This window comes from Onychostruthus taczanowskii, unplaced genomic scaffold (genome assembly GCF_017590055.1).
Source record: "Onychostruthus taczanowskii isolate IOZ18803 unplaced genomic scaffold, ASM1759005v1 scaffold48, whole genome shotgun sequence".
Taxonomy (NCBI): domain Eukaryota; kingdom Metazoa; phylum Chordata; class Aves; order Passeriformes; family Passeridae; genus Onychostruthus; species Onychostruthus taczanowskii.
Window position 1 is genome coordinate 3,437,216 of NW_024502347.1, and position 144,179 is coordinate 3,581,394.

The 144,179-nt window shown below is 38.2% G+C and overlaps 1 protein-coding gene across 3 annotated transcripts; it reads left to right on the forward strand.

Annotated features, from left to right (window-relative positions):
* The first annotated feature begins 17,224 nt into the window (after positions 1-17,224).
* Positions 17,225-63,559, forward strand: HACE1 (HECT domain and ankyrin repeat containing E3 ubiquitin protein ligase 1). Of its 3 annotated transcripts, none has more exons than XM_041414908.1 (24): positions 17,225-17,401; positions 21,997-22,051; positions 23,160-23,249; positions 25,070-25,174; positions 26,479-26,554; positions 26,881-27,012; positions 27,879-27,961; positions 30,215-30,311; positions 32,935-33,036; positions 34,624-34,730; positions 38,421-38,667; positions 43,589-43,926; positions 45,058-45,126; positions 45,771-45,858; positions 47,079-47,190; positions 47,273-47,370; positions 47,555-47,642; positions 48,242-48,391; positions 51,183-51,379; positions 56,050-56,181; positions 56,892-56,990; positions 57,296-57,366; positions 62,112-62,225; positions 62,654-63,559. In XM_041414908.1, exons 1-24 carry the CDS (start codon positions 17,326-17,328, stop codon positions 62,754-62,756), a joined length of 2,829 nt encoding a protein of 942 aa, XP_041270842.1. In that variant the 5' UTR covers positions 17,225-17,325; the 3' UTR covers positions 62,757-63,559. The 3 variants fall into 3 exon arrangements, with proteins under 3 accessions (XP_041270842.1, XP_041270843.1, XP_041270844.1); XM_041414909.1 differs by having other exon boundaries at positions 17,228-17,401; positions 38,421-38,571; positions 62,654-63,542; XM_041414910.1 differs by lacking the exons at positions 17,225-17,401; positions 21,997-22,051 and having other exon boundaries at positions 23,217-23,317; positions 62,654-63,543.
* Positions 63,560-144,179: the final 80,620 nt, after the last annotated feature.

Sequence of the window (144,179 nt, forward strand, 5' to 3'; positions counted from 1 at the left end):
AAGCAAGTGTGACAAGACTGGCTATTCTATGCAGTTATTTTTCCCAACTGTACATATGCCTTAGATGATTAACTCTTCACTTACAAAGTTGCTCTCAATTATAGAGCTGAATTGTTTGGCAACAGGCACAACCCAACGACACACTTTTCTGAAAAGTAATAGGTATTATAAGAAAGAAAAAATACTATAATAAGAAAAAGTAATGGTGTTGATATTAGTATCATTGTATACTTGTGTTCTGGTGTGCTTAAAGTTTGTCAGGTGTTTTGAAAGCAACAGAGCAGGAATGACCTTCCCTCTCAAATGTGGATATGTCAAATCATCCTTTAAAACTGACGTTTCTTTAACTATCTCCTGGCCCATGTCCCCTAGCCATGGTACCAAACAAAGAGCTACCTACAAGATACATCACCAAACTAAACTTCATCTGTTTTCTGGATCCAGAATCCCACAGGCCAGGTGCAGCTGCAAACCCAAGTGATCAGTTCCATGTGGCAAGGAGGACAAGGGAGGCCATAAGGTTCAGGAGCACCCAGAGGTATGTGCTGTAACCAACCCCAGCTACAGTTTTGCACCTCAACAAGTCCCTTGTTTCACAGGAACCTTGCCTTATGTCCAAATTCAGGGAGAAAAAAGGTGAATGACAAAGATGCTGAGAGGTCTGCAAATTTCAAAATCTAAGTATGGGTTTCATGCAGTACAGGAAAACATACACACACACACACACAAAAAAAAAAAAAAAAAAAAAAAAAAAAAAAAAAAAAAAGAAAAAGAAATCTGGAGAATCATCTTTTTAATAATTTTTTGGAAGCTAACCCAGGAAAACACTCCCAATCCTATCCTTCCATAGCCTTGCCACAAGCTTTTAAAAAGACACCTTATCTTATGGTACACAACATTCCCATTTGCTTGGCTGGCTCTTCAGGCACAGTCCTTACCCCCATCCTGCCCTCTGGAAAATGCTCTAGTGCAAAGAGAAAAATGAGACAGAAGACTGGTAACACTCACCAGGTCTGGGTTGGTTTGTTTTCTGTCTGTGTGTTTTTGGGAGGTCCCAAGAGACAGTGGAAGCTGTATGACTGTAGTGGTTATGGGTGGGCAAGTTTTTAAAATAAAAGTGGCAGAATAGAAGATAAGGAATGCAATGGGCAATCTTAGGAGTGCAGGGCAGGAAATGCATTCTGAATTAGTGTCTTGCCAGGGGGAAGGTATACATCCATCATCACCATCACTGTCAATGGTTAAAACTGACATTGAAAGAAGCATCCATCTATGACTGTCGTGGTTTAACCCCGGCCAGCAATCAAACCCTATGCAGCCGCTTGCTCACTCCTCCACCAGCAAGACTGGGGAGAAAATTGGAAGGGTGAAAGCCAGAGATCTTGGGGGTTGAGATGAAGACAGTTGAATAGAGAAAGAAAAAGCCAAGCACACAAGCTACTCATGGGCAGGCAGATGTTCAGCCATTTCCAGAAGAGCAGGGTCCCATCATGTGTAACAGTGACTTAGGAAGATAAAAATGCCACCACTCCAAACGTCCTCCCCCACTTTCCCTTTCTTCCTTCCACTTTATATACTGAGCATGATGTCATAGGGTCTGGAATATCCCTTTGGTCACTTTGGGTCACCTGTCCTGGCTGTGTCTCCTCCCAGTCTTCAATGTATCACCCCAGCTTCCTTTCCAGCATGGCAGCATGAAAAGCAGAAAAGGCCTTGGTACTGTTCAAACCCTGCTCAGCAATAACACCTCTATATTATCAATCCTGTGTTCAGCATAAATCCCAAACACAGCCCCATACCAGTTACTATGAAGAAAATTAACTCTACCTGTACTGAAACCAGCATGTTCCATACAATTCACATCATGCTTGGATCCCACACTATTTAATACAACCATATTAACCACCACCCCCCTTCCAATTCTTTGCTGTAACACACAGATATTTTATATATATTTTTAGCCTATGGACCACCCCTGCAAAATGTCCACACAATGTCCATAAAATGTCTGTTGAATTTATGCAGCCCACGACTTTGGGGTATCTGTTATGGTCACTCAGGACAGGAGAGATGGTGTATGCGGGGAGTTACTGTGCACCAAAGCCAGCTCAGGTCAGGTCACTGCTCCACTGCAACTGCCTCTTGTAAGGTTTCTCCTCCATTAGATTGGGTGGTTCCTGTTCCAGTAATTCCTGAAACATACACCTCAAATTATAGCTTAGAGCAGTTTAAAGGCGCATCCATTACAATCTCCACCCTTGGTCCCCTGTGGGACCACAAGTCCTACCAGGAAACTTGCTCCAGCATGGGCTTCTCACAGGGTCATGTCACATTCTCCTTCAGGCATCCACCTGCTCCAGCATGGGGTCCTCCACGGACTACATGTGTATCTCTGCTCTCTTGTGGACTGACTCACGCATCACAGTCCCTTCAACTCAAGTTCACAGTGGAGCTCCAGCCTGTCCAGCAGAGCAGCACAGAACACAGCAGCAACGCCTGGCCACCTGCCAGCCCAGGCGCATCGCCATGGCTCTTATCAAAATGTTCCCAGGCACAACAGAGTGAGGTGATAAGCAGTGCAGCAGCAGCGAAAGTGAAAAGCAGCCAATAACCAGCACAATACAGTCAAGCAGGCAAGCCCCATGGAAGCAAAGGAGCCTGCTCATTACTAGCTAAACAGCACTATCAGATGTAAATTCAGTCTGCTACATCCCCATCAAATCTACCATTATCTCAAAGTCTTTGAACCTCACATTGGGTGCCAAAATAGAACAGACATGGTTTAATGCCAGCCAGCAATCCAGCCCCATGCAGCCATTCACTCATTCCCTCACCAGAGACATCAGGCAGGGAATCTGAAGGGTAAAAGCCAGAGAACTCGTGGGTTGACATAAAGACAATTTAATAGGGAAAGCAAAAGCCAAGCATACAAGCAAAGAAAAACAAGGAACTGATTCACAGCTTCCCATGGGCAGGTATGTTCAGCCATTTCCAGAAGAGCGGGGCCCCATCTTACCTAACAGTGACTTGGGAAGACAAATGCCATCTCTTCAAATTTCCCCTTCCTCCTTCTTCCTTCCACTTTATATACTAAGCATAATGTCAATATGGTCTGGAATATCCCTTTGGTCACTTTGGTTCATCTGTCCTGGCTGTGTCTCCTCCCAGTCTCCCATGCACCCCAGCTTCCTTTCCAGCGTGGTAGCATGGAAAGCAGAAAATGTCTTGGCTCTGTGCAAGCCCAGCTCAGCAATAACAGGAACATTTCTGTATTATCCACCCTGTGCTCAGCACATATCCAAAACACAGCCCCATAAGAGTTGCAGTGAAGAAATTAACTCTGCCCCAGCTGGAACCAGCACAATAACTTTGTTTTAAAATGGTAAAACTACAAGAGAACATACTGAGAAGAGTGAGCAAGAGAATTAGGAACATTTCTGTATTATCAACCCTGTGCTCAGCACATAACCAAAACACAGACCCATAAGAGTTGCAGTGAAGAAATTAACTCTGCCCCAGCTGGAACCAGCACAATAACTTTGTTTTAAAATGGTAAAACTACAAGAGAACATACTGAGAAGAGTGAGCAAGAGAATAACATTTAAGAAACCAATTAAGCATCAGGTAAGGAAAGAAAACTCTCTTTTAATGGAATACAGTAACTCTATTAGCTGTCTTCAATGAAACTTGAGCTTGGGTTTTACTGACTAATGTAAAGATACCCATGAAACCAAGTGCTTCATGGGCTTCTAGTGTAAGAGCTGGGGTGCTACACTACTTAGTCTTTTGACATGAACAAGCTCTTTAAATGATGAATTCTAATAGAGTGTGTTTATAGGTATTGAAAAATATAAATATTGTTGTCTGACTAATCTGAAAATCGATTTTTTTTTCTGTTGGAAGCATTGGTCTTTCTGCAGAAATTATTTATGTTAGATATATTTTTAGATAAGTTCTGAAATTTCATTGTCTTGCTGACATTTTGCATCGGTCCAGTGGTCCTCATTATAAAATAATTGATGAGCACTAAATCAATGTAAGTTAACTTCTGAGTCTATGATTCTGCATCCCTCGTGACTGTATTAGTGGGCAATATGTCTAGTTGCTTTCCAGAACCAAAAGTGCACAGAAATGAACTGATTATGTACCAAAAACCAGACAAGATTCCAGGCAAATTACAAAACATAAGTTGAGAGAAAAAAGAAAAAAACAGGTTTAACAGGTTCTCATCCTTTACCTTTTTACTTTTAATATTTGCAAAGGATTATTGTAAGTAAAGGATACTGTTATTATAAATTATGTATAAGGAAAAAGCTTTAACATCCCCAAACATTTTCCCTCCTAAATTTTGAAACATCCTACTATAGCCCATTCATTTTACAAAGCACAGAACAGATCTCAGCAAAACATGAATCATCTTTCCACCAGGCACACAAATAACCTACATTTGCAGCCATGCTTGTCCCAAATTGCAGGAGACTTTCAGCCACGGGATGCAGTTTCAGACTACTGGAGGCTCCACATGAGTGCATCATCTCCCTTCTTGCCCTGTATGAGTGCATTTGTTATGTCCCTGTTTTGGGATTACTATTAGGCAGTTGCAGAGTGGTGTCTCTGCTCTCTGTCATCTTCTCACCATCAAGAAAACCAGAGCCAAACACCACAGCACCTTTAATCTGCATATTAGGATGCCTGCTCTCATCAGAAATCAGAAGAAAATGCCCCAAGGGAGACTTGCAACCATCAAACAGTGCATTATGAAACCTGAAGATACAGAAGGTGAATTAAATTTTAATAAAGTAACTTTAGTAAAATTGCTTTCCGTTAATAGCAGGTATTGAAAAATATAAATATTGTTGTCTGACTAATCTGAAAATCGATTTTTTTTTCTGTTGGAAGCATTGGTCTTTCTGCAGAAATTATTTATGTTAGATATATTTTTAGATAAGTTCTGAAATTTCATTGTCTTGCTGACATTTTGCATCGGTCCAGTGGTCCTCATTATAAAATAATTGATGAGCACTAAATCAATGTAAGTTAACTTCTGAGTCTATGATTCTGCATCCCTCGTGACTGTATTAGTGGGCAATATGTCTAGTTGCTTTCCAGAACCAAAAGTGCACAGAAATGAACTGATTATGTACCAAAAACCAGACAAGATTCCAGGCAAATTACAAAACAGAAGTTGAGAGAAACAAGAAAAAAAACAGGTTTAACAGGTTCTCATCCTTTACCTTTTTACTTTTAATATTTGCAAAGGATTATTAAAGGATACTGTTATTATAAATTAAGTATAAGGAAAATTATACTTATTATACTTATAAATTATATACTTATTATAATTATACTTATAAATTAAGTATAAGGAAAAAGCTTTAACATCCCCAAACATTTTCCCTCCTAAATTTTGAAACATCCTACTATAGCCCATTCATTTTACAAAGCACAGAACAGATCTCAGCAAAACATGAATCATCTTTCCACCAGGCACACAAATAACCTACATTTGCAGCCATGCTTGTCCCAAATTGCAGGAGACTTTCAGCCACGGGATGCAGTTTCAGACTACTGGAGGCTCCACATGAGTGCATCATCTCCCTTCTTGCCCTGTATGAGTGCATTTGTTATGTCCCTGTTTTGGGATTACTATTAGGCAGTTGCAGAGCGGTGTCTCTGCTCTCTGTCATCTTCTCACCATCAAGAAAACCAGAGCCAAACACCACAGCACCTTTAATCTGCATATTAGGATGCCTGCTCTCATCAGAAATCAGAAGAAAATGCCCCAAGGGAGACTTGCAACCATCAAACAGTGCATTATGAAACCTGAAGATACAGAAGGTGAATTAAATTTTAATAAAGTAACTTTAGTAAAATTGCTTTCCGTTAATAGCTGAATGCCAAGAGTCGGTGAACTTCAGTTAAGTGGTTTGTAAGGCTGGAGGTGTGAGGTGCAGGGCTGGCTGACAGCCTTTATGAGGACCCCATAAGATGGCCAGTCTGCAGTGAGCCAGTGAAGGAACCAAAGATTCCAAGTTTAATTTTCTGGTAAGTGTTGTGGTGCCTTGGGATATTTCAGCTACAAGATGATTTGTAAGGGGTTTAATTGTGTTGTGGGCAACCTGTCTGTGATTGGTGAGGAAGCAAATGCTGCAGCTTGTCATTGGATCTCACAGTAAAGGAAGCAAAAGCAAATTTGGGTCAAAGCATATTTTGGTGTTTTGTCTGTATTTCTCAGAATCTGGGAAAGATCCTACTTGAAAATTGCCTTTTTTTTTCACAAGGTCTTTTTACAGATCCTGGATATCACTTCAACTTTTTTAGCACAACTGGAAGATTGTATGGACTGCAGAAATAAAGGGTTGAGCAGAGGCACAGAAGCAGACAGCAGTTTTGCTGCAGATCAGAGCACAGCAAAGCAGCACAGTGTGAACAACCAGCAGAAACAACAGGAGATTGTGATTGCAGGCAGAGCTAATGGCAAACCTGGTAAGCAAACAGGTAGCAAATGCGAGAACAATGCTGATATGAGTAGCAGGAGATAAATATAGTCCCACAAAAAAACCCCAATGTAGAGCACAGCAGTTTTGTCAGGGCTCAAATAGTGAACTATGGGGGAATGGATTGTAAAGTATCCCAGGAACAATGATCAATACTTGTCACTTGGATGTCTCCAAACCAGGACTGGAAATGGAAATTGGACTTTCTTATTATATTACAAATATTCAGGACTGTAGGATTGGAAAAACAAAAATTATTTGGAAATTAGGAAAACAAAAATAGCTTCACCAAATTTAAAAAAAAAGCTCAAAGTATGTGTAGTCTGGTGGAAGATGCTTAGAGAAAATATGTGGAAAAGGGCAAATGGGGAGGAACAAATCCCTGCTATGTCCTTCCTGTGAGTCCCCAGCAAAAGGGTTAAATCTTCTTGAAGAAACACATATGCACAGGGGCTATATTTGGATCTGATCGTTCATCTTCATGAATATGTTTAGGACTAGCAATATTATTCCTATATCACTGCCTCCACAAACATTTCAACAAGATCAATAGTTTTCCCCTGCCTCGTTATTATCAGAAAGGAGCCAATCAGAATAATCTACTGTCACTCATTAAGACTGACATCTTGTGGCTGCTTTTAGAATGACGCCTTCTGCCCGAATTTAGGAAAGATGGAATTTATCCCTTGGCTTAAACAGCTACTGTACATCCTCTTGATGTTACTGAGGATGTATTAGCCACACGATCCTGAAAATTATTCAGGAACACCACCAGGGAGCTGAGAAAAGAATTAATGCTGTATCAAAATTTAATTATCTTTTTTATTTCCCCCGCAGAGCTTTATGATGTTGAATTGTTAATGCACAAAAGCATTCTTACCACTGCAATCACAGTCTCTTTAATCTTGTCTCTGTTTTCTTGATAATATTTATCATATCGAATATTTTAAAAACTGTTAGTAATCCTATCCCAGAACACTGCAAACTTCAAGGTGTTGGCTGGAGTAACAATGGAGTCTCCTTCGGTTTGAAAGTCTCTTTAATGATGTTCTGTCTTTTGTGAGTTAAAAGTTACCCTGTCCAGCAGAGTGTGTACATTGAGACCTGCCTTTTGCACATATTGAATCACGACAGTTTCTGGGACTCAGGTGTGCTCCCCAAGGTTTCACCATGTATTTTAGTGTGGTACAAGGGTAAAAGATACACCTCCCATCTCTGCAAAATAGGATCCATTTCAGAGAATACTATTTTTGCCAGTCCAAAGACTATAGAAATTGCCACATTATTTTTTTAATCTCAGGGATTGTGTTAACAGGCTCAATATTCACATTATTCTAAATTTTATAATATAAGTTTCTTTCTTAAACAGATGTTTGCAACTGTCAATGTGTTGATACTGAGCTAGAACATAAATGGGACATTTATCTGAAGCTCTGCAATCTTTTATTGGCACTTGATTAGCTTGTTCATAGGCATCATCAATGTCTGCAGGAATGCTTTACATGACGTCAGGGATATCAAGGGGAGTGCACCTGTGTAGCATCAGCAGCAAGCAAGAGAAACAGCAGAACAAATATCTTCAGTTACTTTATCAAGTGAGGATAGATCAACCCTGTGTATGTAACTAATACATTTATTTATTCGCTTGAGAAAAGAATAATTGCCTTCCTTTGAACTTTTCTGACAGAATGCTTGTCTCCCAACAACTAAAAATAATCCAGTTTTAATACACTCCCAAGATGAAAATGAGTTGATTAGGACCAAATTAATAGATTTTGCTTGTCCTTCAAAACAGAGTCAGTTCTAAAATGACAGCAAATAATGTCAGCCTTAATTCAATTTTTACAGAGTTAACAAGGACCTGAAACAGGGAGAGATAGTAAAAACCTCAATATAGCATAAACTCAAAATTTGCAGCAAATGGAGCCAAATAATGGTTCCACTGTTCATTCAACATTTTAACATTGTTGTTCAGGATGTAACATAGTATTTCAGCATGTTTCACCTTGCAGGTTTCCTTCTGATCTGTGCTTGAGTGTAGTGGTGATGAGTTACAGGACATTAAATCGTGTTTATTCTTGATAAATTGTAAACATGCATGTTCTAGAAACATGAGAGAATATAAAGAAATGGCCATCATTATCTGGAGAAAAAACTTTCCTAACGTCTGTAGGGAGCTTCTGCTGCACAGAATAAACAAACACAACTAACCAGAGAAGCGGTAGGAAAAGCATGACAGCCAGAAATAATCTTGCAAGAACAACATCATCAATGTTAGAGAGACAAGGACAGAATGGTTATTGATTTCTTCTTGGCCAAGCAGGTGTTTAAATACTTGGCTCTTCCCTGATTCCACCTAGACTAATACTGAGAGAAGCATAATGATAAGCAGGAAGAAAAAAAGCCTTATGTTTTTATCTTGCTCTTTGGTATTTTTTTTTCTTAAAAATGTTTTGTGCAGAAGATGGGTTTTTCTAAAAGAAGAGTGATGACATTTTTTATATGTGAGATGTAGCTGTAAGCTTTTCAAGCTCCAGTAAAGACAATGCAAACTTCAGGGCTATGACATTATGAAAGTAGTTCAAAGTATTTTCACTCTAATCCTTGAGCACTCTGGATTTGTTTTGAGGCACATTAAAGCTTCCTTTTGAAAAATTAATGCAAGGGAGATGTAGCACAAATATAGCAGAAATAGAACCAGTAGGAGCTGCTTCAGACCAGGAGCCTGGGTGAATTAGACAAAGTTTAAAAACATATCTTTAAGCCTGGACATATTATTTTTGAGAAATTTCAGCAACCCAGTTTTAAGGAAATGTAGGTAGGTGTCAAGCAGCATTAACAGCTCCACAGAGAATAGAAATGGATGCTGCACAAGCTGTAATTGATGGTCCTTTAGTTTAGAAATTTTGAAGTCTATGTAAATCATGTGGGTCATAAAAATAAACAAAAACATTTTAAACCTTATTTTTAAAAAAAATTTATACCTCTTTTGCAGCAATGCCATAATCCCAGAAATAGAAACCAGGACTTAGCATAGCTCATGCAGCAAAGCAGAAAAAAAGAAAAAAAAGAAAAAAAAAAAAAAAAAAGAGGCAATATAGCTCAACAAGGCAGATAAAATAAAATGAGAAAAAGTGATGGGGAATTTTTGTGATGTCCTGAGCCACAATTGCTGACCTGTCAGTTGGCAGAATCAAAGCAGCTGTGGTGCTTTCAGGGCCCTCTCTGAGCAATTTTCCCTCCTTGATGAAATTTCTTCATCTTAAAATGAAAAAAAAAAACCAAACCAGTGAAAGTATATACTTTCCTAGAACATGGTTTACAATGTTATCTAGGGCACTAAATTTGTCCATTAAAATAACATATTAAAATGACAAAGAAATCCCATAAAGTGATTATAAAGCCAGCATCTTTTTACATAGGTTCATATTACTAAAAAAAAAAAGAGACAAGGCATAGAAACAATGGATCTTATTTTGTGAGTTTTTAATAATTATTATAATAATTCATGATTGTTAGGATAATAATCAATATAAACATTATTTTATTATTAATAATGTATGCAGCCTCTATTAGTATTGCTTTGGCATCTATAGGATAGGAAATGAGGATCAGAAATCAAATCTCAAATCAGTCAAGTTCACATTTCTTTTGACAGTGGAAATAAATGTAGAGATAATCCATATTATTGTTACTGACTTTTAGCCCTATTGACAAAAGCTGGAGTTGCATTGATTGTTTTTGAGATAGATATGCAAATTAAAAATTGATTTCCAGTACAAATAACACATAAAAGTAAAACAGTTTAAAGGTACATTTTCTTACCCTCAACACTAATGATAACAAGGTGGAATGTAGATTTTGGAATCCAAAAAGCCTCTGGAAAAACAAGGACTCATGTATACATGTATAAAGCTTATCTATCCAGTGACGAAAAATGTTGCTTGAAGTTTCACTGTGGTAGCATTTTACGTGGCCAGATACAGTAAAACACAGCTGCATGAATTCGTGTATAGGACAGACATGCAGCTATGGTAGCACTGGAATTCTCGGAGTTATGTATAGATCCTCTGTTACTGTTTTCATTGGGATTATGCACAGTTCTCTGACTGCAGTGCCCTTGATATAAACAAAGAATAAACATTCAGCAATAAGAGTGGGTCACTGACTGGATCACAGGGCTGGAACACCTCTCCTATGAAAACAGACAGATAGTTGGGGCTGTTTGTCCTGGAGAAGGCTCAAGGGAGATCTTCTGTGGCCTTGCAGCTCATAAAGGGGGCTTCCAAGGAGGCTGGATAGAGACTTATCACAAGGGCATGTAGTGGTAGGACAAGAAGGAATGGCTTTAAGCTGAAAGAGTAACAGTTTAGAATAGATATGGGAAAAAATTCTCTACTGTGAGGGTGGTGAGGCACTGGAACAAGCTGCCCAGAGAAGCTGTGGATGTCCTATCCTTGGAGGCATTCCAGAGCAGGCTGGATGGGGGCTCTAAGAACCTTGGTCTAGTGGAAGGTGTCCTTGCCCATGGAAGGGTGCTGGAGCTAGATGACCTTTATGGTCCCATCTAATCCAAATTACACTTTGACTCTGTCAAGACAAGCCTCCTCAAGAGCAGAGGGAAAGCACCATGCACATGTTGCCTGTGAATATCTTATGTTCTCTGATGGTAACATGGGGAAGTGAAAGGTAGTTGAAGATCTCTGTGAATTAGGTTGATCTCTACTACAATTCTGCAAAGGTCCTCAGTTATATAGCTTCATCTTCATTGCAGGCAAGTCCCAGCACTGTATATGGGGGTAGTTTTCAGCCTCAGTCTGCTGTCATGTCCAGAAGAAGCTGACTCAGCCCACAAGGAGCACATGGCTGTTGGGAAAAATGGCTCCGAGCCACACTCCAAAGATGTGCTGACTCCTAACCCTGCAATGCAGTGTAGAAGAAAATCTCTGCTGGCAGAGCTGCTTCCAGGAAGAGCTCAGATTGAACTTTTGGTTCACTGACAGGGAATAGAGTCAAGGCAAATGGAATTGCAGCAGGAAGAACATTGGCTCATGCCTGTCTATCTTGGGTATTCCATAAAAATATTATACTCTTTTCAGATTTTTAGTTCATTCCTTGATGAAACATGAACTACCATGCTATCTTGGTTTGTATCAGAAACAGTGTGGCCAGCAGGACCAGGGCAATGATCATACCCTTGTACTCAAAAATGGTGAGGCTGCACCTTGAATCCTGTATTCAGTTTCAGGCCTCTCACTACAAGAAGGACATCAAGGTAACGGAATAATTCCAGAGAGTGGCAACAAAGCAGGTTAAAGGTCTGGATACAGTCTTATAAGGAATGGCTTAGGGACCTGGGTTGTTTAGCCTGGGGAAAAGGAGGCTTGGGGGGACCTAATTGCTCTCTGCAATTACCTGAAAGGAGTAGGTCAGGCAGGGGCTGGTCTTATCTTCCAAGTAACAAGAGACAGGATAAGACCAAACAGAAGCTGAATTCAAGCTGAATCAGAGGAGGTTTAGATGGGATACTAGGAGAAATTTCTTCATCAAAAGGGTTGTCAATTACCGGAACAGGCTGCCCAGGGAAGTGGTTGAGTCACCATCCCTGGAGGTATTTAAAAGTTGTGCAATACTGGTACTTAGGGACATGGTTTAGTGCTGGACATAGCAATGCTGGGTTAATGGTTGGACTCAATGATCCTAGAGTTCTTTGCAGGCAAAACAAAAAATTATGCTCTTTTATCTATTTCTAAGTATTTACTAATATTTTTCCTTTCTGCAGAGATTCAGTATTTTTTTCAAAGCAGTCCTGTCTCATAGTTTTCTTGTAAATTAATAGGGCCTGTTGAATCCAAGTAGAAACCCTTTTTTGTTTTTTTTTTTGTTTTTTTTTTTTTTTTTTTTTTTTTTTTTTTTTTTTCGTAAATTAATAGGGTCTGTTGAACTGAATCACTGAATCCAAGTAGAAACCTTTTTTTTTTTTTTTCTTTTTTTTTTTTTTTTGGTAAAAGGAGATAACAATCTATAGATGAAATGTACCTTCCCACATATTGAATTTGTTCTTGTAGTTTGGTGTACTGTGATGACAAAAGGTACAGTTTAGGACTGGATGCTTGAGCTCAGCACTGTCCAGAGAAGGCTCTTTGTGAATAACTAGCAATGTGAAGACAGAAAAAACCTGAGATCCAAAGTTTACTAAGCCTTTATGCCACAAATTTCTCTTGGCATTTAAACACGGAAAAATCAATATCAATTCCTCACTTCTATGCTGTAGGCTAACTAGCATAAAGTTCTTCTAATTTTGAATATCTTTGTGAAGAAGGTACAGAGGAAAAAAACAAAGTGAAAGAGCTGAATGTTTTTAGTTTTACATAGTACTGCATTCCATTTCTGACAACAATCTGTATTCCTCCCAATCCTGAAAAAAAAAAAATTCTTATCTCTGAAGAAAAGTTTTTTTGTAGAAAAAATAAAAAAATGCCACGAGCACCAGAGTTTTAACTGTAAAGGATGGTATTATCTTTTTTGAAAAGAAACAGTCTACCTCTCATCCTCCCTGAGACTGCTCACAGCAATGAAATTACTCTATATAGCAAGGACAATGTTTCTTCCACAGTGCTGATAATTGGTTTGATTTCATTCACTGTGAAAGACAACTTTGACCAATTGTTTGTAGGCAGTTGAACGTGACATCTTCAGATATGTAAGTGCAAGGGACAGATATATAGAGGTCCCCTTATCTCCCCTTATCTCAGTATTGAAGGGAACTCTGCTGACTGCATTCAATGAGCAAATGGCTTAAACCTTAAGTAGTGTCTTGGGAACCTTAATCTTTCCTTGAGATGTAAATTTTTCCTTGACATCAAGAAAATTAATAAAATTTATAAGTATTGCTATACCTGTCATAGTATAAACAAATTAAGCTAATTTTACTCTTTTCAGCTAATTTTACTCACTTAAAAGTTCTCCATTTATGACTTAGTCTTACTACAGGTGTCTTACAAACACCTCCAATAGTGTCCACTTTTAGTGCAACACACATTTCTGAACTAGACAGAACTAATTACCATGCAGAGGTGCCTAGCTCTCCACAGCAGTCAATATAGGCATGGACAGCTGCAATACCACTGGAAAAGCAAACTGTTCAAGCAGAAATTTCCTGGAACATACTAAAAGCTCATAGAGTCAGGCTGAGACTTTTTTGGAATTATGAAGTCTACTACAAAGTAGTCTACAAAAAAGAGAAACCTTAGCCATATATGCAGCCCTCAAACCAACTAGGTGGATCTGGAATTAGATCATCCTCTGAAAAGGACATTGAACGTTGTGACCATTGTCACTGACCACTGACATCATGTCACCCCTACCTGGATTGCTTTTTTTCTGGCCTTCACTGGATTTTCTTTCCTTGAAGTTTTACACAGTCATCAATTAAAGCAGTTATTGAACATTGTAGACTTCTTCATGCTGTAGTGGAAAGAATAAGGCTACAAAGCTGCAAATGCCCATCCATATGTCCTAGCTGTTTGGGAATGTCTTGGCAAGCAGAATGAGTTTGTGCAAGAAAACCTGAATAGGGTCAAAAATGGAGGGACAGAAGGCAGGGATGTTTGGAGTGATGGCGTTTGTCTTCCCAAATCATCACTACATGTGGTGGAGCCCAGTTTTCCTTGGCATGGCTGAACACCTGCCTGCCCATGGGAAGTGGAGAACAAATTCCTTGTTCTGCTTTGATTGTATGTGCAGATTTTGTTTTACCTTTTAAATTGTCTTTGTCTCAACCCACAGGTTTCTCATTTTTACCCTTCCGATTCTCTTCCCCATCCCACCGGGAGGGAGTAAATGAGTGACTGGGAGGGGCTGAGCTGCTGGCTGTGGCTAAACCACAAAGACCCCAGGAGAGAGAGAGTAGAAAAACCTGTATTTAGGTCAAGGAAGACCTTGTGTTTAGAGCTGGGAGACTGTGCAGCTTATTGCTATGGAAATGAGTCAGTTAGTATGTATGCCCATTCCCTTCTTTCCTGAAGGTTTGTGACAGTATGGAAGGTAATAACCACCAGGATTTTATCAATTCTCTGTCCCAAGAAGAACTAAGAAGAATTTAAACCACAATGAAATCAAGCAAGGCTGGCTAAGTAAGAGTAAGAACTTGTATTATCTCTTCACTGTCCACTAATAGCATTTCCTCCCTGCTGATTGCAGATCACAGTAAAACACTCTATATTTAAAACAAAAATTTACTAAGGATTTTATACTGTTGTATCAATCCTTTAACTTTTGAGGATGTATCCTGAATATACTTTGTGTTTAGCACTGAATTAGAAGCTAAATACATACAAAATTATAACATATTTTGACTGATTGCATACTCCTAGTGTTTTTGTTTCAGCCCATTATTTTGGTGCTTTTAAAAGATGCCACCAAATATGTTTTGTGGAAGTGTTGCACTGAAAGAATATTACTGTACTTAGAGAGGGTTTCAAAAGATATTAATTTGGAAAAAAGCACACATTCTCCAGTTTCCTCACTTTTCTTTTCTTTGGTTTCTATGAGCAGTTGTTCATACATATTGTAGTTCTAATATTAGATGTGTCTGGAATCATTCTCACAGAAAAGGAAATGGACCTCAAGCGGTCACTTAATTAATCCTCTACACAAGTGAGAACATTTAGAAATTGGAACTAACTCTAACCTCAGCCCCATGAAACTTGTAATAAAAGGAAATAGCTCTCCAAGGCCCTGTGCAGAGAGGAGCCTGTGCAGCAGCAGATTTGCTGGCAGGAGTTGTGACCCTGTGGAGACCTCCGCTGGAGCAGCCTGTTCCTGAAGGCCTGCACTCCATGGAAGGGACTCATGCTGGAGCACTTCATGAAGAACTGCAGCCTGTGGAAGGAATATATGTTGGAGAAGTTTTTGGAAGACTGGCTTCTATGGGAACGACTCCACAGTGGAGATGTCCTCCCTCTGGGGAAGAAGGAACAGCATAGAAAGTGTGTGATGAGCTTACCACAGCCCTCATTTCCTGTCCCATTATGCTGCCTGTGGGGAGAAGGCAGAGAATTTAGGCATGAAGTTGAGGAAGAAGGGAGTTGTGTTGGGGAGGGGGGGGAGGTGTTTTTTAAAATTTAGTTTTTGTTTCTCACTAACCTACTCTGATTTGGTTGGTAATAAATTAAATTAATTTTTTTCCCCCAGGTCATATCTTCATGACATTCATTATTTTTCCACTTCTACTTTGTCCTGTACAGTGTTTTTCTCCAGATAGCAGAGTCCAAGTCAGTTCTCACTTACATGGAGTCCAATTCACAGGGCCTTTTGCAATAGAACAAGGGGTTATGGCTTTAAATTGAGGAGGGTTGATTTAGATTAGCTATAAGAAAAATGATTTTTACAATAAGAATAGTGAAATGTTGGAACAGGTTGCCCAGAGAGGTGGATGCCGCAGACCTGCAAGCATGTAAGGTCAGGTTGGACAGTGCTTTGATCTAGTTGAAGATGTCCCTGTTCATTGCAGAGAGGCTGGAATGGGTGACCTTTAAAAGTCTATTCCAATTTAAACTTTCCCATGATTCTTGATTGTCCTTGTTGTCCTTTCTGATCCTGTTTCAAACCTTAGATAGCTTTTCTTCATTTTTCCAAGTCAGAGTCATTGGAGCATTTCACAGAATGAAACAATGAAAGCATTACACAGAACCAGATCACAACAGATCCCTGTGGAGACCCATATACCTTCTTGCATTTGGAAGCTGACCATGAATAAAATCTTGTTGGGGTATGTTTTCATTACATTCAATTTTTACATAACTTTTTCATTCTCACTTTACAGCATTGTTATGTAGCCCATACTCCCCTGGTTTGCCAAGATTGCATCAGCACCTGAAGCATCATTAAAGCCAAAATACACAACACTGAAATCTCCTTCACGCTTGACAACATGTATTATCGTCCTAGAGGAAGAAATGAATTGACAGGCTCACGCTTGGAGTTGTTTCCTTGCCCAGTTCAAGTGTGTATAGTTTTTGTGCTGTCACTAGAAGGGCAGTGAAGCTGGTGAAGGGTCTGGAGCACAGGTCCTGTGAGGAGCAGCTAAGGGAGCTGGGGGTGTTTAGCCTGGAGGAAAGGAGGCTCAGGGCTGACCTTATCACCTGAAAGGAAGGTGTAGCCAGGTGGGGTTGGTCTCTTCTCCCAGGCAACCAGGGACAGGACAAGAGGACATAGTATTAAGCTTCACCAGGGGAGATTTAGGCTGGACATTAGGAAGAAGTTTCTCACAAAAAGGATGATGAGGCATTGGAATGGGCTGCCCGAGTAGGTGGTGGAATCACCATCCCTGGAGGTGTTTAAAAAAAGACTGGATGTGGCACTTGGTGCCACGGTCCAGTTGACATGGTGGTGCTCAGTCATAGGCTGGACTCGATGGTTTCAGAGGTCTTTTCCAGCCTGATCGGTTCTGTGATTCTGTCCCGCTTAGGTGCAGCCCCATTCCCTTCCGTGTTTCCCGGGAAATGAGCCCGCACGGGCAGGATTACCTGGCAGGGGCGGCTTCAAAAGGCATTACATTTTTATTTTTATTTGTAACAAGCAGACGTTTTAAGATTCATTTTCTACGACATTTGAAAATTCACCGCCCACATCGCTTTCCTGCCTTGGCGAAAAAGCGAACTGAGGGAGCTCGCCACCGCCCCCAGCTCCGCCCCGCGCATGCGCGCAGCACCCCGGGGTGGCGGCGGCCTGGGCGGCCTCGGTGCCGCCAGCGCCGCGATGGGCTGAGTGGGGGCGGGAGGTGGCAGCGGGGGGTGTCCGCGGCTCCGGGCTGGGCGCTCCGAGGATGGAGAGAGCCATGGAGCAGCTCAACCGGCTGACCAGGTCCCTGCGCCGCGCCCGCACCGTGGAGCTGCCGGACGGTAGGAGCGGGGCCCTGACATAGCGGTGGGTCCAGGCGGCCTCCGCGCCCGGGCCGGCGGGGATGCGTTGAGGCGGCTGGGGAGGATGGGAACGGGCTTCCTCTCTCCGCCTCTGACAGGCTCTGTTTGTTTGTGGCGCTGACAGCAAGAGCGGCGTCCCCTTCCTTCCCCCGCTGCCCCGCCGCCTCCGTGGGGGATCCCTGCCGGCTGCTGCCGCCCGGAGCCCGGGCGAGTGGGAGGCCGGGGTGCCGGACACCGGCTGTATTCCCTTCTGAATCCTTCGCCAGGTGCCTTGTCGATGACAGAGTAGTGATGAAAAGTCTTTGTGGTGGTTTTTTTTTTTTTTTTTTTTTTTTTTTTTTTTTTTTTTTTTTTTTTTGGTTTGTTTGTTTTTTAGTGGTGCTGAATTGAAAAGGTATTGTAAGTCACTGTCCCCCGTCACAGCTCTTTCTTTTTGGCTCTAAATCACTTCGCATGGGTGCTGGTCCCCCATATCAGGATGGGTTTGAAGTCATGTGCTGTCACTGTGCTTTCTTCAGTGTTTACTTTTATGGATGAGTCTTTGGCTGCCGGTCTGCCAGCTTTCATCTCCGGTGGTGGAGCAGAGGGAGTAATATTCTGTTTTCTCTATGCATTCCCTGTTTGGACTTCCTGGTGTCCTCGTTAACTGTGCTACTACAGCCTTCATTTGTTGTCACCTGTCACAGTTCCAGTGTCTTGCAGTGCAGTTGCTTGTAAATTTCACTTGACAGGCAAGTTTCAGGCAGATTTTGCTTCGGCTTGCAAGCCTTTGAATGGCAGCAGTGAAAATTGATGTAATACTATTAACTTAAGCTTAGACTTAGAGAAATAATGGAGTAGCACCAGTTTAACTAATTGAAGATGCTAATATGAATAACGCTTTGCACAACTTGTGTCAGTTGGAGCTGCTTTAAATTTACTTCAGTACTAATGTAGGCAAATTGATTCTGAATTTCATCTGTTTTCCTCACATCTTGGGCATTTTTATCTTATAGTTCATAGGCAGTTGTGTCTATGGAATGGCAGTGCAAGTGCAAGCCTTGAGACCTTTGGAACAAGTACTTCCATCATCCCCTAGTGCAAGTGCAAGCACTGAGACCTTTGGAACAAGTACTTCCATCATCCTGTAGTGAAGAAGGAGTGTGAGTTCTATGCATTCCTTAGGAATTGCATGAAACAAATCAGTGGGACTGATATAAGGAGATAAATAGGGTTAACACACTGAAGTCTCAAACTGCATTGCATGAAGGTCTCTGATCAATGGCCATCCAACTTTGGGTCCGTCTTAGCTCTTTAGGTATCTTCTTTCTTGACCTTGGTGTTCCTTAGGTTCATGCAGGTCTGCCCAAACCCTTCTTGAGAAGCAGGTTTGGCTTGTAGTATCTTGTTCCAAACATGTGCTGACAGGATCAGCTTGGAATATTCCACACTGGTCTGGGATAATATATAGTTTGGTGGCTTGTTGTGTGCTGTGTCTGGTCTCTTGAATTATGACTCCCCCCTCTTTACCCCCACTGTATTTGAATAACTTTAATTTAACATTCAGTTTGAAAGATACATAGTTTACCCCTCCATCCTTAAAGTGAGAATCATGGTTCTCTCACAGGAAGTGGAGATGTATGTTTGAATTTACTTATGCTGAAGAAGGCAATAAATCCCAATAAATGGAAGTATTAAACTTCCATTGCATGTGCCATAGCCACTAGGGTATTATGTGCACAGTGCTGACACTTCTTTTAGATTGTGATCTCTGCCAACTTCACAACGGTATCTCTGAGGAAATAAAGTAGTATCTTGCCAGGGCAGGATTCTAGATAATGAATTTCAAATGTTTTTTTCCTTAAAGCAAGTCTTAACACCTGAGTCCAATGCCAGTGAATACCCTGAGCTTGCAAGTAAAATTATTTTTTTTTTTTTAATCACTCTCCCGAAGTAGTGTTTTATTCCTTAAAGCAAATCTTAACACCTGAGTCCAGTGCCAGTGAATACCCTGAGCTTGCAAGTAAAATTATTTTTTTTTTTTTAATCACTCTCCCGAAGTATCCTTCAGCAATTGTTTTCTGGACACTTGAGAGCTTGACACAAATTTCTGGATGCTACTCTTAAGGTTCAGTGCCTGAAAACTAGGTCTTGCAGCCCAAAGCTGTGACACTATGTTTGGTGTGCCTTTTTTTTGTCTTTATATAATCACGATTTGGAAAGCAAGAATATAAGTTTGGTGAGTCCATGAGGTGTATAAGGCTTTTCTCTACCTGCTGTCATGTAGTTTGTGTCATTTGGAGTTCTTTTTTTATGACTAGAGAAAATAATCACCAAAAATAAGCATACAAACTCCTTGGTCCCACACCCTCTTAATTACTTCTTACAGAAGAACTCTGGGAAAATCTGCATGTGCTCCACAGCATAATTTCTGCTAATAGAATAGCAAAGGGCTTAGTTTTGTAACTGTGCCATAAATGCCTGTTATGGCCCAGCTACTCTTGTATTTAACTATTGACTTTTTCTAGATCACTGCACTTGCAATATAGTTAAATATAGTTAGAATCAATATTAAGCATTTCAGTTAAGTGTGCTGATATATTTAAAAGTTTTTTTTCACCTTTTTTTGGTGTCTTGTATAGGGCCTGATTATGGAAATATATAAGGATGTAATGTTTAAATTTAGTTGATGTTCTTAAGTTTGGCTTTTTTGTTTTATTTGGAAAGCTTTATCTTCCTGCCCAGAGCTTTTTGAAACAGAGCTTGAGATTTTTTTTTTTTTTTTTAGTTTATTTATACTGGGAGCTAATCATGGATAGATTTTGAAAAAGTGCTCAAATATTTTTCACAGTTGATATTTATTTAGCATGTATTTAATTTTGTTTCAGGATTCTTTCTCTCTGTGTCCCCTCCCTCCCAGCTTTTTCTTCCCCCAACAGTCAAATTCTAGGGGTGTGTGTTGGAGATTGGGTATCTGATGCTCACAGAACTCTGCCATAAGGAGCAATTTGTAGAGAGTTCAAACTTGAGAGCTTGGTGATGGCTGGTGACTCTCTGCAATGTTTAATCATAATTTGGTGTTTTGGGAGGCTTGTGTCTCCTGCACCATGTGTTTGCTATGAGCAATGTTATTTTTTTAAATATTTGTTTTAAAATTTTTATAGCTGATGAAATGTGATTTGAATTTGACTTATCTCTGTCCAGTGTTCAAAGGCAATAATAGATTGTTAGAAAGAAGCATTGTTGCTTTCTTTTGTTAGCTAGGGACACACAGCTTCAAATAGCTGATAGCAGCAGTAACCTTGGAGCACTGTAGAACAGTAATAACAACAAATAGCATAGCTACAGCATGATAACCTCTTGGATTCCACTTCATAATTCTGAAGAATCTTTATTTAGTATGAACTAAATGTCACCTTGCCTACCTAGTGGAAGTAGTGAATGTGTAGAGGCACGGTATAGAAAAGACACGAGATACTGTGCTTGTTTTAATTCTTCCTGTTCTGGTTGCTTTGTAATTTTGGATCAATGAAGGTGATGAGGAAAAACTTGGCATAGAAAAGACACGAGATACTGTGCTTATTTAATTCTTCCTGTTCTGGTTGCTTTGTAATTTTGGATCAATGAAGGTGATGAGGAAAAACTTGAAAATAATTTTTTTTTGAGAACAGTCCTGTATTTCTATATCCTGAAACCATATACCTGGGTTCTCAGAAAGCATAGCCCCTCCTGTCATAAGCTGGTATCTACATGAACATTCTGTGGAGATTGTACTCTCAAAAATGGGTAGCTTGTTGAAGGGAAAAATTATAATTAATTTTCCTTAATAAAAGAAAAAATTAATGCACATTAGTAATATTTATAATTGTTACATGTTAAAATAAGTTTTGCCAAATTAATCTTCTAAAAAGAGTATTTTACTTCAGGAAGTCTGTAAGTGACCAAACAGGCTCATTACACCCGTGCAGTGTGCTGGCGTTTGCAGCAGTAGTGGTGACAGAGTCTGTGTGGCTGAATGTGTGTTCCCACCACTGACATGAATCTTTGTGTTCTGGCCTTTTTTCATTGCCTTTGAGTGTGAAATACGAAACTGATTAGAGATTAAAAAGTAAAATGAAACTTATTGCACCCAGGTATTCAAGTACAGAGACAAAATTGAGTGGTTATGAAGTAATTTAAAAAAGTCACTACTACAAAATTGTAGTCTCAGGACTATGGAAGTCACCTTGAAAGACAGGAAACTTCCTTCTTTTTTAAAATTAAATAGTTAAATGTTTTTGTTTTGTTTGGGTTTTTTAATGCACATCTCTTAAAAAGTTGGGTTTAATTACCAGAATTGTCAATTCAAATAAATTGACTTTGTAAAAGAAAAAAAGCCACCTTGAAATTTCATGTATTACAATTCTGTGAATTCTCTCTTTTATCTAATTGTGATGGCTTTTTCTTTATAATGAAACTTCGTGTGTGTAGAATCTGTGTAAAAAAAATTATCTATTTCAAGTGGACACTTGAAAATGTAAGTAAGTGTTGCTAGATACATTTATTTTCCATAAAAGATACCTTTGTGGTAACAGAGTAATTAAATTTCTTCCCAGATAATGAAACTGCTGTCTATACACTGATGCCGATGGTTATGGCTGACCAGCACAGGTGAGAGCTTCTTTAAATTTACTTTTTTTTTTTTTTTTTTTTAAGGTCTGAAATACCCAGCCTGTTTGCTGAAGTCATAGCTCCTAAAGCTCCTAAAGACTCTCAGAAGTCTAGCTGCTGAATTGCTGAGTTCTGTTCTTCTAATTTGAAGTTAGTCACTGACTGTGTGCATCCCAGCATACCTTTACCTGTTTTGATTTATGCCATAAACCAGAACTGGGATTTGTTCTGTTGAAGCACATAGGAAAATTTGTCCTAGGATAAGAACAAAAGTGTTGTTTTATAACTGTCTCTTAGTTATGAGTATGTATTTATGGATGACATGGAAGCTCTTAGTCTCATTAGACTTCTCAGAAAGACGTGGAATAAGAGTTGGAAAATGAGATTGAAGCTTCTGGAATTCCTCAAATGTATTCCTTAGTTTCACTTACGGAGTTGTCCTCAGTGCTTGGAACCTAGAGGCTGTGTAATGCCAGCTAAGTGGTGCTTCCTTCACATGAATTTTGTAGGGAAGCAGGCAGTAACTCTTACTGAAAGAGAAAGCTGCTTTTCCAGCCAGGATAAACATTTTTTCTGCTATGTAGCATTTTGAGATCACATGCAAGAGTTTTAAATTATGTGATCAGCCCATTACTGGAAGTGGAAAGGTCCTATTTAAATTTTTTATCCTGATCTTGTGTCCTTCTACTTCCTCATCATGATTTCACATACCAGTCTTCCCTCTGAACTTTGCCTATGTTTGGAAAATGTGGTTGGGGTGATTGTGATAAGGGAGAAAATGGGAATCTATATTTTGTTTAAACCAAAGCTGTTGAAATGCTTTTCTTTTGTATTTGTAAAGAAGTGATTTGGTTGTTTGGTCTAATTCCTACTAGTTTGCATTTGGAACAATTTCCCAGTGTCACAGTTCATTTTTTATGTACAGTAAGAAATGGAAAGGTATTGTTAATCAGTAAAGAACCCTATGTGATATCTTAGTAATTAGTTGAAGGGAAAAGAAATAGTGATTAAGTAAGAAATAGAGTACTTGTGTACAACTTAGAGTATAAACTTTGCTTGGATACTGTGAGCTATTTTTAAAATTAAAAAATTATTTTTCTATTTGAAGGTCTGTCTCAGAGCTGCTGTCTAATTCAAAATTTGATGTGAATTATGCCTTTGGACGTGTGAAGAGAAGTTTGCTTCATATTGCAGCAAAGTAAGACTTACTTGAGTCCAGTCCAGAAGTTAACAATGAAAATATTGCCACAAATCTAAGGCACCAATGTAAGCTGGAAAACTCTGTAGTGTCAGTTAACATTTTGTTTTCACGCTTTTTGTATCTCGTTTGTTCTTCCTAGTAATGTGCCTGCCTCATAAAGAGGACAGATTTTACACATGGTATGAAATGGCTTTCCAAATTCCAGTGAAGGAAGTCTGGCTAGATAATTTTTTACCTTTCTGTGAAATCTCAAGTCTTTTAAAAAAATGCAGCCATGATGTGCGTGCTGTGTAGCTGGATTACTCTTGCCTTTGTAGAGGTAGAGAACTCTGATTTGCAGGTGCTGATTGTTTTTGAGGTATTCTAAAATGCAGGGAAGCGTTTGGATATTTTTTGGGAAGCAGCTGTTCCAAAGTCCTTCACCGTAACTGGAGGGAATATATCTCAGGAGCTCACTGCTAATAAGTTTTGTATCTTGGATAGGGGGCTTCAGTGCAAATTTTGATTTACATTATTTATTGTTGGTATAGCTCTTCAGTGGGGATGACTCTATTTTATATGTAACTCTGCCAAGAGACAGATAGGTTACCATCGTATAAATAGAAATTAACCAGATAGTTTCCTGAAAGGTCATGTCAAAAACTAAACTTTAAACTGATGAATGACTACTCTGTATTTATCTGCCTTTTTAAATATCTTGAAAGTTCTTACATTTAAATGGTTAAAAAAAATGCAAAAAAACCCCAAAAAAGAAATAGTAGTAGTATTGCATATATATAGCAGTATTTGGTCACAATAAAGGTGGAAATGCCAGCTTCTTAAACAGACTATTAGAAATAGCTGTTTCCCAACTATATCATCTCAGAATTACATAGTACTTGTATAAAATTTACTTAAGGAAGTACTTACAAAAATGTGAGCAAATTTTTAGCATGCGCTTTAGGAGTATATTTGAAAATACACTGAACTTCCTGATTCTAAAGATACAAGAAGTTGTGATACACTTAGTTTCTGGATTGTCTTTCATCTTGACTTAGTTATTGGGTCGCAAAGGGGTCATCAAGCTGCTGGTTTTGCAACATATTGTTAATCTTCATTTTCTTTGGGTTGTTGTGCAGCAGTTCTGATGTTGGGAAGATTTGTAAAAATGGATTAGCTGATACAAAAGTACTCTGTTTATCTTTTCAATCAGCTCATCCTCGTAAAGAGTTCAGGAGCAAGATAAATATGTAATGCAGAGTTTCTGTCCTCTTAGTGACACTGGTTATCATGAAGAGCTGCTATATTATGTAAAGTAAGAGTTCAGCTCTTTATTACAGGTTCAGAATTGATAGCAGAGAAATATTTGTACTAGCAAATAAATATTTGTACAAGTTTTAGAATTTTCCTGATATTCAAACTTCTAAACATGACTTCCAGAGACAGAAGCTTAACAAACCCCAAAATCTTTCATGGAAAATTCAGTTAATAGATTAGGGATGAGGGAGGTGAGAGGAAATTGAAAGCAAAACTTTTAGAACAGTTTATAGTTTAAAGAATTAACAGTCCTAAAGACTCAGTGTTGTGTTTTCAAGTCATTAAAATCACAGAGAAGGCTGGCATCTATTCATTGCTACCAGTTATATTTGGTCACTTCTTGCTGCATTAAGTGACTTTCCTTTAGCTTTGTGTAGCCTGAACTATGAGGGTGTAAAACAATTTTATGTAAAGATGTTCTAGTGAGTGTGATCTCTACATGGTATTGCTTTTGTCTTTATGCCAATACCGATTTGTAAATATCGTTGTTACAGTTTTCCCCTTTCTTATTTTCTTCTTAGCTGTGGATCAGTTGAATGTCTTGTTCTGTTATTAAAAAAAGGAGCAAATCCAAACTATCAGGACATCTCAGGATGTACTCCTCTCCATTTAGCAGCAAGGAATGGGTAAGCTTTTAAAGTCCTTAAACTCTTAAAATTTTTTTACATAATGTACTTGAGTTGACATGTTTTGTAATATTTTTGCATAGTTAAAAAACACCTTTGGTTTTCACTTTTGAAAATTGAGAACATGGAGGTTAAAATCCTTACTTTGAGTATTCACAGAATAATATTTTATAAATAGTAAGTCGTGTCTGAAATACTAATTCCAGTAGCAGTCATTTTAGTGTTTTCTGTTAATTTGGGGCATAGTGATTCTTACAACAGTAATTGAACGAGGGATACATTCACCTTCCAGTTAGCTGAGTAAGAAAAGGTTTTGGAGGGCCTGGAGGGGCGTCAGAGACTTCTGATTTTTCTGAGATAGTGTCTCTAAGAAAATTTTTCCTGCAAGAAAGGGAATACAAATTTGGCCTGCACAATGTTAGGAGAGAGGCAGAGAAAGAACTCCAAACCAGTGAGCAAGTACCTTTTAAAGGTCTTACTTCTGGAATTGTAGTATGTGAAAATGTGCAGCTGTGAAGGTAATGTTGTCTTTTTTCTTTTTAGGACGTGTGTGATACAATAAGTGAATTGTATCACAGCGGGTACTCAGGTGAGGAGGTGGTAGTGTTTAGTGGCTTCTGGGTTTGTGTGAGGTCTATTTGTAGGAGAGGAAAGAAGCAGGCAAGTGGTGTATGATGAAATGCAGAAATAGACTCAAGAGACAGTTATGTGGGAATGAGGTATAAGAAAGGTGTGAAAGGTACGAAATAAAAAGGAAAATCAAAATAAATTTGTAAAGGTAAAGCACTTAGAGCATTAAAAGTGTTAAAAAACAAACAAAAAAACGTGAATTAGGAAAAAAATACCTCTACTTTTATTAAGAAAGGGCTTGTACTTAACAAGGATTTGCATAGTTTTACAATGACTGTCTCATTAAGTAATGATTTAGTGGTGTACTGTAACATGTCCACTGGCATGTACAGGTGATGATGAACTTCATGGACTTCTATTAGATGAACTCTGGCTTTTTGTCTTGAGGGGGTGGTTCATGCACAGCTGAAACTGATAGAGTAGTGGTTAAGTGCTTCTGCACTTTCCACAAAAACAGCTGTGATTTTAGCCCTATGTTGTTGTTTGCTACCCTTGCACTGTCTGTGAAGATCACTTCTCTCTTTCACATGCTCAGTACTGTACTCCTTATAAATTAGAACCACCTGTTATGCTTAGAACAATGGTAAATTAGAGTTAGTGGAGCTCTAAGAAGATATTTAGTCTTTGTAAGTGATTTTTTCCGACTGAATTTTAATGTATTCTTTTGCTTACAGCCAGAAAAAATGTATGAGCAAGCTGCTGGAATACAGTGCAGATGTCAACATTTGTAATAATGAAGGCTTGACTGCAGTAAGTGCTATTAATTATCATGATGTTCATAAAATGAATGAAGAATTTGGAGATTCTTAGTTTTTAAGTTTTTGCTGTCTTGCATGTAAAACCAAACTGCTGTGTGTCCAGTGCCATCAAGAATCACAAGATGTCATCAAAATACTTAAGCATATGATTGTATTGGTCAAAGCTTCTCCTAATATTATGCAAAGCTTCTCTTTGTGAAAGTGTTGACAATAATACAGCCAGGTTTCAAATTTTTAATTTTAATTTTTTTTTAATTTTTATGGGATATATATATATAATTGCTAAAGGAAACAGATGTGTCATAATTTTGTGCTTAGATTCATTGGTTGGCTGTCAATGGACGAACAGAATTGCTTCATGATCTTGTTCAGCACGTCAGTAATGTAGATGTTGAAGATGCCATGGGACAGACAGCCCTTCATGTAGCTTGTCAAAATGGACACAAGACAGTAAGTTTCTAAACTGTATGAACACAATTGATTTGTGAAGAACTTGGTAATGCCTCAAGGTTGTTGTGTTTCTTTTATAAACTTCAGAGTAGTAATGCACATGGTAATGGCTACAAGTGTGAAGAATGCTGTTGTGTGTCTCAGTATTGAGTGCATGCACTTCCATGGGAGCAACTTATTTATTCTTGTGGAGCTGATTGATCTCAGTGCCTTTGGGAGTTGAGATGACTTACTGTATACTGTTCAGCTCCTCTGTAGTGCTGTTATTGGCTTGTTAATATCAAGTTTTTGTGTAATGTTAAATGTTTGAAAATGTTTTGCCTTATTTTTCAGAATATGTTTAATTCATAATTGTGCAAGCTATTATATGCTTTTGAAATCTGAAATATTAATTTACTGTGAATGAAAAATGAAAACAGAGTTGAGTCAGCTACAATTTAACTCTAGAAATAAACAAGTTCAAATAAACTCTTCCATTATTGATCTGTGTGAATAATTTTTATGCCTGGCCTTGTGTCAGGGCTGACTATTTATATTCAGAGTATAAGTCTGCATGCTTTACTTGAACTGCATTAGAGCCCTATAGAGTTACACAGATTGCCACCAGAACTATTTACTGCTAAAAAGAATAAACTCTAATTCTACCCAGATCCTTCCTGTTGTCCTTATCAGTGCTGGATTTTGGAAGACCAAATTCTGAAAAGCTGTTACCTATAAATGTAGCAAATTTATGTGACTGAAATGTAACAAAAGTTGTTTGAGAGTCTGCTCAGTGTTTTCGTATTTTACACATGCACTAAATATTTCTAAGCCAACAGAGTTTTCCACTGCTCTTTTTCTAAGGATGGTGTTTTGTTCTCTTGTAGACGGTGCAGTGCTTGCTGGACAGCGGTGCAGACATAAACAGGCCGAACGTTTCTGGGGCAACTCCACTTTATTTTGCTTGCAGGTTATATACTTTTAACTTTTGAATACTGGCCTAAAAGTGAAATGTTTTTTTCCCCTTTTGCAATAGCTGATGAGAAATTACAAAATATAGGAAATATAAAAGCTGACTGGTGTTTAATCATGTCTCATTTCTGAGTGTAGTTTAGTGTCTTATCTAAATACTTAGGTTAGTACTGCAGGCTTATGTACCTCTTTCTAACAGACATGTTAAATACATACCTGTACATGTTCTAGCATGAGTCATAAATTGATGACTGGTGAACCCTTTTCTGAAAAAATGAATTCTGCCAGCTTAGATTATTTTGAGTATGCTAAAACCAGAGCCTTTTATAAGGTAAGTTTGGCTATTCCTTAATGTACAGTATGGTATTACAGTATACATGACATGTGCATATATGTGTCAAAGTTACAATATTGAATTAAAATTACATTGTTGCTTTGATCAATTATGTTTTCTTCATAGTTATATTTCAAAATTAATCACATATGATAAATGATCTTTTGTTTTAATTGGAACATTTTTGCAAATTGTTAGAACATTTAAAATTTTTGCAATCCCTGTGCTTTGATTACAGGTTAAATAGCTCACATAAGATTGACTGTTTCTATAAGCAAAAGGAGAAATGGACTGGCCTGCTGGTCTGCTAAGAGTTACATTCTGGGAGCTGTGGTCTCTGGAGTGTAGACTTGCGTATGTTGACTTGTGGCAGTTAAGAAGAAGGGAGGTGGAGAATAAATAGCTGCTAGCCTTAGTCCTTGATTTAGGGACTGACATTGGTACACACTTTAAAAGAAGTAAGCAGCTTGTCTTGGCTTGGAAGTTTTTCACAGGAAGGGAATGTGGCAAGTATAGGAGTCATATTCTTTGGAAATTATCAAGTGGGGCATCTGGCAGAGTAGAATGAAGAGGTTGTACTACAGCAAACCTGAAAAGAAGGGTTGTAAGTTCCTGATGACAGGGAGGGCAGGATGTGGTAGCAGTGGCAGGTGGTAGCTGCAGGAAGGGTATCAGTATTCAAAGTCTGAGTCTGAAGCACCTGTTTTGTCAATGTGTTGGGTTGTGCACTTAGTCTAGAGAATTACAGTGAAGATGCTGCAAGTAGGCCATTAGTCTGAGCTTCTTTCTGACCTTTAATGTTTGTTTGCATTGGGACAAATCTGGTACATTAGATTAATCTGTTGGCTTCCTGGGCTGGAAGGACAGGACTGAGGAGAACTCATCTGTGAGTTATTGAGAGATCAGTGAAGCTACCTCTTGCCCCTCAGCTGTTAGTTGTCACTTTACCTGTGCCCTTTCTGAACTGACAACCTGCACCTATCAGGCTGAGGATGCAGGCAGCCTCTTGTATTCCAGGATGCCAAATACTGTTTTACTGTACATCCATTGGTGTAAAGGGTGTACTGCAAACTAGCTTGAGGAATAAAACATCACTGAAAAAACTTGCATCTGTAACCTTAATTGCTATGTCTTTTTTATCAGTCTTTCATTTCACCCTTTAGATGCTTCTCTGTGTTTGGCAGTGTATGCACTTAATGCTGGTGAAGGCAATATTGAAGTAATTGTTCCATGTGGTTTTAATGAAGTATACCTCTGATCACTGGTACTCAGTTTCTCATTTTTTTCAGGAGAAGGGATTTGGGAAAGTGTTAAGAGATATAAACAGTTGATTTTTCTATTTTCTAGGCAATGCTGGCATGTTGGGAAATTTTAACTTGGGGGTAACAAAAGGTCCTATACAACCCATAAGCAGATTAGTGAATAGACTTTGAATGCAAAAGTAAAACTCATCCCTTCTAGAGGATATGCAAGACATATATGTATAGAAATTAGAGCCCTTTGAGTGATGTAGTTGTCTCTTGTACAAAAAAAAATTATTGATAAAAATATCTTGCTAATATTTTATTGATGGTTAAAGCACTATTAGATTGTTTTTTTCCCAAACATGGTAGAAGTGAGCAAAGAACTTGGCAAAGATAGCTTCCTCTGTGAAGTAAATTATGATGTAAATTGAGAAAGAGCTCTCTTTTTGCAGGAAATGCAGCTCATAAATATTTGAGGCGAGGCTAAGATGAATCATTTCTGAATAATGAGAGTGACTCTGACTTCATAAATAGCCTGAATTTCGCACTGCTCTGTTGCAGTAACTATTTTCTTCTAGCCTATGTTGGTTTCATTTGTTAGATGCAGTAAAGACAGATTTAGGACTCAGGATCATAAATGCTGTATTAACTGTCATTCTTCTCTTTTAAATAGCCATGGTCAGAGAGACACCGCACAAATTCTTTTGATGAGAGGAGCCAAATATTTACCAGACAAGAACGGTGTTACTCCACTGGATCTCTGTGTACAGGTATTAAGTTAGCAACACTTGTTTGTGAATTTCTGTGACTTACTACAGTGTCACCTGATCATTATTACCTTTTTTTATTCTTAAAGCCTTTGAAAGATGGTAGTCCTTTGGCGAAACAAGTGCAAAATGTAATTTTTTAATAATGAAATTGATTCTACAGGCAGGTTCATAATTTCTACCCTTTACATAAGCCAGATGCAAGACTTATTAGAAAGAAATCCATTTGACTAGAAAGTTTCGGAATCCTTGGTATAATGGTAGTACACAATTTAGGTGTTTACCTGTTAGCAAGTAAGAAGTAAAGGCACGCAGAAAGGTGTGATTTTTTTTTTTAAATCTCAAATAATAGATTTTCTTTTCTCTTGAGGAGATGTTGCTATTAAAAACAAACAAAACTTACATGATGATGGCTCTTACTTTTCAAAGATATAGAAATATCTGGATGAGGAACAAAATTCTTACGTATTTTTAACATGGCATTTTCAACTGCAAAACTGTCTGACTTGTTTGATAGCAAGTACTGCTTGTACTGCTTGCTAAAGTGACTTTTTTCATTTGTGAACACTTACACTTTTTTCTGTCAGATCAGTTGAAGGTCAGTGTGTAAATAACATGATTGAATAGAAGCCTTTGAGCCTTTGCTAGTAATCAGACTACAGAACTGAACTGAAAGCTGAAAGAACTAAATCACTGGAGTGAGTGAGCATCACACTACCTTTATGCATGTCATTAGTTTGTCAGGATAAAGTTGAAATTTTCTATTTTTTTTTCTGTATCTTCTGATTATTTCAACCTCAAGTTATTTAATTTCTGAGGTGTCCCTCATGTGCTTAAGGACCTGCACCAGAAATAGTTGTATGTATGTGCAGGAGTGCTGTCTTCAGTACCTCTGGGATATTTTTGGAATGTTTAACTCTGAAAGCTTTATTTTATAGACTATCTGTGGAAGACCTTGATCCAGTTAGGTTACTTCCAGTATTTCTTTTTGCATGTAAGAAACCAAGTAAGTCCTCAGCTCTGGTCACTGACAAGTGCCAGATCACTATACTGTCTCACTGCTGACTTGATTGTGAAACTCAGTTAGATTTTTTTCCCTTGCTACGGCAGAATAATGTATTGTTACATAAAGCCAGACAGAGTCTGATCAGTTTCAAGGTATTCTGCAGCCACAGACCTGTAAGAGAGTATATGGCAGGAGAGATTTAGATTGGATATTAGGAATAATTTCTTCGTGGAAAGGGCTGTAAAGCATTGGAGAAGACTGCCCAGGGAAGTGTTGGAGTCTCCACCCCTAAGTGTTTAAAAAATGGTGGATATGGCACTTGAGGATGTGGTTTAGTAGCATATGGTGCTAGGCTGATGTTTGGTCTTGATGGTCTTAAAGGTGTTTTCCAACCTAAATGATTCTCTGATTCCATACCAGTGCGTGCTTAATGGTAGAGTTACTATTTTTTATGATTAATGTTTTGAGTTTCTGCTTCAGTTTCCAGTTTTGCAATCCCTAGGGCACCTTTTTACACATAAAACTTCTGTTAACTTTTTTTAAGTGTGAGTAGTGACACCTGGTGTTTGCTTTGTAGTGATGATCTTACTGTGTTCGAGATCACGCAGTATACAAGTTCATAATGCCAAGTAAGAATGGAGAAAACAATATGTTTTCTTTTTACATTGAGGGTTTTATTCTATGCTTAAAGGTTTGTTTTTCAAAGTCGATACATGTTTTCAGAAGACTGAAATTATCGATTCATACACTTCTTGCCAACACTTCCAAGATCATTACCTTGATCTTGAAGATGTGACTTTAATTAATTTTTACAGATTCTGGGTGGGTTTATTTTTAATACTTAGTTTCTTGCTACCAGAAACTATTAAATTAATCTTTTTAATGTGTGGTTTTCACTGAGGTAATGTCAACTGTCATTCACAGAGGAGCCCCTGGAGTTGCAGCAGTTGATACATTATATGGTCATCTTCCCAGAGAAGTTCATGTATATTCAGGTGTTAGGTGTCTGCTTAAAAATGCACCTATGTTAAATAAGATTAGTTATAAATAAACCACAAAATCAAGTTCTGTTCTTTCGAGAAAACATTTTTTCTCAGAAGGGTGTGAAGTTAGTCTAAGGCATAAGTGGAATCGTACTTGTGTATTGATTTTAAAGTTAAATAACCCTTTCACAGGTTTATCCTATTTCTTCTTGTAACAAGTCATATATGTGTTATATGAACCTTTAGAAAATGTTTGTTTTGGAGAATTACATGCTGGATGTAATTAAGTAGATATCAGCAGGAGGAAGAGAAGTGAAATATTGCACTGTTGTTAATCGCTGGTGATTGTTGGCTGAAGTGCTGTTTAACAGTAGCTTTGGTTTGGTAAGTAGGAAAATGTTTCAAAAAACAGAAAAATGGGAGTGGATATATGTGAGCCAGTATACTGAAAAAAATTGATTCTGTCTTTTCCCAAACATTTTGGGATACCTAACTTTGCTACGTTTTTGAATTTCAAATTATTTTAGAATAGGATTTCTCCAGAAAAAAAAAAAAAAGTTATCCTTAATAGATGTTATTGCCTGTAATTGTCTAACTCTCAATTCTAATGTTTCTTTTAATTAAAATGTTTTCTTAGGGTGGTTATGGAGAGACTTGTGAAGTCTTAATACAGTACCATCCTCGACTTTTCCAGACAATAATTCAAATGACACAGAATGAAGATCTGCGGGAAAACATGGTAATATGGGATTCTGTGTGTTATAGCCAGGGATCTCTCTGTGTGTGGTGGAGAGCTTAGTGCTTAATACGAGTGGCTGTCAGTACCACAGTAGTTGACCACTAGGTATCTTTCTTTCCTTATGGAAAATGGGCAGTCTTCACATAATTTTAAACACAAGAATTTGGAATTAAATGTAGGATCTGTTTTCATTTAGTGTTCTAAATTTGTACATTTGGCAAAGTGATCTAGACAGTTTAAAGAGCAGACATTGCAAGCTTCAATACAAAGGTACTGGTAGAGCATTCCTAGAGCATCCTATATATGCAGTTACTTTGTGTAACAGGGCCCATTTTCCTTCATTCAGTCATTGTCTGCAGACATCCATTCTAGGATGTGTCTTGAGGCTGAATCATCTGGAACTAACTTAAAAGTCTGTAGTATGAGCACTCATCTGTAGGAAGTTGCCTTGTGCAATTAGAGTGTAAAAGATTGCAGCCACAATTTCATTTGAATATTACTTCTGTAGATGAAACTACTCAGTTTCTTTTTAAATGGTTCTCTTACACCTTGCTTCTTTGGTCATTGTGGGGTAGTACAATCTAAAGCAAAGAAAAATCAAGGAAAAAAGTTTTTTTCTTAATTGTGTAAGGGAAATGAAGCATGGGATGCCTTTTCCCCCTTGTAAATCTAGCTCTCTGTGGGCTTTTAATACATTAGTTGTTTTAAAATGACTGCAAACAACCTTACAGACTTTAAAAATAAAGATTTAGTAAGGTGTTGTCTGCCAATTTACTTAATTTAGTTTGCTAGATTTTTGAGGTTTTCATTTTCTCTATAACTCCATTACTTCCACTATAATACTGAGTATTTTCAAGTCATAGTTTAAATTTCTGAGACAGGGTTGAGTTTTACAGAGTGAAATGATGCAGGTGAGAATTCTCAAAGTGCATGTTAGATGCAAGGGAAGATGCTATAGGTGATTTAAGTTAAAAGAGAAAGAACTAAAACAATGTAACAAAAAGACCTTTTGTTTATTGTAGAAGTGAAGAAAAAAAGTGAGAAAAATGTTTTCATCTGTCTGAGTGTCTTTGTGCAAAAACAAGATCTTAATGAGAGTGTATACAAAATATATGTAAGCTAATACATGGTATAGTTCAGCTTCACTACTGGCATGTAATCATATATTGAAAATTTTCTGTGGCCAAGTCTGAACTGTTCTGTTTAGTCTTGGGTAATGACCAGTGCATATTATCTGGAAGTGATGACATAAGGAAACTGGGTATGTGTTCCAAGTCAGGACTCGTATTTTAAATGCCATAACTTATGCTTATGAATTAATAATACAGGGTTAAGCATTCAGTGTTTGTAACATTCTGTAATGTTAAATACCCTGTAGTACTTGCATTGACACTAGAATGTGTACCATTGCACATTTGTAATCTTAGTAAATGATAATGAAATGTTAATTGAGGTGAGATTAGAGGTTGTACAGTATAGATATACATTATTATAATGCTTGGGTGATAGTGTTCTACGTAATGGATAAATTATTGTTGAGATGATGCTCCTTGACACAATGCAATTGCTTTTGTTTGAATCCTTCAGTTGCGACAAGTTCTGGAACACTTGTCTCAGCAGAGTGAAAGCCAGTATCTTAAAATCTTGACAAGTCTTGCTGAAGTTGCTACAACAAATGGTCACAAATTGCTCAGGTAAGTGTGAGGTCACAGATTGATAAACTACCCCGCAGTTAGTGCCACTTAATAGTTTTAAAGTCAAACTATCTGATGCTCAGCACATGCTGAGATGGATCTCAAATCTGATTTACATGATAATGTCTATTTAGAGCACTATCTTCACAAAGACTTCAAGAAAAAAAGTTGGTGTCCATGTATAGCTGCTGGTGTCTAGAAGATCGAGTTGCAGAGAAGTGTGTTTTTTGTTTGGTTAGTTTGGCTATGTCAGCCCTAGGAAGGGAAGCTTTTCAGACAACTATCAAATCATTACCTTTTTTTGTCTTTACCCTTCTCACTTTTTCTTCCCTTCCACAGTTTTACTTTTCTACGTGCTTCTTTGTATGCTTGAGGAGAGTTTTGTTACTTCAGACACCTCATGTTTGCTGGCTCTGGTTGCCTTATGTGGTTACTAATATATATGAGATTAAAAATTTCATCTACCAATGTCCTGTCTCAGCGGCACAAGCAGCAGTAACTTGGGGAGATGCATGACATAGGCAAGCATATTTACCTCATAAGCTTTCCTAGTTTTTGTGGCATCTGTTTGAGTTTGTGCAAAACACTTTCTCTGCAGTTTGTTGGAACATTTTAGTGTTTTCAACGGCTAACAGATTGTGGTGTAACCTTTATGCTTTACTAGAAAATCTTTACTGAAAGAATCAAGGGTCTGAAAGCGTGAGTGAAGTTCCTTATTAACATGTTTTAGATGGCATTTTGGCAAAGAGCTTTGAGAGTGTTTTGTAATCAGAGAAACCTGTCAGCATAGGTTGTAGAGGATTATGACTTGAGAAGCTTTTTTTTAACTTGGGCTGGGATCCGAGGAGCCCATCAGTGAGAAGAAAAATAAATAGTACATTCTAACTCCTAGATACTTTATTTTTCTTCCCCTTTAGTCATGTTAAATTTAAATGGAGCTTGTAGATAGCAGGTCAGAACTCCTGGATGATGGTAGGAAATTCATTACACCATTAATAAATCTTGTACTCTTGGCTGTTCACTTTGATGAATTAATGTGAAGATCTGAATCCCTTTAAACTTTGGGGTGTAAAGGGATTAAAGTGTGTAGACATTAATGAAATTTTGTTGCTGCAAAGATAACTTTCTGAAGAATTTCTGCTGTTGCAGTATGTATCAGCTTAGCTTGTAACACATCCCTTTTTGTCTCCAGACTTCCTTAGAGCCTATAGATCTCCCACAAGTAAATTGTGGTAAGGTGTAAAACCATAGTGCAGGAAAGGGTTTCAAACGTGCTCTGTATAGGGATGTTATTGGAAGTTGTGGTAGCTGGATTACATCATACGAGGTAGTATTTGCTTCTGTTTTAGTGTCTTCAGAGGTAAATTAAACTGATTGTTGTTTGGATTTGATTTGTCACTGTTACTGCTCTTCTGATTTGAGCAGTGCTCCCTCAGTGTGGCTATAGAAACAGTAGCTCTGTGCCTGTACTGTCTGGGAGTTTGAGCCTCTGTGTGCTCCGGTATTGCTGTGTGTGGGTGGGCTGGTGGATGCTGAAGATAAGATGGGAGCGTTGCATCGCATTGGATGAGGGCTCATTTCTAGACATGCCAGTACTTGGAGTGTCCTGTGGATTCTTACTGGCCAGCTTCTCTTTGGTACTTTGTGATGCAGAAATGTGGTAGCAAAAGAAAACAATTCCAAGACAGTTTCACAGATGCAGTTTTGCAAAAACTGCATCTCTCTTCTCGCCAGCTTGGTTTCCTGGCAGAAGCAGTGAATTTCTACTTCAAGAAATATTTCTCAGGTGCTTTCTTATACACACAATGAGGATTAAGGTAGTACTTGGTGAATACTCTGAGCTTGGACTCTCTCCTTCTTCCAACAAAAGTGTGTAAAATGTACTTTGTACATGAAAACCTGCAATAATGATACTCTTGCCTGGCAGAACTAATGTAATCTCTATTAGTTTCCTGGACACTAACCCACAACCTGTAGCTTTTGGGTTTGTTTAGTTCAAAAGTGTCTAAAATTGTTTCTTGTAATGCTTCTAGCAAGTATCCAGGAGTGCCACTAAGCTTCTGCCTGAAGACTTCTGCCTTGAGTACAAGCAAGGACACTGTTTCACTTCGCCTTATCTTCACCAAGTATTCCCTTTTTCCAAGGAAATAATTGACGTGTGACATGATTTGGTCTTGCTGGTGCAGGTTAGGCCCAGATGAATGTTTACAAACACGCCAGTAGAAGTCCCAGTAAACTATTAGAAGCTCTGTAAGGTTTTTTCTACATGTGTTGGTCCTTATCCTGGAGACCAGGAAATTTCACCAGGAAAACACCACTGCTGAGACATAATAAACCTTAGTTGAAATGGTAGAAGTTTTTATTTTTTCTCTCTTTTCAATAGTTAACTTCTTGAGTTAGCTTCTTGTATTCATAGATTCTTTTGGTGTATAAACAAAGATTTTACAAATGTTAGTTTTTAGCTGTGATGAGAGCTTCTGGTAACACAATTGCAGAGGCCAGTCAGGGGATTTTCTTTACCTGGTTAAAAATTTAACATTCCTACTGTAGCACTGCTTGCTTAACTGGTTAAAGTGTAAATTGTCACAAGAAAGTTGTACTTTGTATGGTAGTTTGGTAAAATTCTTAATACATTGCTTTTAAAAGTTAACTCACAGTCATTTAAATGTAGTGCTGAAAACAGGTATTTGCTGATGACATTGGGTGAATGAGATCATAATAAAGCTAAGCTAGCTGTTACAACTAACTGAGTTTCAGGTTTGTGTGTTAACAGATTATTAATTGCAAGAGATAGTTACAGCACCCTATAAGATGTCAGTTTTCTGGTGTTTACTGATCTGGCTGGGAAGCATGTTTTTAAGTTGCAAATACTTTAAGGATAGAATTGAGTATGTGCTCACTTCTATAATATTTCTTAGTAGGTTTTGATGAAAAAGAATTAATTTCTTGCAGTTTGTTATGTATTCTAGACAGAAGAATTCTTGGAGTTTAAGAAAGAAAACCTAGTTGAGTTTGGTGGAGAATGTTCTGATTGTGCATGAAGTCATGAATATCTCATATTTTGCACTGTTTTGGTACAGAGTTCAGTGTTTGCCAGTTCAATTAAGGACACATAAACCTTCTAGTGTATTTGTTGGATAAATAAATAACATAGTGGTGGTTTTTTTTAATATCTTTTAGATTACATTTTTCTTTAGTAGAAAAGTGGCATCCATACCATCCTGATCCCTTGTCTGGTTGAGGTAGTTAATGGGCTTCTAGAATAATAGCAGGTGAGGATGGGCTGTTGCAACAGCCACTGATCAGTCAGTAAGATTTTAATGTTGGATGCTCTCTTTTCTGGGTTGAGAAACATTTTCATCTGAATATCCCAATTTGCTTCATGTACTGAGATCCTTAGGAAGTTAGATTTCCTCCCAGGGGTTCATAAGAAGTGTATATATAAAAAAAGGAAGTATTTGCTGTTTTTACTTCTAGTTAAAGTTACCTGTACATATTAGCAAAACCATAATGCTTGTATTTTACTTCTGGGGCTGGTGCAGGAAATGAAAGTTAAAATTTTCTAGCGTTTGAAGCTTAGGGGTTTTTTCAGCATACGTATCAGACCCTACCATTACATTGCTTACTCCTTATTATACTAAATTGTTTAATCTAGGAAAGAAACTTAAACATTCCATTTTTTTCCCCCAGCTTGTCAAGTAATTATGAAGCTCAGATGAAGAGTCTCTTAAGGATCGTGAGGATATTTTGCCATGTCTTTCGCATTGGCCCATCCTCTCCCAGTAATGGAAATGACATGGGCTACAATGGAAATAAAACTCCAAGAAGTCAGGTGTTCAAGGTCAGAAAAGTATATGATGTTGTTAGGAAGATAGACGTTAAAGAGATGAATTTCACAAAGCATGCATTCATTAATCAGACATCTCATGAACAGGAAGTAAGTTTGGTTGATGTTCCCTTTTTAAGTTAAACCTACCTCTCTTCTTCTCCTGTATTTTTTTTCCCACTGAATTAATCAATTTAGCCACTGATGCACATCTCATGTTATGATTTCTGTTTATTTCTTATTTAATAGGTTGTTTGCTAGGTATTGAAGGTGTAGTTACTCAGGTGACTGTGGTAAATTTTGTTTTTATTTCTGTTAAGAATATAGTAATATCAAAATATGGTGATATTAATATAACAGGTTATATTAATGTAATTTCAAAATGGTAATTGGAGATACACAGATGGACTGCTGATCAGTAAGCTTTATCCAGCTTCACAAGACAAGTGGAAACAGTTGAATTCTTGATCTGTTTGTTGTCCTCACTGTGATCATGAAATCTTTTCCTAAGTTGTTCTTGGATTTTATTATTACATGCTTTGAAACATAACAGCTCACTACCACCCTTGCAAGGTTACTGATTTATAGCTGCTTTGAAACACATGGTTTAGGAGGTTGCCATTTAGATTTTTAGTTCCTGAAGGTGTTTGGTGTTTTTATGTTTTTATGTTTTTTATTTTTTGTTTGTTAAGGAATCCCTCTGTAGAAAGTCAAAGATTGCCTTTTTGTAAAGATGCTCCAGTTTCCTGTGTGCCACTCAGTCTTCATTGGATATACAGCTGTCATATTTTTCAGAGCACCTAATAAAAAAGAACTGCAGGGTCATCTTTCTTCTCCCATCTTACTCCATGCTCGTACCCAGCACAGCTCATAACAAGAAATTTAGATGCCAGTAATTGAAAATTTTTCTTTCTTTTACGTTTCTTCCACTGTGTTGTGAAAACAGTATTTTGAAATTACTGCAATTACTTAATGATATATGTTCATTAGGTTACTTCTAAGGGGTTTTAAGAGAGCTATATTGATAAGATCATGGAAGATGATACTCTTAATTCCAGTTTATTTAGTGAAGTGTCTGAGTTTTTGTTTAAATTCCTTCTCTTGGAAAGAAGAAAAGCATTAGACTGTTAAAAAAAACAAACATGCAAGCACAGATGTTTGTTCTTCTTGCAGCACAATAGTTTTAAGAACAAATTGATTTATATAATGAATATAAAACTAGTGCTTGAGTCTGAACAAAATGTAATGGGTCTGTACATTTTGAGTCTCTACAAAATGTAATGCATTGTACAGTGTGCAGTGTAATAATTGTCCTTTGGAATTGTTCATCAAAATAGGGCAATAATGTGGGTTTAACCAGAATTCTGTTTTTAAAAAACAAAGCTGTACCCAAATCACAATAATTATTTTATTAAATTATTTTTCCAACTGTTTTAATGATAATTGCTCCAAGCATACCAGATTAAATAGCAAGCAGATGTTAAACACACTTCATGCACTGAAGTGTCTCCAGTGAGACATTCTGCTACCAAGCCCAAAAAGAAAAAAAGGAAAGTTTCCTGCTTTTCAACTCTACATAATTTCAGAAGTCAGTATGAAATAAACAAAACCATTTAACTGCAATTTCCACAGGAAGTGGTATATCAGTAAAATCACTCATCTGCATGCCCAAATGACTTTGTATAAAGAAAGAATTTTCTTAAATTACTGTGCATTCAAGTCTTGTGCAGTTGACTTATATTAAACAATTGCCACAGTTGTCCCAGAAAATATCAGCAATTCTTTAACACTTGTGTGAAAATAACATGTATGTTTTTAATAAATAAGCAAAATGTTTACTACTGTTGCATTACCTGACATAACAGAAATTTCCGGTTGTTTTAAAAATTATTATTGCAATTATTGTAATTTATTTAGAAGTTTTATGGGTGAGACAACCCTGAAATAGGGGCACTGTTGTGTCCATGATATTTTAAAGATTGATTTAAATTTCAAACTTGGAAATATAAAAGTGCTGATGAGAACTTATTGTTGTTTGAGAATGGGCACACAGGTCTGTCAATGCTAAGTTTATCTACAGTTGTGGTTGGTTTAGTCTGTTCTTCCCTGAATTTACAGTAGACTGGATAGTGGGAGATTAGATACAGTGCTGAGTTAATTGACTTCCAGTTTTCTCTTAGTCCTACCTTTCCTTCTGCTTTTTTGGCCTTTCTTTGCAAATGTACTTTTGATGGTCTTTTCCACCTTTTGGGAGGAGATAAAAAAGACCTGACTTTTTGTAATGTTTCATTAAATTCTTCTGTATCAGTGTACTTATTGAACGTATTTTGAAGAGTTGTCACTGTAATGTAGCTGGGAAGGGATTAAAAATGTGAGTATTCTTGATCTGGGCCTACAGAGGAATGTTATTACTTAATGAGGTCAAGAAAATCACAGGGCTATCTGTGCTTTTGTGGAATTCTCTGTATGTGATTCAGCCTATCCAGATGTTTTAAAGTAGAAGCACTAGCTAATGACAACACATTCTTATACTGATGCTGAAAGATACAAAATAATCACTGAATTTTGTCTCCCAAGCTTGAAACAAGCTGCTAACTCAAATGAGATCTTACCAGTGAGAAACTTTGAGTAGTAATTTTCATTAGGTTTACTCTTGTTACTTTTCCATGTATTGCTCTTCCAATTGCTGTTCAAAGTGATCGCATATTAGGGAAATTTGCTGCAAAATTCTCTGTAATTGAAAAAAGTTGGGAAGTGCTTAATGTTTTTCCCTTGTTTCAGATACTGTTCTTTTCTAGAATTGAGGTAACTTCTCTGCTGTGACAAAGTCACTTCATGGATTAGTGATCTCCTGCACCCTGTGTCTTAAAAAGCTATCTGACATCTGCCAAAAGATTTTGCTTCAGTGTTGCAGTTTGAATATGGATTTGGTTACTGGTTTTGCTTTCTAGATGAGTAAAGAGGAAGGCATTGCATAGGTAAATTCTTGCATTTGGGAGGTAAGGTGTGCAGCTGTAAAAGCTTGGTACTCCATCAGACTCAGCTGTATAATTCTAGAGAAACGTTTCTGCACTGTGGAATATGACACCTGAAGTTTAAGTGCAGGTCTTTGTTTAATATGAGGTTCATGGTAAGAATTAACTGAAGAATGCTGACTAGTTGTTTGAGAAAAACATTGCTATTGGTTTGATTGAATCTGTCCATATGCCACTTGAAAAGGTCTGATCATGGATAACAACATAAAATGCTGACAGTCATGGATATAGAGGTGATGGGCAATATTTAGAAGTGTTTTATATCCTGAAGTTGGACTAGAAAGAAAGAAAATGAAATGTTAAATCTACTGAGCTTGACTAGACTTTTAAATGAGTTTATGGTCAGAAGCTGTGAAGAACTAGCTTTGGAAAAACAAATTGTGGGGAGAAGTTCTGAAAGGTATGCTAAATTTGTTGGAAATAAAAGATAAAACACAAGATATTGGGGGAATATGGTATCTAGCAAGGTAAATGTTGACAAGTTTGAGGGGAAAAAATAGATTTTAGTATTCTAGTCAATATCTACCTAGTTTCTCCTGAGTTATAGGTGGAGAGTACATCTGCATTTTAATTCTTTTGTGTATTCAATTAATCCTATTTTCAATTAGAAAGTTTCTTTACGTTACGTTTTGTGGTAAAAGTCTGGCAGATGGGTTTGGGAGGAGGATAACTTGATCCTTTATGGCAGACATTTATGTAGAAAATGCTATCTCTGCTGGAGGCATTCAGATCACCATCTAGAGATCAGGCTGGCTTCCCCCCACACTTCTGTTGAGAAAAAATGGAAGCATAGTTGTAAATTTTTAAATTGTGAATTTCAACAGAATCTTTTAATACAGAGTTCTTACGAGAAGTAATTTATTGTGTATTGAGAATGTGCCAATTATGGGGTGCAACTGACAGTGCTCCAGATAGTGTACAGATGCTGTGAGCAGCTCTTTATTTTCAAAAGCAGCCTGAGAATATGAGAACATAACTCTCAGTGTTTGCTAAGTCTTTGAATGTTTCACTGACGAAAAATGTTGATGCAACTGTAACATATGGAAAAAGGATTCCATGTTGAAGTTCACTCCTACTTTTGGAACGCTATGAAGTACTTGAGTCGATTACCTCCCTGTAGGATTCATATCCCTATGCTCACTAGGCTGTGGCCTTGTGAAACACTGTTAAGGGATGACACAGTTAGCCCTTGTGGATTTTTTATGCTTATGAGAAGGCAACAGGTCTTATCCCTTTTTCTTCTCTGTAATAGGCCTGTAGCTCAGAGTAAACGTGTAATGAGGGAATGGTATCGGATTTCAATTCTATTGGGTTTTATCAGGTGGTAGTAAAAAAAGCATGTTTTTGTTACAGTAAAATAAAATGTATAGCCTTATAATTTGATATGGGATTCTGCTGTTACTTGTTTCTGTTTTGTAAAGCTAGATGTTAGTGACCCTTACTCTGAAACATCTGAGGTACTATCAAAATGAGCTATATGAGCTCACATTGTGCATAAAGCACATTCTTACTAGACATGAACCTGAATCTCTGTGGTGTTGTCTGGGATTTCCTCCATCTTCTTGGTAGAGGAAGCTCCTTTGACCAGGTTCTTCCTAAAGAACTGGCACTCTCTTACTCTAGAAACTCAGCCTGTGTGTTCCTGTTTCCCTGCTTGCCTGCAGTGGTTAGGCAGTAGTGTGCTGTGTGAAGCCAGACTTTGTCACATAGCTCAGTTCTATGGCTCTTCTGTAGTTCTTGTAAATGAGTTTTTCTTCCTTCCATCTGCTGCTTGATTTTCCTTCTATATGAAATTTTCTCTTTGTGCTGTTTGGCTACAAGTGCAGAATTTTTTTGTGAGTATTTGCCTCTTATCTCTAACATGACCTATAAAGTTGATAACTTAAAGCTTTAAAATGTGCATGATATTATTTTCCTTTAGAGGTTTATCACATTATTAATATGATCTAATGTCAGCATGTTTCTTTTTGTCTGTTTTTTTCATGTGTTTATTGCAGCCGCTGGAACTGCTCTGGCATTCTCTGGATGAATGGCTTGTTCTGATAGCCACAGAGCTGATGAAAAACAAAAGGGATTCTTCCAACATTACTTCTATTTTATTGAAGCAAAAAGGACCAGATCACCAAGATGCTACTTCTGCGCCTTCTTTTGCCACTGCAGGAACTGAGGGAAGAAAAGAGCTGTCCACTGATGCTGTTGAGTTAAAAACATATGATGTTGCTGGGAAGCAGGAAGCTTGTGCTGATTGTCAGGATGTTATCTCCATGACAGCAAACAGGCTAAGTGCTGTCATTCAAGCCTTCTATATGTGCTGCTCCTGTCAGATGCCTCAGGGGTAAGGATGCGATTCATTTTTCTTACCCAAACTATTACCATTTTAAGATCAAAGATACTTTCTTGGAGGAGTGTTGATACTTTTAATACACATTGTATTAGTGACAGTTAAGGGTATGCTGTTTAATGCTTTCACTAGTTCAGTGATTTGAATGCTTTTTATTTTTTTATTTTTTTGAATGGTTCTAAAGGCACCAAACAGCACTGCAAGTTTTCCATAGTGCTGCTGCCTATGAATGTAGCTGCACTGGGGCACATTTTGTATTGAATGTCTAATGGCTCTTTGTAATCATGTGGTATACTTGTAGGTAGTAGGATTTTGATATTTTGATATTAGCTGTATTTGCTGTTGGTTCTTAATGTGAAATTAACCCTGAATTTAATGTGATTATCCAACAAGAAGAGCTGTAAGCTCAGAGGAAAAAAAAAAAGTGAATTATCTTTGTATGAAAATAATGTCTGGGGCAAAACTTATTTGACTATATTATATATAACAAGGAGAGTTCAGTCTCAAAGTAATGCTCACTTGGAATCCTGTCCCATGTTGACAAACATGTAGTTTTGTGTGAAACGTCCAGTTCAGCTTAGGTAAGCCTAATATTGTTGAGGTCTGGTTTAAAAAGGAAACAAGTGTGACCACTTGTAACTGAGATCCTAGTCTGTCCAAGATTGTTATGGATTATATTTATGACTTTGGCCCTGATGACTAGAAGATTAGGCAAGTATGATGGTATTACAAGCTCCCTGAGGAATCTAGAAGCAAGGGTCCTACTACATGTCAGCTTTTGGTTGATTCCTAATCACCATAAGGGTTTTACTTTCTCTGCCAAACTGATTTGAATAAAAGCTTTCAAATTGGCCAGTAATATTTGTTTGGGGCATAGTTCTCTGTGGATATTCTGGAAGATGATGGGTTATTGACATTTTTGCCTTTTCTGTTAGAATTCTGAAATTTCTGTTTCTTGTTATGAGATCTTAATGCTGTTGAATATTTAGTTTCATGATGACTAGTTAAATAGCATCAGTTTCTATTTGTGTAGTATTTATTTAAAAAAAAAAAAGCCCAACAATTGATGTAATTCAAATTAGTTTTGATTGCACTAACCAAAAACATCTTATGATTTTTGAACAGGATGACATCACCTCGTTTTATAGAATTTGTTTGTAAACATGATGATGTCCTTAAGTGTTTTGTTAACCGGTAAGTTTCAAGAAATATGGACCTTGTAATCCACCCCTCTGTTCCTCTCCAGCAATAATTAATTTTTTTCTTCTTGCTGAGTTGTATTTTTAGATTGTTGCTGTGATATATGAACAATATGCAATTTAATGGTCTTGCTGAACTCAATAGTGTAGATGAATGATTCAGAGCTCAGACTTAAATGAACTCTTCTGCATATTTAAGTGATCTATTTGTGAGATTTGAGAACGAAATCTATTTCACAGAGCAACAGAATAATTTGATGAATCGATTCTTTCCTTATATTTGTTCCAAATAATGCCTTCCCTTTTAAGGTACATGAAAACTTTCTTTCTTCCTCAAATCTGTGATGACTTTAAAGTCTAAGCCATTTCTGTACAGTTGGCTGTTTCCAGAGTTTCTGTGGGACTGCCAGGTTTATAGCCTTCCTTCTGTGTGGGGAGCTGCTTCTAAATCCTCCCATGTTTAACAGGTGAGGAAGTATAAGTTGTTTGGAAACAAGAGTTAGGAAGAAGTGACAAAATAGAAGAATCTCTTGAAACTTGTCTGTATGATTAATTGCATTGTTTCTTTATGTAGACTTTTTGCATTGTGAAACATTATTATTAAATGTCTAACAGGCTTCTAACCTGTTTTTCTTTCAGAAATCCCAAAATAATTTTTGATCACTTTCATTTTCTTCTGGAGTGTCCTGAATTAATGTCCAGATTTATGCACATCATAAAAGCTCAGGTAAATGTCAGGAGGTGCTTAATTACAACTCCTGTGAATATACAAAGGGCGTTTTTTAAAAAAATAATATTTAAAGAATTTTCGTTTGGGAAGGATGAAAGAACTAAACATGACCTCTAGTGTTTCTGAATCTGTAATGTGGAAAGATCATATTAAACAGACATGGCAGCCAGATTTCTGTATTCATAATTCTCTAAAATACATGGGTGAACCCATTTGAGATAGCCAATGTTGGATGTGTCTTACAAGTCCAACTTTCAGTTAAAGAGTGAAATTTCTGTTTGTAAATCTACTTGTGCACATCTAATAGATTTAACTTTACTTTCCCCTAAATGACTTATATTTTGAGACAAACCAGAGGATAAATACATCACTATTACTTGATTTGGTCATAGTTAGTGGTAGCTCCTTTAAATGAAACATCATGTTGTGTGTTCCAACAGCTTTATTTCCTAAGTTGTGAACCATACTGTGCTTTTATTTTTAAAGATAAATTGCTTTCATTAATCCAGTTTAATTTTTGGGACGTGATGTAGGTGTATTGTTTATTCAATCTTTCATTGAAATGTGTGTTTTTGAAACTCACTACCTATGAGTAGTGAGGAGACCCTGGGAACTGATACCTTGTCTGTTAGATCAACTCATGTATGTGCTGTGAATTGCAGGGGATGAGAAAGGCCATACTTGTGTCATATCTGTCTCAAAAAAGCTGCAAAATGTCAATATGAACACTGTGAGTCAAACAAGTTAGAACCTTCTCACCTAGGATTTGCTTTGTAAGGTTTCTGGTTCCTTAGGGCTGTTTTGTATTGCCAGTGAACCTTACTGCAAATAGGGCTGGTTCATATCACTTGTTCTTCTGTGCTCAGCTGTGGTTGAATATCAGTAGTTTTACAGAAGCCAGTGACTTATTTCTTACCTAAGTTCCTTCATGCTCTCCCCTAACCTGTAAGGAGTTTTGTGCTACTTTTCTGTAGAAAACTTACATAGCTCTTTCTGGATAGCTGGTGGTCCAGTCTTTCTGCAAGCACTCAAGCACATGTCTAGTCCTTTCTTCTTCCCAAAATACTGTACAGCATGCTGGGGTAAATCTGCACATCTCAAAAATTGAGAGTTATGCATAACCATTTGCTTATGAGAGAGGAATTATTATTCAGGGGAATGCATGTATAGTCCCTGAATATACATGTATATAATATGGTTTGCACCTTGTTTTGTAGCCATTTAAAGATCGCTGTGAATGGTTCTATGAGCATCTACACGCCGGGCAGCCAGATTCAGACATGGTGCACAGGCCTGTCAATGAAAATGACATACTTTTGGTTCACAGAGGTATTGTATTCTAAATGGAATTAGTGTGTCTTGGAAAGATAATGAACGAAAATGAAAAAATTAATTGGTATTTTGTATTTAGATTCTATTTTTAGGAGTAGCTGTGAAGTTGTGTCTAAAGCAAACTGTGCAAAATTAAAGCAGGGGATTGCTGTGAGATTTCATGGAGAAGAAGGCATGGTGGGTAAAAGTGCATGGTTTTCTTTTATGGCATTTTCATATGGAAATGCTAATTCTCATTCACAAGTGTGGTTTTGAGCTAAAGCCTACTTTAAAATTACTTTAAAAGAAATATGTGTTTACTCAGCATAACTATTGAGTGAAAGTTTTGTGTACTAATATGTTTTATTCTGTTGACATGCAGGGACAGGGTGTGGTGCGTGAGTGGTTTGATATCTTATCCAGTGAAATAGTCAACCCAGATTATGCCTTATTTACCCAGTCAGCTGATGGTATGTCTCTGCCCTTTATTTTTATTTTTTTTTCTAAATTTAGGCTGTCATTTTTTCTAAAAGCATTTTTATAATCCAAAAAAATCTGTGTAGAGGCACAGATTATTTAATGAAAACTAAAAGGAGAGGTTTAGGTCTGCCTGTTTAAAGTAGTCTTCTCCAAGGAGGTAAGGACTGGACTGTCTCCTGCCTGCATCTGGCTGAAGACATTTGGGAGGAAGTAGATATATTCTCATTCTTTGAGCATGTTCACAAGTTGACAGAAGCAAAGCCCATTAGAGAGAGTAAAACATTTATATAGCAATATAGTAAGATGGAGGACCAAATTTAGCAGTTGGTAATTACTTTTTTGTTGATGATAATTGTTTTAGAACAGTGCTTTGGAGAGTGGCTAAGCAGTATCATTGTACTAAGATGTCGTTACATTCTAAGACATTTCTTTCTGGCATCTTTTTTGTGTAAATGAAAAACCCCAAAGAGACTTTCAAAACCCCAAGATAAAACTCTCTCAGTGTTTTCAGATGCTTAGTATATTTGATAAATAAAAGCTTAATTAAAAAAAAAATGTAATGGAAGATGATAATATTTTTGTTTTGTAGGAACAACATTCCAGCCGAACAGCAACTCTTCTGTAAATCCAGATCATTTGAACTACTTCCGTTTTGCAGGCCAGATCTTGGGACTGGCTCTGAATCACAGGCAGCTGGTGAACATCTACTTCACAAGGTCATTCTACAAACATATTCTTGGTATGGTTTTATCAAAATCCTGCTTATTAGTCATAACAGTTGTCAGAGTAGTAAACCTTTTCCTTTTTTACTTTTGTGTGTGTGTTAAAAGTGAAAAAGCCTTGGAAATTTATGTCTTGCTAGTCTTTTTTTGTACACCAGAGTTACAACAATTCTTTTCATCACAGTTGTGAAATTAATTTGTTCTGAATAGTGTCATTCTTGAGAAATGAAAATAATTGTTTCCTAGTAACTTAAGACGGACAAAGTTGAGAATGTTTGTGAACTCTGACAAAAATTTCATAGGCATTCTTGAACATGTCTGAAGTTCTTCACTTGTGCAATGGTTTTTAATAAGGTGAAGCTCTGCTGTTGGAAACCTCTCTGCCTGCCTACTCCAACAAATACTACTTATTTCCCAAAATAGGGTTTCAGAACTAATGCAGGTTCATCCTGTCTCCTTAATGAGAGAAGTTAATTCATATGCTTTTACTATAGTATTTAAGAGGATTGGACAGACATTTTTATAGAAAAGTAGCTTTTTTAGTAGAGAATAACCTCTGTTAGCTGGTGGTATCTGTGGTCTAGAGCTCTTCTCTGGTCTTCATTAAGAGCCTTTGTGCCTCTTGATTGCTGCACAACATCTGGTAGGTAAGGAAAGATCATTAACTTATGTGATGACTCAGCTAACACACAGCTAATGTGCTTTATAAGGTATTAGATCTGTAGTGTGCATAATTTTTTTTTTGTGTGTGTGCTGTGAAACCAGTGTTCCGTAGGTCTGCATGTTTATTAAGGCTGCACTCTATTCCAGATGTAGCACAGGGAGAAATACAGTCAGAAATTAGTAAGACCTCTTAGGTTTACTTTTCTCATACTTCTTATCTGCCAGCCTTCGGCTTGAACAGGGGAGAAGCAGATGGATTCTCTAGTGCTGTTTTCCAGTTACTTTGTATTTCTTTAGAGATATGGTTACTTTCCTGTTAACTTCTACCTTCAGGTTACAAAGACAGATAATGTATTAATTCTTAACTGTTCTATCTACTCTTACATTCTGCTCTATAATAGAAAGTAGTTCTTGGAATGGCATAAAAAAGGTGAAAATTAATTTTTGGGTTGGTGTATTTTGAACTGGAGGTCTTAAATCCTTGAATAATTAATAAACTTGTCTCAGAACTTATCTGTAGTATTTCTTTTAAAGTTCTGTGTCGCACAGAACATACCTGCTTCTCACAACTATGATAAGATAGATTTCTCTTCAAACTACAGGGGCCTTAAGGGTATACAAGAGAAAGATACATGGTATTTTGTGGGATTCACATTGTTCATGATAAATCTGATGGAATTTTTTATAACTGCCTGCTTGAGTCTGTTCATTGGTAAAATATCTGTCAACCAAATGACTGAGCTTAGTGCTCTTTGGTCTCACAACATGCTGACTATGAGTGTACTCTCATCATAACACTTGTTGAGTTTCTTCTCTAAAGGAGTCTCTGATTCCTACTTTTTGGTCTTCTTTTCCCACATTTTGCGTATATCCCTCAGAGACCTCATTATTTCCATGTTTCGTATGTCAAATGCACATATGCTTGCTAGTTAGCAAAAGTGAAAGTCCTCTGGAAAATACTAGACAACTGTTAGTTTTTTTATTTTGAGAGAGGCGGCAATGATATTTAATTAGTAAGTTATTCCTCTCTTAACTGGAGTGTTGCTTGATTTTATTTGAAAAACAATGCCTTACAGCTGTGTACACACCATTGCAGAGGTTGTCAGCCATTCCAGGCTGAAATACTGTAACATTTTTTATACTTTGATGTTTTGCAGTGGCTGCTAACCTTTGAATTTTGTGTTTCTCTGGAGTACTGCATCCACAATCCATAGTGTGCTAAGGTTTCTACTAATGAGCACCCTTATGACACTGCATGGTGCATGGAAGATGGTGAAGCAAGGATAGTGCTTTTCCCTAAACCTACTGCTACCCTCACCCCCTGCCTATCTTCCCAGATATTGCATGTATATTGGTAGTGTTGAAGTATCTATCATGCCAGAGTTAAAATAATCAAGGTCTGCTTTCTTGTGAAGAGGGTAGCTCCCTTGCATAAACTAGAGTCACCTTGTTCTGGGCCCATTTGCTCAAATGTGCTTGAGTGCCATGCCTGTAAAGGGATATGTAAATAGACACTTTCTGTATCTGGATAAAAGTCAGACTTCTAGCTGTTCTCCTATTAATGCTTCTAAATGACTTGCAAGTTCAGTTTGAAATATAAAAGTCTTATAATAATAATTTTAAACTGCATAATAGATCTCATTTCAAATATGATTAAAAAGAAGAACACTGAAGAGTAATAGAGTTTTCTGGGTACAGGAACGTTGTCTCCCCCCTGACACCCAAGTAATGCTCTGAGGGAGAAGATACTGTTATAGAGAAATAAGGTATTTGCATTGCTAAAATTTAGGTAGAAAACTTTAGGACTTTGTAGGAGACATTTAACGTTTTGTGTTCAGAATGAGTAGATGCTTTTACTGAAATCCATTAGTGAACTAAAATGGTGCAAATTGTTTTTTCCTGAGTGGTATGTCATTTGCTTCAGTAGGAAGAAAAATGTATGGAGGAAACTTGATTCTGTAGTATTTTAAAAATAGTGTGCACAGTTCTGCTGTAGTTGGCAACAGTTTTTCTCTTTTCCTATTAGTGCATTATTCTGGTTTCTCTCTAGAGGGCAATCTTCTACCATGTATTAAGTTAGAATCCTTTTTGCTTTTTCCTATTTATTTGATCAGTTTTGTCTCTTTGTTTTTTTTTTTTTCCTAGGCATACCTGTAAATTATCAGGATGTAGCATCTATTGATCCAGAGTATGCAAAGAACTTGCAGTGGATTTTAGATAATGATATCAGTGATCTTGGTTTAGAGCTGACATTCTCTGTTGAGACTGACGTGTTTGGAGCAATGGAAGAAGTGCCATTGAAGCCAGGGGGTGCAAGTATACTTGTTACACAGGAAAACAAGGTGAGTATACAGGTTTATTCAGAAGGTGGTAGTACAGTACAAGCCATTGGACTGTCTTTCTGAATAACTGGAAGGATGAATGGTATACCTGTTTTGGAGAAAATGCAAAAAAGATTGCAGTTTCCAACACTTTCCTATTTTTCTAGGTTAGCATGTTACAGAAATAGTACTAAAAATCTTTAAAAGAGTTCTGATTAGAGGTTCTTCATTCTGACACAACTGTGGAACGAAAATAAGACCAATTTAAATGAAGGATTTATTTTAAAAGTTACAAATACTCCTAAAGTTAAGTCTTGGGTATATGTACCAAGGGAGTAGAACAGTAGCAATTGCTAAACATAAAATTATAGGTAATGTTGCAAAGTGTGCTGCCTGCTAGGCCAGTCTATAGCACTGGATTGCTCTAATTAACATGCAGATAATAGACAGAGTAAAAATCTGCAGGAAGATTTTTCAGCCATTTGCAAGTCACTTGATGTGTATGGAAATAACCTAGTTTTTAAATTTACTTTAATAGTAGCAGGTTGAGAAGCCCCCGATTCCTCTGCAGCATTAATTCAAAAAAGGAAATACAGGAAAAACTCAGCCAGATTTTAACAATTGTTTAGAAATTATGATAAACACAAGTCTAATTGAATCCTGCAGTTACTGAGTAAACAGTTCTGAGTAACAGCAGGGGTGTCACGGGTAGACCTGCAGTTTTTTGTAACATTGACTCTTGCTCCTGATGTCTGCTTTGTGTTCTGATTTTTATTTGTGTTGGGCTGGCCGAGCCTGTTCTCTGTGCTCAATAAGCATTTGGCTTCAGGAGTGGCACAGCAGCTGCTGCAGTGGGGAGCAGCCACTTGGTGTCAGCCTTTGTTGCAAGGACATTGCAGTTTGCATTGGAGCAATTGGCACTGGATTCTTGTAGCCTTAATCCTCATTTTCATTAAGGTACAGTGTCATTCCAATAGCAAAAATACATATTATTAGTCTGGTTCTGCACTGATTCCTGCAATACAGTCATTTGTGAAATAATACAGATGGTAAAAGAACTCTAATTGTGAAGGTAGTGGATGCTTAATATCTGTTGGAGAAAGCAAGACGTTGATTCTTGTGTCTGGTCAGCCTTAGCTTCTCAGTATACAGAAAAGATGTATTTAGCATAAACTGTAGTTTCATAACAACTATTGAAAACCCGTTTTCAGGTAGCATAAAATTAGAAGTTTGCCCACATGAGGGTACTACCCGTTAGCAGCCTTATTTACTTTCTTAATTTTAGAGCTGGGGCACAGTCTAAAAAGAGTGATGGAAAATATGTGGAGGAGATACTTCCATTCTATCTCATCAAGCCTTTGTCAGCATGGCAGGAGGGGACTAGAGTTGGTGTATCTTTATTTTCAAAGGTGGTAAGAAGGAGGTGACTCTGGTGGTAGCTTTGAAACTATTAATATCATTGCATTTTTTGCATTTGAACGTGTAAAATGTAAAGTCAAAAAGCATCTGTGAGATGGCACTGTTTTGTTCATTGACAAAGTTGTTAAAAATTGGAGATATGTATTTTAGTGGTTTTCGTGGTTTTTTTTTCCCAGTTAATTTCATGTAACAAAGTTTTGCAGTATGTTTTGGCTTAGCTGTTCTATCAGTTTGAATAGGAATGTGTCTACTTCATAAACAAAAATCTCTTTTTCTCCTGCAAGCAATATCTTGGTTTTTTTCTACCTTTACCCAAGGAATAATAGATCACTGTTTAAAACTCATTGTATTTATTATACCTCTGGGAGAAGAAAATCCAACTTCTAAAATAATCTGCCGTGCAGATTACCTGTTAAAATTAAATTATGAATGGATCTTTATCCCTTAAAAAAACCTAAACAACAAATACATACACCAAAAACTATCCTGTGCCAAAACCAGAATAAAACACACCCTTGCCCCTCCCTGCACAGACACCACCCAGCAGTCCCTTTCTCTCGTTGAAAACTGAAACAGAGTAAATGCACTACTAGTAAGAGATATTTGTAAAGTGTTATTTTCTTTGAATGGAGTAATTTTCTGTTTTTATATCAACTGTGTAGTAGATGAGTGGTTGTGGGACAATTAGATGATGCAAATATTCATGTCTTGCCATTGCTGTGTCCATGTAGTCCAGCTGAAATACAGTTACAGCTTGGTTCAAATGCCTTTTGTCGTGGTAATGGAGAGACTTCAAAGGGAAAAGTCAGCCTTTGTCCTGAATTTATCTTTGCTCTTTGCTGTGTATCGTTTTGCAGCTTTCTACTTTTTAGGAAAAAAATAAAAGTAGGTGCAGTCAAAGTTTGACTTTATGTTATATTAAAGAATGGTGCAGATTTCCACAATGCTGTGGCTTTCTCGGTCCTCCCAGAACCTGTCTGTGAGCTGGCCTTTCTGTTTGGCAGTAAAATAGTAGGTATTTTTTTTAGGCAGCTGTAAAATGGAGCTGCTCTCTGAATCTGAAAATCATCATAACCATTGATCCTTGTCTCACAGTATATGGGATTGTGAAATCGAGGAAGCATGATCTCTGCTTTATTTACCTCAAAGTAAATACAGAACAACCCCTCACCCAAACTAGGCTTTGGCATTATATTTGTGATGCCCATCTAATGTGTGTTCAATCAAATCTCCCTTCCTTAAAGAAGCCTGGATCATAACTTCATGTACTATGTAGGAATGCATATGTAGATCTGAAATGATGTAGGTATTTCTGTTTTGTAATGTGCCCCTAAGGCTTCAGAGGGGAAAAAAATGTAAATGAAGTGCACAGAAAGCAAAACAAATTGACCAGGTTGTTTACTGACATGTATTATGTAAATTCTGTGCTACAGGTCTTTCATCATGTGCCAGTGCTGATAGCCAGGATGCTTGGCTGTTCCAGGCTATTTTAAACATTTCTTGTTACACCTAAACTACAGCAACTGCTTTCTCTCATAATTGAAGTGCTCAATATAGTATGTTTTTCATGCATAAAATAAATATTTTCTTTAATGGATTTTTCAAAATAAGGTTGTGAATTTTTCTTTCTGCAGTCCTGTTTTTCTGGGTAGCCTAATTTACATAAGAACAGTTTCAGAGGTATAAAACAAGCCTTTCTGATCACTGAAAACAACCAGTATTAACGTTGTTTTAAATCCTGGTGTTGCAAAAAATTCTGATTTCTTCTGTATTCACAGACTTTTGTCTAGTGCAGTTAATCTCCTTTGGCTGCCCCTCAGTCCTCAGAGAAGGGAGCTGTCTTCAGCTCCACTGATAGTAGAAGCAACCTGGGGAGATTACTAGACTGAAACTAGATTTTTGGGACCACTACTGCAGTTGAAGATATTATTAGGTCATGTTCTTCTTCTTCAGAGCACTTCACAAATTAATTTGTTCTCTCAATCTAATAAAATGGTGATAAAGCATTTAAAAGTATCTTTCAACTGCAAACAACCCTTCTGCACATCTGTGAATATAAGGAGCTGTGTTTAAAAAGTATCCTTCTATTTTGAAATGTTGCATAGTTTATTCTCTTTCTCTGAAAGGGAGGAAAGAAAAAAATGCTTGGTTGCTTTTGTGCAGGTTCAGAACATGAAGGTTTAGGTTGAAGTATTTTAAAATTAAAAATCAAAGTAGTATTTTCGTAAGATTGTTCTCTTGAAGGAAGCTGATAGTTGAGATGGTTTAATTGGGAGATACATTTCATGATTTTCTTATTAAAAGTCATGATTATGAAGTCAAAACATTTCTTTAAACAGAGTACCTAAATAATCTAGGAATAAATTTTGTTTGCAAGTAGAAAACTATTTTCTTGAGTAAAGAAACTTTATTAAACTTGTGTGATTTGGTCAGGGTAGATGAGACATTTTATAGAATGTTACACATGTTTATAGAATTTTAATGTAGGCACTTTTCCCTTCTAAAAGGCACTTGTCTCCTTCTAAAAGCCTTCTTCCATTAATGCCTCCTAGGCTTTTGTATTCTTAACAAAAGCAAAGTTCTGGTGGATTCCTTTTCTGGCTGGCATCTTTCAAAGGGAAAGGAGCCCCCAGATCTCTAAAGCATGTTATAGTCTATTCCCTGGCGATGATGGAAGTTATTTTCTGGTGTTTTTCTTTTTCAAAAACTAAGGAGATTTTTCAAGACTTTCTTTAAAAAATTGCAGTTCTTATTAAGACTAATAAACTCTGCAGGCTTTATTGTGTATTATTTTAGGCCTCCAGAGATGGGGAGGGAGTGGAGGGAAAGCAAGGAAGCTTTGTCTCACAAATATTCCTTCAGAAGTTAGTCCTTTTTCCTGAGTAATGTCAGTTTGCTTAAATAGAGTATTTTTGCTTACAGACATTGGTGTGTTTATGGCCTTAATTGAGCTTAATAGCAGTGATATTAGATGTGGGCATGACAAATTAAGTTTTGTTTACTTTCTTTATCCTAGTCTGAGTCCCTGTTTTTTGACTGGTTTGTGTAACAATTCAAACACTTCTGTTTTGGAATTGTCTTAGGAAGGAAGGCGGAAGAGCAGAAGGGGCTTATTTTGGGTGGCTTCCATGTGAAAAATGCAAAGGGACTCTTGCTGCCTTACAGTGGAAGAGATTTGTAATGCATTGAGGATTGCATTTGTGTGTGTGAGTTTGTTTGAGCGCTGTGTGGTTTTGCTGGAGTCTATCTTAATATTGTTTTCTGTGTTGCAGGCTGAGTATGTCCAACTTGTGACAGAGCTCAGAATGACAAGAGCCATTCAGCCTCAGATAAATGCCTTTTTACAAGGCTTCCATATGTTCATTCCACCATCTTTGATCCAACTTTTTGATGAATATGAACTGGTAAGCTGAAATGCCTACATATTTTTAAATGCTTTGTTCATCATGTTTCATCAACAGTAGAAATGATGTAGAAGTAAAGCTTAGTAACCACAAAATAAAGATTTTGTAGCTTTCACATTGGCTTTGCTTCCTGAGCATCTATCGGTGAGGATCTCATTATGTGTATTCCTGCTTTTTTTAATTACTCTGGATTGCCATCTTCCTGAAACTTCACATGGCAATAATAAATGCCTTAAATTGTAATTTCAGTATGGAATCAGCATGTTGTGGCCTTTAAGTCTTTCCGTATTTTCCTTGAGGAAGACGGAAATCCTATAAGAGTAAGGAGATGCTATTGTCTTTACTTTTTCTGGGTCACAGAGTCAAATTTCAGTAAACTTTTGTTGGTGGCTTGATCTTCTCTAACCAACACATCTCAAATTTTCTCTGAAGCCATGGCAAGACTCAGAGGTCTTTTCTTTTAGGTTCTTTGGTAATAATTTTTCTCTCTTGCTAGTGCATACTTAAATTAAACAGATCATGTGAAATTACCTGAATTCAAGAATATTCATGTATTAAAATTTAGTTGTGGATTCCATAAGGTTGCAATAAACTGAAAAAGCACTGTAAGCTTTCTGCTTCTTAAAACATTACTTCTTAAAATAGCATAAATTCTTGAAACAGGTGGTTAGTCAGGAGGGCTAATCACAATCTGTGTGCTTTTCCTGAAGGAACTTTTGTTGTCTGGTATGCCAGAAATTGATGTGAATGACTGGTTAAAAAACACAGAATACACCAGTGGCTATGAGAGAGGAGACCAAGTTATTCAGGTAAAATGATTGTTTTTTTTTTTTTTTTAATAATGTAGACTATTTAACCAAAAAAATGTGGTTTTGTTGTTGTCATTATCTGTGTGTGTTTGTGGAAGCTTATTTTGGCTGAATGGAGGGTTTTTTTTTAATACTGTATTTCTACATTAAGTGACTTAATTATTTATTAATTTGCTACAAAAAAAATTCCATAATTTAAGTAGCAAATATACATATATTCCATTTATTGTTTTGTCAGTATATTTTCAAGTACTACAAGTATTTAATGGCAAATACAAACTTTCTTTTTTTTTTTTTTCATTTAGTGGTTCTGGGATGTGGTGGAAGAACTAACTCAGGAAGAGAGAGTGTTACTATTACAGTTTGTTACTGGCAGGTGAGAGACTCTTCTGTAAGAACAGATACATTGTCTAGATACTCTGAAATAAGACCAGAGACTTGAGAGGCCCTAAAAGATCATCTAGAAACTGTTTTGCATAGTGGTTGTTCTATACATTGATGGAAGTAGACAAAGCGTGTGTTAATACTTTGCTGTCTCTGTTGCCTGCAAAATGATTGATTACTTATTTATTATACTTGACTACTTTGCAAGAGGCCTTTGTTGATGTTCAGGTTGTTCTTGACAAGGCCGTAGTGAATTTAAATGAGCTTTATATTCTTTTTCCTGTTGCATGTTTATGTGACTCTTGGCTTTTCCAGCAATCAGCTGAGGCTGTAATATATGAGATAAGTAGGTTTCACTTCAGTCAATATATAGAGAAAATCCTTCTCCTCGAATTGAATTTTAACATTAGTGCAGTGTGTCAAGATAAGTAAAGATGTAGCCTTATGGAAAACTCTCTGTTTTATAAAGGTTTTCTGTCCTAAATTCTATTTGTTCTCTAGGGAAAGCCACTTTTATTTTCCTTATGGTTTAGGTGCAGTGAGGGAGCATTTTACCAATAAATGCCCCTGTAAGCTGGGTGCATTGCTGACCTTGTGGGTACAGACATTTCACAAAGTGGATCCATAGACATGAATGTGACACCTGAGTAGTGCAATCCAGTCTTTTTCTGGTTGCAGGCAGAGATCACAACATCTTGGTTTGATGTTGCCTTATTATTCTAGATTTAGTAGAGTAGTTGACCTTTTGTGTATAAGCTTTGTGGTTAAGCAAGGATAAAATACAAATTAAGATGATTAAAACTACCTTTTATATTAAGGAATTTCACAGCCAGGGATGTATTATCAAATGGCCTGGTCTCCAAATTCTATTAAGTTTCACTTGATTTATTATGAATTTCCTTGGTTTTAGGGATCATGGACAATTTAAGAAGCTAGTTGTACGCACATTGATCTTTTTGTCCTCTGAAGAAATGATTCCTGAAGTTGTAACTGCACTTGTGTGGCATGCCAACTGCTGGCCTTTCATTTTTAGTGGACTGGTCCATTTCTAAATCTAGACAGCAAATAAGGATCTTTAAAATGTAAGGTTATGTTTCAAATGCTTCTTAAAGCATTCCAAATGATACTGAAGTGGCATTCAGTATTTTCATGGCATTTGGGATAATCTACTGGATTCTAAGAGGCGCTTTCTATCGAGTAAACAGTTACATTGTCTGATTAATATGTGTGTCAACATAATTTGTTTTGCTCACAAATCACCTACTGTCTGGTTCTTATCCATTTTCTTGTTAGTAGGAAAGAAATTTTTGGTGTGGCTTTAAGAACTCTGGTCTAGAATTTAAAAACAATCTGTTTAGGATTTTTTTTCTGTATCACCTAGGAAGAGCCCGTTGTTTTTTCTTCAGTGTTTGAAATGCACTAGATGTATTTTTCCATAAATATTTAACTTTTGAAAGTTACCTCTAATAGTGATATGCAGCAGGCATTTTTGCACATAAGTCCCCAGACAGTCCTACTTTCTTTTAAATGGAAGATTTAGATGCTGACTTTTCTGTGAGCCTGGTACAGTAGTCAGCTGATACCTTAAGCAAAATTCTACATTAAAAGTATACCAGATTTCAAACTATGATGTTTTTCTGGCCTTAGTGAAGAATTTGTTTCTGTGGGTACTGGTTGGCAGGCTACATTCAAAAGTCTTTTTTTTTCCCTCCGTTTCCCTTTATTTTCTTCTGTACATTCACTTGATTTTTTGTGCATGTGTGAAGTGGAACTATTCTTTCTTTCCAGTCAAAGACTGAAATTAATTTAGTGAATTAAATAAAATAGTTAGATTTATGATTATGTCTTCAGTGTTTCTCTGACATCTCTGAATATTTCTTAAACTTTTCCTTTAGTCTTCTTCCCCCATTTTTACATCTCTCTCTCTTTTTCTCTTATGAAGTCTTGCTTTGGTAGTTTCAGTAGAGATAACATTGCATTTGTCAATAATACCAATTTTGAGACATCTTTTAATAGTAAAGTAGTTATCATGAGCAAAGTTTGAACATATTTGGAGGTCTTAGCATACTCAAGAAAAAGCCTAAATGTTTTTGTGGCTCATGTTGGGGATCTGAAAGTTCACTTATGATGCCATTTATTCTTTCTCAGCTAACAGCTGCTTGAGATATTGCCAATTCTACAAGCTTTTCTTATTTTTCCTCCTCTTGATCTGTTTGATATTTATAATAGTATTTGGCTAATTTATTGTTAATTTTCTGCTGGCAACTTCTGATGGGGTTTTTAGAGAACAGTTGGAAGGAAGTGTTGACAGCTTGAAAGATTCTAAATGATAATTCTACTTTATTTGAATTCTACAGCTGCAAAGATTGTATAGAACTTCTTTGGGAACTGTAGTTTTGTGGTGCAATAAGCTTATGCTCTTTTTAGGAAAATTCAGCATAGTTGTTAAATATGAAAGATATATGTGTCTACTGTCATAGAAGGATAAGAAAACGTAAGGAAATAAGCTTAAAATCTCTTCTACAGTGTTTTAATTCTGAGCAAATTTATGCAGAATTGTCAGTGGAAAAATAGTTAGAAACATCATGATTCAGATGTAAACGCAGAAATTTCCAAAGCTATGAAATTGTATTGTTGCTCTTGCACACAGCTATTGTGATATTTCTTGCATCTATTTAGAAGGTTTTCTTTACTATATTGGCAGTGTTGTGCTTGGAGAGAAAACTCATTCTTGGAGGCACATCTTTCTTTTAAATATTCAAAGCTTTGACCATGTTTATGATTTTGACCTGTTATATGGAAAGTATTGTAATAAGTTACATTGAAAAAACTTTTAGATAATAGTGGACTGAAAGAAATTTTCAGCAGTTAGTTCCCTGTTTTATTGCTGATTTGAATGTGGATGTTTATCAGAGAGGAGAAAAAAATGTCATTGCAGGGGAGGCAGGACTGTATTGGAATGTGAGCCAAAACCATGCTATAAGAGTACTGATGTACGATCTTTACTGCTGTTCTGAATTGTTGCTGTAAGCACAATTCCATTTGTATCAGAAATTATATGCTGCAAATAAACAGCACTTCTCTCCATAGGGGTTACTTTGTCTAGCAGTGTTTGAACTATATGCTCAACACTGCTGTTGTTATGCTGGGTAATACAGATTTATGTGTTGGATACTACAGCTAGTTCCAAAAGGTATGTTTAAAAGGTATTACTGTGAGTTGTGTCCCAGCTCCTTCACATTCAGCAGCAGCAACCATTATGCTTGTGCATTTTTGCCAGGTGGTTTTACTGTGAGTGGAAGCATTACTTCTGTTACACTTGCTTCTGACTTTTTTTTTTTTTTTTTTTTTTTTTTTTTTTTTTTTTTTTTTTTTTTTTGTTTTTTGTTTTTGGATGCATTTTTTTTTTTTTTTTTTTTTTTTTTTTTTGTTTTTTTGTTTTTTGTTTTTGGATGCAAGGACTGTGCTAGCAAGATGTTGTCTTGTAGTGTATGTCAGCTTAAGTTGATATTATGAGAATATCTGAATGTCTGAATTTTATTCTGTTTGTTGGTTTCGAATGACAGAGAGGGAGTCTGAACAATAGGCTACTACCCATTTACACCTGGAGTAATCTTTGAATAACATGTTGGTAAAGGGAAAAAAAAAGAGTAATATGATTAAGTGAGATTGCATTCCTGAAGATGCTAGTGATTTTTTAGTGTGTTCTAGTTTTGCCATAGTTTGTCACTGGGCTATAGTGTGACTGATGTAATGGTTTTATTAGTTACTTGAAATATTTGGTCTGAAGTAGTAAATGAACAGACACGTCAAGGACACTTTGGTCATTTGTCCCACAGATAGTAATCAGAGAATAAACTGTTTTGTGATGTAGCTTAAACTTTAAATATAAATAGACATGTTTGTCTGAACTGAGATAATGCCACAATATAAGAAGGATATAAATCTGTTAGAAGGCATCCAAAGAGGCTGTGAAGATGGTGAAGGGCCTTGAGGGGAAGCCGTATAAGGAGCGGCTGAGGACACTTGGTCTGTTCAGTCTGGAGAAGAGGAGACCGAGAGGGGACCTTGGAGACCTACAGCTTCCTCAGGAGGAGGAGGAGCAGGCACTCATCTCTTTGGTGACCAGAGACAGGACCCAAGAGAATGATGGGAAGCTGTGTCAGGGAGATTTAGGTTGGATGTTAGGGAAAGTCTTTTCCCCAAGAAGGTGGTTGAGCACTGGGGCATCCTCACCTCTGTTTGGATAGAAGGATATGTTTTTCACTGAGGGTGGTTGGGTACTGGAACAGCTCCCTAGGGAAGTGGTCACAGCATCAGCCTGACAGAGTTCAAGAAGGATTTGGACAGCAGTCTCAGGCACATAGTGTGGTCCCTGCAGAGTTAGGAGTCAGATTTCAATCCTTGTGGGTCCTTTCCAACTCAGAATATTCTGATTCTATGAACATTCCATGAACAAAATCTGGTTGTAGAAATGAGTCCTTCTTGCAGGCAGCATGATCTTAAATGTCAGCCAAACAATATGCCTATTGTCACTGGACTAATGTGATACTTGATCTTGTAATTAAAAGCTTTTAAACAATAAGAATTTTTATATCAGTAAGAAAAAGGGAACTTCAGTGAAAGTATTGGTAATGGTCAAATTATCCTAAGTAAGAGCTATTTTCAGTGTAAAGATTACATTTTCTTTGTCTTATAACATTATTGCACTGCTCTAATTTCTGTATATTGTCTCAGTTCCAGGGTGCCTCATGGTGGCTTTGCCCATATAATGGGTGGCAGTGGATTACAAAATTTTACTATTGCCGCTGTGCCATATACTGCAAATCTTTTACCAACATCAAGCACATGGTATGATAACTATTCTTATTAAAATATCTTAAAACCCAGGGCTTTTTCATGTCAGTCACAGTCAAAAGTACAGTTTTTTAGAATATTAAAAGGTCAAAAAAAATTTAAACAGTTTCTGTGGTATTCAGTCTCCAACATGAAAGTGGTAGGTTTATCCCAAAAGATGTTATTATGTTTGCTCATTGTTTGCAAGTCGAATTTGTCTAATTAAAGGTAATGAAATTAATAAAGGACTATTAAAGTTAAATTACTGTATTTCAACTTACTGACGTGAAAAACAATTTAATTTCGTACAGTTACTAAAATCTGCACAGGCTTGTTTTTTTTTCTTCCATACATGCGATCTTTTCAGGGTTTTCAATCAGAAATCTTTACTGTTGAGTTTTTTTCTGAACTGTGGTATCCTTTTTTTTTTTTTTTCTTTCCAGTATCAACATGCTCAAGTTACCTGAATATCCAAGTAAAGAAATCCTGAAAGACAGGCTTCTTGTGGCATTGCACTGTGGAAGCTATGGTTACACAATGGCGTAATGAAGTCTAGAAAACCCGTCTGACTGTTAATGTGCAATTTTGAGTGGCAGAAGTAATTTTGGAAACTGTCAATAGAAGGGCATCTTAGATGCTGCAGCCCATTGGCAGGGCTGGGCTTCAGAACAGCACCGTCAGCTTTCCCTCCATTATTGTGTTGTCAAGGTTGCTCTGATACCATCATAACAAACTTCTCAGTATGCTGTATTTTCATTTTTTTAAATTGCAGATCTGTGTGGAAATCAGTTTACATGCTTTTCATTATTACTTCAATCTGAGAAAGTTTGTCAGAATCTCTTTCCACAGTTTACATTTGATTTTCAACTATGTGGTTAAATGACTTTTGCATTGCAGTTTACTCTGCACTCAGATGGAATACTGCAAATGAAAAGAGTTGTACTTTATGCCTTGTTGCATGTGAAAGTGCCATTTATTTTTGCAGACCACTACAGAAAGTTCAATTGGAATATTGTACAGTAAGACAGAGCTGATGTATTTTCCATTTCTTTGCATAGTAACAGAAAGAAAATTTTATAACTTTTTAGTATTCTAATGTGTATAATATGTAAAGATTAGACTGTTATGACTGGAAAAAAACAACAGATTGAGTTTATCTAGTTTATATTAGAATTTACACTATATTCTACTAAATATTTAAAGTATTTGTGACTTTATAGTCAACTTGCAGTTTAGAATTTGTAAATATTGTTTAATATCTATATCCATTGTTTGAATGCCTTTACTCTTTCCTTGATATAATTGTATGTTCAAAAGGTATTAATTAAATTTTAATATTTTAACCAGAATTGGAATGTGACAAATCTATGTGTCTCTGTGGGCAGATTATTCTGTTTCTACCAGAATTTTATTAATCTTTCTATAATTTAAATTGTCATGGAACCAGTATTTGAGGAGTTGTTGTCAAAGTGTATGGATAGACATAAAAAAATGCACAAGGAAGTAAATTGAGCTTATGAGGTTAACTGAAAAAACTATTATATTTAGAATCTCATGTCAAAATTTTATATAGAATTATTTATTGCTGTTTTTTTCAGATTTTATTTATTTTAATCTAAAGCATACATAACCTCTCTGGGGGAGTGAGAGAGAAATCCATGGACCATCTTGCCATAGTAATTTTCCTCTGGACTAAGCTTTATACATGAACTTATTAGCTTAATTTCCTTTTTGGTTCCGTTTGTGCACATGTTGTGGAAATGTTGGTTTAAATTCTGAGACAGAGTCTGTGGCTGCAACATGAGGAGAATACCAGTTTTAGGTGCTGGAAAGAGCATATATTTCCAGCAGGACAGTCCAGGGAAAGCTGCTTGGCTGTGGCTTTCAGGAAAGGGAATGAAATCTTGAAATCAGACAACAAAGTCTTAACAAATGCTCTGGAAAGGAGATATGACCAAAAAAAGTGCAATTGAAAAACCCAGAAAATTTGGAAATCGAGTGACGGCAACCAAATGGACTGAGATGAAATGAGGGGGAGTGAAAAGGACCAAAACTTGCCAAAGTTACTCCAATTAAAATTCTGAAATGAGGGAAGAAAGATAAACAAAGAGAGAGTAGAAGAAACTAAAGAAATGAAGTGTTAAGAAAAAAAAAAAGAAAAAAAATCCAAAACCAAGTGAAAACAATAAAAGTGAATGGGATGACAAGAAGTGCAGGGAAATGGAACAAAACTTGCCCAATTAATCCTCATTGAAATCACAAGATTTCATTTCCTTTCCTGAAAGGAAATGGGGAGGTACTGATCTTCTCTGGCATGCTTGAGGAAGCTTAGCCTATTTGAATAGGTTAGGTGTTTGAGAATGTGTGGGGTTTTAACATTTAGTCCCAGTTGCTTTGGATCCTTCAGTTTAGCAAAAGTACTTGGCATTCTTGCACAGCTGGGCTGTTCTTGGTTCCCTGGTTCTATTGCTTATTTTATTATGTGCTTCTGCAAGGTACACTGATAGAGGACAGCGTTGTGAGCAGCACGAGGTATTTGTCAGGCATTGGGTATTTGTTTTCTTTATGTAAACTGGGATTTTTGTCTTTATCTAAGGTTTTACTGTAAATAATGCTGTTCATTAACTGCTATGCAATCTGTGGGGTTTTTTCCCCTTTCACATGTTTTATTTACAGTAATATACAGCAGTATAAACACTGCATGCTCCTGTAGTGTTCAAAATAAGTCATACTGCAAGGCTGAATGAAGACAAAAAAGAATTTTTTTTTTTCCACTTCTGTATTACACTATAGGTGACAACAAGCTGAGTTTGGTCTCAAACAGTTCACCCAATATTCTTGGCAGCTGGCTTTGAAATGTAAGGGAGAGCAGAATTTTAATGTTCTCATAGTTTCCTGTGGCACATCTCCCTGTTACAGCCTCACAATGGTAAAGCAAATTATTCTTGTTGCCTCTGTGCCCCATGTTAGTCATGTCCCTTATGATGCATCTTGTAGGATTTCTTGTAATGTTTGCACTACTTACCCTCCTGAAGAGATTAGAATGAAATTCCTCTAAAATCCTCCTGTAATAAGAAAGCATGATGTAAATATGTAGATAATGGGAAGAGAGCTGTTGATGCTGGACTCTTGGTATAACATCAACCTTGTTATTGCTTGTTTTGAACAGGGTTTTTTCCTGCTGAAACTGAACAATGCTGTTGACTGCAGCTGACCGTGTGAAGTTAGCCGGATTTAATTACTGCATTGAAAGACTGTTTTTTAGGACACCTGTGCCCTATTAGCAACAGGGTATGAAAAGCCTGTTGAGAAACTATAACTTAATATAGCTTATAGTTTAGAATGGTTAATTGCTTTGTATTTGTTCTCTCCCACTGTGCCAGAACAAGGCAGGGTAAGTATTTTATCTTGGAAAGAACAGAACAGATGTCTTGTCAGATCATAGATCATGAGTGCTCATTAGCTTTTATTATCTTTATGAAATGTTAGATAGCAAAGCCTAGTTTTTGATGCTTGAAAATGTATTGTGCATCTAATGTTGCAAAACCATTAAAACCATAAACTGTGAAATGTAGCTTAATGACTTCTACTGTATGTTCCATAGTCAAATAAGATGGAAAATGGAATGAGAGGAAGATGGTGGCTGGCCTGAATTTTCCAGATACTTTTTCACATACACAGTAGGAAAAAATGTTGGGATCACCTGTGCTTTAGAAATTACGGGCAAGTCAGTAGTTTATGCAGCTGTTATTACTGAGAATTTTTAGCATGTCTGTAGAAGAGCATTTGTCTAGTTAAGAAGTAAAATCAGCAAAATACTAAACTGATGCTAAGAATCAAAGCTTTAAATCAACTAGATTAAACCTCCTCAGGGATTCTTGAGTTGTAAAGATAAGTAATTTTCAAGTCAGAACATCTGTTTTTATCCAGACTTACTATAGACAAGAGACAAGATAGACAAGAGCCTGTGATACATGTTTTATAGACACACTTGTCAATTCAACAACATTTTACACTCTAAGGACATTTAACAGAGTTAATGTACTTCTGTGGGGCTAGCTGTTGTTTAGAGGCAGTAGGAATCACACCACATAAAGAAACCTAGTGTTAGGTTACTGACTTAGGTTAATTACTGGCTAGTTTCATTTGAAAATAGCTCTGTGCAGTTAGGTAGATTGAAACATTTCTCATTATGTGTGTAAAGCAGTATTTCTGGTTTCAGTTTTAAAAATCTGCACATAGTTCACACTAATACAATATGTTAATAAAAATGGAATTAAGATAGACTGCACCTTTGGTTTGGGTTTATAATGGCATTATTGCATGTCTTTCCATAAATGGTATATAATTTATTTGGAGAACATTGTTTTTGAAATGCTCACTTAATATGTTTGAAATGCTACAAATTAGGCTCCGAACACCACTAAGAAGGGCTGCAGTGGTCCACTAAAATATTTCCTCTGAAATCAATGTAATTTGTACAGTAATCATTTGTGTGTTAAAAAGTCTCTCATCAGAAACACTTTGGTCTCCTTATTTTATTAACTACTTTGTATTGATAGATTTTCTCTTATATCAGAGCCCTTCCTGATCTTTTTCTCTGAATGTAATATATAACCATTGGTAGAAATAGCAAATAACATCCCTAAATTTGTCAGGTTTTTCCCATGGGAAATTGTTTTAAAAAAATAAAATATGCTAATATGATTGGAAACTAATGCCAAAAGAGCAGAAGTTGATCAGGAGTACAAACATTATGAAGGGAAGTCTCCCTGAGCTCACTGTTTGCAGCTGCATATACTTGCTGCATTAAGTGTTTGTGACATTCTGTGCCAAGAGTTCAACTATTCAGTTTCATACAACGCCAAGTGATTCATTGGGATTATTAGGATACTCCTGGGATAGCTTCGCCATACTGATTGCCTCTGACATACCAGTTTGCTTAGATTAAAAAGCAATTGTTGCTGTCTAGTCAAATTTATAATCCCTGGTAAAAGGAAACTGAACCCAAGTGCTGTCCAGTATATAAAAACACCTTCAGTCCACAAATTACATGGATTGGAAAGAAAACTGAATAGTTGAAGAATCATGCTAGTTAACATGCATAGGGCAAAGACTTCACAGGTATCTAATAGACAGCTTTTCTGTGCTGGTAAGTTTTTTCTGATGTATTTAGATAAACGTATAAGCACTATTTTAGATTAATTCTTCTAATTGCTGTCTTTATTTCTACAAAGTGATGCAGCTATTGATTGGTATTTGGATGCTCATGGATGTTATGACAGCATGGCTTTTCAGTGTATGCCAGCTAAAAGATGGGATTGTACTATGGGGAATCTAAATTTTCTGTTAGATTAGGTCTGGAGAGGTGGCCTGGAGACAACTTACTGTGCTTTACCCCTGATTTGTGGGATGTATTAGGGATGCTCTTAGGTGTAGGACCATAAGCGAGAAAAAAGAGGAAATAAATGGTAGAGATACACTTCTGAAAGTGAAGAGTACCTTCAGGAAAGAGGTGAGTTGTGTCCTGAGTATAAATGTGGAATAACAGGGGTGTTTTGAGAACAGATATGTCATTCAGCTGGCAGATAGAAAAACTGCCTGGGCCTTGTAGAAATATGATCCTTTTTTCTTCCCTGCCTGGTCTGAAGGCTGCAGTCTGCTGCCACTGAGATTGGGAAGACTGGTTGGGCTCAGCCAGGAGGGTTGCTGGAGCATGGTGGATTTTCTTTATGTTTGATGCTAGCTCAGAATGAGCTTACTGCTGACTTGTAATTTTGGTATATCCCCCTCACCCCATGCCTTAAGGTAGATTTTTTGGCAGTGTTTGCTGAAGTAAGTTAAGGTTCTACTGAAAGGGCACCACTTCAAATTTTATGTGAGAAGGGACTCCCTTCTGTGCAGGTGAGATGCTCCCCATTAAGCACAGTGGCATGAATCACTGCTGAAATGTATCTCCAGTTTAGGAAAATTCTAAATGTAAACTCCATGGGCAGGAACATTAATAGTCATATCTGTGATTTTGGTCCTTAGCATCTTGACATAATTTTGAAATGCACTTTATTTCTGTTGTGTGTTTGTTTTGGAAATAGTCTCAGTGTGTCTTTGTTTAGGTTGTGGTTCTTTGTGGAAGTGTTTTTATTTTAGTGTATTTAGAATCTCCATCTTCACTATTGACTGGATTCTGGCAATTTAAGAACTGTCTTAGACCAGGCAAATATATTTTTAGTCTTTGCTATTCATTAGAGTTTCTGTGTATTGTGTGACAATCTCCTGTCTTCACTGGCAATGCTACCAGAGGAATGGACTGAAATAATAGAAATGTATGAGTGAACAACTGTGATAAACTATAATGTAAAGCTATGCTTTCTATAAAGTGCATTAATACTTCGGTTTAAACTGTCTGAAAGTCCAGCAGTGTGTAATTACAGCTCATAGCAATGTGCACTTTGTGTGTGAGTGTAAATGCCTGAAGAAAAGGTTTTTCTTACTGTCTTTTACAGAAAAAAACCCAAAAAAAAATCTTTGACCACGTCTTGCCCTGCTGGCCTATAGCTTTTGTTTCTCCTTGTCTCTCTGTCTTGTTTCCACTACCAAGCTTCTCAGTTACTCAGTCTTGACTGGTTTGATGTGAGTTCACCGGGGGCTTTTGCTCTGTCGTGTATCTTTGTAGTTAACAGACAGCAAAGTTCAATGGACGGGCAGATGACAGGGAGACTGCTGCGGCTCGTGTTTGGTGTCTGCGTCTGGCACTGACCCCCTTTGTAACCTCGGTGAATCCCTCCGTGTCTCTGCACGTAGGCTGTGCTATTGCAGTTAGACTGTAAACTTCTGAGGGACAGGGACAGCCTCTGTGTGTCTGTGTGATGCCATGCAGAGCAGATGACTTTGGCACGGATATGTGGAAGTACCCAGACATAGTGTCTGTGGTTTTACCCAGGGTTTAGTTCTGTTCCTTAGGGACTGTCCTTGAGTGGGGTCTCAGGAGTGTACTTGCTCTTCTGTCTCACCCATCCTGCTGAGCCCTTCTGGCAGCTGGAGCAAACTGGAGCAGATGGCTGTCATAAATTTGTGCTTAGGAAACCTTGGTATCTTGGAAGTGCTGTTTAGTGCTCACCAATCACAAATTCTGAAAATAACAATAAAATTTTGAAAGTAACAGAAGGGCTCTGTATCAACCAAACTCTCACCAAGTCTTGCTTCTGCTTCAGTGTCTCATGCTCCCCTGTCACCATGACTGTATGCTTAGTAAAATGTGGAAAAATATGTTGATTCCTGTGGTCTGTCTGGAAAGCACTCATGTCTGGAAAGCAGTCATGTCTGATAACCCGTGAACTGCTGGGGATGCTCCATCCAAGTGTGACTCAGGTGCTTTACCTTGCCCTAGAAGCACCATCTTGTCAAGAGCATTCGTAGCCTTGTTGCTGGAGGCTTTTATACCCAGATACTGATGGTCTGAATGGAGAGGTGCTTCTGATAAGGTGGGAGATCCCCACGGTTTAATGCTGATTCCTTAACTTTCAGATAAATAAGTATCTAAGTGTTGCTTTCCTGTTTGGAGAAAGTTGAAAAGTTGCTTTTGAGCGGTAGGAGTTATCCTATGGCAAATCTTTCTTTCTCCTTAAAGCAGAAGTGAATTTAATTTTCAGAAACCTTGATGGTGAGTTCATGCTCCTCTTATTTGGATCTGTTTCTGTATCCTTTCAACATCACCTGGCAACTTCTGTCCCAAGATTAACCACCTAAATTTGAACCCATCCCGAAAGTCCATCTTGTGTCAATCCTACCTTTTTTCTATACATACAAGCTCTCACTAGTGCAATCTATGCATAGAGTCTGCAGGTTTTTTCTGTTATATAGAGAATCTAAATCTAATCTGAACCTTCAATATGTATTTGCAATGAATATGATTTTTGTTTTAATAAAATAAAACCTACTGCATTTGTATCTTTTTAAGATGAGCAGTTACATATGTGAAAAAACTTTAGTTCTGTGTTTGAAGAAGGTGGCACTTAAAGAAAAACCTCAATAATTTGGGGAACAAGAGTGGGGAGTTCCATGATTTTTCTAGAAATGTGCTGGTCTCTTCATTCAGAGTGCTATCCTCCAGCTCTACAGAGATGCAACTTTTTTAAAAAAATAAATTATTTTTCCTATGATTGTGGAATATTAGATCTTTCAGTTTCATGCAATTACCCTCCCCTTCAGACAAATCAAACTTCACAGTATCAGGAAGGCTTCTGAGCAGGCTGGAAGGCAGGATAGAAAGCTGTAAACCAGCAAAGAGTCTGCAGGGTCTGAAAGTCTCTAATTTTGAAGGTTACACATAGTTATGTGGTGATTTATGCCAAGCAACAACTCCTACCATCCCTCAAAAAAAGAGTGCCAAGTATTTGAAATATTTCCATTGATTTTTCTGCCTTAGGACAGCTATTTACTCTAATCCTGGACCATAAAGCTGTGCTAGTTCAATATGTCTGGACCTGCTTAAGTAAGGGAACTTAATTATTTTGACATTTTTATCTGATTTCAATCTTTGTAGGATACCAGGTCTTCCAGCTGCCAAAGGCCAAACTAAATGTGGGATATCCTGCTCATCAGACTCATGTAAATTGCTGGATAAGGGAAGGTCTTTATTCAGAAACCTTTGCTGAGATTCCAAAGGCTTTTAATTTGTGAGCAAAAGCATAGTGTTTATCTATTACTTGTTTAAGAAAATGGTCTTTTGTTTGTAAATTGGTATAAGTTTCTGGAATGGGAGGATCATACAATGTGCCTCTAATGAATAGTATTTAATTCAGAGTTAATTAGTCCAATTCTTCTTTCGTCTAATGAATTTAGTGTTTGTATGTCAGCCTTTTTTTCATAGACAGCTGTCTATGGGAGGTGTGAATTTGACCTTTCAATAATATGCCTCAAAATTTCCTGCCATTTTTGATTTCTTTTTATTGCCAAACTGCTAAATTTACATTCTGAGCAGTGATTTATCTAAATCTTTACTGAATTCAGGTAATACAAATGAGGACACTTACCTTTAAGGAGCCTTTTACTCTCTTTAGATTCTCTTTCTCCAAGTATAAGACCACCTTGAAATATGAAAGTTAACATCTGCCCTACACTGCATATTTTCATATGTAGTCTTGAGGAGTTCTGAATTTTGGAGGAGCATGTGTTACTGCTTATGTTGTCCTAAGACCATACTTCCTCTTTATTGCTGGATTTCAGTAGTGGCAAGAAAAGGCTCTGATCAGCAGTCTCCAGAGAAAACATCAATGTCTTGAGAAGATATTTCTTCTGCTGCTTATCGCAGGGTATCTAGGGCAAACTGGGGAAGTGTCCACGGAAATGTGGTATGCACAGGCTGCTGAATACATCATCTCTTTGTCTCAGAGCTGGGGCTGCAAACATCACTCAAATGTGTCAACAAAACAGCTTTACTTAAAAGAGGATAAAATTAATGTCTTGAGGGAGAAGCCTGATGGGCAAACAAAGGGACTATAAAAACTGTTGAGGCCCCTTTGGATGCATGGACATGAGCAGGCTCCTTTCATTTCTAATTGTTTGCAGAACTGCAGGAGGGCTGCTGCAATGCTTACCTGAGGCTTGCTAGCTCTGGGATGTGCTCCACCTTTCTCTCCAGCCTTGGTGTCTGCAGCTGCCCTTCTCTTTCTGTTGCCTCTTCTTTTCTCTCTCCTCTCTCATCTTTCCCTGATTTTCTGTGAGGGAGGGAGAGTTATCCTTCCATTTATCGCAAAGAAAGCAGGTGAAAAAGAAAGAGTTCTGTGTTGTGATATATTTTACCTAACATTTTTTACTCTGGATCAAATCTTATTTAGTTCCTGGCACCAGAAGAACCATAAATCTGAGATGTGCTCCACCACAACTCCCTCAGCTGTCTCCTATTGCTTGTTTTGTGTGTGGATGAGGCTGCTCTCCCTGCACATACACTAAGCACATGCCTGTGCCAGCCTTGAAAAACATTGACCATAAATTCCCCTTTAGCTTTCACAGCTACTTCCAGTTTCTATTAGCATTTCTGATTATTAGGACAGATGCTTTAAAGGTTGGCACATATTAGAAAACACAGTGAAGAAGATCTGAGATGGTGATGTTGGAGGAGACTCTGAGACCATTGTCATAGTAGTGAAAACAGGAAAGTTTAATCCAAGTCAACTCTGAGCAGTTAATGAAGGTCAGCTAAAATTAACTTGAGGCAGCAGTCAAAATGCTTCTTTCTGCAATCTTGCTGTGCTCTTGGTGGTATTCAATGCTTACACCATGTGTTTCAGCTGAACTTATAAGGTAACACTATTCTTCCTTCCCCACAGCCTCTCCCAAAGAAATAGCTTTGTGGTAAGTGATCTGACTTTCATTTTTGTGACAAAAATCTAATTCCTACAGAGAGAGAATAAATCTATAGCAAGCATGGGTGGTTTTTTTTTTTGGTTTGGTGTTGTGTTCATTTTTTTGATGTAAATTTCATCTAAGTGAAATTGAATCTATCTTGCCTCAAACCTGATAAGTCAAGGTGATTCCTTGTGCTACCTGGATTTCAGTTTCACTGCAAAGCTGATAAGAATTGAGTGGTGATGCTCTGGCCCTGTGGCCTTGAACACTCTGCCTAACGCAAATCCTAATATGCTGATGTGTAAGAGTTCACTGTATTTACTGCTGTGTGACCATGCAGGCAGTACTTCTGATCTAAGCACTGATCAGTGCTGCTTGTGGCACTTGGTGAGATGGTAACAGTCAGCAGTAGATAAGATTCAAATAAGCCAGTGGGACAGGTCTATCTAATCCATAAATGACTCTGGGGCTCTTCTTGGGAAGCAAAGGCCATAATATTTATCGATGCTGCAGTTACATTCTGGTGTCTCCTACTACTACACACCCAGCAACTCTATTGCTGGCCATAAAATTAAGTTATTTTGTCACCTATGGTTATGAATTTTAACTTAAGAATAGTAAATTTAATGCAGAGATATTTACTTACTCTAAATTTGTCTCTTGTGAAAAAAGGGGCACTAACTTTGCAGACTTATGTGAAGGGTGCCTGTTTCTGTTAAAAATAATGGAAACTGCAGGTTAGGACATCTTGTAGAGTAAGTGCATATACTAATAATCAATAAGTGTTTTATTAGTGTCTGGAGATTGTTTGACTATAAAGGACTTTTTTTTAATCCAATTGCTGTAAAAAGATAAAAACGTTAACCATCTGCTTCACTTTCATTTAAAATTTTGTGTTTAATTTCTTCTTTGTAGGTAACCAATTTCTGTTATTTTGCTGTAATGTTTGAGCTTGGAAGAAAGTGGCTTTAAATTATGGCTTTTATTTATTCAAATGTATTGTTGGCACCATAGGTTTTCAGTTCCTATTAGAAGTTTGAAAAATATTTCTTGCTACACTGAAAGAGAACAAAATTCAATTTAGAAGTATAATTTCCTACCACTAAGGCACTCCATAACCTGGGAGAGATTAATAGAGCCTTATGACAGAGACTTGATTTAAAGCAGGAGATTAACACTGCTTTATCAGCCCATACCGCAAGTGAATTAGCTCCAGAAATCTGTTTGATGTTGCTGAATTGTCTGTTAGAAAAAAGGTCTCTGGATATTTATTAGATCACTGCTGAGTACTTGCTATAGGTTTGTCTATCTGGCAACACAGGAACAAACTTCACACTAGCCATGCTTATTTTACAGTAGCATGTTTTATGTTATTCTTTGTTATCCCACAGGAAGCTGGAGTGCTTTGGAGGTTAGCTATTGGCTCAGGGGGATAATCTCTAATAAACTAAGTTAAAATTATCAAACAGAATTACAGTAATGTTCTGATTTCATTGATATTGAAGCCAAAAGAAAAGCTTAAGCTGTGTTTTAATTGGAAATGTTCTTTCCCTACACTTGTTGTAAATCTTTTTTTTTTATCAGCAAAAGAAGCCTCATTTTCTGTCCTACATATAGAAGTGTTTATCTTTGGAGCACATGAAAGGTGTTCAGAAGTTGGGCCTGACAGGCTGGTAGATATACAGATGTACACATCTAGCAGAGGGAACAGGGAGCTAATGTGCCAGGGCTGCAGCTGATCGCTGCTCCAGGCTGGCATTCCAGCTCTGCTTCTGATATAAATTATATCAGTACCAAATATGGGAAAAAAAAAGTCTGTGGCACTCAATCAATTTCTGTCATTTGGCAGCTGTGCTCTATATCTGAGGATACAGGCACCAAATTAACTGGTAGTCCTTAAGATCCTGTATGCTTTATTTGGAGTAAAGGAGAAATCTTGTCAGGTGCATAAATAAATATAATGTATGTGCCTGTGTGTATGCACAAGATATGCACGTATGCACAAATGCTGTTTCCTCCAGTACCTTGCAGTTCTCTTGGAAAAATGTCTGAAGCAGCTATTCTTGTAAGTTCAGCTAGTACAAAATGAGGTCTGAATGATTTTGTGTAACTTTTAGTTTTTTATTTATCCTAGATTTGTAGCATCCGGCGTTTTATTTCTAAAGCTCTTTCTTCTAATAGTTTTTTGCTATGCTGGCTATGCAAATGAGTCTGCAGAATTGTTCTTCGAACATATAGATTGGATCATTGTCACAATGATATGATTTTAACACCAAGCTTGTGTTTGTTGTCCACAATAAGGTAATATATATAGATGCATTCTCAAATGCTGCACTGCAGAGGTAAATGCAAAGAGTAGCATTTTGTATGCACTGGGTATGCAATGTCAAATTCTTAAAAATGCCTTTTCTGGGTATCTCAAATGTTTCTTTGGTACAGATAAGAATTAACAAGGCTGGCAAGGTGTGTAAATTTTGCTGGTGTGAATATCTGCATTTCATAAAGCCAAAAGAGTGTACTTGGGGTGTGCAGACAGAAGTGTGGGTGGGACAGCAGAATTTATGTACAAACAACTTGAAGCCAGTTTGTGAGACTTCTTAGGGAAGAGGGAAGGGGAAAGTCCTCTCTGCATCCAGGCAGGAGCAGTGGGCTTTGCCCCATGCCTTCAGCATGGGCCTGAAGTTCTGCTCATCACAGTGAAGTACCAATCCAATATCATAATCTGCAGTTTAGGGGTTGAGACAGCAGCTGGTTAAAAGGGCCTGACTCAGATTGCAATAGAAGAGAGCTAAAAAAAGGTTAGAAAAGAATTGCGGAGTGTAAGCAAGTTATCAGAGACATAAGACCTGAAATAACAGGTACCTGAGAAAATATTGTCGTTATTTGTTTTCACTTTAGGATTTCTCCAAATTTTTTGTTTCACTTCAGCAAAAGCTTGAACTACCTTCATAAGCTTGGTTGAAGTAGGCCACAGTCTCTGAATACTGCAAGGAGCAGGTGACAGCTGTGCCCATCTTGATAAGGTTTCCACATCTGTTTCTCTTGGTGAGCTCACACACAGTCACAGACCTCGCACACAGCCAGGTTTACCCCCATGTAAAGGGCAAGGAGGCAATGCCCTATTACCTTGGGGAAGTTGCAGGCAGTGGAGGTGTTACCTTGTGAACTCCCGAGGTTTCCTCTGTGCTCAGTTTCGAGGGGCTTCCCTTCCCCCGTGTGCCATCAAGGAAGGCGGTCGCCATCTGGTCCAAAGTGTTTGTAAAGTTCATCGCTGCAATAAATGTCATTCCACAGGAATACAAACAGGCTGTTGCTCTACTGCATAACGGGAGTATTCACAACAATATGCCAAAAAGTTGGAATTTATTAATGCGAGTAAAATTAAACTGGGTATTTTCCAGCAGAAATTGTCTTGGCAGAACACTGGCTTTGGAGCTGTTGGGGACACCTCTGACTTGCCATGGTGCCCACTGAGCCATTTTTTTGCTTGTAGGCAGAATCAAGAAACTGCCTGCTTTATACTAGTTGCAGTCTGAACGCAGAGGTCTATGCCAATTCCTATTTTCTCGTCTGACTTCTTGTATCAGAAGCCACAAGACATGTGGGTTTTTTTCCAGGGGTTAACTATTTATGAACTATTAAAATACATTTTCCAGAAAGACTGTTGGCAAAGAGAGCTGAAGATCTGGAAATTCTGCCTTTTTCTTTACAAATGTATTTTAATAGTTAGCGGACACACCGTATTAAAATCTTACATGTAATACATGTAATACAACTTACATAGAACTTAAATTTACTTGGCTTCAACTGATCCTGGAAACTTGACCATTCAATTAAATATTCGTTGTGTAAGGTGTGCTTTCCATGTCCATGGCACTTGGACACCATGGCCAAAATCTTTCTTGCTTCTAATTAATTCTTAAGATTTTTAAATAATTTGAACTCTGTGCTCAGTATTATGGAATACTCTTCAATATTGGGGAGGCGTATCAGTTTCCAATTGTACATCCCTTTCTACCTGTCCTATAACAGTTTCCTCAGACTTTATGTCACAATTTGCAGTTCATCTGGGTTTGGTTGTTTTCAGACGATGGACATGGGAGTTACAGCTAGTGTCTGATTGAATTTATGCAATCCATATATAGGAAGCTTTTAACTTACTATTCCAATTTTTAAATAGCCAAGAACTGTGATAGCATTGATATGAATATAGATAAACAGAAATTCCAATGAGAAGCATGAAAGGAGGAGAATCTATTTACTTATTTTCTCTAAAGCCAGCCTCTAAATCAAGTGCTTGTGCAGGTGCATATACAGCATGGAAAAAAGATAGAAGGAATTTGGACGCCACATGCAGCTGTAGACCAATGTCACTGGAATAGCAGAAATGTGCTGAAGTAGTTTGCATGACTGGATCTAGTGAAGGGCTCTACATCCAGTGATAGCCTGGGAGAGTGATGCTTCACTGACAGGGAAGCTGAACTGAGGAACAATTGAAGTCAGACTGTGGAATCACATAGGCTGCATCCAAGAGTGTCAAGCACTGGCTGATAAAATTGCAAAATCCCTCTCTCTAATCTTGGAAATGTGATGACCATCAGGACAGGACAAAGGCAAATGCCTTTTTAATGCCATTTTAATGAAGAGTAAGGAGGAGAATCTGGGGAACTTTTGACCTATCAGCCTAACCTCAGTTCTCAAGAAGGTTATGGAGCTTGTCTTCCTGGAAGCCATGTCCAAGCATGTGAAGGATGGGAAGGTGACTGGGAACAGCCAGAGTGGATTTACCATGGGCAAATTGTGCCTGACCAGTCTGTCATGTTCATGTTGTGGTAAGTAGATGAAGGGATTGTGATGGGGGATGTTCATGCTTTAATACCATTCTTTGAGGTGCAGAGGGAAAGAATGGCAGAGACCAGAGGGTAGCTGGAACAAGGGAAATTCCAAGTAGATATTAGAAATTTTTTGTCCACCACAAGGGTGGCCAAACACTGTAAGAGCCTGGCCAGAGAGGTTTTGGTGTGTCTTTTCTTGTAGACATTCAGAGCTAGAACATGGCTATGAACAACCTCATCTAGTTGATCTACTTGGAAAAGGAGGTCAAACTACTTGGTATTTTGAGATCCTTTCCATGCATACCTGGAATTTGAGAAAGACATAAGTCTCTAGTTTGCCTGTCTGATGGTAGCATCTCAAATGCAGATCTTCCACTTTCCAAGTGATTGTGCTAATTAGTGGAAATTATGACATTTTCTTCTTGAGAAATGTTGGCAAAACCTAGCTTTATTTTCATACTAGCAAGTTCTGGAGAAGGTAGAAATGACAGTTCTTGGGAGTTACTTTTTCCTGTGCCCTGTTTAATCTAAAACCAGTTTACTCTTGAACAGATAAGACAGATAAAACCAGTTAACAGCACTACATAATTTATTCTTTATTAATATATTTTTTGTACTGTAGTGGAAACAAATCTTTTTTGGGAGATTTTCTTTTACAACATTTTGTTTCAGGCATATTTGACATTAGTCAGAAAAGCAATTTTCACCAGAGAAAACAAGAAACAAATAGGACTTGCCTTGTGATTAAAGAGTCTGTGATTTTGCTATTCATATTGTAAGCTGCATGAAAGCAGCTCTGATAGAATGAGAAAATCTTCAAGGTTAAGTGTCACAAGCAGGCATTATTTTGTTTAAGCCATTCTCTTTTCATTTGCCTTGGAGAATATGTTTTCAATGAGAGGCTGAAGTCTGCTGGTTCTTGCAGTCGTGCTGGCATGTTGCTGCATCATCTGGACAGAATGGATTCTGCCTTTCCCCTCAGCCATTTGAAAATATATTCCAATGCGGTGACAGTCACCACCCTCTTCCCTTCATGTCCCTCCTACCCCAAGACAAGCTATTCCTCTGGCAAGAGAGGCCTCTTCCAGTGCAAAGGACTAAGAGAAGGTCTTTGAGCAGGAGTGAGGGGGTGACTGCATTGCTCCCTCTCTCACGGTACTGAGCAGGCTCCTGCAGTGCCTCCCCGTCTGGCAGCAGGGAAAACCATCACGTTGTTTCTCCTCCTGCTGGAATACACTTTGTTCCTTAAAGCCTAGAGAGATGTGGCAAACTCCAAGTTGTTGCAATTTTGCTTGGGGAATATTTTGCAGATGATTCTAAGTGTATTTTTGCAGCCTGCCTTCCACTGTCCATCTGGGATTTGTAAGGGGCCTGCAACACCTCCAGAAATGAAGGGAAGACCACCTTCTCCCGACTTCCTGGGCAGCAGAATAGGTTTATGTGACTGGGGACCAGAGACACTGTCCCTGAACACCCAATCAGTTGTCAGAGACTTCATGCTGTTCACAGCCACAAACTTTAAAAGGTGGCAAAAAAAAAAAACAAACCAAAAACAAAACCAAACCAAAAACAAACAAAAAACCAATAAAAAACCCACCAAAACTGGAAGAGCTTTAGAACTAGGTAAAGGTATCTCATCTTTTGATAAACTAAACTAAACTAAACTTTTAAGTTTAACTAAAACAGTTAACTAAACTAAACTAAAACAGTTGAGATAGGGATGAGATTTTTGTCACTCACCTTCACTTTTCTTTAATGTGAAAACTTAATGGCAAGTGCAAGGGGCTGTTTGTGAGGTCCCCTAGAGCAGGGCCTGCCTACATGAAGCCCAGTGCTTGAGGAATTCAGAGGCTTCTGAAAAAGGATGCCTTAATATGGAGCCATTCACTCAAATGGAGATATTAAAAATTGGAAGTGAAGCTTTTAATTTTGGGGGCCAGTTAATTTCCTTAGGGGCCATGAAGATGATCTATACCTTCAGGCAAAAGTTCAGGGATCAAAAATTGCATCTTCCTATTGTAAAAAAGGGGCTGCTTCTCAGCACAAGAAGCAGGTTTATGTAAGTTGTATTTCAACTATTCTTTTTGTCTTTTGTTCTTACTCTTTTATAGGAGTAAAAAAGTTATTGCTAGAGAAATTGGAAACTGGTAGTTGATAAATAGTGCTACATTACTCTGCAAAGAACAGTTGATGAATGCTACCATTGTATGTGAAATGTTTCTTTTTCCCCCCCCTCTTTGATAGCAACATTTTAAACTACATTGTCCCACACAGGGGAATGCTAAGTAAACCAGAACTGACATATGATAAATGTAAAGCTGTGGTTGCAGCTCCAGAAATCGATGAATTGCATGTCTCACATGTGGAAGGGCAGTCATGCTGTTGCTGCTTCCAGAGTGATAAATGTATTTCAATCTATGAGCAGCAAAACATGAGTGTAACTTGCTAATGGAAGTGCTTGCCTCCAACAGGAAAGAAAAGTTTGTCAGAAACCATACTGCACTGCGGTGAAACCTCCTTCAAAGTATTTAGTTCTAAACTTTGCAAGGAATCCAAGAGAGAACCGTGTTGGTGTATAAGTCAATAACCCAGAGAATGTTTCTGTAAGAAATGTGGTTTAGCACCTGTGAGTATTGTTAATCCATCTCAGGCACAGGAACACCAAACAAAATGTCACTTTGAGAGATACTGGAACAAGAAAGATAATAATGCTGTAGAGGAAGGCCATTATTTATGCCACTATGAATGCGAAGATGGACCTCTGGGAATGACCCCCTACAACTCAGCAAGTCAGAAAGTATGTTTTGAAAACTGTTCTGTAGCAAGTGAGCAAAATAAATTCTAGAATAAAGAAGAAAATACAGATTGAAATAGATTTCAGGGACTGAAAATGAAGGTGACATGCTCCAGTTCTTGCTGGGGACCCTGATTTTGACATGTGTCTAGTGGGCTGCTAATCATGAGTGATTTCTGATAAAGAGCATGGAGCAGGTTCCTGCCAAAGCTGCTTGATTTTAATTTAAATTCCATTTTGAATTCATATTTAATAAAGAATTTTTTTTTCCAGAGAAATTCAAGGAAATTCAGGCAGTGTCACAGTTCACTAAGCTTGTGCCAGGACACTGCAGTGCTTCTGTAACGTTCAAAAAGATAATTTTTCATGTTATATGCTGTTAAACAAGCCAACCCTAGCTGTCAGGGCTGCCACAGCAAGACCTTATTGGAAGGTGTTGTCAGAAGGCCAGCAGACCATTATTGGATGGGCATGCATGAGCTGATAAATTCCTTATGTAGTTCTGACATATGGAAGGTTTAATAATAGCAATGTCTTATAGCATATGGAAGTGCTCTAGGAAAAGTCTAGCCCTCCTGCCCTGTGAGAAGGAGCTTGGGAAGATTGTTTCAACACTTGCTTTTCTCACAAGTTAGGATAATGGACATGAGATATATCCATTTGAACAGAAGAAAGTCAGAGGTGTTTAATTTGGAAACAGAGCACTTCTGGCTTTTGCATTTTAACTGAAATGCCTTCCTATCCACAGAGTTTTTTTCCTAGACCCTAGTGTTACACAGGGCAGATGCACAGACAAATGCCTGCTTGGCATCACTTGGGCTGCTCTTTACATTTCTAGAATTTACTGCAACTTTAACATCATTTTGATAGACTGAAAAGCAAATGTAAGGAAAAAACCCACCATGTAACTGAACACAAAATGTGCAGCACATTTCCTGTTTTTTTTTCCTCTCTTCATTTTGGTTTAACACACTCCACCTTAATGCTTTGAATGGGAAATATAGTACTGCCCTTTGGCACTGAACTCCATCCCCTGCTGGTCTCAACAGGAGGCAATGCTGCCTTCATGCTGCTCATCAAGACATATTGTCCATGCAAATAAGATGCAGATGATGATTGCAAGTACTTGTACCACAGAAGTGCTTGGAGATCCAGATGGAGCAGGTGAGTGGAGATCTAAAGAAGGTGCTGTCCAACATTACTGATTGCTAATGGTGTAAAGTAAGAACATTATCTGTACAGCTCCAAACGTGTAGGAACTTTCAGGCAAGCATTAAACACAGGGCACCTAGCTGGCAGTAGATTTTTAAGCTTCTGGAATGGGAGACAGGACTGAATGCAAATGAACAAGCAAATGCTCATCTGGTTACTTCATGGAATGGAAAAATTTGAAATGAAAGACACGTTTGTGATAAATATGGATTATGGTGCAAGTAAATTCACAACTCTTAAAACTATTTTTAAAAATGCTGATCCAGAAGTAAACATCAAACTGTGGTGTCACTTAATAGTGGATGAGAGATTCCAAATAGATATTCTTATCAAGAAATGAGCTATGAATATTTCCTCAGCTTCTAATAGATTGTTTCAAGAGGTGTTTTATTTAGATGTTGATGACTTTTATTGCTGGGTTTTTAAAAACACCTTTTATAACACCACAGAACATTTCAGTATATAATACCCAGGCTTATTCACAATAAATCTCTTCTCTACACTCACCATTTTCCCAGATTCTTATCTGTTTTTCTCTCAGTCTGACTTGCCTCTGAGGGTGACAGTGATACCCGCCCCCACTTTGCTGGCAGCCCAGTTTCTGCTTTTTTCGCCTCTCAGAGAGTTTCACAAAAGACTCAGGGTATGCCTGGTGCCTCTCTAACTGGTGTGGTTTCAAGGTAGTTATGCAGGCTTAAAAAACTGAACTACAGTGCAGGTGAGTTTTATGCTGATAGCCGTTAGAAACGAAATGCTTTGTTATGTTAGGCTTCATTCTCTTTTTTTTAAGGAGCTGATCCCAAACCCTTATCAACTCAGTGAAAGTGATCAGTAGCAGGTCCCCCAAACTAGGAGAACTTTAAACCTTTTTTCTCTGCAGTTTCTTTTCAGAATGAGTGAACAGTTGCTCATGCACTGTGCCAGGTGCATTTCCTTTCTTCCTCCCTCTCTCCCTCCCTAAGGCAAGTTGAGCTGAGCATACTGGATGAAGAAAGCACCTGGGTAGTTATTCCTCCTTTTTCTTCTGCTGGTAGTAGCCCCCTTGCTTGCAGTTATTCTTCCTCTAGCACAGCAGTAACTGGCTTCAAGACCCCAAACTGACTGCTTTTTTTTTTTAGTTTCTATCTCTTTACAGACATACTGTCAAGATTTTGAAAAATGCTGGTAGGCTATAAAGAGTTTAAAGCAAAATGTGGGAGACCACTTCATGTGGCATGGCCTTCTGAACACCACTGGATATGCTGTTTGAAAACAGGTATTCAGGTGAAGTGTCCAGGTCTCTGTTTACCCCTCAATCATATTTTATCTGTTCTGACTGGGGAAAATATTCGATAAATCTGAAAACTCAGTTTGCAGGATTTCAGAAGAAGAAAACTGAAAGTCTTGTTGAAAGATCCTGGGTCTAAGAGCCTCTTGCACTTTACCCAGTAAGATATTATTGATGAGACTTGTTTAAAATCTGCCTTCTTCCTTCCTGCAGCCCCCAGAACCTGTGGGGGTTTGTTTTGCCAGGCAGGAGACCACTGAGAGTTTCTGGCAGAAAGAGCATGATTGTCCTGAGTGACTGAGGTGCAAGTAGTTCTGTTGTTTGTTTGATTGGGGTTTTTTTTTTGGTCAAAATTCACTTGAGGGAGATTTACTCTGAGGTTTTTTATTTTGTCAGAGAAGTGAAACGAAATCTTACTAGAGTGTGGAAGTTGCAGCGCTCTAAATGTGCCAGGATAACAGCAGGGGCACAAGGACGTGTGAGTACCACTAGGAATGCGTTTGGCAGTGGGACCCACAATTTTCATGCTGCTCATCAAGACATACTCATGTGGCCAGCCCTTGACTCCTGAGCAATGTGCAGCAAGATCCCATTGCTAGATGATGTTTGGCTGAATGTGGCTGGGGTGCCCTTGGATCTGGCTGGATGTTTTGCCCCATCCTGCCATGGAACTCCGGGGTCTGAGAAGCTGTTATCCCATGCCCTTTCTTGTGACTTTGCCACTCCTCTCCCCTTGCCTTTCTGACATAAAAATTGTTTTTAATGGCTCTTGGTCACAGGGGTTTTGTACACAGGGTCAGTAAGACTAGTTGTCTAACTGGATAGGGAGAAAAAGAAATAATGTTCGTATATGAGACCATCGTGAAGCCGTTGGTGTCTACACCAAGGGTTATGCTGATAATTAATCAAAAGTCACATCCATATCTGGCACAGTTCTATTTTTATTTCAGAGTCTGACCTGGGACTGTAGAAGACCTCTGAGAAACTGTTGTAAGAGATGAAAGAGCTGAAAAATTCCCAAATGGCACCTAAATAATAGGCTGCAAGGGCAGAGAGGTGGGAATGGAGGCTCCTCTGTTCAAGTTTGAGTCTAAATGTTCAGCATATCAGCACATCAGCTTTGCAACAGCAGTGAAGTGATGGGCATCTGTTTCTCTGACCTCTTTCAAGACAGCATTTTTCTTTCTGTATCTGAAATCATTCCTGGTTCACCTTCTGAGGACCTTTCTAGTTCAATCTACAAAGCCTTTTGCAACTCACTGCTCCTCAGTGAAAAACCATTTGGAAGGCAATGAATCATGAAGTGGTCTGATAAATAGTTGGCAGAGGAAAGGTGCTCCAGTTTTTGGGAGACTAGTTTGGGATTTGGATTGTCACGGTGTGGTGGTTTTTTTTTTTTTTTTTTTATCCCCTCTACAGCAGACTTCCTAAAGAAGCTTGGGCATGTAGTTTAGCTTCACTTTGCAGCTCATGAAAGTGTTGTGGGAATGGCCTCTGAGGTGATTGGTCATCACAGCACAATGGTATCAAAAGAAGGATCAGAGCCTTTTCTATTGTTTTTTTTTTCTTCTAACTTTTAGTTAAATACACTGCCAATTTCAGTTTCTTTCATACCTCTAACTGAAATATATTAAAACAGGCTCAACTTTTATGGGACAAGTTCTCCTCTTTTACTCATGTTTTGACACCCAGAGGATACAGCTGTAGATGGGATCTGGAAGAGTCCCTTGGATATCTTCCTTTCTGCTGCATTCATGTTAGCTTCACATGGCAAGGCTTCACCAAGGACATGATTGTGTGAACCTTTGCAGACTGATGGAGCAGACCAATTATTTCTATTTATTAATCTCCAATGTCTTCAAAGAGCATTTGTATCTATGGAAAATTATAATACAGAAATGGTGCTTGACAACTGACTCTCCTCACTGCTCTTGGTGGTGAATGGTACAATCAGATATCATTCATGGCAACTTGAAGAGGTCAGTTGTTGACAGAGCTTTTCCTGTACCACATGTAATTGCAGAACTGCTGTTTGTCTTCCTACTGATTCATAACTATCATTTTCTGTGCCATTTCAATGTCACTTTTCTCATCCTGATTTCACATCATGATCCAGAAAGACATTTGCTATTAGCACAGGTTAAGAGGATTTTTCATAGTACTTATCTGCTGAAAGTCACCCTGAGCAAACACACACCTGAAAGCAAATATGCCTTCAGACAGCATTCAGCACAGGCAGCCGGGGTCCCATGGAGTGAAGAGCAGAATCTGCAGCAGATTCATGCAGCCCACAGTAGTTCCCAAAATAAGGGCTCTCCTTCCCTCTCAGTTTCTGAAGGGAATCTCCCTGCTTCATTTACTTCCCAAGAAGCAAACACTTCTTCCGAGAGACACCTCTCAGCAAAACTGAGAGTTTAATAACAGCATTTGACAAGCAGCCATTTGTTTAAGTCCTGAGGTCCCTCTGTCTTGGCCTGTTCCTGCTGGATTCAGGAAGACTCTGGCAGAGAGATATCATCTCATTGCTGCTACTCTTTTTCCTCTTTTTCCTCTTTAGCTGAACTCTTTTTTTTTTTTCTGCACTCCTGAAACATAGTGAAACTTGAGGGCAGTTGGCCAAATTATCTAAAGGTGGGTAACCTGTTTGTACAAACTGTTTTGTGGCATCGTGTAGTAGAGATCTGGAGGATATGATAATGAAAATAAGAAGTTTGTGACATAAGAAATCAACAGTGTAGACTTAGCATATCTTTCAGCTGAGCTTACAGAAGAGGTTGCTTTCCTTGTTAGTCAGGGAATTGTGTGGGGAATTGTGTGCAAGCTTTGGCTCTTGCTTCTTCAGGACTAAACCATCTCTGGTGTTATGTTTGCTAATTCACATGGCTTGCCTTGGAACATGATGAGACTGTTTGGACAGGTTTCTCCAGCTACAGACTGGTAGGGACTGTGTCCCAGGGAGAGAGAAAGGTGACCAGCAGATATGATGGTTCCCCTTTTTCTGGCACAGCTGAGGCTGAAAGAAGATAACTGCTTGAGGCTAATCAGTGTTAGCTTCAGTCTGTATTTTTTAACACAATGCTGCTGCTAGAGAACAGCTCAGGGCATGAAAAGCAGTAGAGCATTTCCACTGCCCCTCAGTGTGTGGGCAGACTGAGTTAGGAGTTATCCAGACCCTGTCTCAGCCTCACACTCACTTGTCTCTGGCCCTGACAGGCAGCTCTGCACTCGCGTCCTTGCCACATAGCAAAGCCAGAAGGTGACCCTTCAGGTCAGGGCAGACAACTTTAGAGCATCACTTGACAACCATGAATCAAGCTGAGGCTGATCACAGACTTGACACTCAAATAGAGACCACACAAAAGTAGTGAGTAGTTCACAGCAGAACTGCTCAGTGCTTTTTTTGGTGATGCTAATGAGTTACGCCCTTTTGCCCTATGAGATTTTAGCACCAACCACTCTGCCCCTCATCCTAAGTGAAAATTGGTCACCTTCTCCTTAGGGATACAGGTGGGCACACTCTGGGCTTGAAGCTCAATTTTGCTCTCGTGTGGAAGGCAGAGCACTGAACTAAGGATCCTGGGTGGCTTTTTTATTAAGGCAGCAGTCTCAGGCTTTCTTGAAAAACACATTTGCTGCCTAGTATATTAAATCCTTGTTTATACGTGCTAGAATAACTTTTGGTTTAGATTCTGCAGCTTCACACTGGTGATATAACTAAGGGTTATATCATCAGAAGGGTTTTCTTCTACCCTTTTGAGCTCCCAACAAACTCCACTCTCCAGGGTGGAAATTAATCAACACATTAACAGCTTTAACTGTTGGATGGGAGAACTGTTCACCTGTGAGAGTCATCCACCTCTGGTCACTGAAGCACGGTAACTCTAAATATAATTATGAGGGAAAAAACCCCAAGACTAGTTTGTAGCTTACCCAAGTTAATTAAAACAAAGCCATAATTAATTGTGTATCCTTTTCTGTAATTTGGCAAGCTCTCAAAAAGCTGTCTTGCTAAGATATGATTTTTACCACTTTACTTGTCTGATGAAGATGGCTATTTTCACAAAAGCATTCAGAGAAATAGATTAGGACCTAATAGCACCAAAGCACTTGAAATCTTCTGGTTCAGATGTCAATCTTATTAGTGCCTGAGCCTTTTCAAGTAGCACAAAAGCTATTTATTTACAGACTGACACATAATAGCTTGCTTTATTCCTTCTCCCTCCCCTCGAAAGAGATAGTGTTTACTCAAAATCAGCTCTCTTCTTTGGTATAAATACTAAGGAACACTGTCTGTCTTCAAAGCACTACAGACATTCTTTTAAGCATTGACTGCTGTTATTAGCTATTACTCTAGGCTTAAATGGTATTGAATTAAAATAATTTCTTAATGATAATATCCTTCTCACAGGACTTAATGGTTTTTAAATTGGGTTTTGGCAAATATGAGACTAGGCAAGAATGCAAGCCTGGATCTTTTCCAGAGGCCATTTAAATCAATGAAGTCATCAGGTTGTATAAATGCATCATGCCACAGCATGACAATTAACATTTACTGGAATGTTTGCAGAATATTACAAAGTCTATCAAATATGGATTAAATGTACCTGAGATGCAGTCAGTTTCCTGACAAATAGAAGATGAAACCTTTTTTTTCTTTCAGACTGACTCTGCTGATCTAACATGCTGCAAACCCTAGAAAATGCCAGCAGGCAGTTCAACAAGTCTCTTTAAAATGGACTTTTCTACACAGACGGATTTTGTTAGATTAATGCTAGAAGCTGTAAAGAAGTCCAGTGACTACCATGCCCCTCTCTTCTGTATCAGTGGAAGATGGTATGCATGTTCCTATTCATACCCCTGTCCAGCCCTGAGTGATGTGTAAACTGTTACACCTTGTCAAGGAGTATTTTTAATGCATTTTCTGGGTTTTGTAATTTGTAATGACTTCATAGTTCTTTTGACATTTCTCAAGATTTTGCCATTCAAATGAATAAGGTGCCTTCAGATGTCTAGGGGTCAAATCAAAGTGTGGTCTCAACTACCAGCAGCTGGTATTTGTTTCTTCTGCAGGTATATGGCTGTTGGGTCAATGGATACATGCCTTACTTTTACAAAGCTGAAGATGTTTTGGATAATCTTAAAAGTAAATGAAACCAAACCAATCAACTCATTTAAGCCCCATGTCCTTTGTTTTTAAATTTTGAATTAATGAAAAAAAGTCAACACACTGCTGGAAAAACAACCCTAAGGGTAGTTTGATGGCAGGGTGGGAAGACATCAAAAAGGACAGGAAGATCTAAGGGTTTGAGTGCTAAGGAGAAGGGAGTTGCTCTCAAAGAAGACAGTTTTGAGCTCATTAGATTTATGGGCAAATTTTAGATCCACCCTTGCTCTTCGTTTTTGCTGTATGCATCAGGCAGCCCTTGACACAGAAAACAGTAATTTTGCACAAGTAACATATGATTTCAGAAAATGATGATGTTTATGTGGAGAGTGAGATTTGCTGCTCCTCTTCTCCATAGTGCTCTGAAGCAGCCATATTTTGTGTGAAAACATGAAAACCTTGTCCCAGAAGAAAGTATCTGCCCTCTGCAGCAGCTGTTTAATTAGAGACAACAAACCTCTGCTGCAGAATCTGAGCAGGGAATACCTGAATATACAATGCTTATTTTTTTTGTGGACCCTCTAAGATATAGAGTGAGAGTTTCTAGGACTTTGGGTTCCTCTGTCTTGGAACAAAACACACCCTCTGAAATGGCAATGACAGTGGCAAGAGGTGCATTGTGTGGGTGTTTCTGGGATGCACTGTTCTGTAAGCAAAGCCAGGGCTCCTGTTGAATCCAGAGAAAGAGGGAGGGCTGCCACCCAAAAAGGCTGTAAGTAGCTTAATTCCCCACAGGCATTGTGAAGGAGACTGTTTCAGAAAGATTCTGTCTTTATCTTCCTTTCTCACTCTGTTTTTTCAGACCAAGTTAATTATATTTGCATATAAAGTCACTGTTCACTCCTGTGATGAGACCATAGGGAGTGATGGTTTTGGCTGGAAAGGATGCTGTGTTTGTGGGGGAAGGAGGGTGGGATAATTGGGTGGGGCTGACGTTCCCTTTTCCCTTGCTCCCTGATGCTATATTAAAACTTGTTGTTGAGTCCTCTGTCCTATGTAACTTCTTACAGAGATTTCTTGGCTGCTTCAAGGCTAACTTTGTGCTTTTTTAATACTTGTGGTTCCTGCCATTTTGTAACCTTCCTCTACCTCAGGTAATTACATTCTGTCTACTGAAGATTCCTATTGCTGGATCAATAGAAGAAGTTTATTCTTCATTTCCTTTATAATAGCTATTGTATAGTGCTGCAAAACGGCTGTTGTCGCTGGCTGTAATTCATCAGTGAATGAGCAATCCTGCAGCCTGAAAAGCATCCAAAGACCTTATGGGATGAAAAGTGATATAATCATTATTAGTTGCTCAATTGCTCCTTTGACATCTCCTATAAGTATTAGTTGAGAACTGGAGGGTTATCTGGGCCCAAATGTTGTTCCAATCAATTATCTGTGCATTTTCCCCATCCCATCTGATGATTGCTTCTGTTGCTAACTGCTGGTATCCTACAGTGTCCCTTGATTGAACTTCAGTCTGTGGAATTTTCTCTCTAGTTCACTGCTGCTTCCCAGTCCCCTAGTGCCCCTGAGCAGAACTGGGCTCTCGAGGTTAGGATTGCTGGTTTCCTTTCTCTCTCAAACAGCTGCTGTGTCATTGCACTAGCATCTAGACATAGAGCAAGCTGGCCTCCAACAATCCTGCTGGCAGCATTCTGATGTGTAAAGTAACATGCCTTGTGACAAAGAAACTGTTGAAGCAATCTAATAATTCAGGCTTGATGATATCAGCTTCTGCCTTTTGTCCCTGAAACAGGAGACCTTCTGAGGATTTTGGGTTACAGATCACAGTGTTTTGTAGTTAAGTATGCTTGGGTCAAATAACAAAAAAAAAAAAAAAAAAAAAAATTATTTTTTTTGGTTGCATGGCTTTGTGAAGCCAAGTATGTGCTTGATTTTCTAGTAGCACATTGTATTGAGCTGGCACCTTTAATGGTTCTGTCTCCTTAAAGGGTTTGGGAGACTGAGAGACAGTAATCACATCTTGAGTAGAGAATGATGCCTGAGCCACTGTAAAAAGCAGGTGGAAATGTTTCAGGGCTGGTGATGTTTAATACCTGAATTCTGATGCTTGAAAAGGCTGCTCATGTTTTGGGTAGTGATGGTAGCTGGGTCCTGTGATTTTAATGTTTTTAAACACCATCTCAAAACTGCACATCTCCTGATGGAATACAATGTGATACTACTAAACAATCTAGCTAACAGATAATGAGAACTGACATGACAGGTAGCTTGCAATGATCATGTTCCAAAGAAAAGCATAAAGGAATATGTCATTTTGATTCAAGTTTTATGAGGGATGTGAAGTAAATTAACTTTTACTTAGGAAATGGACAAGTGTCATATTGTGAGAAGAGGTAAGAAACAAGTAAAACCAAAATTTGGAAGCCTGAGTGAGGCACATTCTCCACAGTCATTAAAAAACCTGAATTTGTCTCGTACATTTTTGTGATGATGAACAAGGAAACCTCCAGTCTTTAAATGAGCTACTGCATGGAAAACATGTTTATAAAGCAGTCTTCTCATTGCATCTGCATCACCATAAAACCTTTTGGCATAGCCTTTTTATAACTCCCATCTACATATGCATCTCAAGAAATCTATTTGCTTTTGAGTATGATAGTGAGGTCTATTGAAAATATTAAATAATAAATTATACAATTTTCTCATTCTCTTTCAGTGAAATGCTTAATAGACAAAATTCAAACAGAGAGTTAATTCACCTGTAAAGTACTTGGGCATCTGAATTACACTGAGTTATGTCCCACTCTTATAATATTTCCAGAGGGAAGGCTGGACAGGTAGAATCTGCCTCTTTTATGGATTGTAGGGATAACTTATGCAGACAGCTAACAGCCTGTTCTTATTAGGTGGAGAGAATTTATTGGAAGGGCTCAGGATCTTGCTCTTCCTGTCACTAGTGGGTGATTAGCTTGTTTTTCCCCCTCAAGAACTGATCCATTTGAGTTCAACCCTGAGCTGACTAAAAGTGCTGTCTTCTGGAGATATAGGCTTGCAATGTGAGGGGAGGGCTGTGCCTGCCTGTGCTCCTGACCAGGAGGGATGATTGAGCTGGTTAGCTTGTTTTTCAATTCTGCTGTTGGCTGACATCTGAATAGAGTTGGAAGAATATATGCCAATTTATGTAAGCATGAAGACTGTTGTGGTCTGGTGTTTGTAAGGCTTGAACCTGCAGACTTTTCTCTGAATACTCAAGAGTACTCAGCTGGAATGTAAGCTTGCAACTCAGTCTCCTGAGGACAGCAGGTGTCTGTCTAAACTGTTCGATACTCTGATCTAAATAACAATGAGCTGAGTGTCAATTAAGCACATTGTTCATCTTACAGGGTGAATATCAATATTTCTCTTTTCCTTGGGGCAGCTAGAGATATAAAAAGCTTGCTGCTTGATCAGTTTCCCACATCAACTACCATGATTCTCATGGTAAGCGGTGTCTCCCCTGCCCTCTGCTTCCTAAGCTGACCACTTGCTCTCTGGCAGACAGAAATCAGAGGCTTGAGACATAACCAACTACTTTTGTCTGCCAATTTTGTCCGGCCCCTTCAAACTCCTGAGGAAAAGTACCATGGGTGGCAATCATAAAGGGATTCACTCTGTAAATATCAACACACCATGAAGGTCATTATGTCTGTGAGCAGCTCAAAATCAGTTGTGAGAACAATCCTCTGAACAGACTTCTGTAAAACCCCCCATGTCTGGATTCCAGTCATATGGGGAACAGAAACCCAAATGCATTAAGATCAGAGAAAAAAACCCCCTCATTTGATAGCATGTTAACAAATTTTTTAAATACCTTAATACCTGACAAGTCACTTGAGATTGTCAGATGAGAGACAATATGGAGAAAAGGCATTATTGCACATTTTGTAGTGTGTAAGAGAGTTACACTGTTAAATCTTACTTGGAAAAATGGCTTCAGTGAAAGTTGTGCATTTACAATGTCAGCTGATGGAATGGAAGTTGCAGCATCCAGGTTTTATGTTGGATACATGCAATTCTGTGTGGTACTTGCTTTCACTTAAATTTACTAAAGATGATCTGCATAATTACCAGTTACTTTCCTAGTTAAACTTGACCTCAGACTGGGCTAGGTGATTTTGATAAGACAAATTACATCTTGTCCTCAGGACAAGTGAACAAGATACTAACAGAGAAATATAAAGCTGGAAATAAATAAAATAATTGTACCTAATGGAGCAGCATAAAAGGGGTGCTTTTTATGGTCTTTGAGAAATATTTTGCAGCTTGCAATAATTTATTTCCACAGCTCACAGAAGCTACATGAATAACTAATATTCTCTGATAGAGGCTCTATTCTATTAAGGATTCATCTTTGCAGTAAAGGCAAAGAAGAATAAAAAATGTTGTGAAGACAAGATAAAGCTATTAGCAAATCTCCATTCCAAAGTTGTTTCCTACTTGTAAACCATTTCTATCAAGGGAGCAATTTCCTGTGTGCTGCCATTAGTGGATAATATTTTCCTTCAAATAGTGGGCTATGGATGGTGACTAACCACAAATGGTAATATTCTCTCTTTAAAAGGCCTGCACAGCACACTTTAATGTTCTGCCATGGCGCATTAGAACATAGACTATTTCCAACATGAAAACTCGTTTGTTTAGAAAAACCTCTCTTCCTCTCTCATTACCTCTCTCAAAACAGCTGAATGAGAGTGGAGATACTCATAAAGTTCCAGTTGTCCTGGACTTCAAATGTATGTTCTATAGTTAGCAAACCTTGGAAGAACACTTTACGCACAGCTTATAAAAAAAGACAATATAGTGTGATGAACAAGGATGTGTGCATATGCCGTGAGATTTGTTACTGCTCACGTTGCTGGGCTGTGCAGACACGCACACAAGATAAACTGGGCTGGGATTAACCAGGTGCAGGATAACAGCATTCTGTTATCTGTCCCTGACAAATTACAGGCTGCTAGCTGGAATTGCCACTTGCAGATAGCAGTCATTTAGTAGTAAACTGCGCTTGTTTTTTTCCCGCTAAAAGCCTGAAACAAGGGCATGTTTATATACGTACATTGAAATATGAAATGCTTTGGGTACATGTAAAGGAAATGTAAACCTTCCTCGCCTTTCATTTCCTATCAAACATTTACTGCATTGCAGGTCTCTCCAGCTCAGTAACAATGACAGTGTAGCGTGCCTCATACACACCGTGCTTTATAGTGTCACGGTAATGTATGTCTAGGGCCTTCTTTAAACCTGTATTCTGCTTTTATAGAACTGATTTTGATTAAAGAGAATACAGAAATGTTTTTTTAATGTTTTGAAGTGTGACAATTTATGAGGGCAAGTAAATGCTTTACTCTTGAGTGTTATTGCAGGATTCATTGCTCTGGAGTAAATGTCCCTGCTCACAACTGAGCTTGTGTGGTGGAACAAGCACAGCCCACAATACTGAATTTCCTGGCTTAGTTTTGAATTATTTCCAAATAATCTTATGTTCTGAAAACTGAAACCGCAAAAATAAGTGCTACTGTTTTGCACATCTATGCCATGACACTTTGTTTTCTAGAATTGTCTTAAATGACATACAGCCCCATGTCCTAACATTAGGGCATATATTAGGGGATAATTTTACTCACCATCAAGTGAGAAAAACAAAACCTTTGCAGCTGCAGAAGATAAGTAGTGAGACTACTACATCTAAAAAGCATTTACATATAAAGAGAAAATGTAACCAAATCACAGCAAATGAAGCTCATTTTTTAAAAGCAATGTACTTATTGGTTTAATGGATTATCAGAAAGCTGCACCTTTGTTAATATCCTTTTCCCTATTTCCTCGTTCATTGCCGAACAGACTGGGGAAATTTAACAGTGAATTTTCTGAACTTCAAAATGAAATATCCGGACCAGCAGTTACCAAGATATTTATGAATCACCTTAAAAAGAAAATTGTGTCACTTCCATTTTTACTCTTCTTTGTTCAATTGTTTTAGGCCTCAATAAGCTAAATATTTTCTAGAATATATAGCAAAATAATGCCAAGGGAAATCTAAAACATTCACTTACTTTCATTTAAAAATATGTCAGGTTTGTCAGGCAATGTGTTGAAAATAAACACAATGAAACAGTCAATTTTTTTCAAGCAAAAAACAATTATAAAGGCCATTAACAGTGCCTTGACCCATTTTTGGTTTGCTACATTTTGGCTTGTTTCAGTGATCTAGCTTTTGAACTTGTTTAATTTGAGTGCGTAGTTCTTGCTTCTCCCATTTGGATCACTTCCAAACACATGAGGTGAAGTCTGTATTGCAGTATTACAGCAGACAGCCCTGGTAAAGTACTCATTTTTTGCACTGGCTCTTGAAATGGTCGAAAGACAGTTTCACTGCATGTTTGATGGTAAAAGAGAGAGAGAAAAAGAGCAAGACAAGGGAATTCAGAGGATGTGACACCAGGTGGGACACAGCCTCAGTTTCCCCTTTCATCTCAGTGCTTGGGATATCTTTCGAATACATGGAGGCTACATATATGCAAAGGGGCACTCTCTGTTGTGAGGCAGCACAAACCCTAGTTAATTATGTTAATGAAATTATCCACCAAGGATCTAATGCAACTTTGGGAACTTCTGGCTCAGTCTCCTAATGTCTGCCTGGGCCAAGGAGCACATGGGCTATTGCCCAGGGAGAGCAGCAGCCAGACTGGGTTGTGGCAGTGGTGGGGCAAGGACATTGACTGGCAAACAAATCAAAACATGTCCTCAGCCCACTGCAGAGCTGGGTTCTGCCAGCTGAGGCACGAGATATGCAGTGCAGCATAGTTCATTTATTTACCCGTTTAAGAATGAGGCAGTAAACGAGACCAGCAGTTTGTTCTGGCCTTGAAAATCTGACCAGCAGTTCTCATGTGCTACCAACCCTAACTTACCAGCAGGAAGCTGTAAAAGATGCTGCTGGTGGTGGCTTCCTTTTCTGAATGCACAAGGCATCAAGTGGGTTATAAAATTATGCAAGATGTTTTCCAACAGCCAATGCAGGAATATGTTAGGTCCTTTGCCAGCAGAGTCTTGTTCCTTTTTGCTGCAAACTAGATTTTAAAGATTATACATCTGTTTGTTTCAACAGTTAAGAGTGTGGGCTCAGGCAATAATGCAGGAAAGCAGAAGTGGGCTGTTTTTTGCTTCGAGACACCTACAGCCCCCTTTGGAGTGTCCTGGGTACTGGTGTGTGGCAGATTTTACTTCTCTGCAAAATTCAATTGACTTTATTATGGCTTCCTTAAACATTAGACTAGGCTCAGAACATGTGCAGAAAGCTGCCTTATGTGGGCATGGGGACAGTTTTTAGCAGCTGTATTTCTAAGGGATCAGTCACCATGTCCTCTGCTTCTCTGAAGCTGTTACCTTTTGGATGCAGTGCCAGCTTTGCTAGTATGCCATTTTACTGTTTTGTGTGTCTGATGACATGATACTGGCTCCTCTGGTTATGTCTTGTAACCCTTTGAGTCATAACTACCAATACCATAATTGTTCCCTGATACCACATATCACAGGCAAAATTCTCTATTCCCCTTCAGCAACTTCATCGCAAGTGGAATACATTTAGACTTTGCCATATTTGAAAAGTAGATGCCCAGGAGATGAGGTCTGAGAAAAACATATTTTGCTTTTCAAGTAAATTACTCTAGGATTAAAATCTGGAATAGTTCATTTCCCCCCTGGCTTCAATAATTTCTCTTTTTTAGGTACACTTCCTAGCTCTTAAAAGTGTAAATTTTAGAGTTTTTGTGTGTCTGTAAATCAAAAACCGCAGAACACATTTTAACCTCCTAAAAATAAAAACAAAAATAAACAAACCCACAACTGGACTAAGGACTTTATATACCAAGATACAGCATCATGCATATATGGAGATGAGTTAAATTCTTTGAAAAAAGGAGGAGGTTTGTAATGGGAATGCCTTTTGAATGGAAGTGTGAGAGGGCACCACTACAATAAATCTAGAAGAGAGATAAAATAACATCTTATGATGCTTTCATTTCAGTTTGGCAAAAAGTAATTTTGCATCTGAGTTCAGTTGATTCTGCCCAGGAGAGGCTATTAAAAGTGTACTTTTTTACATGCTTGTGCTTCTGCATGTCCTTTTATTTTTTCTTCTTTTGGTGCAAAGAAAGCCACAAAGTCAATGACCCAAAGGCAGAGCTATGCTCAGGAGACGCCAAAGATGAGATATCAACTCCTCCAGTACTCCCCACTTTGCTCTGACATGTCAGCTCCCCTTGGGGCTGCTGAGCCACATCCCTGAGCCAGGCACACTTTAAAGATGTTTGGGTGGCTTGGTGGTGGAGGCATTTCTCTGCCCTTTGGGACCTGCCTCCAAATACTCAGGGAGTGAAAGGGATAAAGAAAGCAGCTCTGTACCTCTGTGTTGGGAGCACCCAGGCAAAGTGCTAGAGTTGTTTATGGAGATTTTGTGCCCTCTAGAAATGCCTAGGTGGCAATTACCCCATGTTTTGGGCTCAGTTGTGCCAGCAGAGAAGTGTAAAATAGCCTTGCTGAGACAAAATGACCCACTCTTGAGAGGTCTTGATTAGGAGCATGGATGTTTTCAGAGGTCCTAATAAGGACTGGAGTCCTGTTGAATCTGGGGGTGTTTGGCATCTCCTGCAAGTCAGAGTCTAATTTTGTGGTAAATAGGTTTTTTAACCTTTGTGGCAGCCTGAAAGTGTTCAATTTAAGCTTTCATACACTGGGCTGACCAAAATAGAAGGATTAGAACAGAATGAGAAGCAATGTGTCCTGGAAAGTGCAATTATGAGGAAATCCATCTGAAAACAGCTGTCTGCAGGAATAGACCAGAGGAGGCATTTTTAATACATCCCCAGGAAATGAGGAAGCTGCACCTGTGGCTCGGGGGTTTGAAGCCTGATCACATCAGCACCTGTGTCAGTGTCATTTCAGTTGCTCGTTACTCTTCTGCATGAAAAGAATCAACCTGACCATCAAGAGACACAAGGAACATAAACAAATCATTCTTTAGCCATACCTGCTATGGGAGATGGTGGCCAAGGAAGAGTTTGATTTGTTTCCCAACAGAGCAGGGAAATGTGGACCAAAAATGTCATTGAAACACAGTCCCTAAAACCCTTTCCATTTTCATTTTTATTGCAGGTTCAGAACACCCTTACTAAGTGTGAGAAGGTGGAGAATATCTGCCTGAAGCTTTTAAATTTACTGCTTCTGCAGTGAAGCAGGAAGTTTAAGACTAGGGTATTTAGAGCCCCAAATGATCCTGGAGCCTCAGCAAATTATTTCTACTGGAAAAGAGAGTGTAGGTGATGTTTAGGAGAAGGGCAGGTAGAATCTTTTTTCCTGAAGGATGAAATGGGTGGAAGAACTGCTGAAGGCCAGTGAACTTGAATTCAGCTGTAGGAAAATACAGGAGTAGATGAGCTACATACAAGTACCTACTGGAAAAAACCCCAAATTGAACCAAAAAACTCTTGAAGTTTTTGATGCTTCTGAGTTTGTCTTTACAGCATTTTCAAAGCACAGTGGAAATTATGCAAGGTAGAGGCAAAATACCTTAGAAAAGTCATCAGGCAATATTTCACTGTCAGAATGGAAGTGTATCTGCAGACATCTGTTCTTTTTCAGGTACAAGTTCAATGTTGTTTTTAATGTCTTACTTCAGGGATAAAAAATATCCTATTAAATTTCAAGTCAGGAAAAAAGGAGGAGGGGAGAGCAGCCTCACATGAGGAACAAGTTAATTGATGTTGACAACATGCAGAAATAGACCAAATACAAAAAAGAAGGAAAATGGCAAAGATGGGACTCCACAGTCGCCAATGTTGTTTATTGCTGCCAAAATTGGGATTAAGAGCAACTAACTGGAAACCAGTCCTGTGAAAAAAAGTCTAAGGATTTTTGTTGTGGATCACAAACTGAATATTCTTTCAGCAGGATAGGAAATTCTAAAAAAAAAAAGGAGGAAAAATTTACTCACTCTTCTACTCATCACTAGAAGGGCCTCAGAAAAACTAATGGTCTTATTTTGAATGGACCCATGAGATTTCCTGCCGAATGATTGCATGGGTAGAAAAAGTTTACATGAGTTAAAAGACAACCTGGCAAATTAAATGTTAACAGTTTCCTATTAAAACCAGCATTTTCTTTAGGGTGTTGAAAAAAACTCTGGAAGATATTGTTTATGTGTTTGATCTGAGCAGAACCCTCAGCAGATCTGAGCTAAACACTTTCAGGCTGCCACACTATGTCCATTCTTCTGTTCTGTGGTGTTCTCAGAGCCAGCAATGAGGCTGAGGGCTGGGATTGGAGATTATACCAGAAGATGCTAATGGCTGCTAGGAGCTACCTAGTAGGTTCTGGAGGTTCTGTGCTGAGAGATGGTTGGGCAAACTGCCTTGAGAAATTTCTGGAGTAATTGGTTTCCTCCGTATTTAACTCTTGTATTATGTCTACACCAGACCTTTGCTAGTGCAAGTTCCTCTCTCTTGCTTCCAACCTGCTTCTTCCTTGCCATACTCTAGGCTCTGCTGGCACCCTCTCTAGACATTGCCATACTGCAGTAATACTGCTTTTAATTTTGTTCCTGCACATTGTTCTGAGGTAATATGGTAACCCAGGTAGCCATCCAATGTATAATTTAGATTTATGCTTTAAAAATCTGCCTGACTTGAACAATAGATTACAGTGATTGTGAAGGAGATGCTGTCCTTTCCTGGGTAAGTTCTCATAAAGTTTTATCAGACAGGCTGAAAAATAATAAAAGGAAGAGGAATAATAAATTAGGACATTATAGTAACAAAGGAGCGTAACAACTGAGAAGATTCAGGCTTCAGACAAAAGCCAAGGGCAAAAATCCATCTTATTCTGTGAGGTTAGTGCTGCTTTTTTAGTTTTAATCCTTTTGCTTTGGTGCATTTCACTCCTACCCTTTGCAGGGTGAGGAAGCTGAACATTATATTCTGGTGGTTTAATAAAGCCTATCATCTTGTTTATTTCAATCGTTTCCTCATTGGGCTGAAAGGTTTAGGGATTTCTTTTACAATAATTCCCCAGATCTCATTCTTGGCCATTACAGTGCAGCTGATTGCCTCTAAGCAGATAGTTCCTCCTTTTCATTCTTTGCTTTCACTCTCATAATTCTGTGCTTATCAGCACTGAACTTCATTTGCATTTATTAGCTGTGTTGGTATTTAAAATATCTACTCTAAGACCTTCTTTATCTCTCTGCATTGTTTCTTATTATTTGCTGCCTCTCCTGTCTCTCCCAATTTAACTTTAAATGCAAACTCAAAATGTTTGTTCCAAACGGTTGTCAAAATTCTTCACATAAGCTGCCGAGTGTGGACTGGCTCCCATTTCCCAACTACCAGACTCTTTCTAGTCAAGAGATTACTTTTTCCAGTTGCACTTCTTCTTTGAATCTCCTTATAGCTCCATCTGGTTCCACTCCTCACTCCTTTCCTTCCAGTCCGAGGGATGTGGCTCTCCAGAGTTCATGGCAGGGCAGGGCTGCCTCTTGTCCCTGCTGACACACTCATCTCCCTGAAAGTGCACATGTCATTGTCCCCTGTGCTGGGATGAGCAAATTGCCTCAGTGTCCACACTCCAGCACTGCCACAGGGCAATTCATGGGCAAAATTAAATCTAGCCTGACAGTGCTGGCATTTTCACACAGTGCCATCGCTGCTCCTGTTGTTTTCCCTGGTATCAGAGGTAAGTTTGTTAGTGGCTGAAGGCACCCACAGGACACAGGTAACAACTGCCTGAGGATAGTCTGGTTACAGTCAAAGCACGGAGCCTGGTTCCAGTTTTTGGTTCTGGCATAGACTTCCTTCTCAATTTCAGGCAAATAAATCTCTCCGTCCTACATTCCCCTTGTGTGACATGGAGACTATAATGCTTATTAGCAGAACTTCTCTTGTTTGTTTGTTATTGTTGGTGGCCTCTTATTCATATTTAAAGAGATGCATTGTTCCCAAACGGAGCAGAACTAAGAAGCTGCAAGTCCCAGGATGGCCATGGGAGGCTGAAGGGCTGCAGTACACCTCAGTGTACATACAGCAGCAGCCACCTGCAAGATATGACAGACAGGTAAGGACAGAATATCTGAAAGGGTGTCAGCCTCAGACTCCTTGTAAAGGAGTTGATATTAATCATGATACCAAAATTCAGGTATTTATGGAGTCTTTAAAGTATTGTGTGCCTGTAGCCATAACTTCAGTATCTCTTCTCACTCCCATCATATATTCCTTATTGTTTAGAGCTGTTGAACATGACAGTCTTCCTAAAAAGTGGTGTCAGAGGCCAGGGCCACAGGGGGTGCAGGGTTTCTGCAGTAATATCTGGATCTCATGGAGCTACATATGGGTCCAGTGCTACAGGCAATTATTACCACAATTTCCTTTCATCTGAACCAATTAGTTAGAACTGAAACTGAACTTTTAAGGTCTTATTGAAAGACCAGAAAAGTCAAAAGACCATTTCCATTGGCACTAGAAGGCTGCAGCAGTCTCAAGGGCATAGCATTGAGGAATCTAAAACTGTTCTCCAAGTTTCTTCAGTGTTTTAAAACTTGAAGGTATTTTGTCATGCTGACTATTTAAGGTAGAGGGCTATAGTGATGGGAAGGTACAGAAATTTAAAATGGAATTTCTGTGGAAATTTAAAATGAAGCAGCCTACTGTCCCTGACATCCCCATACAAAGCTCTGAAAAGATAGGAAACCATAAAATACTATTTTTGTCACTGTTAGCTGTAATGTCTGTTTCTTGTAGCTCACACAGAAGGAACACCCTCTTCCCTCACTCCACTCCCCCCACCCCACCCAAATCAAACTCTCATGGTCTTTCTCCTTTTGTTTTAAATTGTAGAAGAAAATTAAGGTCCATCCCAAATACAGATGTGGAAAGTCTGAGAATTTTTGTTTGGAAAAGCAATTGGATACAAATTCCAGAAACAGTGCTGCAATTTCCATTGCAAATATTTTGAAAGCCGCTTTCTGAAACTGTGAATTGTTTCTCTAATATCAGGTCTTCTGAACCTTTACTTTTGGATAGGCAAGAAGCAAGTAAATGTTGACCTGTGCTAAAGCATACTGTCAGTGAGTTGGAGACACCAAATTCAAGGCTCTACTAAAATAATTAAAAATACTACCTTAATTTACATGCAAATAGTTTCCTAACATCACTTCTCTTTTACTTGTTTTGCTAGTGTGAGCATTTCCTTGTTGCTTGCTCATTTTTCAGAGTGAGTAGGATTTAATCTCTTAATGAATAGCCTGCTATTATGGGGACCTAAAATTTGGTGATTCTTGCAGTCTTTACTTGCTTTGGCACCTTGTAGTATGGCTGGGTTGGCTGGGTTGGTTTGATTGGTTGATTGGTTTGATTTTGGGCTTCTGCTTTGTTCTTTTTCTTCCACTCTCCTTTCCCCCAGCCCCCTGCCCTTTTTTCTGCGGTATGGGTTATTGTTTGTTAGCAACATTCTGTGACTTATGATGCATTAAGAGGAATATTTGGTAACTTTTTAGGAATGTAAATGACTGTCAAACGATTTGCAAATGTTTCATGGAACTGGGCTTGAAAGAAAAAATATGTCATCTCTTAATTCTGCTATCAAACAGGTCTTTACTAATTTTTTTTAGTTTAGGCTGACCAGGTCTATTTTCACTTTTTCGCTTAAACCAGGCTGGATGGTAATAATTGGCATAATAAAAAATTAAAACTCTTGCATAATTATAGTGTTAATGAAGTTTCTTATGGAGCTTTTTGCCAACAATTTTCATTTTATTTTTCTTCATATTATAATAAATCTGCTTATTAAGCTATTCCACTATGTGTATTTTCTCACGGAGGGTAATTTATTGAATAATATGTCAGTGTCTGTGAGTGAATTTAGTGTATTTAACATTTTGCACAGTCCTTTTCTTCTTTTGGTAAAAAGTCTTCAACCTTCTCAGTGTTATAATTATGTTTGCTTCATTATTATTCCAGTTATGGTTTTGTATTCAGTGTTAGCTTAAGTTATTGATGAACGTGTCTACACGCACAGGCCTTCATGAAGACATAAATTAACTGTCAAATGAAGAATTTGGGAAAGACTTCTGAGGAAGGCTAGCACTTCATTTTTTGCACTTTTCTCCTTAACATCTGGACTGAGTCATAGCAGAAAGCCTTTTTTCTCCCAGTCTTGTGCCACATTCTTTTATCTTGCAGACATGTTTGTGCTGCAGCCTTGGACCTGTGCCCTCTCTTCCTGTCTGCTTGCAAGGCCCATGATCCTCCTGCACCCAAAATTTGGAAGAGGTTCATCCTTTCTGCATCAAACCATGACAAGAAGGAAAAACGAGTGTTTGGAAAAAACAAGTTAAACAGAAAAACATTCTTACAGAACTCATGAAGTCCACTAAAAAGTGATATCAAGTGTAGAAAATACTCCATAAATTACCAGCTTGGGAATTGTAACTGTCTTTTGCAATTTGATTATTTTGATACATTTTACTTTCTCTCAGTTCTGCAATTAAATATCAGCAAAATATTCATGTCAGGTCCTGGCAATGAAAGCTGCATGACAGTTTGTACAAATTCTGGTAATTGACTTTCCAAGACACATCAACTTTTATGCAAGAAAGCCCTTTAAATCTATTCCATATCATAGTACTCAATAATTGTCCATCTATTATTGCCTCAATTGAAAATTGGTGAAGCAAGCCAGTTTTCTTGGCAGTTTAAGTCAGAATGTAAAAAAAATTAAGTTATTTTTGTTACTGGAGCTTGTTTTGTTCTAGATGTATGGAACTAAATGCAATTCTTGGTCCTAATGAACTTTGAAATCTTCATTGAGCTTAATTGGTGGAGTATTTGAATTTATGTCAGAGAGTGTTCAGGTCTGTGAAACTATTTTGGGTACCTCTGGTCTGTTTTAAATGAGCTCATAGGGATTCTGAAATGGATGAAGAATTATTATTTCAGTGTGCAAACTGAAGAAGCCCAGTGTGCTCTGAGTTTGCTTGAGGCTAGATTAATTCAGATGAAAGGGGATGGTATTTCTAGTATTTCAATAAGACTAATGGAGCTTTGAGTTGCTGCTCATCTTTTCCTGTGAAATTTGGGAGCTACAGGGAACATTATGACTATCTGATTGCACAGCTAAAATATTATGGATGCAGGATTTCCTGACATATTTTATCTTCTAGTCCAGTAACTTCTGGTGCATTTGGAGCATGGGTGGCTGTAGCAAAATTTTCAGCACTCCATTTTGAAATGTGAATTCAAGAATCTAATTTTAAACGCTCTCCGAATGATGACCATCTCATGAGAGGCCTTAAAACATCTTATCTCTTTCCTGGTGATAATTGAGTACTTCAACACCTGTTTAATGATGGCAGGAATAAAGTGCCCCCTATGTGATTTGTGTGTTCAAGGGACACAAGTTGAGCAAGTGAGAGCAGCAGAGCAAGATTGGAGACTTTTAATTGCAATCCACTTTTCTGACAGGTTTCATGAGGACACCTTGTTTTTGCCAAGCAGAGAAAAGTGACTGGGTAGGGCTACTCACCCTGAGAGGGAGGAAATACTTCTGCTCAACTTCTGCAATGAAGCTCAGCTCTCATGAGTTAGATGGTGGTTTCTCTCAGGGCCATCATTTAGTCAGCAGCAGGTCCAATGTTTTCTGTCTCTTACTAAGAAGAGGAGAGCTGCACTGAAGTGCAGGGTCTAGTTAGTTGTGCCCTTTCCTTTTCTCCTGGAAACCCTCTTCTGTTTTGTTTTGATTTTTTTTTAACATAAACTTCATTTATTTAGGTCTTCACAATTTTGCTCTTGTGACAGTGACAGCATTATTTGCTGTATGTTCTTTTAATGTGACTAAGGCACATGCAAGTGTGGAAACTTCCCGCAGCTGGAAGCCAACAGGCAAACCCCTAAACCTCTGTGGGTAAGACATGTCCTTGACGATCTGAGCAGAGGGAGCATTAAACTTTTCATCACGGTTACAAGAGATTCTGGTTGAAATAAAAATACCCCTTTTTTGACAAAACAGTGACAGAATCATGAAGAAGACATCTCATTTTAAATAAAGCTTTATTCATCAGATATGGCTCATGAATCCTATTTGGGTGAACTAGGAATCATATAACCACAGCATGAAACGTGTATTAAACATGTTGTATAAATTTGCAGTGTGTCTTCATCGCAGTGCAATAAATGACAACAAGATTAATGTGCCTCAGACACTCAATAGCAATTGAGTCAGCCTTCAGACCTTTTAAATGGAGTCAATGTGCTTTGGGATGGGATAAGAGTAAACTGAAGTCCTGGATTTGGGATTTATTCCTAACTTTGCCCTGGCATAGAGGACAAGGTACAGATGGTTCTGCTAATCTGTTCCTGCTTCTGGGCAGATCTCAGGAGGGTCCTGCTGCCTGAGAGGGACCCAGCCCAGCCCAGTCCTTGATGAGTCAAGTAACTTCAAGCACAGGAAAGGAGTCAGGGCTTTTTTTATTCCTCTTCCTTCTAACTAACTGAAACCTCCATATTTATGTCCTGGGCTTTTGCTAAGACAACCACTCTGTCTCAACATCCTCAGCATTATAATTTTCAGTCTGGGAATTGTAAAATTTAAAATTATTACTCAAGTTCAGGGAGTTTGCCAGCTTTACTTTCTTCTACAACACTAAAGGGAAAAGGTTCTGTTGAAAAAAAACCCTATCTGCTCTCTTCCTGTAACCTATTTGTTAATCATGTTTTGGTGACTGACTTTTGGGCACAGGAATTTTTAAGGCAATCTTTAATAACCACTAATATGTCTGCATACAAAACCAGATGATTATTATTCATGGGTGAGATTACGCAGAATTAAACTTTCCAAAACTGCAACGAACATTCAGCTAGACATTAAAGTAAGCTGAATTTCCATTTGGTTTGCTTCTTGCTGAGCCTTCAAATTATAAAGTGAAGTAAAGCCAAAAGATTAATACAATGAAAACAAAGATTGGGAAATTAAATGACACGATGCAATTTTCTGCCTCATCGGGCTGGCACCAATAATATGCAAAGGAAAGCCTGCTTAGTGTTGGTTAGCTGCTGTATAAATGTGGCACAATCAGTCTCCTTCTCCAGGGAAGGTATTTTCTTGAATCATATAGCCATTGACTCTGCCAATTACCAGAGACCCCATGAACAGCTTGAGGCCTATTTTTTTTTCTTTCTCTGTTCTTCTTTTCGTATTACTCCTATTAGAGTTTACACAGGTACATGATTTCTCATTATCTCTAATATTTTAGAGACAGATAACAAGAACAGAGAAAAGAAAGAAGGGAAACCCTGCAGCCTTCTGCCACCTCCATAATTAAGTATTAATATTTCAGAAAATGTTACTTTAGGGAACCCATAATGGACCATGTGTTAATCATCTCTTTCAGTGTACTTTTAATCTATTACATATTCAGTCTGCAGTTAGGGTACTATAGGAAATAAGTCATTGCTTATAATAGTCCAGGGAGAGGCGTCGTCTAGTCTTCGCATTAGTTAGATATTAGAAACTATGTCCTCATTATTTAAAAAATTTAAGTAACATTTTAATATTCTGTTACATAGCTATAAGCCCAAGGACTGCTTATTCCCAGCAGGTTTAGTTTGCTTCACCACTGAGTTTGCAAGACTTGTGACCTTGGGAGGGAAGTTTTATTGTCTGTGAATACTCTGGCGTTCCTGCAGTGAAACTCAGAACCCCATTGATGGCTTCGTGTCATCCTGGGCTTTGTCCAAGCTGTGGGGCAAAGGTTGAGATTTCTTACAGAGCAAAAGCTAAGGAGTAAACTCTCAACTGGTGTTCAGGAGGACTAGTGTAAGTCCCAGTTTTAATACTGACGTGGTGCACGACCCAAAGTAAGTTTATTTTGCCCTTGTTTAACCTTCTGTTTTTGTTTCTTTGGTAACTTTAAACCATAAATATTGAAGAGTGGGACATGCCTTACACCTGGGTGGTTTGTACAACACCTCTGGGTCAAATCTCCTTCTGCAGCAGCCATGGCTTTACCCCTTTTGTATGGAATGAACGAAACACTGAAATTTTTTGTTTTTTTTGGTTTTTTTTTTTGGTTTTTTTTTTTTTTTTTTTGTAGTGCTACCTCCTGGGACAGAATAAGGCGCGCATGTATTAGCATTATCTTGGTATTCTCTTAACTACTGAATACTTGAATCTTGATGTACTTAATGCTCTTACTATTCACTCCTGTGTTATTTCATATTTAATTTTCTATTAATGTGATCATTATATGTGAGAGTGTGGCATTTGTCTGGGGATATTAACAGGCTTTGCAAATCACATCTGGTCAGGTAACAGAAGGACCATCAGCTGCAGGTGGGAAATATGTAACCTGGGGAAACTGTGGGGGTGCTTTAGCAAGAGTGACAATTTCCCACTGATCAGCCAGGCTGATGGGTTTGGTAGATTTGGTGCTGCTATTTACTGCAGATGATGTTGATGTAGTGTACTGTATTATAGTAGCTATATCTATTTCTATCTATATCTATTTGAGAAGAAATAGTCTTACCCTCCTGTTACTGCACCTTTTTGCCTGGATATGATATTATGACATTGATGTTTCTTGCAATGGTTTTAGCAGCCTGATATTTTGTAGTGAAATTTCCACTATTTTTTGTCCCTCAAAGTCTGTTTCATCCAGTAATCTGCTCCTGTGAGTGTTACACCTTCTCTTAGAGAGGGTTGTTCTTGCACTTGTAGCATCAGCACTAACAAAACTTCACAAATGGGTTTGGCGATTGGACTAAACAGAAGTATAGGTTTCAACCCCTTTTCATTTCCTTGAGTAATGTCTACTCAGTTACTCAAATGTGTGTTTTCAGGCCTTCTGTTGCACTGCAGGTACTACAAACTACTTGTTTGGTGTATGAAATACTATCCTTTACAAATTATCAGAATACCTTGTATTGTAAGCTACTCTTACAAATTATCTTGCTGTACACACTATGCCTGGTGAATATTCCTGTGGCCAGACTCATTGCAGTGCTCTATAATGTGTTTCTAAGTTGAGTTACTTTGATAAAATGACTGCAATAATCAAGTATCAGCAGGCAGTGTTTCTGCCTATGTTCATATAAATCACACACAGATTGCTGCCAAGCTTTTATTAGGTGCATCGTGAGCTATCAGTGCTTTCTCCTTTCTGTTTTTTGGTTTGTTTTTTTCTGGTACTTTACATAAACAAAACAATCTAGGAGAATTTATGTTACCTGTGACATCTCTCTGGAAAATTCTTGTGCACTTCTTTGCCTTTTGTACAGAACCACTTCTTAGTGTCCCCCACAGACTTCCTTCCAAACGACTGGCAGAAATATTCTCTAGAATCCCTTGGTTTTTTTTTCTCTAAACCACTTTGGACTTGTTCATATCCCACATTCAGAGCCTGAATTATTTTCTACTCCAAATATCTCTGATGCCTGACGTTCAGGCCTCAATGACTGTATTAAAAAGAAATCAGTGGTATCTACACTGCGCTCCTCTTCCTGTTTCCCTGTTTCTGTTGGCAGATCATAAGCATGAGTGAACATCTGTCCTTTCTCTTTTATAGGCCATCATCCTGCTGCATGACAGGACAGCTGCTACTGGGTTTTTTTGTATTCGTTGACTTCTAATTCGAGTCACTAGAGTGTCATTGTCATTCTTTGTATTTTGGATGCTTTTGTCCATCTCCTTCACTACCAGTTGCTCTCTTCTATTCCTCAGACCTCATGAAGGCGCTGATGTTTCTCTTTATCTTTGTGTAAATACTAAGAGAGTTCACAGCCTCAGCATGGTTCAGTTCTTTCATGGATGATGGTGCTTTAAAACCTTGAATGTCTTCTCCTCAGAGGATTAGATCAGATCACTTCCCCTCTTCTAATCTCATTCCCTTTTCTAAGATACAAAGTGCTTCTAATGTATAGAAATGCTTTCCTCCTGATGCAGTAATGGAAGCAGGGATTCCCCAGCTTCCCCCAGCAGATGAGAGTAGACTGTACCTGCTCCTCTGCACTGAACTCAGCCTTTATGGAATTCTTGCAGGTTACATTTGGGAGGGTGCCTGTGGTACAATTTTCCCTGTTTTAGCTGTGTGTGGGTCCCAAAGGCCTTTACACTTTCAGATTGGCCCAGCATGTGTTTGCTTTTTTATTACTTGTAGCAATCAAGCTAACCCATTCTGGGGATTCCTCCACCTTTCCAATTGCACTTAATTATGCTGCATGCTGGAGCTGCTCTCCCACTTTGGCCATAACACTCCTGACATGCATTGCTCTGCATGCACTGCTAGCACTGCTTTCAGTGATAGTTTTAGTTCTTCGTTGTCTTTCCAAATGTTCCATGCTCTCCAGCATGTCAGTAAATCTCTTAATTTCCTCTGCCTTGAACTGGTCCTTCTGTGGATTCCACTGTTTATTGCCAAGATTATTGATTTTTGCAACTTTCAGTCCCACTGCTAAATGTTTGCTTGGGTTAAAAAAAAATAAAAATCAATTTTTCCTTTTGTGCTAATCTGAAATAAATCTAGACATTTTCCCTTTAACCCTGTATTCCCAGGCTATGTGTAGCAAATATCTCCTGTGTTCTGCTGTTGCCATTCGCATTTATATGGTGAATGTGTGAATTCTAGTTCTAGAGCTTAGCTTGCCTTTTTTTCATTCTCTTTCTCGGATGTAATTTACTAATGCCTTTCTAGGAGTTTTGAGGGTTGGTAGCAGCTTTCCTGCACCCATTAAGATGCTTGTTTAGCTGTAGCTCCTTATTATCTCTTTTCTTACTCTGTTTAATGACTTTGTAGCTTTAAAGGCAAGAGAGGTCACACACGGGCTGGTTTTGATGCACTTTGTCCCTCCCCAGGCTGCCGTCAGTGTTGCAGGCAGGTGATATTGCCCCTTAAATGAAAAATCCATCAGCTTTCCACAGAAAGGTGAACTACAGCCCACTTTTTCTGTAGTCAGAGTCTCTGCTTCCCCTTCCTCAAACTGGCCTAAGTGAGTATTGGCTCCTACACTGGTCTCAAGAGCTTATTGACTTGTACTAGGTTTCCTTTGAGGAGATGTTTCTTTTTTACTGACCTTTCATTCACTTAGCAGCAGAGCCTGCTGCTGGCTAGCAATTCCTGGTGGTTTTTATTCTGCCAGACCTTGTCTTCCTGTAAGGAAAACTGCCTCTTTGGGCTGTTGACACTGCCATCACTGTCCCAGACACCAGGGCCTGCCACCAACCAAGAAAATCAACCCCAGGAACAGAGCAAACATGGGCATTTTCAGCTCCCATGCCTCATGCATATACAGTTTTGAGTGTTATTCAGGCTTCATAAAATCCCTCTCTGAGTTTAGATGACTTGGGTGGACATGAGGGTCTGTAACGAAGTATGCCCAAGTAATGCTTAAAAGACTGAGTTTTTTGTTGTGCTGTTTGTCTCAGGGTTTCCTGGATAGCAGAAGGCTGAGAGGGAGAATGTTTGCTCATCTACTCTAACTGTAAATATATTTCCCCAGCCTAGATAATCTTCACATTTACCTTATGACTCCTTACAACTGCTCTTAGCTATTCTTGCATTTCAGATCCTCTGAAATTTGGTTCCTTGGGTAAACAGATAATTTTTTTTCAAAACAGCTGTTACAGTGGGTGGGTACGGCAAAGACAGGAGTTTTTATGTTTAAGTCTCTGACTTTCTAGCCACTGCAGCCTTGATCAGTAACAAATAAAAAATCTTTTTTCTTCATAAATTGTCACATAATTAAATGATAAATTAATTTGGTTGCACCAATTAAAATGGTGGCCTGAAATGTAATAAGGGTTCAATGGCAAGGCACTGTGACTGCTTTATGTCACTTTCCTACAGCTGTAATAAGTAACTAGTTTGGCATGTGTTTTCCATTAGTGACTACAATAAAGGTTTTATAGTGGCACAATATAAAATGACCACTAAAAGTGACTTGTAGCCAATTCTGTGATGGTGAATAGGGCTTAGCTTTACAAGGACTAGTGTTGTTAACTTAATAACTAGAAAGTTTCTGTACTAAAAGCAGGCTAGGTAGGCTTCCCTGTGGTGTACAGGGAGGCAGAACTGACAACTGAGCATCAAAACAATCAAGTGAAGAGATGTTTAAACTCCCACAGGTATGGGAATGGGAATCTTCCTGTTCTCTAGCATGACTAGTCAAGCACCCAAACCTCGACTAGAAAGAAATGATTGGCTTCTCCTTTTGGATGAGAGGTCACAAGGCTGTTTCAGTAGTTAGGAGACTTGATTGGCTCTTAAAGTGACTCATTTGTTCTCCTTCCCTAGCATCCAAGATATCAGTGATGAGATCCCATATTTACTTAGGAGCAGAAATGTGGAAAGCTGTGTTAGATTTGAATTCCTCTGTGGCTAGGTTGTGGTGTAGGTCTTTCCCTGCTTACTCATCCAAGTCAGAGGGTATGATGTTTGGAACCTTATCTCTGATATCTGAACATGCTTACAGAATGTGTCGTCTCCAAAGGGCTTGAGATTACTGGACAGGAGATTTTGGCGAGTTCAGTGGTAGTGTAATAGAAATATCTGTGCCCTGGAAATTGTACAGTCAACACGTGACAATTATGGTGAAGATCTAAATTTTAGATTATGTCACCTGGAACTTCAGTGAAGTCATCCAGGTGCAACCATAACTTGCCTCTCCCCTGTATGAGTGTTTCCCCGGAAAATATATGCCTGCTGGCATTTCAGACCCCTGAAGTCTCTCTGTCTTGGTGTGCCAGCAGTGTTGTTGGTTGCCTACCACTCAGGTGTGCAGGCTCCAATTGCCTGTTGAGAGGAGTGAGAGCTGTTTCAGCCTCCTGCAATCAGGCCTTTTTGTGATGTTAGAGCAAGTATGTCTGATTAAAAAGTGCTGGCACTAGCTAGCACAACTGAGCTCTTGTCTGAAATCAGCTAGGAGCTGCTGTGAGGAGCCACAGGAAACCTCCTGTGTGGTTTCTCTTAAATGTCTTCTGTTTCCTTGGTTTCACTCTTTCCCTTAAAACAATTACCTGATACTTTTCCTGAACCGTAACTGGTTGCCTTCTATTATTGGCAAATGTCATTCCTACTGATAGGGACAATTGTTACTTAATGACTCCAGTGGTGCCTGAAAGATTTACATGAATTTCCTGGCAGCTGTTCATTATATCCTCACCTATTTAACAGTTACAAATAATTTTCATGAAAAGCAATTCTTCTTATTTTAATACTATTTTCTCAATTCCTTGTGGGAAGTATGGGTCAGTAGTTTTCCAAAGAGTGAGAAATACCGGTAACTGGAGATATGTCTTGCTTCTTATATCCTGCAGGATGTCACTAGAAGTAAATAAATTAGTACATGGTATAAGATGTTTCTCTAAAATAGGTTTGGTTTTGGTTTAGTGCTGATCCTAATATAGTTTTCTTTGTCTTCAGCAGATGCCCAGTGCTTATTAACAACAATTCCAGCTATAGATTTTCAGTTTAGCGTTTCAAATGTCTGAACTCACTCTCAGTGTGACGTCAAGATTTTTAGAAATTTCCCTGCTGGGGTGAAGGTGGAAAAAACCTCCCATATGGAGATGTCTTTGTTTTTTGCTTCTGTCTTGGAATATATATGTATATATCTGGGGGGACCTGCAAAGTTAGGACTGGATAATATTTTTCCCTGATTAATTCTGTCAGTTGAAGCATCATCACATCTGTATAGCTGATGTTGGTGCCTTGCAGTGAGTGTGAGCGTGTTGAGGCTGCACATCTCCAGTGGTGGCATTTAACTGCTAGGCAGTTCTGAATCCCCAGCTGAAGTGTCTGATTGGACTTTTTTGATGTTGAAGCAGACTTCAATGTCAGACACTTGTGAACACAACAGTGAAAAGCATAAAGAAGTTTCTGATTGCAGGATAGGAGGACTGAGGGCTTTCAAAATTATCTTCACTGTAGCTGGAAAGCAATAAAGAAAATCATTTAGGTGGTCACGTCCATTTTAAGTATAGATATTTCTTTATCTTCACAAACCAATGTAGTGTCAATTTATATGCAAACATATTCTGCAATTACTTTGAATGTAAATATGCTATGGGTCTTTTGAAAAGTGGTGACCCTGACTTGTACATATTCTCCCTTTTCATGGGACAACTGTAATAATTTCTTTTTTAACATAAAATCCTGTATCACTCTCTTTGCCCAAAGCTTTAAGGAAAAAAAGAAAGGTGAAAACATAATGAACAGGGCAACCTTGTCCTGAATCCTAATGGCTTTCTGATGAGGTAAACAATGACTCTTAATTAGAAGCTAAAAATTTTAATTAAGATGATTCTTCAGTAATTATCTCAGTTGTCTGCTTCACTGGATTTTAATGAAAAAGATTGATTAGGTATAAAACCAGTAGCATAATTAAACATTCAGGGTCTACATTGGTTATTGAGGTGAAAGTAATGTGATTAACTTCAAAGTGCATTTTTCAACAAATGGTCTGAGACAGTGAAGCCCATTTCAGGTGTCATGCTGCCCTGTTCCAGCTCCCTCCCTCTTACCCGTGTTTCACAAAGTGAATATGCAGAACATCATTTTTGGGTAATAGTTATGTTGTGTGACAGATTATAATGGCATGCTTTTAGCTAAAACTGTCACAGTGGTTATGAATTCCACATGACAAGGGTTTTTAGTAAATGGACTGGAACTTGTCACACAAGAATTCAGACCCAAGAGTAGATTTGTTTTTCGTTCTTATGAGAGGTGTGAAATAATTAGTTCAGCAGTTTTGTTTTTACATGTGCTCAGAGCACTCCATAGGACTGACTGGAGAGAAATGCCTTTCTGGTGTTGATGTGACTACAAGGACGGTGCCAATCAGCAATCTCATTTCTGCTTCCCTTACTCTCACTCAACAGCCCCTTACTTTATGAACAGTGCCTTTGAAAACATGAGTAAAAGCTTATCGAAGTGCAAAATTTGTTCTGAAGGATAAATGGCTGCTGTGCCTCTAATTGTGATTTTATAGCCTTACTACACAAGGAGAAAATGTGTTTAGAATCCTGTTAGGTAATCATGGTTAAACCTTGTAGCTCAGTGTTACTGTGAGGCAAACTGATGATTTCTTCTGGTATTTTTTGGAAGTTGTTGCCATTATAGCTGGAAAGAAAGATGTCTGTAGTGAGGAACTGACCTTTAGAAAATTTTGAGATCAGACTTGCAAACTTTCAGATGTAGTTGTGATCTCAGTGAGAGAACAGCAGCTATAGACATATATGGAGGGATGCTGGTTGCCTGTTTTCCTTTTTGCTTCACAAGAGAGAATTCAAAAGTCCTATCTGCTGTTCAGGGAGTCTCCTAAAACCTTTGTCATGGATCAATCTAGTTGGAAACATCCAACAGTGTTAAGCTTCTTGCCAGTCACCAGAAGGAGAAAATGTGGTAGAAGTGCCAAAAAAGTCTCTGTGTGCAGCCATTCCAATGAAAGACTGCCTTGCATTGGTTCATTTTCAGGTGTAGTTTCCCAGTGTGAAGGCAAAAGATGTTTTCCTATGACTGCACTGGTGCTTCGGAGAGCAAGACTTTGAACCACAGGATTAATTCTCCTGTTTTTTCACTACATCAGCCCACATCAATTACTGTTAGACTTAATTATTTTCTCAAGTTCCTCAGCTAACAAAGAAGACATAAAATTACATTTCACACTTTCTCCATTAATTGTTGGAATATTTTCCTCAGTGCTAAACAGTCGTAGTTAATCATTAGCCACATTAGCAAAAGGGGTAGCACTTCTCTTTCTGTTGATTGCCCAGACCATCAGAGTTAATGTGAAAGAATCATGATGGAAGAGCTTGTGCTTTTTATGAGTTCTTGTACTTAGTCTTCCATGACATACATGAATATTCCCCAATTACATGGTTCTAACTAGATAGGCTCAAAAGGAATTCTGCCTTGTCCTCTATTTTCCCCACCTTCAAGAATGCATTTTTAAGAGACCTTAAAAAAAATTATATTCTTTGTTTCTGTGTTATCCTGAGTGGAGAAGGCTTGGAAAAATGCCTATCTATCTTACCCATCTGGAAAGAAAAGGGAATTCCTGCAAGGACAATTTTTAGTCTTAATCAGCAGAAAATCTAACTAACAACTAAACACACTTCTGTGGCTTTCCCTGTTGTAATGGAACTATTTATAAGGACTCAAATATGCTTGTTTAAGTACTCTCTGCTTGGAGTGCATTGAATTTCAACATACTCTTTTGGCTTTCTTTGATATTTCCTTCACATTTGAAGAGTTGGTAGCTCTTCTCTGTTTACTTGACAAACCTAGGAGCACAGAACCATGAGAAAGCCCGCATGTTGTTTGTGGAAAACACTACACACCAGGTACAACTACCAGTGCCCACAACGAGAGAAAAATAACTCAGTGGAGATATTTATTTTACAAACAGTCCTGCTTGTTAAAGGAAGATCCCTCTGTAGATCCTGGCACACCACTCAGAAGAGTTGGAGGTAGCCAGTTGTGCCACGCATTGTCAGTGGGTGACATTCCCTTTCCACCATGTCTGGAGATGGCTGATGTAATTTCTTTCTCCTGTGTAATCCAACTGACACAACCCCAAGATATTTTGGTTCATTTTCTCAAATTCACTGTTTTACTTCTTACTTGTGGTGACAATATAGCAAATGAGTAGAAGTCCAGATTTTTTCATGAGCATTTTAACCACAACCCCCTTGGAGAGCTGAGCTAATCAAATAAAAGACTGGAAAGAAAATAATCCAGTGTTTGGTCATGTAGCCGCTCTAATTTTCTGTTGAAGAGTGTGTTGTGTGCTTAAAAGAGACCAGGGTATACAGTTTTGTGTATACCAGATTAATCAGGGCCTGAAATCTGTTGCTGCCCAGCTTCCCGGAACGCATTTGTCACAGCAGTCTTTTGAAATCAATTGAAATGTATCTTTTCCTCCTGCTAACTGACATGATAGATTGGTAATAATCAAACACCATTTGTGCAATGTCAGTCTAGCTTTTCTGTCATGAGTGATTGAATATCCTTTAAATACCATTGTGGCATTGCTCCTGAATTGAAACCTAACGAGAAAACTTTATAAATGGACTAAAGTCATGTTTCTAACTCCCAGTGGGGCATTCAGTGCAGACACACCTTGCTTTATCTCTGTGCTTAGCAGGGATTGTTTAACAGGCTGCTCCTGCAAACTGTCAAGCCAAATACAGAGTGTACATGCAGTACTTTAATGAATGTTTAATGATTCTTTTCTGATCAGGCTTAAAATCCTCCCTGTGCAAGTGATTATAGGTAATTCTGTAGCTGTAACAAGATCATTTGATAATAAGGCTGATAAAGAATAGCAATTACTTAAATATCAGCAGCTTAATATCAGTAATGACTTTCTTCTTCTTGTTCAGGCTTTGTGCAAATGTGTTAATACAGTGTAATCTTGATACTAATTTTCATGACACTGCAATACCATAAACACAAGTAGAGTGAAGATTTCCCAAGAGAGAGGGATTTTCAAAAATTGGTTCCTCCTAGTGCTTGACTCCAGTTGATGGTAAGAATGAGGTAGCACATGAATATTCATAATTTACATGGTCATCACTGTAATTTTTAGTAAGTGGCAATTTTTCTTGCTCAGTCTGGTCAAATCAGCATAAGGATCTGTTGTATGCTTTGCCATGGCTTTTGGCTCACAGGGAGAAATAGTTTATTTGTGGAACTCTCTGCTCTGAGGCTTGTCCAGGGCTACATCTCTGTATGCAATGGGGAGCAGCTTCAAAAAATTTTATGGACAAATTACTGTAATGTTTTTCCCTGAAACCACATAAATTAGGATCTACTTATAATTGATTTGTACTTTGGTAAGAAATCTGCTCATTTATAAAATAAGTACTATAATTTTGCAAGACAAGTGGAGGAATCACTTTCTCTCTCTGGGAGATTTGAAGCCAATTCACATTCACTTAAGCTTTTTGTGGCAGGATCAATGTCTTGTGCTATTGCTACAAAATTTGACCTTGCAGCGTAGATGAAACTGAAAGGTAACTACTTTTTCTCACTAACAAAACTATTAATCTTCAAATAATGATAACTAACTTGTAGAACTGTGATATTCAGGAACATTGAAATAGCAAAATGCTGTTGTGCTGGTTTGGGCTGTGATAGAGTACTGTTATGGGGCTGTCTTACGCTTTTGTGCTGAAAACGATATTGGTAACAAGGATGTTTTCACTATTGCACGGAGTCATGGCCCTTTCTGTTTCTCACACCACCAGAGAGAGGGCTGGGGGTACACAAGGTGTTGGTCAAGTGACAGCTGGCCCCAACTGATCAGAGGAACACTCCATACCTTACAGCATTGTGTTCAGCAATAAAATTGGTAGAAGTTTGTCAGGGCTGCTGTTCAGGGACTGTCTGGTAGTAAGCAACTGGGTCTTTTGCCCTTCATTTTTTTCCCTTTTCTTTCTTTTCCTTATTAACCTGTCTTTATCTCAGCCCATGAGATTTTTACCTTTTGCTTTTTTTTCTTCTTTTTTCTGTCTCATTGTGGAGGAGTGAGTGAGGCGTAGCTGTCTGCTGGGGTCAAATCACAAGAGCTATAAAGTAAAAATGTCACCAAATCCCTTTAGAATTTTTTTTCTTCTTGCTCCAAATTATGACCTACCTGACTGGTCCTGGCTCTTCACTGGTGACCCTGAGGCTGAATAAGAGCTTGCTTTACATGGTTTGGCTGTTTCTGAAAACTGAAGCCTGTCTGTGTCGATAACCAGAAGACAAATCTCAATTACAAAGGCAATGAAGTGTGAGAAGACGAGGGGAAGTAGCCCCTTCTTTATTTGCAAAATAAAGCAGAGCTGAAGATGACACAGAGTGCATACGCCTTGGACGAGAAAGAGTGGTGAAAGAGTGCAGTCAAAGAGTGAGAGGGAGCAGAAGGGGCAATGATGGTTGAAGCTCTCTGTGTGAGGGAGCAGAGCTCCACTCTGAGACCTGGCACCCATCCCACATAGCTGGTGAATGCAGGAATCTTGCCTCTCTGCCAGGTATGGCTCATGCAGGGGTAACTGTGCTGCTTTTGGAGGCAGGGTAGTCAATCTTCACTCTGGTTTAGAGGTCCATGGCAGACTGAAGGAAGGTGGCATGGAGCTCAGCTCTGTTTCCACTGACTTGAAGGAGAGTGGGTGAAATGATCTTCAGTCAGGCTTTTATCTGTGGAACATAATGCTCTCCTTTTAAAAGGAGAACAGTCAGGTGTATTTTCTCCTTTTACCCAGGTATATATTGGCATATATGTAACCATAGCAACTATGCCTGGAAAAATTGAGATTTAGGAGTTTTTAAATTGCCTCCAACGTAAGTTTAACAATGAAACTTGAAAGCAGACAATATAGCTCATGGAGAAGTAGATGATAAAAATGAAAGGAAATTTTATTGCTAAACTTATTCAAGCCAAAAAAAGTTCTAATAAGTGAAAGAATAGCTTACCTCCCTTAAACAGGCATTTTTACATCTCATTAACATTTCATCTTTACCTCCAGGCAAACTGTCATATTTTTCTGATAAAATTGATATCAACTGTCATTTAGTCCAAGTAACTATTTTTAAATATGGGTTCTTAATACATGCTGAGCTCACACGAGCTTAGCTGAGCTTTCTTCAACTGAGTGTTGGCTGCATGGCTTATGGATTTAAACAAAGACTCCTTCAATTGTGTTGTTTGCCCTGCTTTACCCCACTGCCTGTGCTTGAACAAGTGTCTTGAGTCAACATTTACAAAGCAACATACAAATGTGATCCTCTGTATTTTGTACCTGACCTAGAGCCTGGGAGAGATGTACAGAGCGATGAACACCCACAGGAGCAGTAGATGTGGACAGGCTTCTGCTACACAGGAGGAAATGGTAGATGGGTGCTGTTAAGATTAAGGGCCCCCAATCACCTGCAGCTTTTTGCTTTTGGAAATATAAAGTCAAGGCGCCTTAAATCACTTGGGTGATTTTGGGAATTCAGGCTCTACAAAATGAAGCAGCTTATTGCACACTAATCATGTAACACTTCCTGGAAATGGAATGATAGGAAACACTGTCTTTCTTTATCAAAAGCTTGAGAAGATTCTCAAGATGAGTATATGAATTAAACTTGGAAAAGCTGAATGTATGCAATGCATTCCTACTCCTTATTTAGAAGACTTTTTTTTTTTCAGGTGAATAAATGAATCTTCATCTATCTCCACAGAGGATTTTTGCACATAGAAAAAGAACAACATAGCTGCTTAGGACTTCCATCTGTCAGAAACCAGGCTTTAAAAAAAATTAGCAAGTGCAGAGGAATGCCACACTTATATGCATACTGGAAAATGAAAGGCTTTCTTACAGCTTTGTTAGTTTTGAGTGCAAACTCATTGCTTTAACCAGAGCACCATCCAGGTGCTCAGAATTACAGATCTGGGGCGTGATGTTGGGAGGAGGAGGAGCACAGGTCAATGTTATGGTTATCAGGCAATGAGAGAGACCTCCTTGTCTTGACACCTACTGTATCATTTGGGGATCTTGGGGTTCTGGATGCTGAAATCAAACTGAAATCTGCTCATCTCTGCTGCATGGCTGAGGGGCTGCAGTGCCCTGGGAGAGGAAAAGAGCTATGATAATAGTTATGGTTTAAGAGTAAACAACAGGCAGTGTTTATAGGAAGAGATAATACTTTAACTCATACTAGGAAAAAGTAAGCAGAGAAAAGTAACTCCTCTATTCAAATGTAAATCAGTGTTTTAGAAAACAGTAGGCTCAGAAGTGAATCACTGGCTATCTAGGGTAGAGAGAGTCTTAAAGGGAGCTCACAGTTCCCAGCTAATCTAATCACCCATCCTTGGTGTTAAGGCTTGCCAGAAGAGACTGGATTTGTTAGTAAAGTAGTTCAGGGTTTGCCCTGTCTAGATGAGGAATTTACCTGTTAATTTCAAGAAAGACATGCTAATTTAAACTAAATCAGCCAGAATTTTGACAGTTGTTTAAAGTTTTTTAAAAAATATAGTAATAAATAAAAAAACCTGCAATCAGATATTAAAGATATTAATTCTAGTATTTCATAGTTGTAGTTGTAAAGTAAATTTAGATTTGTGAACAGAATATCCTAAATTTCTTTGTGATGTGACACAAGTGTTTTTAAATGGTATTTTTAATTCTTAGATGTCTAAAGCTAAAGGTTATTTCTTTTACTGCACTGAGAACTGGAGTGTAGAGTATTGCATCTGGGTCTGGAACCATCAACACAGGAAAGATATGTCTGATGGAGGTCCAGAGGATGGACACAAAGATGATCAGAGGTCTGGAGCCCCTCTCCTGTGAAGACAGGCTGACAGAGTTGGGGTTGTTCAGTCTGGAGAAAAGATGGTGCAAGGGGAGAGCTTAGAGGAACTTTCCAGTACAAAAAGGTGGGTCTACAGAAAGAAAGGGACAAAGAAAGAAAGACGAGAACAGAGCTTTTAGTAGGGCCTTTTGTCACAGGACAAATGATTTTATACTAAAAGAGAATAGATTCAGGCTAGATTGAAGAGAGGAAATTTTTACAGTGGGAATGGTGGATCTCTGGACCAGGTAGCCCAGAGAAGCTGCAGATGCCCCATCCCTGGGAATGTCTAAGGTCAGGTTGGATTGGGCTTTTAGAAACCTGATGTAGCTGAAAATATCCCCCCTCACTGTGAAGGGTTGGACTAGATAACTTTCAAAGGTCCCTGCCAAGCCAAACCATTCTATGATTCTATTCTGCACAGATCCAGAGCAGAAATCATGACCAGTAGTTAGATTTCAAGTACAAGAATAATTTTAATTATAGGAAAGCACTCAAACATGAAACATTAACTTCCTTGCTTAGCCTGTTGCATCAGTCTTGTCCAAGGGCACAGGGGAACCATTGGGTTAGAATGCACCATTTAGTTTGGTACCGAGGTAATTCTCAAGAAAGTGAAAGATGGCACAGATGGAATAGTGGAGTGCTGTGTTGATGTAGCTGAGCAGCAGCTGTTCAAATTTTGGAGCATGAAATCTTATAGATCTAGAAAGCAACCAATATGCTCCCAAAGGAAATGGGAAACCTCCTGAGTTACATGATACATTTCAGGATGGAGGGGAAGATGATATATCTTTGATGTATCGTACCTCATCTGTGATACTCCAGCACTTTGTTTTGTTAGCTTTAAAAATGGATCTTGGAAAGGAATTCTGGACACCTGCCTTTGATTATTGCCTTTTAACATTTATTCCTTCACTCTGTAGACAGATTGGTTAAAATTTTGTCATATTTTGGACTTCTTTCACTTTTTTGTTGTCGCTCAGGTTGATGCCAGGCAGCACCAGACCTACAGTAGCGCTGTCCCACTTCTGTGCTGACCACAGCCCCTGGGAGCTCCTTGCTCCTGTCTGCCCTTATGGGTCTTCACTGCTGCTCACCCTGGGCAGCAGGAGACAGCAAAAGGAGAAGCTTCAGCAGGAACTGAGTGTACACAGTGTGAGTTGCATGTCAAAAGCAGGTCATGTGCTGTTTGCTTAACATACCCAATTATTTGTTGGGTACTTACGGAAAAATTATTCTCTGCTGTATAGGAGGACTTCTGTGTTACTGAATAGGACTTTTAACTCATTTCATGCAGGGCCTTACAGATGTCTAAACTGTCTAAGAAATGTTTATTACTTGATGAAATATGCCAATAATAAATATATGAGATGATTTTTGGAGAGAACAGAGTTATAAATATTGAAGCAACGAATGAAGAAAAACATGATAACATGATTTCATAAGGTTAAATCCTTTTCCCATTAGTGACTAATATTTTTGATGTGTTTCATTGTCTCTTTCTTCCCAGAGTATCTGTGCTGATATATTTTGAATAATATACCTTGGGAGTGAAAAATAGTACCAGATAGGAAATCAATAGGAACATTTATTCTTTTTGTTCATGTCAGCTATTGTTTAGGGACATTAAAATGATTGTAGTGTTTATATAAAGCGCTTGCATTCAGACCATTTCCAGTAGTGTCATATTTTCATGAGTGATGCTTACTAATATTTTCTTACTTTGTTCCTCAAGAGAATAAATGAGAAAGAGTAAGCATTGATTCCTAATTTAGGTAACTGAGTGAATAGGCTGAAGTGGGATGAATATCATCACAACTGATTCTTCCAAGGACTAATTCCAAAAAGCTTTGATTCTTAAAAGAAAAAGATCCTTAAGTATCAATTCATCAATGGCACAGAATGTTCCTGGCTCTCCTCTAAGATGATCCAGTTAGCTGAAGTCTCTAAATGTGGATGTCTTACTTTGTAAATTTCCATCAGGCTGTGCTAGCCTGCACAGCAATTCCCAAGGGATATTCTTGCTTCTGGAATGTCCACTTACGTAGTGACACTGTGAATGCAAATGTGGGAAACATCAGGCCAGTGACTCATGATGTCTTTGCTAGCTGAATGATGAAAGGTGCCAACCTGATGACCTGGCCAAAACACCAAGAATATGTTTCTTGTGCTGATCAAGTGCACATGCCAGAAAGAACTCTTAGCTCTGCTATTGCCTAAATCCCTGGTGGTGCTGAGTGGTGGAGGTACTTACCATACCAGACCTTGATTTGGATGGTCCCCAAGTCACTTTTATTCTAAGAAAGCCACCAGAGAGAGGATTTCATGCCAAGTAGTCTGTCACTGGCAGCACATTTGCATGTGGAACCAAGGACTGAGCCATAAAAAGTAATGTGAAGAATAGCTGCCACTGTGAGATTTAAAACTCCCTAAGCAGAACAGAAGGACATCAATGAAGCCAAGAAAAGTGTCTCTGGAAAGATAACAGCAAGAATGTTGCAGCTGAGGTAGAAAAAGCAAGGTCTGAGGAAGGTTCAGGTGTTACCAGTCTCAAAGATCTAGATGCTATAAAAAGTGGCAGCAACAAAGACTCTGATCATTTTGAAAGAATAGAAATGGAATCTGATGGATTTCTTACACATAGGGCCTCCAGGTTCCAAAGACTTCCCAGATATCTGGCCAAAAGACTCATGAGATCATCTAAATGCAGAATACAAAGTTTCTTATCACTGCACAATTACACACTATTTAAATATATTGCCTCTGTCAGAGGGCAGACTGTTTCAGGAATGACTTTACTGGCCTGATTTCTTGCTTTGCCAACCATGCTGGTGGAGTTGCAATTCCTTTTCAATAATGTTTCTTGAAAGCTGGGTATTAGTGTAAAATTACAGCAAGTCTTATAACTGGACTGCAAAGTTTGTTTAGAATTACATTTATTGTTGTGTTTACTCCTATAATTAATATCCATGGAGACATACATCTTGCATATTGAGAATTGTGTAAGACACTGGTTGTGGGGATTTGCAGATTGAATGTGTTTGATTAGAGAGTTGTGAAGTGTCTCAATATTTATGAGATAGATGACTACATACAAAATATTGAGCCTGAAATCCAAATGACCATGAATTTTTACAGTGAGATTTTCAAAATCCCCTGCATGATTTGCCTGGCTAAAGCTACCTCATTACATCAGGTGTAAGTATGTGGATAATCAGGACTTTCACTGCTTATTCATTTAGGCTCAAATCATGACACTAACACAGAGTTCAGATCATGTTTTCCTTTGCTTCCCTGGATATTTAAGAATCACCTACAGTTCTGTGTTGCTGATGTGTAGTTAGAAGTTAAAACACTTGAAGAATTAATTGATTGCTTACAGAATAATGATTCCTTGTACTTATGCAGCTGCACAAAATTTACACACTGTAGCTTCAGAGGAATTACGGTGTCCTGGAGTTTTGTAAAATGGCTAAATATAGTGAATGAGCACCCAACATAACCATTAGAATGGAAAAAGTCAGCTTAAAAGTCCAAAGTTTATTCTCTAGAAATCTCATATGTGAGCAAATGAGCGCAATTGCAGTGTTCTTGGAGATACTTTTGATATTGCTGTGGGATCAAAGACAAACATTATGTCAGTAAAACACCTGTGGTGCTTTCTAGGAAAAACATCCATCAAGATTTCTTTTCTCATTTCTTCTCTCTGTCACTTAAACATTTTTACTTTTAAGAATATGCTAGATGTCTGAATTTCCAGAGGATTTGGCAATGATTAGTTTGGTTGGCCTTCAATTTTTTTACTTTAAAAAAAACCAAAAAACCAATTGATTCTTATGGCACTTATTCCGGGATGATTTCAAAGTCCAAAACTCTTTGTTTCACATGTTCCATTTCACAACAGACACAACAGCATTTCTTTATTCTGCTCCCTCAGTGACCATAACCACAGAGCAGCTGTAACATCATTTCTGAAATACTGGCAAACTTTATCTTGGCATAGAGAATTTCTGAATGGGAAAATATAAACTTTGTGATACACTCTGGGTAAGAAGTCATTCTAAAATAAATACCTTTTTTTCTTTTGCTTCCCAGCAGTTTGTGCTTGGAGGAGTGGAAGAGACAGAAACCTGATCATGTAAATGCAGAATCCCAGGCCTGAAATCATATTAATGGTCATGGTGGAATTAAGACATTTTGCAGGACTATTGAAATCCTGCTCAGCTCCTTGTGATAAATAACTCAGAATAATACTACTAGACTGACAAACCATGTGCAAGTGGTTTGAAAATTGTTGCTCATGTCATGCTCCCTCTCTTCCTGCCAATTGGAGGCAAATTCCATTCCCCTTTAATTGCAAGTGAAGAGCTGCACTTGAATCTCCATCCCTTGCATTTGTTATAAACTCTGCATGATAAAGGTTTCCTTGTGGAGTAAACCACAGGCAGTATTCCATTTTTTCAGCCTAAGCAAAAGTCAGATTTGTCTTGTGCAGCTGGGATGCTCCAAAATTCAAAGTTAATCTGGTCACCTGAATTTCAAACATTATAGCCTATAAAATGGCTATAATGTTTTGAAAATGCTAATGTGTGAACGCTTACAGTTTTTGGAAAGGTAATTTTAATGGTGGTTAAAAGACTGGAGATTGGAGATACATGTATTGCCAAAGCCCAATCTCTATCAGTGAAATGCAGGAAAATGATGAAAATATATTTTGCAGTTTATAGTAGTATAATCAATTCAACATGACTGCGTATGTTTCGTGGTGTTTTTTCCACCCAGTCCTAATACCATGCACTAAAAGACAACTTTCTTATTTGAAGACATGATGGAGTCAACTCAAAATTTATCTCATACTTGGGCACTAAGAGAAATCAGGGCTGAAAGAGTTGCTGAGATAAAAAATAATTGTTTCTGTCTCACAAGCTCTGCTACTGAGACAGACAAATAAAGGGGGAGATTTTTTTTTTAAATTCCACTGACCCTGCCTGTACCCTGAGATGATCCTGCTTGGGCAGGGAGGTTGGACCAGTTGACCCACTGTGCTCCCTTCCAACCCGACCCATTCTATGATTCTGTTACTCTGATCTACCGAAGCAGGAATATACATCTCCCTCCAAAATATTCTGAGTTTGCTTGTAACAGTGGTTGGCGTGAATGGTGACAGAGTTGTTCATTACAGACCAGCAGAATTACCAGCTGTGCTTGAAGGATGCCAGCAACACTGCTCCCTTCTCTGCAGGGTGCAAAGGACTTACCCTGCAAGGGGCTGTTGCTGGGTAGCTCTGTGAAACCACCTGTATTGCCCCCAGGGCCTGTGCTCTGATGGTCCCAGGGGATAAATGGAAAACCCACACCTGCAAAGGCCTCTTTTTTCAGGTACTTCTGAAAGGAGGTAATGTAACCCATCTAATCTGGGGTTCTCAGACTGAAGCTGCACAGCCTGATATTCCTTCTCATGTACTATCTGACTGCCATGGAATAAAAATGGTGTGTGCAATCTCATTAGCCTAATGAAATCTTACAGAGCACAGCCTAGGCCAAGAGGCATAACCTAGGCCAAGAGGTGCGACTCTAATCTGAGAGGAGTCAGTGGATTTACAAAATACCTTTCTCCTCTTAGTGACCAAAGTCCAGCTCTTCAAACCTGTTGTTACTCTCTGTATTAATACAACACCTTTTTCTGCCAAGAAAAAGACACAGCACTGTGATGTGAGGGTGGAAAATTAGATACTAGAAATATGGCAAGGTGTTTGGAGGAGATCAGACAGACTCATTTTTATTAAAATTGGTGTTTGTTTGCATGAAAAAGTGAAGCCACTATGAATGAACATTTTCCAAGATACCAGTCTGCTAATAAACTGTGAAAAGACACTGAAATTCATCTATTCATCTTTTATTAATAGCTTCATAACCAGGCATAGTGGTTGTGGTTGTTCCCTTCCTTTGTGAAGAATATTAACTCTTGGCAGTTTTGACACTTTTCGTCTTTGTTCTTTATAGGCCATTTAAAAACAAAGACTTTAAAATGTGATCAATTGTAGTGGCTTACATGGACAGTACAGAGAGAATAAAGGCACAGAGAGAATAAGATTTTATGCCCTGATACATAAGCTTCATGTAGTTTTCTGAAGACTTGGAACACCTAGAAGGAAATAGAGATCATTTGATAGGAACGTCTTTTTGGCACTATCAATAGTCTATCTTGTTTTTATTCATAATAAACTGGTATTTCTCTCTTTTTGGTATTTTCCTCTTCTGCTTGCCTGCCAAGACAAATTGGATCAAATATCTGTTTTTCCTTTTTTTGAATTATTTCATTATTCATCAAAGAGGTGTTTGGCAGGGTGGGTAGGCATAAGAATAATGAAATGAGTTGAGAAGGTTTAATAAACATAAATAAAACTTGAAAACAACAGCTTAAGGTTTTTGAGCCTTCGATGACCCTTTGATTACTTCAATTTTTCACTCCTGTGTGTAAGTATGCACTGCAGCAAATAGAGTAGGAGAATAAAATTTCCCATAAATAAAAAGAGAAACCAGAAAGAGGTAGAATTGGACTCAACCACTTGAATGAAGAAACACCTTTTGTCATAACTCATATTTGACAAATGCATCTGTTGAAAAAACAGGCTAAACTATATCCTCCTACATTTGAAAGCTTGCTGGTTTTTGAAGCTGAATAAAATGGTCCAGATCAGTTTTATGGTGTGCTCCTTCACATGGGAGACTTGACTTGTTGCTCCACATGGAAGCTTTGGAGGGATCTCTGGCTCCTGGACCCCACAGACATGCACTGGTTATATTTTGATAAGGTCTGGTTTGGAATGAGGAAGTTACCTGTTAGTTGAAGATCCACTTCATTAGGGAATACACTCTGAGGCCACACAAGCCAAAATAATGGTAGGAATGAGGAAGAAGGTCAGAGAAGATCGGTACTGCTACCAGAAAATCCTAGCCAGAGGGATCAGCTGTTGGGTGCTACTGTATTCAGGAGCTTCCTTTTTCTCAGCATAATGGAAAACCTGTACTACAATGTCTCCTACTCCTACTGGAAACACCTGTTTTGTGTATATTAGCTTAAAGGTAGAAATAAGGGTGTCTCTCAATGGTGGCTGGGATTCTCTTTCATAATTTAATACGTTCTCCTGAAAAAGCAAAATCCCTCCTTTAAAATTCCTATGACTTTTAAAATTCCTATAATGATGGTTAAAAACCCAAATCTCATGGCAGGAGGGTTGTTATACAGTCTCTGTTTGTCACCTCTGGCCTGCATTTCAGCTATGTGCTAATGCTTCCACTTCCTGCCAGAAGAAAGGTAAAAAAGCCAGTATTTGTTGGACCTGATGCCTCAGGTTTTCCAGGCTGATGTATCCCTGTCCCTTCTCTCCAAAATCATTGCCCAAGGGCCAGGGTGTTTTTTTTCCCTGTGCTTTTCTTGTTGATTCTATTTGCATTACCGAAACTTTGCACACTTTTTTCTATTTTTTTTTCTTTTCCTTTTTTCTTCCTTCAGAAAACTGGCCTATCTTTTGCTTGCGCAGTTTTCCCCCACAAAAAAACAAACTATATTTTTGTGGGAATACAGGTGAAGTTGGGGTTCTGACTGGAGCATTCAAATCACTGAAATTTAAAAATTGCCCAGCCTAGGGTGACCTACAAACAGAAGGTGCAAAAGTCCCAGTTTTCTAGCATGTTTTTTTAAAAGAATTTAAGCCAAGAGCATCCACATGCAAACTCATTTTACTCCTTCTGTCTTCCAGGGAAAGCTGATTTGACATTTTGTGAGAGCAACATATATTGACAGAGACCACAATCTTCTTTATTAATGACTGCAAGGTTGTGGTGTGAAAATTTGTCTCAGTCTTCAATGCACTGCAAATGTATTCCTGCATGGCAAGCCTGAAATTGCAGTAATACTGTTTTCTATTATGTTGTAAATTGACCTTCTACAATAAAAAGGCAGCACAAGAGGACAGCCTGGATAATACTACAGTTGCTTCTTGGATTTTTCAGAGACTTAGTGCTTCCCACCTTTGACCTTGTGAATTTTGCAGATAATAAAGAAATAATAAATACTTTGTGCAGCTTAAGTTCAGGGAAGGTTAGATCAAAACTAAAAGGGGACTGTGACAAACTGTAGCTGAATTTTAAATGAGTATAAGACTATTATGGCTACTGATGTCTTGAATTCTAAGTTCTATATTAAGGTCAAGATAATGGCTTAGTGTTTTATGAGCCTTTGTAGTCTGAGCGGCACCATCTCTTTAATCTTAACTTTGCCTGGAGCCAAAATAAATCTCAATGTTGTAAACTCTATTGTAACATAACTGCCCTGTTCAGGAATGATCATTTTTTCTAAATGTCACTAATGTCTTACTGTGGCAAAACAAGAAAGGAAATCTTACTCCTCTTGAAATGGCAAATCTGGAAGTATTGTAGTTTTTCTGTGTGAACTGAATCTTTATTTTGAGCATTTTATCTCCAGCATTTTGAACTTGTTCAGTTATTTTTGTCACTGCAAACTCAGGTTGAAAAGAAAACTGACTGCCATCTTCAGTGGCATTCTCTAAATGTGCACAGCTTATTTGCGTATGCATCTGCCGTACCCCAAGACATATTTGAATAAATCAAGAATGGACCTTATGAGTGTCTGTCTGAATGTTTGAAAAAGACCTGCCTTGATTGGGTGGAGGGAGAGAAAGTAGCATGTAGGGTAGGGGCTTTTTTCCATGAATGTCACAGCCTTATAGTTTTGTTGCCCGAACCAAAAATATGTATGACTGTGCCTGTGCACAACACCCAGTATAATGGATTTGTCAGAGGAGCCTTTCTATAGGTGATCTATAGGTGATACCTCTGTGATTTTCCTTAACATTGTGCTGCTACAGTTTTTTTCCTCATATTTTGTTTTTTGTACTTTGTTGTCACTTTTTTTTTTTTTTTTTTTTTTACATTTGTATGTGTCTATTCAGCATCTGTTCCTTCTTTTCAGAATCTTAAAAATTGGGAGATCATTTAGAAATGCAGATAGACTCCTTCACAGTGTACTGTGATAGAGTTTGTAATTTCATGCAGCATTCTTTGATGAGATGTAGGGTGCATCCTGAATTACTCTGCACATCAGATGATTTCCATGTTGCCACCCATTCCTAGAAAAAGCTGATAATGAAGTGCATGGATGGATAGGTATCATAATTATTTGTCAAAGTAAAACAAAGAGTAAGCAATGTTTAATAGTCAATTTAGTTCTTTACACTGTCCTAGAAATACATCATGAGGAGAATGCATTTTTTGTCTCTGTTTTTTTATAAGCAATAATTTTAGATTCATTCACTCATATCCTGGATGCTCATCTGGTGAACGATATCCCTGACCATGAATGGCAAAGTGGACTAGATGATCTTTTGAGGGCCCTTTCAACTAAAACTCTTCTATGATTCTATTTAGTCTTAGCTCATCCAATCTGCCTCCACAGTAGTGAAGAGAAAGATGATTTGTTGTAGCCCAAGTTGGTCTGTGTGAGATAGAAGAAAATAGTTGCTCTCAAGGAGCTCTTGCCACTCTCCATTGCGTGGAGGGAAACTTGTTTGGTGTTATAATACAAAAAATAACTAGCATCTTATTAGTCAGATACCCTGGACTGAAGGAAAATCGCTTTCATAAAACATTTTTAATGGGAACATTCAAGAATGGAAATATACACAGAGGGAAGAGATGGTGTGACTTTAGTGCCAGATACTCTGAAACCAATTTTTTAACTCTGGAGGAAAATCTTACCTCTCATACTAACCTTCTTTGGTACATGGCAAACAAAGTTTGCTGTGATTTTTACCCATAGACCATTGTTAAGATTCTTGCCAATTGCTGTTCAAAGCCTGAATGGCCCAGCAATCTGCATCCATTTCTCTCTCCTTTTTTTTTCTTTTTTTTTTTTTTTCTGGAAACTGGATAGTAAAATCCTGTTTTATATCATCACTTCTTTGAAGCTTAAATCTGCTCTTGAAATACAATAAAATGTTATTTAATGCTCTCTCTGATGTATATTTATATCTTCAGAATCTCCGTAAGCTGACATTGGTCATCCATGCCAGACATTAGGACTGCCATTGTTCCTTAACTCATTCGCCTTGCACCAAGGAGGCTGTGCAGATAAATTGCTTCTTTTCTGCTGCCAGCTTTGCCATCATTGAGCATTTAACTTTTGTCAGGGTAGAAGTGCCTATTGGTTTTGAATAATGTGTGCTTGTGAAAATTACTAGTTAAAAGTGAAAAAATTTTCTAGCATGATGCATTCAAAAAAGTTCTTCCCTCCATGGAAGTGTTGTTGAACAAATTTAAAAACGTCTTGTGTTTACAAATCCAGTTCATTCTGTTGAAGCAATAATATTATTTGAGGCTATTTGGTCTGTGCATATTAAAGAGTTAGGCTTTTTTTATTGTTACAGTAGGATCTTGAGGAAAAAGTTTAACAAAACCCAATAAAAATGGCTGGTGTCAATTATTGTGCAATCTCTGCACCAAGGCAAGATTTATGCAAGGCACTACACCAAGTGAATTTTATTTAATTGTGGGTTGTTGTGTTTTTTTTAAATTTTTTTAAATTTTTTTTTATTTTTTATTTTTTATTGAAAACTTCAGTACTTTTCAGACAAGGATCTGGAATGCTGCCACCTTACTCTCCCTTGTATTTCTGACCAATTTATGGCATAAGAGCTTCCGGGTGTAGAGTGCCTTTTAAAAATTTTGTACAGTGGTAGGACAATAACATTTCTTTCCTATTTGAGATCTGCTGAAGTTACTGTATTGTTAATAATAATGCTCTGAAAAAGCACTGTTAAAGCTTAAAGCCCCTGGGGACTTCACACTGATGTTATGATGCACACCAGCTCACCTCTGCAGAGATCCTGATTCGTGCTTTTAAGGAAACCTGAAGTCTTTCTGCCTTAGACATTTAAACTTAACTTAAACCAAACTTATTAATGATGATACATATAAATCTCTGCCCTGAGGAACAGTTACTGTCAGGATCTTGACCCTGCCTTAGCTGATTGTGACAGCTACTGTACTTCTATCTATCAGGTATTCTTCCCAATCCAATTGCAAAGGGAACTGGTTCTAAGAAAACCTTGTTTAAAGTCTGTCTGGTGGCAGAATTTAATAGCTGTTGACATAACCCAATAAGCTGGTAGTAGCTTACAGAGAATAATGCATGTGACAAAATTAACCACCACCAGTGAGTATGGGCAGCTGTTAGGCAGAGCTGCTCTGGACTTTGTGAGCACCAGCACCTCTTATGATAGGGAAAATATTCTGCAGTGGTCATTTAAAACCAGGCCTCCTAAATGCTCTCCTGTGTTGGTAACAGGTCATGAATTTAGAGGAGATATTTCTGTTTCCTGCTTGGCTGGGTGCAGAGAAGAACCTGAGAGAGTAAGCATTGTGAAGCCTGCAGTATGACAGTGAGAACACTTGCAAAAGCAAGTGTAAAATGTGCTTTCTGCCTATGCCTGTGCAAATAAAACATCATTGTTTCAGTCTTGAATGAAGGTAAATAGCAAAGGAATATAGAAATTCTGTCTTTTTTTCCCATGTTGTAAAGTAAGATGTCCATAGTGATTTTTATTTTATCTTTGTGCTGTTTATCTCTAACAATGTTCTCACTGGTAACTTATAAATAAATATTTGGTCAGATTTTTCATTTTGCTGCAAATATTGGGAGAAAATGTAACTTGTATTCCTTTACCATGCAAGGCATGCAAATAATAAATTTTCTACTTCTTAATATTTTTAAATTAAAGAAATTGTTAGTTTCTTCTGTGGCTTATATTAAAGTGTAAAAATTTGGGCTGCTTTTTTTTTTTTTTTCCTTTCTTGCATATAAAGCAATATAACTTTTGACTAGAGTATTTTGATTTTAAGCTATTTCAATTTTTAAAAAGATTTCATCTCAGTATTAAGTATGTTTATTTTTCCTGTAGCTATTTTTTATGTCCAACAGTCCTCCAAATTTAATAATGAAAGCAGATCAATATTTTTGCAAGTAATTATTATATGTGTTAGAGTTGTTCCAGTTGTTCCCACAAGGCTATAAGAGAGGAATGGAGAATACAACCCCTTTGAACACTCTGTGCATACGCAGACTCATTTTGGGGGGCAGCTGCATGTCACAGGTAGGTCCAAGGACCCTCAGTGCCTGTAACTGAGGCAGGGAGATGAAGACAAAGAACTCACTTTACCACATATGAATCTCAAGGGTGTTTGCACTGTCACAAGTCCCAGACTTGTTGTATCCTCTTTTTAATCACTGCCACTTAAAGATGCAATAAATCAGATGTATTTTAACTGCTTGTATCAGAGTGGGATGATCGAGGACCATTCACTGAGCTTGAAGGGGAAGTAGAGTGGGCAGCCCCATGGGCAGCCCCTGGCACTGTGCACCTCACATCTTCTCACCACTGGAGCCCCTCCCAGTGCTCATTGCAGTTCTTCCTGAGGCTTAGGAAACAGATAATTTATCTTCCTAGTTATCACTGCTGATCAGGAATGTTGCTCTCCTCCTCTAAGATTGCAGAGAGAAATGGACTCTCTCCTTTGAGCTGCTGAGTACAGTCTGCAAAGAGGAAAGAAAAACTCTTTCACCTTAGAGAAGAAAAAAAAAAAAACCCTCCTTGTTTGCTTTGTCTTATAGGATATTTAGGGGTTATGAAATTTGTGAAAGGCAGTATGGAAATAATTTCAGAATAATATACACTGGGCTTTATAGAATTATTTTGGTACATACAAATAACATATGTGATTGTAAACTGTTATTACAGTTGTATAATGCTTAAAGTTTAATTTTTTATACTGGCTTCTGAGAATATTCATACTATTACAAAGGCATTTGACAGAGCAGCTCTGTTACATGTGTGATGACTAGAAAACTCTTTCCTTGGAGAATATTAAATCTGAGGTTGCGTTCTAGGACACTTACAGATCACAGTTTCTCCCTCTTTCTCTCTAAAAAAACTCACACCAGATATGCACGTCCCTGTGTTCTGCTGTGGAAAACAAGTGCAGAGCTGCCCGTACAGATTGCATATTAAAGAATTTAGCTACCCAAGCTGCAAGTGACATAGCTAGTAGTAAACCTAGGTAAGATTAATGACAGGAGGCTGGGAAAATTTTCTCAGAAACTGAACCCCTTTGGTGGCACTAATAATTGTTATTTATTACAGGTTAGTTCTAGCAGCACAACAAACACTGTTGTCAAGCTTGCTAATTCCCTGAGCTTGTTTACCCACTTGTTTAAGAAGATTTTGTGCTTAGTGCTGTTTATTCATGTTCCTTTCTATCCTTTTCTAGGGTTGGTTTTGATTTTTTCATGTTCTCCAGAGCAAGTGGATATGTTCCCTCTTTGGAGCTCTTGACATGGCAAAACCTGCTAAGAAGATGGAGTGAAAAGTTTCAGAAATATAAAAGGAACTCTGCTGCCTCTCAAATGAAGGAATTCTGTAAGGTTGGAGATACTTTTTAGCAATTGAGCAGAGGCAGTTATGCTTTGATTAGCTTGAAAACACACATCTTTAAAAAAGAAAAATAGTTTTTTAGGTTTCCTTTTTGCCCCTAAATCTTTAGCAAATGAGTTTGTTCTAGGCTCATTTACACTGAAAACTTCACTTTGGCATTGAAAGATAAATGATTGCCTTATGATAACTACATAGTACATTTATAATATAATTTCTATTTTTTGTATTCCTCTTACTTCAGTTTTTTATGATAGCTGAAATTATGGGAGATTTCTGAAATAAATTATATGAAGAAATTAAATAGCGCACAATATCTTTAACTTCTACACATAATAAGTTTTTAGGATAACCATGACACTTCTTTAATATCACTTCTCCTCTAGTTCTCTTTTAAGATCTCTGCATCACATAGCTGCCCATACAGTCTAGTAACAAGAGAAGAATACCAGTAGAAAAAAATCATAATGTCCTAGCAGGATGCCTCTCTACTTTCATTACTATAGCAGCCAGAAAGCCTAACCAGAATTTGGTAAAGAATATATTTTAAATTTTGGATTGATTTGTCAGAATTCAAGAATCTGATTTCAAGTCAATCGAAATCAAATAAATAAAAAACCCAGAACAAAACTTAATGGGGGACAAATGATACAGTGGTAAAATACCCAAGGTGTTATTCATAAAATCTAAGTGTGGGTAACAGATATAGCTGGCTCACATTTCTGGTCCTTTGGTATTGAGTGAGGAGGTTGACTCAAAGGCCTTAAATTAGCTTTTGCTCTGAATTGCCTCATGGGGGAATCTGTCCTTCTGACACTGGCTTTAAAGAAATCTTGTATGAGTAGCTGGATGAGGTAAATGATATGAAAATTAGCCCCTCAGAGGATGCTATTTTCCTTTAGGTGTTTTCTGTTAACTCTAAGAGAGGGACTTTGTGTACACTTGAGTGGTATCTAGCATGATGGGAGAGGATTCACCAGAGAATCTCTCATCTGCTGTCATGGTAAATTAATATAAAATAAGAATTTCACATTTGAAGCAAGTTTTTCAGACTAGCAAGAATTATGAATAATACTTATTTAAGGAGATGTGGTGGGCCCAAGAAGAATTCTGCTTAAGTTCTTAGGGGAAACACCCAGAAAGATCCAAAGGATCATGACCGAGTCACTGAAAAATCAAAAGAAATGAAAATGAGTCACAGCAGCTAGAATAACCAGAACTGCTCTCCTCTCTTCAAGACCTTATCATGTAAATAAATTTAATGTCCAATATCAAATACTGAGATGCTGGAAGAGCATGAGAAAGCAAAGAAACTCTGACAAAATCTCATCAACATATCTGAGCTACGATCTTGCCCTTAAATTGGATTCCATCACAACATGGTGTTCAAATGACCCCTTCTTAAAAAGTCTGCCAAAAACTGCAGTAAGCGTAGACCTGTGCTGGCCTCTGCTTTCTCTGGGTAATATATACCCTGGAAAAAGGAAATAACTCACAGCATAATCAAGTTAGATCTACAATTTCTAGGGTATTTTGTATTGTCCTTTCAGATAATGTAAGGTCAGTAGATAAATCCAAAAAAGTAAAATGTCAGAACAAGCATCAACCTTGTCTTCTGTAAAAACGGACCTTGACATAATCCAAAACAAAGATTTATAAGATCACATCCTTGTAAATAATGTTCCTGAATGTTAAGATCAAAATGGTCAATAAGAGTTTAGCATGGATGGCAGTCCTCTCAGTTATGAGCAAAGTGGTAAGAATTTCTTGTTCCCTCACCATTCCATGGACACAGGAATGGAAACACAGACTAGGTACAATGTCAGTGTCCAAAACTTTGACTAAAGTTAATTTTCTCCAATATGTTCCCTTATTACTTTGTTTGTTCACAAAAAAGGTTTCTATCTGGATTGATATTACTGTTTGTATCTTGGGTGAACTACTGGATAATGATGCTGAGACAGGTCTACTTCCACCTGTGACTGTTACTGAGCTTCAAAATCTGGCAAGTTGTATTTTTGTAATGCAGTCATTATTCACTGTGCTTTTTGGAAAAATGTATTGTGACCAGAAGCATCTATACAAGAAACAGCAAATCAGGAATGTAACAGTAATTCCTACCATAAAGCAAAATGACCAGTGAAACTTTTGGAAGGGGCCACAAATCTTTACAATGCAAGGCTACCATTGGAGACTGGATTGCTTCTCTGAAAAATGTCCTGTCCTCTAGAATTCTTTCCCACCTCATTCCAAACATTTTTAGCAACAAACCATTTTGGTTTTTCTTCATATATAATTTTTGTTAGATGGGCAGTAGCTGAAAAACCTGGACTTGTGTGTATTTCACAGGAATTGAGATGTGAATTCTGGTCTTCTCAGAGCCATAACTTGCAAATGCATGAGGAAAGTTATATGCCTATCTACCAGCGTGGGTGTAAATGCACAGGCATATATGGATATGTGTGGTTAAACAGAAAACAGACCCCCACAATTTTATCATCATTTTAAACAGATGCAGACAGTGTTCGTTACTTTAAAGACCTAATTTCTATGCTTTTCTGTTTCGGTTCAAAATTAGGAACAAGCCCTATTTTTCTGCAGAGGTCTTCAGATTTGGTTTCTAGGCCTCAAGGCAGATATGGAAAACTATGGTGAGACTGTTCCAGTTCACAGGCTGTATGCATAAGCTTGTAAAACCTGGATTCTGCATGTCATCTGAATGATATCATGTATGACTCTGTGCCATAAACTGAGTTTATTTTGACATGATAAGGTGTAATTTTCAGTTCTTAACACCTATGCAGAATCTGTTGCCTTTAATTCACTTACAGAATACGTATGATCTTACACAAGCAACTGGGATGTTTCCTTTCTGAATGTAACAGGCCTTGTATTAAGACTAAGCTGCTTTGCAGGCTTGCATAGAGAGTGCAAGCTTTTAAAAGTCCATGTGAAAGTTTGTTGAGACCTCTGATAAAAATCAGAGCCTTTGCAGTTCATCAATTGCTACTTAGAATAATAGGAATAAGGACTATTCTCTCCTTTTAATTAACTGGCTGGTGGATGAAGCACTAAGAGATAAACTGTTTGTTAAAGCTTAAGAGTACACCACAGAAGTCTGAGTCAGTATTGTTACTTGAATGCATCAATGAATAACAATGAAAGACATATAATGAAAAGTTTTTTCCTCTCATTTAATTCTAATATGTCATAATGGAAGCTTGTGTGGTATGAGAAGGCTTTTCATATATAATTATATTGTTGAAAGCCCCCCAAAAATGAAAATTGTAAATTCTGAAGGCCGCAGAAGGACAGATAAATGAATGGCAAATTCCACTGAGCATTTTATCAGCTTCCTGCCATTCTGTGAACAGTGCCAGATAAAACCCCCAGTGCTTAAAGGTCTTGTGAAAGGCTGTGCATAAGCTTGTAAAATGTGTATTAATTATAGAAAGTACATCATAGTCTCCTCAAACTTCAGTTACTTTTCTTGAAATACACAAAGAGCTCTAGCTCCTTCCCATCTGGCCAAGATGGCTGCTTTTAAGATTGAAATTGCTGAACTGCCTTTAAGAAATTAATTGGCCAAAGCCTCTTATTATTTGCAAATAGAGTTTTAGCTTATTTCCTGCTATTTTTCATATACTTTGTATTATAGACAGAGCAGGAAGTGAGATAAACTTTTCACTTTGTCCAACAGATGCTGCTAGAAGACACTGATCTGAAAAGCTTAGACCTCATCACAGGCAGTTGGGCTCAATCTGTTTATGATGGCTCTTCATGTAAACAATTTTACAATTTCAGAATATGAAATTAGGGAAACATGGTATTCTGTCATAAAGAAAAGTTAAAAATTCTACAAAATTTAAATTCTACAATTAAAAAATCGACAAAAGTTGAAAATTCTGTATATTTCAGAATTTAGGAATGTATTATTAGGTAATGAGAGGAGAAGCAACCTGAAATATTTCTTGGGTAACACCTTGGAAAAAAAATTCTAAATCTGAGCACTCACAGACACACACACAGAGAGGGAAAAAGAAAAGAAAGTGGAAGTTTGTTAATTTTATAAGCTGAAATGTTTCAAAGATTGAGCATAGCCCATCCTCTCCTACTGTTAACTGTGGCATAGCCAACCATTGTTGGGAAGAAGTGGGAAAGACCTTCCCTGAAACTTTCTTGGAAACACTGAAATGCTTCAATGACAGGCACGCTCAGGGTGAAGTCAGGGATGGGTTGTTGCTCTTGGGTGCTCCTACTGCTGCCCTCAGGGGAAGGAGAGGGAAAGGAGAAAGAAATGCAGCTGGAATGCAGACTTCAGGAGAAAGAATGGAAACAAATAGGGCATGAGTTTAGGGAAATATGAGCAAAGCTATGGAAGAAGTGATATTAGAAGCTACCAGAAGATCACACAGAAATGGGAGACTTGAGCTAAATGGAGATGGAAATAGAAATAAACTGTGCATAATCAGTGGAAGAAATATTCTTGCAGAACCCAGGACTGAGAGGATCAGGTTGAAGTCTGTCTGTCCATGAGGCAAGCCTATTCCTTCCTTTCTCAAGTAATTCTGAACATTTTACAGCAGTTTCTTGAATTGATATAATTACTGGTTGGCTTGGTTGCTTTAGTTTGTTGCATTTTTAATAACATTTTTGTTGCTATGGACAAAATTCCTTTTCATCTCTTTAGTGTTTAACAGGCCCATTGGATCAGCTGTTGGATCACCTGGAGACTTCTGAATAGTTATGAAGTAAAAATAAAATTATGTTGAGGAATACAGTGATTGCAGGTAGTTTGGTATGCAGCTTATGTGGGAGCTGCAGGTTGAGCTCTGTGTGATGGGAGCCCCAAGCAAGAGGCCAAAGCTGGTGCTGACCCTTTGCACAGGAAAGGGCACGGGGACCGGTGGCCCTGCCAGGTGACTGGACACTCAGAGACACGGCAGAAGCCAATGACACAGAGGAAAAACCCCACAATATCACACACAGACTGAGAGGGTGTAAAAGCCCAGGGGTTCCTTGGTTTGAGGGACTGCTCAGCCGGCACCAGCTCAAGCTGTCATTCTGTTTTAACACCATCACCAAGCTCTTTTAAGGATCCAAATGCCTGAGGCTCTGCTATGGGAAACTGAGGGTCGAGCAGGCAAGGAAACCTTGTCTGGCTGTGTGGGTGTGGGAGCATGCACCCACACAGGGAGTCAAGCGAGGCACCCATCGCTCCCAGAGCCGCCTGCTGCAAAGGGGCCTCATCCCAGTTCAGGTGCTCCAAGGGTGTGACTGCCAGAGCAGCTCCCAAAGGACAGACAGAAAAGTTTCCTTAACATTTACATAGTTACTCTAATTGGAATGCATGCTACGTTGCTATTCCTGCAAATACTTATGAGAATGTCTACAAAATACATTTTTCTTTTAGGGACTCTTATGTGTGGAGAAACTTTGTTTCATCTTGGTATCTTTTTAAAATTGTTTTACCAGACTCATGAACTACTGTGCACATATATTCTCTCTTTTTTCAAAGGAGAACTGAGAAGAAAGCAATTCCCCATTTTTGCAGTAGTACTGTTAATGTGAACAAAAGCAGCTTCTCTCCATTGCAGTCAATCAGGAGTTTATGTGGCAAATGCACTTCAATTTTATCTCTGCTAACATTCTTGAGCAGTTCCTTTTTTATGTTGATACGTGAAAGGCATGTTACCTTTGTCTTAATATTAAGGTACAAGTCAAGCTTGTCCTTTGTATCAACCAGGCCCAGGCTGATGCTGTTTGAGATTGGTGATGCAACTTCTGTTGTTCATCATCACGGATGGTAACTGGTAATGCAACTTCTGGTAATGCAACCTCTGTTGATCATCATCACGGAGCAGTGCTGTCCTTCTGCAGCACTCATGGCTGCTCTGGGCAGGGTTGTCGTCTCTCCAGTGTTGCACTTCAGGGATTATGAAGTGCTCTTAAAAACCCACAGCAAGCAACATCCACTGCTTCCCATCACTGGACCAAGGGGTTATCGTATCCTGTAGGGAGGTCACTGAATGGCTAGTCACAGCTGCAATGCAATTCCTCTAGGAAGTCATAATGATCTGACTGTGCTGTTTTGGCTTTTTTTTTTTTTTTTTGAGATAAAGTCATTAATTTTCTGAAGAAGTGCATGTTCAATGAAAATAAGTTTTCTTAAATCTTCACTTTTTATTTTAATTTATTTTGCTAACAGCTTTACCTAAGAAGTATTACACTGAGTGAAGTCTTGAGCTGGCTAATTGAATATTCTTCTTTAGCCTGTGGTCAAGCCTATTGTGGGTCACACAAACAGGGCAGTGAATCACAGTCTGGGAAGTCAGCTGATGGCTCCAGCTGAGCATGTTGGGCTTTTTGTCTGCGTGTTGGCAGTTTGCTGGATCAGAACCTGGGGTTAGGAGCCTTGGATCTCAGCAGGAGGAACAGCTTTGTCTCTGTGCTTGGCTTTTAGCAGTTTTTTAGCAGAATTTAATTTGATTGTAGGTTAATATTCACACTTTTAAAAATCAGTTAGTAGGGCTTGGATAGCTCTACTAATGTGTTTTGTAAACTCCATTTACACCTGCAGAAATCTTAGTGGGAGTTCAGCATTCACTGTGAACAATAAAATATTTGGCTGGTTTGCTCACAAATTTTGTTCTTTGCCAGAGGCACTTAAAAAACAATGCTCCAGAAAAATGCCTAGAAACTGCATGTTTTTTTTGTTTGTTTTTTTTTTTTTTTTTTTTTTTTTTTTTTTCAGTGCCTCATCCACTTCTCCCTAGGGAGTGGAGAATTAAAAGAAAATTCCATATAGTATTTTTCCTGTTCAAAACTGGCATCCAAAATTCCTTTTTTTGGTCATCAGCAGCTGAAGCAGGTAGTGGAGCTGTTGGCTAATTTTTGTTGTAGATGAGTGTAAATTGTAGAAAGCTGTCCTCTGTGTCAGTCACTTCCAGTGTTTGTGGCTTGTTTAGAGGAAATTTCTGGTGTCACAGTGACACTGTGCAGTTTCAGTCAAGTTTAGATTTGTTCCAAGACCACTTGATTTATGCCAAGCTTTTCCTTGCATAAATGTCTGCTGAGATTTTTAGAGGACACAAAAAAGTCCAGATTCTCAGGAGATGTCTAAGATATTTTGTTTAGAAGATCAGAAGGAAATTTAAGAGCGTTCAGAATAGTATGGAGATGTGGGAAGATTGGGAATCCTCCGGTCATTTCAGGTATGCATCCTTCTATGGTGACATGTAAGGGCTAGGTGAACAATGTCTCCTGTGCTTGAGAATATGAGTCTCTCTGCTTTGCTCCCCATGGAGGATGGTAAGGATTGACTGGAAATAATGCCTGACTGGGTGCAGCTGTAGGAACCCTCTTGCTGTAAGCTGGACAGAGAGGTGGCTTCAAAGTTTACAGTGTCTTGCTCTTGTTTCTAGCCATGGGGAATCTGAATTTTTAAAAAGCTCCATTATTTTCCTGAATATTATTTTTAACTGTGTTCAAATGACTAGGTTGAAATATTTTTTCTCTGTTAAAGTAACAGTGCAGGCCATGCATCATCTGTAGAAGAATCTGCTTGGAAGAATTAGATCTGCCCTTATTCTCCTGGGATTTTCTGCTTGTAACTATTGAGTAAATTCTATCAGAATTGTGCCATTAAGACTAGAAGTAGAGTCAAGGAAACCAGGGAGATTGTTTATTTGTACCTCAGTTGTATTCATTAGTTCTCAAAAGTCATGAGATGTTTTCATTTCATCTTTGAACTATTACCAGAACTTACATGAACAGCATATGCTTCCCAACAAATTGGGTAACTCTTTTTGAGCTCAGATACACAGATGTATGGTGTAAAGAGGCACAAGACTGGTGCTACTTCTCTGTCTGTTTGTGTCATGTTAGGAGCTGCATCTACCTCAGAGACAGTGATTAATCATCCAAGTTAGTGTGAGAGGTTACAAATGCCCTTGGCTGCTAAAGTTGGGTCACCAAAAGAATATTGCAAAGACCTAGAAATAATCCCTGTAGTTACCCCTTATGAATTAATTTCCATTGCTTTTTAACACCAATGAACATTAATGTGTTCATTGGCAAATAATGTCAAGACCAGGGAAATGAAATGAAATGTAATGTTTCAGAGGCTGGGTAGGATCATCACTTCACATGAATGTTTGAGTGTGTGCATACATGGTCTTTTTATTCCTTTAGCTGCCCTAAAAGCATGACATGGATTGCTTTTATACAGATTTTTTTTTTACTGGTCTTTATAGAGCATATTTCCTCGGAATTAAAATGGAATATTGAAATAAAGCCTAAAATTCTCTTCACACAGATTTGTTAAGGAGAAAAAAAAAAAAAACCCTGGATAAAATTACACTACAAAATCTCCTTGCAGTTGATGTTTCACTGCATTAACAATAGTGAAAGACTTTTATGTAACTTCACACTTCTATAAAGTCTCAAATAGAGCTTCACTCTGTTTAATGATGACTAAACCATTGTAAGATCCAAAATCAAATTTTTTTTGCGTATTCTACCACTGCTGTTTGGGTTCTGCTGCATCTTACACGATATGCTGATTTAAGCTACAGTTTCTGATTTTCATGTAAAGAGGAATTAATTTTAACTATAAAAATATTCCTGCTTTGGTCTCCAGTTGAAAGAAAAAGTGTTCTGTAAAAGAATAAAAATAAACACATTTCTTTAATTAAAAGTAATATTTTCACATCTCCCACACTTGAGCTGAAATGACAGAAAGTTAAAAGCTAAAATTTGTCACAGAAAGCTCCAGTCTGTATTAATTTCTTAAGCAGATTGTCACAATGACTTGAGGTTTGTCTGCAGCAAAAAGAAAAAAAAAGATCAATTGAATTAAACAAAAATTATTGGACAGATAAATTCAGCAATGATTTTTTTTAAAGCTGGAACGTTAATGAAATCTTTCAACTATTTTTTGTCACTAAACTGACTTTTGAACTCACCTGCCTCACAGGCCACCTGCACTAGTGCAAGTCCAAAGTCTAATCCAAGTACCCCACTTGGATTTGCAGAGAGACTATTTAATTACTGTCTGAGGATATTTGTATCAACTGGGACACATTAACAAAGACAATTCTGCTTTAAGATGCTCTTAATTTGGTCATATATAAAAGTCATCTGAAACACTTAAGCTTTCATCACACAGATGGAGTGATTTCTAAATTTGTAGCTTATTTAGTTAAACAGTACTTATATGCATTCACATTAATAAGTCCCAGCTCAGATCTTCATCATTAATTAACAATGGCATTGCTAAATCTGGCACAGATTGTACCAAGTGTCACAGAGCTCTGTCTGTCTGGGCACAAGCAGCCTGTGAGTTCCAGCAGCAGAAAAGGCAAACCCAGCTCTTGTCAGTGGCAGTGACAGTGCAAAGGAAAATGCGTGGGCTGTGTGTGTGGGCAGAATCCTTTCTTATCCACTGTCTCTCCCTTTGAGTGCTTTTGCTTATCAGCACCTGCCACTCATTTTTCCGTAACCTGTTGAGATTTTTCTTTAAGTCTACACTTTTGAGTTGTGTTTTCATCTTATGGAAATGTTCCATACAAAGCCTCTGAGACGGGCTGTCCTATCCATCTATGTCTACACATTGCTAGTGCAGGTCCCCTTAACATCTTTATTGCTGGAATCTCTTCCTCTGACACCTGCTGTCTTGCCTTGCTCACACCACTCACAATGTTGCTACAAAGATAATTTCCCTACTCTACTAATTTTAAATCAACTGTCCCTTTCAGTTCCTCAGCTGCCATTGTTTCTCTCTCAAACATGTCGCTTGTCTTTATTTTCAAGACCTTTTCTCATGTCTCGCATATTTTTTGTTTACTACTGAAATGTCTGTTTAAATCCCTGATTCGTTGTGATATCCTGATGAATTGGAGATGACCACAGATAAGATTTTAGTGTTTTAAATTATCTTTTGTCTTTCAAATTTAGATTGCAAGATGTTATTTCAAAATTAATAAATTTATAAATTTGTAGGTGTGCCCTTTCTCCTCTCACTGTATTCATCAATGACCTCCAGGTCCCTGATTCCTTTTCAAACCAAAAGTATCAGACTTGCATTGAGAAAATGCTAGGAGCTAGAATTTTAAAGACTTACACTCTATTGTGAATATATTCAAAATGAAAATGCATTTTGAGATTTTACAGGCTGTGGAAGCAGAACAATGTCCATAATAAATAAATTCATATTGTTCTTTATTCCACTGAAAAGAATACAATTTCAAAGAATGAGAAAGATAACATGAGGGAGAGGCTTGGATTCAGGTAGCCTAATTTCTGGCTGAAAAGGTTTGGAATGCTCCCAGGCCCTCCTCTTAACCCCAGCCAGTTATTCCCAGGAGCTGGTACAAGTACCCCTAGAGCATTTTGTGGGCACAATGTACAACTGTGATAGTTCATGAACAGTCTTGGTTCCCCCTCCTTTCTTCATCTCTCAGGAGAGTGAAAAATTCTGTCCAAGCATACAGCACTGTACTGGCTAGTGCATTTACTTTCCAAACCAGCAGGAATTCACTTACTAATTCACTCTTCAAAACATGATTTATTCTGCAGAGCCATCTAGTTTAATTACTATTTGAGCTTTCTAGAACCACAGGTCTGGGTAATTATTTTCATTGCCTCCCCTTGGTTGCTTATGCTGTATAGATCTGTTGTTTAATGAGTCACTCAGAGGCCAGAAGGAAAACTGAATTCCTGAAGTACAGGGTGTCTACTCAAAAATGCACAAGCAAATATTTCCACTGTAAGCAAAGAGATAGTGTTTGCTTGTGATAAACCACTTCTGAATAATTTATTTCTAAGCTTGATGTGAGGTAGACAGATCTTATCACAGGGATAAGAAAGGGGGAAAAAGGAATGCAGTGATGAGGGCAGTGATTTCAGTGATTCATTTAATTATTGTTATTTAGACTGTTGAGAGCATAGCCCCACTGTGTCAGACACTGCTAGTGTATAATAAGAGACAGACAGTTGCTGCAGTATAGCTTCTACACAGGTCAGTAATGGCGAAGTTAAAATTTATACTTTGGCAAAAAATCATATGTGTATGCACTATCCTCACATAATTGTACTTGGCGTAGCGCTTTTTTATTGGCTGCAGTTTTTATTAAATGTTTACATTACAAACAGCTGATTTCCACTTCTCATTACAAATACAGCCAACACAGTTATCCATACAGGATTTATTTTATTGGTGGATTTACAGTATCACACACAGGGCAATGTGCTGGCTAGCTGTGTGCAGAGCCAGGCGTAGCTGAGGGGTGTTAAATTTGGGTGTGATGCTGCAAAAGTGTGGCTGGCTGAAGTGGTTGTTCAGGGCCACAGGCACAGGTGACCAGCTGGCTCCTGATGTGACAGTGGTGTCCCCGCTGTGCTGGGCTCTGGCAGCAACCCTTCCCCAGCCGATGACTGTCTGTGCCAAGCAAGCTTGCCAAGAGAGCATCCAGGCTGCTGAACCATT

Excerpts from the sequence above, each read along its gene's own strand:
- HACE1 (XM_041414908.1), top strand. The coding sequence starts at position 17,326 with ATGGAGAGAGCCATGGAGCAGCTCAACCGGCTGACCAGGTCCCTGCGC. Across the intron at positions 25,175-26,478 it reads CATTTAGCAGCAAGGAATGG|CCAGAAAAAATGTATGAGCA; the intron begins GTAAGCTTTTAA and ends TTTTGCTTACAG. Across the intron at positions 45,127-45,770 it reads CTTAAGTGTTTTGTTAACCG|AAATCCCAAAATAATTTTTG; the intron begins GTAAGTTTCAAG and ends TTTTTCTTTCAG.